Here is a 144,179-nt window from a genome sequence, read left to right on the forward strand (position 1 = left end):
GCATGTAGTAGAGATGCGTGGCATAATATTGGAATATCGTTTCCTTTATTTCGGCTTCGTATCACCGATTGAAGCATATTGGAAGTGTGGGTTGACCTGACTGCACTTGCATTCAAAGTAGTGATTAACGTTGTATGTTCGGCAGTACAACGTTTCATTAAGTGCCTTGGTTCGTCTTTGTGCTAAAACAAATACGGTATCACTAATTAACCATCGAGATTAACGAGTTTTCGATGACTGTTGAAGTCTTGAGTAAACGAAAGTCGACAGTTACGGTTTGCAGGGCGGACATGCCGGAACATAAATGCTGGTTAGTTCATTGTCATGTCAGCCCGACTTCGGTTGTTGCATTTTTCGCTGGTAGTGAAACTACACACTGAAAATTTTGCGCAAGTACTTTTGTTTGCATATCATGGTTTCATAGCAACTGGGTTTTTCTTTTTATAGGTGCTTGGACTATCTTGCATCGGTGGATATGAAAATAGTGGTAACCTACCCTACGAAACAGCTGTTTGCACATAAGCTTAACTGTTCCCTGTGAGGTGAGGGGAAGCAGTTGTCACTGACGTGTGACTGTGTTGTCCTCCAATGTTCCTGATGTTCGATGTGCCCCCTAATCTTACTCTGGAGAGTGCCTCTTTAAATTTTTTGTCAACAAAGTATTGCAAATATAGTTGGTGGAAGACTCTAACTGCTTTCCATTTACATGGTTGTCTTGTGGTTAACGAAATCGAACTTTTTTTCAGATGCTGTGAAAGTCAGCAGGGAAGTGCGATGTAGAAGAAACGACTGCCAGAAGCTTGCTAAGGAACCGCACAACCTGTGTGGGCAGCAGACAAAATATTCATCAAACGGTACAAAACTAGTATTTTTGTGCTTTGTCGTTTTGAGACATCCTTGGTATTGTATGGAGAACAGCGTGACTATGTCATTCCGTCTTACTTCACCCAAACAGCTATCTGGTAGTAGTGCAAGATTTGAGTTCCTAAAAGGTTTATTCACTGAAGTCACCTCAGCGCCATACTATAGGTCCCGCAATGTTTAGTCCTTGCATTTGTTTGCTGCATTATGCTTTTTAGGTGACTATTAACACCAAAAATATGGAAATTGCTCAGACATTCTACAAATCACAGAGCAACAAGTTTTAAACACCAGATATACGGTGAGTATAATATGGGTAACAGCTTGACTGAAATCTACAATAGGGCCGATGGCAGCAAATCTGCCTGCTAGCGACAGTGGCGGTCTCCTGCGGATGACGTCATGTGAATAAACTTGTATACTACTTGTACGTACGTATAATATTTGACGTGGTGATACAGCTCTTGCTTTGTATTGTCTTTTATAATATACACAGTGTTTATTTTTATCCTGTACAGAAGCTTTGCACCAAAGTTATGAGAGCAGCACAGATGTTGTTTTAGCGTAATGGAGTGATGGAAGTGCTGCGCCAATCATGGAGTGCTTAGCAGTCGCCTGCTCGACCAGGTAAGGTCGTGTGTCACGAGAAAACGCCTGTCACATTGATGTACTTTCACAGCGAAAGCTGTTACATCCTCATTTCCCTGAGATCCTGGCAGCGTCCGCTGGAGCCCTGTGCAGATAAGATTTTTAGCATCCGCGTACACGTTATCCGGTCCGCACCGTTGCATACACAACCGTTTAGATCCGCAAGTTTCGAAGGACGCGTAAACACAGCCGGAAGAATGTTGGTATAATTTCGGATGCCTCCATGCTCTCATGGAAGGACTCATGGCGACAAGCAAAGGTAAACCTTTCATCAAACGCGATATGGAGAGACTTGTGGAACGCTTCCTCACCGGTGCTCGTGTGGACGCCAAAATGCCTTCTCTCCCGTCTTGGCCGTGCATGGTCAAAGGTGAACCCGGACATGCGCTCGCTGTCGGTGCGCAATACAAATAAATTGCTAGTAGAAAAATTATAGCATGCGGTATATCTGCATCCGACCTCGAGCCATCCGATCCGCACACCGCAGAAAGTGATAAATTCTCATCCGAATCCGCAAGTATCTTACGGATATCCGCTTCCATCCGCGGATGGTGCAGGGCTCTAGCGTCCACATCAGGTAGTGACGCGCAAACAGATTTTCAGCTGTTGCTGCAATTTGTGCTGTGTAGCTGTAACAGTTCTGTGATTTTTGTACGTGCAGCTTCTTTTCTTTGTGTCTCTCAGATCAGTGTTGATACAGCTTTTGCTCTTATGTGGCCAGACAAGCATCCCGTGAAAGAGTGTGCATAGCCACTAAACAAACTAGTTAGAACTAGCAGGCTACATAATGCTTTCTGACATGTTTTGTTCTATTTTCTAGCCACAGTGAGTCATTGGAGGCAGTGCTACAGCACCAACAATCACTTGTTGGAAGAAAGGAATGAGGTGGCCATCAACACCCTGCTGCCAGTTCAACACTCCTCAGTCAAAACTCAAGACGCCTGCTTGGCGGCAAAGTCAATCCAGTTTTGGACAAGAGTTTTGTACCGTAGACTTCGTGTGTGGTTTACTGCGAATAAATGTTTATGCTGAGATCCGTGTTGCTATCAATTATATCATATTTCTGCATGAATGCATGCCAGGACGGTAGCAGGACTAGTCATGGTCTAAAGTAGGTCTAAAGGTGGCTAAAGTAGGGTACAGGAAATGTATAACCCTAGACCTGTCGCCTGAATGGAGGGATAAAATTGGTCTAGCTGTAGACTTCATGTCTAATACATGGTTAAGTGTCTGACCCTGTTCCAGACATCCAGGTCAAAAGAGTGTCTAAATCACGGCTAGGTACATAGACATCGGATGTCTAGGGCTAGATGGCTAGGTGGCGTAACGTTAGACGTGTTATTTGACGTCTAGTGGAGGGATACTAGACATTTGGTCTAATTGCGTAGACATTCTATAGACATTCCTTATCTCTTTTTTTAGACGTTTACTAGCCCACCATGTGCTCCCTGGGCGGTTACTTCCAACGTATGTACTTTTCTTGACTAAGTGGTAAAGAATGCCGTTCCATTAATCCATGGAGGAAGGAAACACAAGGAGCGGCTCTTCCCTCCAGACCAGAGCCGTATATTAAAAGGCCATAGGTCCCAAATGAACAATTCAAGATGTCTCGAAGACACACGGGCGACTAAAGCAAGTTACCGTGTACTGACGAACAAAATGCGTTCCCGTGACAGCTGATTTCAGTTCAACGAGAGCCGCAGCCGGGACAGGAACACATTACCATACGTCGTTTCTACGACGGTGCCACTGATCTCGATTGTAAAAGGCTGGATCGCGGATAGGGAGCGCGAGCGTGAAGAAACCGGCCGCCATCTTACTGTACCCACAACAGCCGCCGCAGCGATCATGGCAACTTCTTGCAATTACGGTCGTACCAACCGTACTGGCAAGGTTACAGGGCCTAAATTTATACAGGTGAGTCACTCTTCATCGAGGAATAAATAGGCGTCCATTCTGTATATTTAGTTGACCATTATGAAGTGTTTTTTTGCCGTAAACGAGCACTGGATGCAGGTTGCTTGATCGCTCTTCCGACATTCAATCGAGCACATTTGCATTTTACCCGGCGGCAAGTACAGTTTGAGTGCATAATATGCTTGAAAGAACACGTTACACTACACAGGTAGTGTTGTCATCAATATATGTGCAAGCACTCTAGCGCTTTTTTGCATGCATTGCTAGCATGGTACACGGTGTTCTCTGCGGAAGCAAGTGCCACATTCATTTCTTTGAATTACCTTCGCGCACAAGTTCGGTATTACGTCATAATGAGACCACGATTGTCACCTTTTTTCATGTATTGGTATTGTTTTGTGCCTTGGTTTGATTTGTGACAAAGAATCCTACGTAACGGTGGTGTGGCGCGACTTGAATAACGCCTTTGTGTCTGAGCTGTATCGTCAGCTTGTTACGATAGTAATAATTTGTAGCCTGTCGTGCTATTTGGAGCAGTTTTTAAGGCAAAAGTGGTCTCTCATACAGGTTTCGTCATGAGGGCTACCCAGTGAATAATCTGTGCAGTGTGATACGGCTGGGTGTACAGGTAAGTATCACGTTCCTCATCCACTGGTTTCTACTTTACGGGAAGGAATAACCTCAGTGCACGCACTGTGGTTAGCCTCTCTCAGTTTTGCATATTTTCTTACATGTTCACATCAGAAACACACCTTTAGGCTCGTTCACCCAGCAATATAATAATTAGAGATTATAATTCTTTTTAGAAGAGTTCCCCATATTCTTTTTAGAATAGTTCTTAATCTTTTTAATTTTTAGAAGATACAGGGATTGTAAACCATGTTTTAAACTGATGTTTTAACATTTGTCCAATGCATTTATTAAGCACCATATATTAATTTTTAACTGGTTACACCTGAACCAATGTTCTGATGTATTATTTCCTTTGTTGTCGATGCACCATAAAAATTGGAATAATCATCATCAATGCAGGTTACTTCACAGCTGCCTCGACATACTCAAGAAATGGATGCAGAACCTGCGTAATGCCCACAAACTTTGACTACCGCAGCACCCCCAGATAGTAAAGGCATGTGTGTCACATGGGATTTTTAAAGGCATTCACAGTATATAATACCTTGTATGAGCTGTTGTAGATCTAAGCAGCCTCTACAGTACACTCTCAGAAATTAAAACTTGTCAGGGAACTGTGATAATTGTTTCAGTTAATAAGCATGCACATATACGCTGTAAGAAGAAAATTATTTATTGTGAATGCACTTCTCTGGCTACTCATGTTGTTTACATCTACTGTTGATCACATTCATTTATCACATGTTATATTCCTATATATTATTATTATATTATCACATATTCGATCACATTAAATTTAAAATTTAGCATATATAAGAAAATATCAGGAGGGAAGTTGCTATTCATTGCTCATTCCAACCTAAAATTGAGAGAGCGTACCTGACCATTGTTATTCCTAAAATATATATTGCCATTGTAGCAAGGTCACAAAACAATAAATGTAGTCTTTTGCGACCTCCCTGCACGTTCATTGTATCCTGAAACGCATTAGTGCAAGAAATAAATCTTGAACTTGAATAAACTTGACATAAAATGTTGAATAATATAATGAATGATATAAAATATTGAACAAACTTGAACTCATATATTCTGCATAATGTAAAAACCCCAAGACTAGGGAACACGAAGGGACAGACACAACACGAAGTCTCAAACACAGCTGAAAATTTTACTTCACAAAACAAGAAATATATACAAACAGAAGGGAAGGGAACACTATTTGAGAACAAAATAGGAGGTCATTTCGGGGGAACGAGCAGTTTGTTCAAGGCCGGACCGAGGATTACGGAAGGTTTGCTGACACAGTTTCCACAAGAAGTTATGAAAAGGGTCTCTCTCAAAACTTTCAAAAGTCTTCTGTGAGGGCCCACTTCGGATGCCTTTACAATTGTTTCATCCCATAGAGGGAAGCAATCTGAGCATTCTTCCAAATGTTTTGCAATTTCAGAGTTTGAAGCTTTATTTTTTACTTTTAAAGAATGCTCTCTCAAACGATCATTTAAGCAACGTTTTGTCTGGCCAATATAACAGAAACCACAAGCTAAGGGGATCTGGTAAACAACGTTTGAAGAACAGGGGACAAATTTATTCCAGTGATTCTTGCAAAAAACGTCAGGTTTGGCGGAAGGCGGTCAAGACGGAAGTTCTTGAAAACGATGTTGATTTGAAACTTCTTCGCAATGGTTAACAAGTTGTGAGACACTTTGTGAAAGAAGGGTAAAACCACCCGTTTGGGGACAGAGGGCTTAGTTTCAGGTGAACCAGGAAGCAAGGTGTTTAACAAAACATCTAAAGCACCAAGTAACATGTGATGGGGGTAACTAGCATCATTCAAACGGAAAAGCTGACTTTCCACAGAGGGGACTCTCAAACTCTGAAATTGCAAAACATTTGGAAGAATGCTCAGATTGCTTCCCTCTATGGGATGAAACAATTGTAAAGGCATCCGAAGTGGACCCTCACAGAAGACTTTTGAGAGAGACCCTTTTCATAACTTCTTGTGGAAACTGTGTCAGCAAACCTTCAGTAATCCCCGGTCCGGCCTTGAACAAACTGCTCGTTCCCCCGAAATGACCTCCTATTTTGTTCTCAAATAGTGTTCCCTTCCCTTCTGTTTGTATATATTTCTTGTTTTGTGAAGTAAAATTTTCAGCTGTGTTTGAGACTTCGTGTTCCCTAGTCTCGGGGTTTTTACATTATGCATCATCTTCACTAGCTCGCTTGCTTCCTAGCCATTTTTTCATTGTCGTATATTCTCTTTACTCATTATCAGTGATCTTCATTACAAAAGCATATCGTGTTAGACTTTTTTGTTTGCGTTTCACAGACAGGGTGCACGAGAGCCAAAATGACAAAATCACAACTGTTTCAAGCTCCAAATAGTCCTGTTGCAATTTGAAGACCATACGTGGAGCTGCATTTTTTGGAACATGCTCCACATAACAAGCATGACAAAGTCAGCACTGGATAGCAGGACCCCGTCCCCAAGCAGCTTTTCTCACACTGCAGTTGTATTCAACAAAAGCATGTGAGTGCTGGAGAAGGACATTGAGTTTGGCACAACCGCGCCTGCAAATAATCAGAACAAATAAAGGAAGAAACAAACAAACAAACATAGAAGGGCTGTACTTCAAAAAGGGATAAGTCCTGTGTCTCAAGGAGGTGTTACCACTTTCAAAGTAACTTAATTGATTAACATCACTACCTGATCAACTGTCCTAACGAGTGTGATCTAATTGCGTGAAGTAATTATTTGGGCTGCTTCGGTGTGTCCATATTTGCGAGGCAAAGCACTGCTGTCGTTTACTAAAAGACTCTTTCTAAGGCGATGCTTGATATAAATCATACTAAACGCATACACGGCTAAAACAACCGCTGTGATTCTGCAGAACGACCTCTTTCTGCCATGCGAGTATATCTTTTCCCGGACCGTTCTTTATGGAACAATTTTTGTCCAGAACGCAGTACGGGATATTATATACATGGTTGTTGTTAACCTCAAGTCGTTTCTTATTGAAATATTGGCTGGGAAACGTGCTGTAGTACAATCCCCAGCGCTGCACTGCAGTGACGGTCTAGTTTCGGAATGCAAAACGTAACGTAATTAAGAATCGAACGGCAGGACACCTGTGAAACACTGTTAGGATACATCAGTATACTGGCACCTTACAAAATTGTGTGATGACAAACAACGACCAATGCTTGCAGCGCAATAAATACTCACAATCTCTGTTGCCTCCCATTGTTTTCTATGGGCGCACACAGCACTTTAGGGCCCACCAACATGGCGGCCCGAAGGCACGCCTCTCCCCCACGAGCCCCTCTCCCATGCGCGATCCAGCCTTTACAATCGAGATCAGTGGACGGTGCTCACATTTTCACAATAAATTACTTGCAAAAACCAAAATCATACGGAGAGCAGCGCGAGAAATAAAGCCTTGCAAAACCGAAACTTTAGAGGGGATCACGTGGTGGACAGGAAGCAATGGCGATTTTGACTCGAGCGACCGCTAGAGGGTGGCTACGCTAGTCTGGAGCAGAGCCGTATATTAAAAGGGAGTCTGGCCATTGGGAGGAGTCACAAAAAGAGGCTCGGCCTGTCAATCACAGTTTCGCTCCTCTGATTGGTTTGCTTTTTACCAAGGGGGTCGCCATGACACCATACTGCCACCCAAAATGGCGACGAAAACAAACACTGTGAAGCGGGGATTTCGTGACAAAAAATTTTCACAGACTAACCTGATTTTACGCTGCAAATGTACATCCTAATATAAATTTTTCGGAAATCAGTTTCAACTTATGCTTATCCATCGATATCTAACTGAAAATAATACGTTTTGTCGCCGGTGTTAGGCCTAGTGAACACGGCGATCACAACGAAATCATAACAAAAACGGCGCTGTGCTGTACAATCTTATATTTAACAGCTGGATTTCATGGATATAAACATTCTTGCCTGTTATATTCCAACTATTCATGTAGATTTGTTTAAAAATCATACCGACAACAGAACGTGTCCCAGCAGGTGGTTCTGCCGGCAGCGGTACAACGACGGAAGCAGACGACAATTCCGGACGTGCCTTACGCTCCCTAGGTGGCGCTTATCAAATTTGCACCAACAATCCACTACTTTTGCAGATTGCGAGAGGTATCCATTTCAATCCCATCCAATCCACTTGCCACCCAAAATGGCGCTGCCCATGTTGGATAGGGGGGCAAATAGTGAGGATAGGCTGATTTATAGCGCCCTATATTTCAAGACTTCATTGGTCGGAAAGCTGAAAAAGTGGGTGGAGCTTCAGGTATAGGTATGACCCATTAATGGCCAGACTCCCTTGTAATATACGGCTCTGGTCTGGAGGGAAGAGCCGCTCCTTGTGTTTCCTTCCTCCATGCATCCAATGTATTCCTCCGTAGACGAAAGCGTGCTGGGCGAACGCAATGCATCCTGGACAGGTCCTGGTCGCACGTCACAGCAAACGTCAAGGCGCACGTGACCTTAAAGATGGCGGCGCCCGTGATCGGCGGCCAAACCGTTTGTAAACAATGCGGTTGTTGTTTCTGGACGACGTTTTGGATGTTTTTCGATCACGGTAATTGTTTCTATCCGATAATCTTGCAGTAAAACGCGCAGTTTTGCACACAAAGCCTCGTATTGTGGACTTCCAAAGATGTGATGACGACTGCGCGTTAAGACTTACCGAGCCGATGCCATGTACTTAAACTAAGGAGAAATGGGCTACCATGTTGCGGAAGAAGCACCGCATAGTTTACGCTGGCAAAATACGGTAATCTCTTGTTGTTAGGCAGCGTTCACACGGGGCAACTTTTTCCAGCAACTATGAGCAACTTTGGAGTTGCTGTCAGCCGGCAACCTCCAGCAACTCGAGTTGCTCAGAGTTGCTGCGAATCGCACGCCGACCGAAAACTTGAGAAGTTGCTCGTGCATCGGTCAATGAGCAAGGGGAGCATTGACACGTGACTCCTGATGGCGTTGTGGATTTCCTTCGTGGATTCATGGGTTCAAATCCTGCAGGTGCAGCTGAGAAATAACTGTTTCTTTTTTTACGAACTTCACGGAAACATATCAGTTGCCATTTCTGGAAGGTAATCATGATCTATTGGGTCAATAAAACTGACTGAAATTTGATAAACAGCAGCTAAAGAAAAGATTCCACCAGTTCGATTCGAACCCACATTCTCCGGTCAACATAAGGTTGCTTGTGGGCGGAGCTACCGAGTTGCTGCGTGTGAACGCGGACTCGAAAAAGACGTTGGTTTGAGTTGCTTCGAGTTGCTGGGAAAAGTTGCCCCGTGTGAACGCCGGCTTATGACGGCGAAAATATGTCGGTAAGCGGCAAAACGACATATAAACAAAGTCACATGACCTGAAAATGACGTTTTCTATGACGTGCGACCAGGTCAAGATGGCAGTTTTCCCAAAAGCACCCGCTTGAGGGTAGTTACAACAATGGCGGGTTTGTGTCACCCTGGCACAAACCCGCCATTGTTGTAACTACCCTCAAGCGGGTGCTTTTGGCAAAACTGCCATCTTGACCTGGTCGCACGTCATAGAAAACGTCATTTTCAGGTCATGTGACTTTGTTTATATGTCGTTTTGCCGCTTACCGACATATTTTCGCCGTCATAACAAGAGATTACCGTATTTTGCCAGCGTAAACTATGCGGTGCTTCTTCCGCAACATGGTAGCCCATTTCTCCTTAGTTTAAGTACATGGCATCGGCTCGGTAAGTCTTAACGCGCAGTCGTCATCACATCTTTGGAAGTCCACAATACGAGGCTTTGTGTGCAAAACTGCGGGTTTTACTGCAAGATTATCGGATAGAAAACAATTACCGTGATCGAAAAACATCCAAAACGTCGTCCAGAAGCAACAACCGCATTGTTTACAAACGGTTTGGCCGCCGATCACGGGCGCCGCCATCTTTAAGGTCACGTGCGCCTTGACGTTTGCTGTGACGTGCGACCAGGACCTGTCCAGGATGCATTGCGTTCGCCCAGCACGCTTTCGTCTACGGAGGAATACATTGGATGCATGGAGGAAGGAAACACAAGGAGCGGCACTTCCCTCCAGACCAGAGCCGTATATTAAAAGGGAGTCTGGCCATTAATGGGTCATGCCTATACCTGAAGCTCCACCCACTTTTTCAGCTTTCCGACCAATAAAGTCTTGAAATATAGGGCGCTATCAATCAGCCTATCCTCACTATTTGCCCCCCCCCCCCTATCCAACATGGGCAGCGCCATTTTGGGTGGCAAGTGGATTGGATGGGATTGAAATGGATACCTCTCGCAATCTGCAAAAGTAGTGGATTGTTGGTGCAAATTTGATAAGCGCCACCTAGGGAGCGTAAGGCACGTCCGGAATTGTCGTCTGCTTCCGTCGTTGTACCGCTGCCGGCAGAACCACCTGCTGGGACACATTCTGTTGTCGGTATGATTTTTAAACAAATCTACATGAATAGTTGGAATATAAGAGGCAAGAATGTTTATATCCATGAAATCCAGCTGTTAAATACAAGACTGTACAGCACAGCGCCGTTTTTGTTATGATTTCGTTGTGATCGCCGTGTTCACTAGGCCTAACACCGGCGACAAAACGTATTATTTTCAGTTAGGTATCGATGGATAAGCATAAGTTGAAACTGATTTCCGAAAAATTTATATTAGGATGTACATTTGCAGCGTAAAATCAGGTTAGTCTGTGAAAATTTTTTGTCACGAAATCCCCGCTTCACAGTGTTTGTTTTCGTCGCCATTTTGGGTGGCAGTATGGTGTCATGGCGACCCCCTTGGTAAAAAGCAAACCAATCAGAGGAGCGAAACTGTGATTGACAGGCCGAGCCTCTTTTTGTGACCCCTCCCAATGGCCAGACTCCCTTTTAATATACGGCTCTGCTCCAGACTAGCATAGCCACCCTCTAGCGGTCGCTCGAGTCAAAATCGCCATTGCTTCCTGTCCACCACGTGATCCCCTCTAAAGTTTCGGTTTTGCAAGGCTTTATTTCTCGCGCTGCTCTCCGTATGATTTTGGTTTTTGAAAGTAATTTATTGTGAAAATGTGAGCGCCGTCGTAGAAACGACGTATGGTAATGTGTTCCTGTCCCGGCTGCGGCTCTCGTTGAACTGAAATCAGCTGTCACGGGAACGCATTTTGTTCGTCAGTACACGGTAACTTGCTTTAGTCGCCCGTGTGTCTTCGAGACATCTTGAATTGTTCATTTGGGACCTCAAGCTGTGCCGCAGATTCATTTCATATCTTCTGTTGTTGTACAAATCTGATTAATGCATGGAGGAAGGAAACACAAGGAGCGGCCCCTCCGACAGTTTTCTATCGGGACGAGCGTAGCCGGCCTCGCATTGTATTCGGAGATGCTTCTGTCTACCACGTGACCGCTCACGTGACTCTCCAGACAGCATGGCTCCAGCGGCTCCAGCAAAGCAGACGACGCGAGCTGTAGTTGTGTTGCAGTTCAGGTGGCAGTATTACGTTGAACGCGTGCTTGCACTTTATTTCTGTGTGTTACGAATGTCTACTGTTCTATTAGAAGACCAGTCACAGTGTGCAGAACGCAAAAGGAGTACGCGGGACCGGAAACATCACGTGTGGCAACGGTTACTTCCAACGTATGTTCTTTTCTTGACTAAGTGGTTAAGAATGCCGTTCCATTAATCAGATTTGTACAACTGAAGATATGAAATGAATCTGCGGCAGAGTTTGAGGTCCCAAATGAACAATTCAAGATGACTCGAAGACACACGGGCGACTAAAGCAAGTTACCGTGTACTTACGAACAAAACGCGTTCCCGTGACAGAGCTGATTTCAGTTCAACGAGAGCCGCAGCCGGGACAGGAACACATTACCATACGTCGTTTCTACGACGGTGCTCCCATTTTCACAATAAATTACTTCCAAGAAGCAAAATCATACGGGCAGCAGCGCGAGAAACAAAGCCTTGCAAAACCGAAACTTTAGAGGGGATCACGTGGTGGACAGGAAGCAATGGCGATTTTGACCCGAGCGACCGCTAGAGGGTGGCTACGCTAGTCTGGAGCAGAGCCGTATATTAAAAGGGAGTCTGGCCATTGGGAGGAGTCACAAAAAGAGGCTCGACCTGTCAATCACAGTTTCGTTCCTCTGATTGGTTTGCTTTTTACCAAGGGGGTCGCCATGACACCATACTGCCACCCAAAATGGCGACGAAAACAAACACAGTGAAGCGGGGACTTCGTGACAAAACATTTTCACAGACTAACCTGATTTTACGTTGCAAATGTACATCCTAATATAAATTTCTCGGAAATCAGTTTCAACTTATGCTCATCCATCGATATCCAACTGAAAATAATACGTTTTGTCGCCGGTGTTAGGCCTAATGAACACGGCGATCACAACGAAATCATAACAAAAACGGCGCTGTGCTGTACAATCTTATATTTAACAGCTGGATTTCATGGATATAAACATTCTTGTCTCTTATATTCCAACTATTCATGTAGATTTGTTTAAAAATCATACCGACAACAGAACGTGTCCCAGCAGGTGGTTCTGCCGGCAGCGGTACAACGACGGAAGCAGACGACAATTCCCGACGTGCCTTACGCTCCCTAGGTGGCGCTCGTCAAATTTGCACCAACAATCCACTAGTTTTGCAGATTGCGAGAGGTATCCATTTCAATCCCATCCAATCCACTTGCCACCCAAAATGGCGCTGCCCATGTTGGATAAGGGGGCAAATAGTGAGGATAGGCTGATTGATAGCGCCCCATATTTCAAGACTTCATTGGTCGGAAAGCTGAAAAAGTGGGTGGAGCTTCAGGTATAGGCATGACCCATTAATGGCCAGACTCCCTTTTAATATACGGCTCTGGTCTGGAGCAGAGCCGTATATTAAAAGGGAGCCTGGCCATTAATGGGTCATGCCTATACCTGAAGCTCCACCCACTTTTTCAGCTTTCCGGCCAATCAAGTCTTAAAATATGGGGCGCTATCAATAAACCTATCCTCACTATTTGTCCCCGTATCTAACATGGGCAGCGCCATTTTGGGTGGCAAGTGGATTGGATGGGATTGAAATGGATACCTCTCGCAATCTGCAAAAGTAGTGGATTGTTGATGGAAATTTGATAAGCGCCACCTAGGGAGCGTAAGGCACGTCGGGAATTGTCGTCTGCTTCCGTCGTTGTACCGCTGCCGGCAGAACAACCTGCTGGGACACATTCTGTTGTCGGTATGATTTTTAAACAAATTTACATGAATAGTTGGAATATAACAGGCAAGAATGTTTATATCCATGAAATCCAGCTGTTAAATATAAGATTGTACAGCACAGCGCCGTTTTTGTTATGATTTCGTTGTGATCGCCGTGTTCACTAGGCCTAACACCGGCGACAAAACGTATTATTTTCAGTTAGATATCGATGGATGAGCATAAGTTGAAACTGATTTCCGAGAAATTTATATTAGGATGTACATTTGCAGCGTAAAATCAGGTTAGTCTGTGAAAATTTTTTGTCACGAAATCCCCGCTTCATCGTTTGTTTTCGTCGCCATTTTGGGTGGCAGTATGGTGTCATGGCGACCCCCTTGGTAAAAAGCAAACCAATCAGAGGAGCGAAACTGTGATTGACAGGTCGAGCCTCTTTTTGTGATCCCTCCCAATGGCCAGACTCCCTTTTAATATACGGCTCTGGTCTGGAGGGAAGAGCCGCTCCTTGTGTTTCCTTCCTCCATGTATTAATGGAACGGCATTCTTTACCACTTAGTCAAGAAAAGTACATACGTTGGAAGTAACCGTTGCCACACGTGACGTTTCCGGTCCCGTGTACTCCTTTTGCGTTCTGCACACTGTGACTGGTCTTCTAATAGAACAGTAAACATTCGAACACACAGAAATGAAGTGCAAGCACGCGTTCAACGTAATATTACCATCTGAACTGCAACACAACTACAGCTCGCGTCGTCTGCTTTGCTGGAGCCATGCAGTCTGGAGGGTCACGTGGGCGGTCACGTGGTAGACAGGAGCATCCCAGAATGCAATGCGAGGCCGGCTACGCTCGTCCCGATAGAAAACTGTCGGAGGGGCCGCTCCTCGTGTTTCCTTCCTCCATGATTGGATGCCACCCCTGTGGATGGGAGCAGCCGGCGCCATTGGGCCCTCCAACATGGCGGCCGGTTGCCGCACCTCTCTCCCACGAGCCCCTCTCCTATGCGCGATCCAGCCTTTATACGCTTTATACATAGAGATCAGTGGTCCGACCCTCTCTCCGCCACGTGCTCTCCGCCTCTCCGCAGACCACTGATCTCTATCTATAAAGGCTGGATGGCGCATGGGAGAGGGCCTCGCGGGGGAGAGGCGTGCATTCGGGCCGCCATGTTGGGAGGCCCTAAAGCGCAGTGTGCGCCCATAGAAAACAATGGGAGGCAACGGAGATTGTGAGTATTTATAGCGCTGCAGGCGTTGATCGTTGCTTGTCATCACACAATTTTGTAAGGTGCCAGTATACTGATGTATCCTAACAGTGTTTCACAGGTGTCCTGCCGTTCGATCCTTAATTACGTTATGTTTTGCATTCCGAAACTAGACCGTCACAGCAGTGCAGCGCTGGGGATTGTACTACAGTACGTTTCCCAGCCAATATTTCAACAAGAAACGATGTGAGGTTAACAACCAACACGTATGTAATATCCCGCGCTGCGTTCTGGACAAAACTTGTTCCATAAAGAACGGTCCGGGAAAGGATATACTAGCATGGCAGAAAGAGATCGTTCTAGAATCACAGCCGTTGTTTTAGCCGTGTATCGGTTTCGTATGATTTATATCAAGCACCGCCGCAGAAAGTGTCTTTTAGTGAACGACTGCGGTGCTTTGCCTCGCAAATATGGACACACCGAAGCAGCCCAAATACGTTGTGAGCGTGATCTAATTGCTTCACGCAATTAGAACACGCTCGTTAGGACAGTTAATCAGGTAGTGATGTAAGCTTAATCAATTAAGTTACTTAGAAGTGGTAACACCTCCTTGAGACACAAGATTTACCTCGTTTTGAAGTACAGCCCTTCTATGTTTGTTTGTTTCTTCCTTCATTTGTTCTGATTATTTGCAGGCGCGGTTGTGCCAAACTGAATGTCCTTCTCGAGTACCCACATGCTTTTGCTGAATACAACTGCAGCGTGAGCAAAGCTGCTTAGGAACGGGGGCCTGCTATCCAGTGCTGACTTTGTCATGCTTGTTATGTGGAGCACGTTCGAAAAAATGCAGCTGCACATCTGAAACTCCAATGAGTATCATCGTCATCTAAAAGAGAGCGTCGTAGCACCGTTGTGAGACCAGACACGCTTTCTGAATATCTTCTATGGCACCTTCCGCAGTTTGCACAATTTTGTTCAGCATCGAAGTCTCTCATAGGAACCACTTTGCATTAACTGTGACTCCCATCTTACATTTTGATGTGCAAGGGCCTTCTTGCACTACACACGTATGGTCTGCAACAGGATAATTGCAGCAGGACAATTTGGAGCTTGAAACAGTTGTGATTTTGTCATTTTGGCCCTCGTGTACCCCGTCTGTGAAACGTAAACAAAAAAAAATCTAACACGATATGCTTTTGTAAAGAAGGTCACTGATGGTGAGTAAAGAGAATATACAAGTTCAAGTTTATTCAACATTTTATATCATACATCATATTATTCAACATTTTATATCAAGTTTATACAACATCAAGTTTATTCAAGTGATTTCTTGCACTTATGCATTTCAGGATACAATGAATGTGCAGGGAGGTCACAAAAGACTACATTTATTGTTTTATGACCTTGCTACAATGACAATATATATTTTAGGAATGACAATGGACAGGTACTCTCTCTAAATTTGTAGCACTCAATTTTAGGTTAGAATGAGCAATGAATAGCAACTTCCCTCCTGGTATTTTCTTATATATGATGAATTTTGAATTTAATGTGATCAAATATGTGTTAATATAATAATATATATAAGAATATAATATGTGATAAATGAATGTGATCAACAGTATGCGTAAACAACACCAGTCGCCAGAGAAGTGCATTTTCAAGAAATAATTTTCTTCTTATAGCATATATGTGCATGCCTATTAACTGAAACAATTATCACAGTTCCCTGACAAGTTTTAATTTCTGAGAGTGTACTGTAGAGACAGCTTAGATCTACAACAGTTAATACAAGGTATTATATACTGTGAATACATTTAAAAATCTCATGTGACACATACTTTCTGGAGGTGCTGTGGTAATCAAAGTTTGTGGGCATTACGCAGGTTCTGCACCCATTTCTTGAGTACGTCGAGGCAGCTGTGAAGTAACCTGCATTGATGATGATTATTCCAATTTTTATGGTGCATCGACAACAAAGGAAATAATACATCAGAACATTGGTTTGGGTGCAACCAGTTAAAAATGAATATGTTGTTTAATAAATGCATTGGACAAATGTTAAAACATCAGTTTAAAACATGGCTTACAATCCCTGTATCTTCTAAAAATTAAAAAGATGAAAAACTATTCTAAAAAGAATATGAGGAACTCTTCTAAAAAGAATTATAATCTCTAATTATTATATTGCTGGGTGAAGGAGCCTAAAGTGTAAGGTGTATTTCTGATGTGAACATGTAAGAAAATATGCAAAACTGAGAGAGGCTAACCACAGTGCGTGCACTGAGGTTGTTCCTTCCTGTAAAGTAGAAACCAGTGGATGAGGAATGTGATACTTACCTGAACACCCAGCCGTATCACACTACACAGATTATTCACTGGGTAGCCCTCATGACAAAACCTGTATTGAGAGACCACTTTTGCCTTAAAAACTGCTCCAAATAGCATGACACGCTACAAATTATTACTATCGTAACAAGCTGACGATACAGCTCAGACAAAGGCGAATATATTCCAAAAGCCGGGAATCATAATGCAAGATGGAAACAATAACACCGACTTAACATAACAAACTAACCAATTTATTCAGACGTTTCGTCTCCCATACGGGAGACATCATCAGTGCACCCTCAGGAGGGAATGAGTGACCGAAAACCAGTTAAGTCTTTGTATACATCGGGAAGTGGGCCACGGTTGGCGTTACATGCGGTAGGCTCTCTTTGTATATGCCACGATTCTAGGTATTTTCGTGGCCACCACCGTTGTTCCCGTGCCAAGGTTGTAGCATTCTCATAGTTGAAACTGTGTCCCGTTTTCCAGCAGTGGTCAACGAGTTCCGTCTTTAGCCTTGTTGCATTTGTCGCTCTTTCGACGTCTCGCCGGTGCTCCTTAATCCGGGTGCTGCGTTTGCGGCCGGTCTCCCCAATGTGTGTTATGTCACAGTCGCGGCAGTCTAACTTGTACACAACACCGGTTTGGGATTCCGGGGAAGTCTTGTCTTTGGGTTTGGAGAGGAGGTCACGCTGATCGGAGGTCATCTGATGTGAGGTTTAAAGGTGGTCCGAATTCCTAATGGAAGAAGAGCTCGGCGGATGCTTTCGGACACACCGCTGACATAGAGAATTGTAACAACCCCTTGTTTGGAAGTGCCTTCTCTCGGTTGCTTTTTCTCTTCTATTCGTTTCCGCGTGTTTTTAATGAAATGTGGCGGATAGCCACGTTTTGTGAGTGACCGTTGGACAGTGTTTTCTTCTGAGGCGCGGAGTTCAGGGGTCGAAGCGAGGTGCTTCGCACGGTCAAGTAACGTGTTTACCATGCTTCGTTTATGTTCGGGGGGATGGTGGGAAATGAGGTGCAAGAAATTGCCTGTGTCACAGGGTTTGCGATGTACGGTTGTCTCTATGTGTCCAGCTTCAGCTTGGCGCACACTAACATCCAGGAAAGGAAGCACGCTGTTCTGTTCCACCTCATACGTGAAACGTACTGAAGGCTCCACGTTGTCTAGTATAGAGTGGAGGTCATGTACGTGATTCCGGTTTAAGATGACAAAGGTGTCGTCCACGTACCGCCGATAGAACTTGACCGGGAAAGATGCCTTTTGTAGTGCTTGTTCTTCCACGTGTTCCATGATCAAGTTGGCCATGGTCACTGACACTGGACTGCCCATCGGGCAGCCTTCGATCTGTTGGTATACCCGTCCTTTGAACGTGAAGTATGATTGTTTCAGACAAAAACGTAGTAAGATGATGATGTCCTCCACCGTCAATGATGTACGTGATGGGAGGGAGGAGTCATTATGCAATCGTGTTTCAGCGACTTCAACCACGGTCGCAACAGGGACGTTAGTAAAAAGCGAAACGACGTCAAAAGACACCATGATGTCTTCTTCATCGATAACTTGATCACGTACTAGTTGTACGAACTCACGGGAATTACGTACGGTCATGTTGTTATTGCTGGTTACAGGTGAGATCAGTTCAACAAGGTACTTTGAAAGTTTGTAAGTTGGTGATCCAATGAATGACACAATCGGACGTAGCGGGCATTCGGGCTTGTGCACTTTAGGGAGGCCGTACAGTCTAGGAATGGAGCCATCTGAGGAAAACAAGCGGCGATAGGTTTCTTCATCCAAGCAGTCTTTTTTCTTGAAATTACGAAGGTGGTCGATGAGGGAGCGCTCCGATTTTGGGATCGGGTCGTGTGCAACTTTCTTAAAATGCGTGGGGTCGTCTAGGATTTTGAGCATCTTGCCATCGTAGTCGATTTTGTCCATTACTACAGTGCCTTTCCCTTTATCTGCTGGGAGGGTGATAATCGACTCGTCAGATTTCAAATCCCGTAGAGCTGCTTGTTTCTGTTTGTTCAAGTTCGACGGTTGAGCTTTTAGATTGGATAGAGTGGTCGCTATGCGGCTACGTGCTAGGTTGACTCCGGTGGTATTCTTCAAGTGGCGGAGTTTGTCTTCGACTTCAATGATGAAATCAATAGTAGCGGGAGCACGTGGAGTCAGAGCAAAGTCTAGGCCTTTTGAAAGCAAGCTGACATGATCGTCCGAGAGCCGCTTCGAGGAAAGGTTGAACACCGTATTGGGATTGCTTGGTGTGGAGCTCCTGGGTATCAACCGTGATAACTTCTCATTGTGGACGTTGGTGCGTTTGGTCTTCTCTGTAGTCTCAGCATGCTTGCGTGCGACGAACACGCGCTGCATGTCATCTGGTTGTAAAATTCGTCGAAGCTCCTTCTCCGCTTGGTTCTGACGCAGCCGACATTTAGTTAGTTTCTTCTTGTTTTCCAGCACACGTGCTTTTAGGCATTTCATGCTGAAATCCCGTGCAATCTTGTGGCCGTAGGGTGTGTCGACCCGAGGTCGACAGCGAAGAGGATGAGGGATAACGTTGCGTTGAAGACACTCACTGTTGAAACGTTGGTGACATTCCAGGCGGATGATCGTTGTGGCCTGGTTGAGGTACTCTCGTAGGTACCCTAAGGCAGCAGATCCGTACAGAGCACGTAAATATGCGAATATATTCCAAAAGCCGGGAATCATAATGCAAGATGGAAACAATAACACCGATTTAACATAACAAACTAACCAATTTATTCTTTATTATATGTTATTTTATTATTTATTTATTATATTTATTATTATTTATTAACTAACCAGACAAAGGCGTTATTCAAGTCACGCCACACCACCGTTACGTAGGATACACAAATCAAACCAAGGCACAACACAATACCAATACATGAAAAGAGGTGACAATCGTGGTCTCATTATGACGTAATACCGAACTTGTGCGTGAAGGTAATTCAAAGAAATGAATGTGGCACTTGCTTCCGCAGAGAACACAGTGTACCATGCTAGCAATGCATGCAAAAGAGCACTCGAGTGCTCGCACATATATTGATGACAACACTACCTGTGTAGTGTAACGTGTTCTTTCAAGCATATTATGCACTCAAACTGTATTTGCCGCCGGGTAAAATGCAAGTGTGCTCGATTGAACGTCGGAAGAGCGATCAAGCTGCATCCAGTGCTCGTTTTGGGCAAAAAAACACTTCATAATGGTCAACTAAATATACAGAATGAACGCCTATTTATTCCTCGATAAAGAGTGACTCACCTGTATAAATTTACGCCCTGTAACCTTGCCAGTACGGTTGGTACGACCGTAATTGCAAGACGTTGCCATGATCGCTGCGGCGACTGTTGTGGGTACCGTAGTGGCGGCCGGTTTCTTCACGCTCGCGCTCCCTACGACCCTACCCTATCCGCGACCGCGATCCAGCCTGCCGCAGACGCAACCGATGTAGCCATGGATCTAGCCAGTCAGTAGCCATTATATTTTGGCCCGGAGAGCGGCTAGATGACTGGATCATGAGACAGATTTCATGATCACCTTGTCAGCGTTGTCGGCGTGTCGGTGTTTGAGGAGATACGGACAATACGGCGCGTTGCATTCGCGATTGCGTTTCTTGTATTGTGCTCAAGTGGTTCACAGCCCTGAAAGTGAGAACATGAAGTTCCAGTACCCAACGCCAAGAAAAGATCACAGCGTCGTCGACGTTTACCATGGAGTGAAGGTAAATCTTAGGTTGGCGCTCATTGAATTAACAATCGCGTGTTTGAGTACACCAGAAGAACTCAACGAAAACGATACGATGAAGCAAGTTATCAAACCCAAGCCTACCGATGTGATGTCACCCGCTTCAAGAAACAGGGGGACTGCTTTATCATGTTTTCGGAACCGTATCATGAACATATCTTCTGAACTACTAAAACTGGCTATGATGTCCCGTACGGACAAGATAAAAATGCGCAAGAAATTGCTCTTTCTGTTCTCGTTTTATTGATTCGCATTCGTGCCATTCTGTTTTTATTCGACTTTCCCATTTTCGCTCCTGGAATGCGTCTCGTTCTTCGTGCAATGATATCGCATTATCAATTAACGTTAGAGTACTAATTTATGTATACATTGAGTTAGCTTTGACTTTGTCTTGCTTTTATGTAATAAATGTCCCTCTCTGTTCACCTCCAGCGATAAATTTTGAAAAACGATAATCCTAAGGTGAAATATCCCTTTTAGGTCCCGGACCCGTACAGATGGATGGAGGATCCAGACTCGGAAGAGACTAAGGCCTTTGTGACTGCCCAGAATGCTATTACAGATCCGTTCCTTGACCAGTGCAAAGATAGACCGAAAATAAAGCAAAGGTAACAGCGATTGCCTCTTTAAAAAAGCAGTCAGCTTTAGCGGGTGGTAGCCAAGGTTGTGCCGAAGACTGGGAAGTGGTGGGCTAGAATCCTACCACCAGCTGTGCTGCAAACCCTGCAAACTTTCAAGACGAATGTCACAGTTCCCCATGAAGTTGTCCCAGGACTCATTCTAACCCCCCCTGTCCCATGCTCCTTCCTGCTGTCCTCTCTCTCAATCTTTCCACATTTCTATGCCCCTCATAGCCACAGCTGCTTCACGGCACTAACACAGAATAAAAAAAGCCTGCTTTAACCTCATACAACCAGACTGGATCTATATGCACTAAAATCAGTGAAATATGCAGCAACAACTTCAAAACTCAGGGTGTGTTCCTATACCTAGCGTCGTTTCCAAGCAAGGTCGGTAGGGATGGGTGAGACCAACTATGGCATCATGCCGGACGGTTTACTCTGCCTTTCTATAGGTTCAGGTTCTCCTCTTTTTTGGGGAACTTGGGAACGAAACTGGGCCAGGGTACTGTGGGAATATCTAACCCTTTCATCATATCAGGAGCATGTCATGGATGGCCCATCATAATACTGTTCGAAAGCAAGGGATGCTAACACAATTCCCTCTAGCTGTAATTTCAACGAATTCGAGGAGGAGTCTTCTGCCCCACTTCCCACCTTTCCTTGATTCAAAAACTGACTGAAGGTCGACTTGGCAATTGTTGCATAACTGATGGAGCATAGCTGAAACATAGCAGCAGCGTTTACTAACTATGAGTTGTCTAGGCACTTTGTGATTGGAACGATTGCCAGGTCGACCTTCAGTCAGTTTTTGTGTTAAAGGGGCACTAAAATGAAAAAACAACTTGCTCTTAAATGAAAGTTCGTGTTTCAGTCAGTGTAATGCAAGCAAAATTAGTTCGCAGAGTGCTACCGTTTAGAAGAAATACGCAATGAAAACAGAGCCGTCTTTGACGGCAACGAATGGTATCCCCAGGAGGCTAAGATTGGCGGCATCCAATGAGACAGCAGGAGAAGCGTGCACATACCTATCGTGAGCATGTCAATTTGGAACGGGTCCGATCGTAGTGTTCTGTATATGCGCGGCATGATACGCAGTGCTGCATTTGTCAATACCGATTCACTGAATTGTAGCCCACAACAGTTCTCGCGAATGTTCCACTGATAAAATTTATCTTCACGTCCTTCAGACAGCGAGGCCACTCCGCTTTGCAACGTGCACTATGTGTTTTGGCATGACTGCTCCATGGCGTGGCACGCGCAGGGTGGACTAAAAACATCGATGCACGAGCTGAAAAGACGTTCGCTGCTTAGCGTCGAAGCAAGAAAGAGTCCAGTATAATTTCGATTGTAGCTCCGTAACGGAATCGAAGTTTTGAATTATGATAACAAGTACGAAATTAACAAAGCATGTAACGTAATCTGAGGTGAACCTATTTTTGCATTTTAGTGCCCCTTTAAAGATGGGAACTGGGGCAGAAGGCTCCTCCTGGAATTCCTCTAAATAGTTGAGGTACAATCCCTTCGGTTTCACCTTCTCAATCCTTGTTGAACCATCTTGGGTTAAAAGGTCCTGAGTAATTATTATAACCCAGCTGTGTTAGTGTTTTCGAGAACTATTATAGAATTCCAGAAGAACTATTGTTTTCGAGAATAATTATAACCCAGCTGTGTTATTGTTTCCCCTGTCTCAGGTTACTGTTCGTCATAGTAGTTACTCTTTCGAAGATGGGTTGCATCCGCCCCTTTATACAGGTCCAAGGTTTTGTACCTGGGCATTTGTCATGTTGTTGGCATTGTACTTGTCCGAGCAGAAGCGCTTCATGGGTCTATTTTAAATTGTTTTCCTACTGCTTCGCTCCCACTATGTTTTTGGTATGAAAGTTTTCAGTTCGATCTACCTAAATTTCTCTGAAGACGGGGTAGCACGATAAAGACATTTCTGTTCTCATTATAGGCTCTTGGAATTATACAACTATCCAAGGTTTGGATGTCCCGACAAGCATGGGCAACAGTATTTTTTCTACATGAACACGGGCTTGCAAAACCAAAGGTAACTATGCAGTTTATGGTTGAAATTTCTTGATGTATTGTCTGTGATGTGCTACCAAGGTGCAGGTTACTTTGGATAAATTTGCTGATTCTAGTGGCAAATTCACTTGCTCAAGATGTGGCAACACGGCCTAGCACTCGGAAACTGCAGGCCTGGCGCCCATGTCAGGTCACGTAACAGTTTTCACATGGATATGGGTGCCCAGAATCTAGCGGTTTGAGTCGCTTGGATCCCGCTAGGGGTATCGCAGTAGCTCGTGTTATGGTTCCGTCGTCTGCTAACCCGTGTGTACTTCGACGTGCAGGCCCTCGCAGTGCAGATATGACAACACCAGATATAATTGGGCAACCTACTGCCAGGCTGTATTGAGGCTAGATAAAAATAGTGCTAGCTGATTAATTCCAATTTTCATGTTTTGACCAAGAGAACTCAGAATCAGAATCTAAGAAAGCCGCCAGGAAATGACCACACACATTTGCCATCAGGTAGAAACAGTCAAAATGGCGTATATGCAGGCTAACTGGTGGACGAACCCCATCATGTTAAAGCTTGACTCTGGGCACACAGAGGGACGACACGAACACTCGGCCTCAAACTGAGTAAACTTTTGCTTGTTTGAGTTGAGCGTTTGTATCGTCCCTCTGTGTGCCCATGCTCAGGCTTTTACATTATGGAGTAAAAACAGTGCAGTGATGAAAGGTGAGCTACAGCTGCCATAATTACTCTCCATCTGTGCTGTTCACACAATCCATTCCCCCTTCTTACCAGCTTGCAGAGTAAAACCGAGTTTTAATGTGCTCATTGCTAGTGTGCCTCCCTTGAAGCAGCGACTTTTTACTGGAAAGTGGTGGGCTTATGTTGGGCCGTGTTGTGGCAAATTATAAATTAAATTGAAAAGGGCCTGTTTGAGAAACACACACACAAGAACCTTGTTCTTCAGAAAAGTACCATATTTTTCGCTTGTTTTAGCGAAGACCTGTAAAAAGGTACATGCATGGTAGACACATGAAATGAAGGAACATTAAATGTCAGTCAAAGCTTTACTTTCTGATGATGAACTACGCTGCTGAAAAACAAAGCAATGGAAGAGGTTTCTTTGTAGAAAAATTTGTGTTGCTCAACTTGTCTTGACAACTTGTGTGTGGTGTTTACATACGCCGTTGAATGGTTACAGGGCTGGGTGGTACTTGCTATTACCATTTTTGCCGGCTGGTACCTTACTCAGCATCACTGTCTAACTTGCTTTCTCCAATTTGTGCATGAAGTAATTACACAGGGTGTTTATGGAACACTGCATGAACTTAAAAAATAAAAATTTATACCAGTCATTCCACAAGAAGTGATCCAGTCATATGACTTTACCACCACAGATCGTAGCATTGTGGAGAGATAAATGCCTGTATGTAAAACATTTTTGCCGAGTTCAGTAGAATTCTTGTGTTATGTGGGCCTAAACATCTGGAGTTTCCTTTGAAATAAGATGCCTTTCACAGCTCCTCCATAGAAAATGGCTAAACATATTTTAGGTCAGTAATGATCAGGACATAAAGGACCACTGTATAGGATGCCTCCTTTATACTGAGTAAAGAAACCCTGGCCTTGATTTCTCTTGTGTACTGTATTGTAGACCAGGACACCATAAGTGCAATGGTAACAGAAGCAGTACACAGTCGAGCCCATTTATTACGAACTTCGATACAGTTGAGCCCGTTTATAACAATACTGACGGGAACGCGAAATTGAATTGTTATATCAGATTATTGTCATATGCGAGCTTGCGCGAAATCGGAGGACGATGTTGCTTGCAAACAGAAAAAACTCAAGAACAACGGTAGTACAGATGACCATACCTGTTTTATTTCAAAAACGAAAGCAGTGTTGCCAGTTTGAGCTTTGGTCCACTTTGTGAGGCACTCTTTTCAAGTTTGCCCAACGACAAAAAGAAGCCTTCATCGAGGCCGCATGAAGCCACAAACCTCCTGAGGTCAGTGATGGCGTCCAGTGCACGCTGTACCGTGACAGGATTGTAGTCTTTATCGTCGGCGTCACTTTCATCACTGCTGAGTTTGGTTGAACACACCTCCTTTATGAGGTGTGCATCCGTGACTTCCTCACGCGTTGATACGCAACTTTCCGCGTTCAGTAACTCCTCAAGGCTCACGTTGTCGTTGGACGCCAGCCGCTCCCACGCGGCTTCGAGTTAGTCTTCGATTCCATTAAAAATGCCAGCTGCTTTGCTTTCACGGTTAGGACACTGCCACTTATGGTGATGTTCTGACCACGGACCTCCACAAACCATTTGTACAGCGCATCTTCGGCGTCTGGCAGTGACGCTCCTCGCATTCGCTTTCGTTTTCCGGACGCTTTATTTGATGTCACGGAGACAAGAATTTTCTCTCGGTTTCTGATGATGGTGGAGACTGTTGGCTGTGAAAGACTGTACGTCGTAACTAAGGTCTTGACAGGTACGCGGGAACGATGAACGTCGAGGATCCTGAACTTTGCCATGGCCGCCACGGATGTTGCCAAAGTGAACGGTGCGCGGCCTCGATTGCCGAGCGGAGGAGAAAAAAGGTGGAGAAGGAAAGGACACTTCTCCCCGCTCCACGTGGCTAGGCACATGACTAATACGGAGGGCTTGACCTGAAGAAAATCCCATTGTTATACACGAGCACAGAATTCCTTTGACGATTGTACAAATGAAGTTTTGTTTGCATGCGTTTCAGTGGGAGAGCTGATGGGAACGGGCAGTTTCATTGTATTATCAGAGTTATTGTTATATTGAAGATTGTAATAAACGGGCTCGACTGTATAACGATAACTCCGATATTATGATCAAATTGCTGGTTCCGTTCAGCCGGTCCATTGAAGTACATGTAAGTAAGACTGATACGTATAGCGATCATCATGGACGCGTTTGCTCGCAAATTCAGATAAGCAATTTTCCCTGCGGCCGGTAACACACGTGAAAATTGAAAAGCAAGATTCCATTTTTTTGCATCGTAAACAAATTAATGTGGCATTTTCAAGAGCCCAGTGAGGGTGAGCATTAAAGTGAGAACGCTGTGCGTGTGACTCATGGAGATGGGATGCACGCGACATCCAAGGGGCACGCGAGAAGTAGAGGAGGTTGCTCCCTCTTAATGTCGTTTTTTCGCCCTCGAGTCTTCTTCTGGTCTGTTGGGTGCCACAATGGCGTCTGGCTACGATGGCTCAATTCGAAGTTGCACATGCTCGACGGATTTTGTACTGATGCAAAAACCACTTGCGAAGTGCTGTGCCTTCCAAAATGTGAGGGTGGCAGACAGTTGTGTGTCACAACTCAAACACACGCCGACAAATTGCACGTGGACGAGGCGGGTTGTAATGGAGAACGTTTTTCCGATATGGCACTGGATATCAAGCAGTTGGAGGAAGTTGTCAATCTCAAAAGTTGTGGAGGCCCGCATGATATCGATGGTTATTCCTTGGAAAAGCTTTTGGCACAAGGCTGTGTCAATTTAGAGTTAGATAAAATACTTTTGGGCTCTTAACACATGTGCATGTTCAGTGGCATTCAGCTTGTGCTGTTCTACTTCATTAACGCGATCCCGACTAGCAATTTTGCGAAAGCTCGTACATAATGATAACTCTGCTCTAACATTCGGATTTCGCATTCCCGTCAACAGCGTTATAGTAAATGTGCTCGACTGTATTACCGAAATTGGAGCTGGTAATGGAAAATCGTACCACGTTCCTCCATTGCTGGGAATAAAAATGAAAATGATCAGGTGGTATCGAATTTAGGTGATCTATTACTGTTGTACAATGGCACGTAGTTTATCAGATTTTGTGTATTTGGGTTTTCCTTTACATCCTGAGGAACAATTTTTCCCCATATATTCTCGCAGCCAGCTATGTGGTTGGCAAACTAGTCAGAAAAAAAGAAAGAAGAAACATACTCCCACAATGTGAATTCTTAAGTCTCTAGCATGGTCAAAAACAAAAGACACATCAAGATGAGAGTTTCCTTATTCACAATAAAGGGCGCATCTTTACGGGCATCCTTAGGATTGCTGGTTTGGAGCACTATTAGCCACTGGAGAAGCCATGAAAGGTGCCACAGTTCGAGAACAAAGCCCATGCTTAATGCTGAGTATGCTGCTGAATTTAGTGAAAAGTGTTTGACTCTCTACGATGCCAACCAGTAAAAAACTGAACTACACGAGGTCTATGGTGGTCGAGTCATGTAAATTGGATCGTTTCTTGTAGGATAACCCATATGTAAGGCCCTGTGTTTCAGGGTAAGACCTGATCAAATCCATTTTTACCCCTGATTTGCATCATTGTCACTCAGGGTAAGACTTGAAAATACCCGAAAACTAACTTGGCAAAGTGCAAATTCAGCCACCAATACTGGCACTAGAGGATGCTATGTTCTGCATCTCATGTTCATGTAAAACATGCAAGGTCTAATTTTTTTTATTTCCACTTGATATTGCACGATTTTACCCTCTTTTACGGGCCCTGAAATAAAAGCTCGATTTTTACCACGATTTTCAAAAAACAAAACCCGAAAACGCAGGTCCCTACCCATATGTGACATATGAAAGAACAGATAGTGGAGTTGAGATGGTCACAAATTATAATTCATGGCATCATTAAAATCTTAAATTTAATTAAACTATTCACATGCCCTAAACGAAGAAGTTGTAAGCCACTACTAACGCTTTCCAGATATATGCTATTCCTGCAAATCGTTACGTCCCATAAGCCGAGATAAACACTCTTTATTGCACACGCAGCCCTACAGAACGGTTTAAGCTGTCACTTTCAGTGGCAGGAAGACCGACCGCTCTAAATGTTTGGTGGAATGGTACCTCCAGAAATCATTTTATATTAATGTACGACTCTGCAATAGACCTCTACCCAAGGAACGTCAGTGTGACGTAATCATGACATTGCTAGACATGGCAAAACTGAAACAAACAGCACAGAGAACGTCGCCATTTCACAAAGCCTAGTTCCTTGATGTGGTTCCACGTCACTTCTTTGTGATAGGTACACACAAATGAGTTGACGTCTTTAGCCACTTGGATGTCTTTATGAGCATGCTCCGCATTCAGAGTCCAGCACGGAAACAAAAGGCTCCCAGCCAGGGGCTGCGTCATCTCGAAACTGAATGTCATAGTCTTGTGCGGAATTTGGCTTGTTAGTAGATTTAGTTTGTGCTAGCTTTGTGGAAAACACTGCATGTCCTTCGAGGGATACGCATGTTCCTTGGGGTCACAGACATGAAGGGGTCTGGTAGCTATTTCAGAAAAAGTGCCGAAAAAGATAGGGCTGCTGGTAGACTGGACCAGAAGAAGGCCATGCAACTAATGAGATATAAGAAACTACATCAGATTATTCACGCATGAAATGTTGTACTTTGATGTGGCCTTCTTATTTCTCATATTAATTTTTTACTCAATTTACTCAATTACTAAATAAGGAGAAATTTGTTTAGTGATTAGTTTTAATTAAGCAGTTTTAATTTTAAAGGTCCCCTCTTCCAGCAACGCTCACAGATCCTCTAGCAGCCATTTCTTTAGAAAGTGTGATACGTATATGTTTTGCAAACTGTCTAGAGTAGTGGTTCTCAACCAGTGTTCTGCCGACCTTGTCCTGATGTTCTGCGAATATGATTCTGTTGAGTTCTCGCAAGTTAAACTCGAGTCCGTACCAAGGATTGCCTTCGCCCAGCCTTGGTATCCAACCGTGCCTGGCATCGCGCCGTTGGCAACGGGATTGGCATCAGTTTTGCCTCATGTTGTGGCTCTACACTCATCATGGAGGGTACAGCCAGAAGCCCAGGTTGGATCAGCCGACAACGCGTAACTCTAAAATACATAATAAAATAAATAAACCAAAATCATTAATTGGCCACTTGTACGGCACCTGTCTCGCATGACCTGCTTCCCCACAGTTACGTCTACCATAGTGTAGTAGAAGGTTGCTCTAAATCATGTTATGTGATTACAGGTTCTCTCGCATACCAGAAGTTGAGAACCACTGGTCTAGAATGTTAAATAGAATACCCCTGTAAGGGAGGACAACACACAAATAATATATTACTTGTCTTCAGTGTGCTTTACGTTCAAGATTCCCTTGATGGGGAACCAAGGGTGTTCTTTGATCCAAACCTGCTCTCTGAGGATGGGACAGTGTCCATTACGTGCACCAGCTTTTCGGAGAACGGGGAGTACTTCGCACATGGTCTGAGCTCCAGTGGATCAGACTGGGTGAAGATCTATGTAAGTAAACATTGTATGTTGTGTTCCGATATCCGCTTGGCACAACATCGTACATATGAATGGTTTTCAATGCTGTAACTATCACACCACAATTTGTAGTTTTGACACTAGTGTACTGCAAAAAAATTCAGAAAAATGTATGCCCTTCACTCCATAGCTCCTCTGAGAAAGGAAGGAATGCACTTTTTTTCTAATAAAATGGTTGCCAAGAGTGCAGAGATTTCCCAGCACAATCCCAGCACCCTCCAAGGTTTTTACAATCTTTAGATCAGCCATTTCAGAATGCCACAGCCAACTTTAGTAAAAGGTGTTGTGAGACTTTGAGAGATGTGGTTCAATTACATCAGGCACACACAGCATTAAAACGAATAAAAACCCTCAGTGCAAGGGAAATTGTTTCCCTTGCACTAGAGCATTGAGCCCTCTTTTTGCTGTCCTGGGCTGGGCTCGGGTTTCACCATTATGGGCATGGGCCTGTATATTGCTAGGCCTAGGTTGGGCTTGAGCCTGTGTTAGCCCACTGTTAGCTAGCCACGGTCAACTTTACAGCCTGCAGCACTGGAGGGGGGGGGAGACTCTCAGGCAGGAAAGAAGAAACCACAGAAAGGAAACTTCCTCTTGAGTCATATGACTATCTCCGGGAAGCAGATGACCCTAATCGCGATTGGCATTCCCTCGCCGTGGGAACAGGACACTGGTTGCAGCGTTCCTTTTCGTGACCTTGACATCGGCTTTGGGGTCGTAAACTGTCATAAACCCCATTTTGTTCTTTCGCTGTATCGAGGTCGCTGCTAAAAAGCCTTTCGTTGTAGCGGGGGTTGAAATGTATTGTCTTCTGTGACCGTCTGCCGACGAATTCCATTACAACTGACGGTTGGACTTCGCGCAGTGGAGATAGTTATGCGTGTCTCGTACGTGCCATGTGTTGGATGTGAATTTCACTGCCCGCAACTACACTTTTGCCTACCAGAGTGTACCCCAGGGACACACCACTAATAATTTGCGTGTTTTTCTGGAAAGCGTCTGTGCGGAATGGGACCTTCCAGAAGACCTGCCGCTTTTTGTGCTCATGCATAATGCACGAAACTTCATCGCAGTGGTCGCGCAGTGCAAGTTGTGGACCGGGAACCGTTGCTTTGCCCACATACTGCAGCCCTACATTGAAGATGCTACAAACGGCACACCTGGATTTAATGAAATTTGCGTCCGAGCAAGGTCAGTGGTTGTATATGACAAGCGCAGCTCCCAAGCATGATCGCATTTGCAGAAAATACAAACAAACATGGAATGTGCACCGCTGGAACTAATCCAAGACGTTCCCACCAGATGGAACAGCGAGTACATGATGATCAGCTGTGATGATGATTTCCCGTCTCTTAGAGTTGTGTTCGAGAATTTCGCTGGACCTTTCAGAAAATGACAACATCGACAACTTCAGCAGCAATGAATGGCGCCAAATGTCATCAGTGACTGACATGCTAAAGTGCTTCGATGAGGGAACTACACAAGCCTGCACTGAAAGCAGTCCTACTCTCTCACTTGTTGTTCCTCTGGTTCACTGCATGTCCTCACTGCTATCAAAAAAGCCCAAGAAGGTGGCACAGTGTCATTTGCTTCAAACCTTCTTCATAGCATGAAAACAAGGTTTATAGACCTAAAAATGAATTACACTTTTGCACTTGCAACATTGACAGACTCAATATTCAAAAATGTCTGCTGTATAACTCAGACAGAGAAACAGTGGGCTTGGAAACTCTTGGAAGTAGCAGTAGAGAAGCATGCTTCAACTGGCTTTCACTGTGATACAACAGAATCATTTGAGGAACTTGCATCAGTGCCCTCTACATCATCTGCCGTGTGGAGTGTGTTTAGTGAATTGGCATCTGCCTCAGGTGTTTCCGCTCAGACAACCCAAAGGCTACCAACACTGTAAGTGGAGGAGTACCTTCGTTGTCCCGTCTCGCCATGCTCGGAAAACCCACTACTCTGGTGGCAGTCTCACGGAAAAGCAATATTTCCAGCAGTGGTTAAAGTAGCGCAGCTATACTTGTCCATTTCTGCAACTCAGGTACCAAGTGAAAGATTGTTTTCTAGTTGTGGCCTTACTGTGTTCACAAGAAGGCAATTTTTTTTGTCTACACACGTTGCACAGGTGGTGTTCCTGCATGAAAACCTGAAGTAATAAAGCTTATGCCTAACCAGTTCTCGTTGCCTCTCATTTAAGATTCAAATTTAAGAAGCACCATTAGGCTGCTGTGGCACTACGTTTGTGAACTTGTTGATGCAGGCAAATTAATAAATTATTCATTAATTATTCAAAAAATACTATAATTCGATTCGATTCGACAGTGGCACTATTCGATTCGTATTTGATTCGGTCCTGAAAACCACTATTCACACACCACTTTTAGGGTTTTAGGGTTTACCACCCTAAAACCCTAAAAGTGGTGTGTGAAGCCTAATGCGCAGCGGCTGAAGTAAGAGCTCATGCTCATGCAACATGCTCGTGCACATCGGCGGATCGCTGTATCAGTCTTCCTAGACATCAAGTGCGCCTATGATACCATCTCGCACATTTGTGTGCTGCATGCCTTGAGCTTTTTTGGCATATCTGGTCGACTCTTCAGCTGGCTCCAGATTTCCTTACGGACCTAACTGTCGCTGTCCTCACATCCCACAGCCAAAGCCCTAAGCATCCTTTCAATCGAGGCGTCCCCCAAGGAAGCATTCTGTGTCCTACACTCTTTAATGGGGTAATGGCGGGCCTAAAATCAATAATTCCTCGCAAAGTAGCATTCTCTGTGTATGCCGATGACTTTGCCCTTTGGACAGTAGGCAAGTCACGACCAGCCATTCATCGTCGTTTGCAGCTAGCCTTAACTAATGTAGATCTGTACCTCGCGTGACTTGGGATGGACCTTTCGCCCGAAAAGTGCGTCGAGCTGCCTTTCACCCACAAGGTTAGAAAAATTTCCCTCCTTGGGTTGGTGCAAAGAAGATCCTCTACGTTTCCATCGCTTCCTTGGTGCGGTCATGGACTCGGAACTGCGCTGGGCTCGCCACATTAACCACCTTGAAACCAAAGTGCAGCAATGGCTTCCTGCAAGTCGACATCTTTCTAGCTTAGGATGGGGCTGTGATCAGCACTCCCTTCTAGCTGTTCACACGGCTTTGGTGAGGGCAACTGTGCTTTACAGCCTTCCAATCTTTCACAGGATTTCCACAACGTCATTAAATACCATTCAGACCCTATTTGCCCGAAGCCTTCGTCTCTGCCTTGGAGTTCCCAGAATGGCTGAAGCTGGTGAACTGAGCATGAGCGTGAAACGACTCGACACTTCTTACGTTTGCGTGTGCACATTCCCTGTCACCCACTCCTCAGGAAAATTCGATAATTTCGAAAGTGGTTTCAAAGTGAAAATTTCAGATATACAATTCGAAAATAGTTCAAAAGTGGTTTCCATCGCGTAGTGCAGAGGACACGCCAGGCTTTCACTGGCTTCATAGCTAAGGACGTCCCACCGCCAGACGCCCCCTGGTCTCTGCCTGTGCCACCTACCTTCATACATCTTCTGGACCTCCAGGAGCGAAGAGATCCGATTCCCCCCCCTAACTCCTTGCAGCCCATTTTTATGCTCTGGTAGCGAAGTTTTCTACCTCTGCTGCAGCATACACCGATGACACATCTCGAAATGGCAAGTCCGCCCGGCATTCGTCATCCCATCCGGAGGCGTAGTGGAAAGACGTCTCCTTTCGCATCAAACCTCATCCACAGCTGTGGAACTCCATGCCATACTTTTCTTTCTGCAGCACACCGTTGATTTTACCCCATGGGAATGGGTCGTGTTCACTGTCTCTAAATCTGCACTGCAAGCAATTGAAAATTTTGGCATCCGAAGCTCATCCACACCGTTGATAGTGGATGTGTTAATGGCTTACAACCTTGTCTACGAAGCAGGACACAGGCTGGTTCTCCAGTGGGTTCCAGCGCATTGCGGTGTCGAAGGGAATGAACAGACCGACAGCGCTGCTGAGAGGAGATTGTCGGTCCGTACTTCGACGCCTCATGACTCCTCTGGCTACCTGCCAATGGACCGCTGACATTCTTCCCCCAGCTGTGCTGAGCAGAGTTGATCCAGCGCTCAGTTTCTGTATGCCTAGACATATCTCTCGTCAAGATGCCGCATTAGTTCATCGAATGCGCCTCGATGTGGCTTTCACAGCAAAGTGGCGTTACCGCTTGAGGCAAGTTAACTCACCCCACTGCAGTCACTACGGTGCTGAAGAAGATCTAGAGCACATTCTTCTCCATTGCGCACACTACCAACCTTCCCAAACCGTACTCTCCGGATCCCCTAACGAGCTGGACTCTCGCCCCCCCCTCACAAAATTGCTTTGTCCCTGGCCACATCCAGCCCACCAACGCTCTGCCCTCAAAGCTCTCTTGACCTTTCTGGATACCATAGGACTTCGACCCTTATTGTGAGGAGCTCATTATTTCATACCCCGCATCACCACCAGCAATGGGGCAGAGTATCACCCCTGGCGATGAAACCACAATTCATCATCTCACAATAAAGTTGATGTTGTTGCTAAGGTTCATTGTTGTTCTAAGGTTCAAGGTTGTTCTAAGGTTGTTCATGGTAGGGGTGTGCGAATATTCGAGTTCTCAAATTCGAATCAAATATTGATCACTCGAAGTATTGGATTCGCGAATCGAATATCTAATATTCGACTATTCCACGAACATGAACAACACTACTTGGAAAGTGGGCTTCACCTGACACTTTCCTGCATTAGGTGAAGCCTGCTTTACGAAAGCGTTGGTACTGCGGGGCCAACACAACACAGGTGAACCATTGGGTGCATTGAGTCGCGACTCTTGAGGCGACTCTACAAAGGAGGTGACTTTGTCTAACCCCACAAGGAGTCTCTGCTTAACGCTCCAAATCCTGGCCTGCTTGGCGAGCATCTACGCTTCCGCTCTCACCTATTTCCACTTCAGAGTTCTGACAGACATTGCAGGCACTTGATTTTTAAAAGCATAGCATTGAATAAATTGACCTTCCGAAAGGCTGGGTCGTTGCTTTCTTACACCACCGCTAACGCAAGTGATCAGTAATGGTTAGTTTCATGTGGATCGATCACTCGTACTTGTAGCGCAGCCCAAAAGACACGAACAAAGACAACAATACATGACAACTGCGTACTCTCAACTGAACAACTTTAATGGGTATTTACCAGCTATCCCACCTTTATCCTTTAGTAGATCGAACAACCGATAGATCAAAATTATTCTTGATCGATTCTTTCTCGTTTGGTTGATCTCGTTCGATTCTCATTGCAAATTCATGCTGGTCAAACGAGGCATCCATGCACCAAAACACGTCTGCTATATCTGGCGGAACTACGTCACTTCGCTTCCGTCCCCGTCTCTTTGGCCCCGTGGCTCCACTTTTGAGAAGGTGTCAGAAATTTTGACCAGAGTTACTAGCACTGGAAGTGCCCTTGGCCGTTCAGTGGAGAGAGCTATGACTCTCTTGACCCTGGGGCTGTCACTCAATGCACCCATTGGTGTTTATCGTGAGATAACGTTAGCCCTAGTTGATGGACCTTTTTCACACCGCTTCTGCACATGCTCTGTGAACCTGACGGCGCTGAAGAAAGTTCCCAACATATTCAATAGACGGAAAGGTCCATTGTGTATACTTCGCCTGACGAAGTAGCTGTGTCTCTCCCACATGCATTTTAACAGTGCCAGTGGGGAATTTTGATGTGATGTCTGGTTCTTGGAGGTTGCCTTGAAAAAGTTATCCTTCCCAGGTAAAAATTGTTATCAGTTAGAAGTGCTTTATAAAACAACATCTATTCTAAAATTACTCTAAAGCCACAGGCTACAAATTGCAAACTTTTAGTACAAAAGGCACATATTGTAAAATTTGCAATATTCGATACTTGATTCGACTTCAAATATTTGGATTAGCACACCCCCAGTTCATGGAAGACGTTCAGTTGTTGACGATGCCTGATGAACTCCAGTCTCCTGGGCTTGTGTGGCACTCATTGCTTTTTACCATTTGCTGCCACGATGTCGATGATATGAGTCTGCGAAGGTGATGCTGATGATGCTATCGCTCACATGACCCCATTTTAAAATAGAACTGTCCTGAGTTCGAGTGAAAAAATATGCTTCTTTACAGTCCACTTGTTTAAGCTACACAATGATAGAGTTCAACATATCGGTCACCAATGTAGAGTCTTCATTCGTTGTAGTAGAATTCTTCAGGTCTTGGGGATCTGCCAAAGGATTAGTTGAGCATTAGCTGAGTTGCGTCCAAAAAGGCAGAAGTTCTTCCTCGGTGGTGGATTTCGTGTCTTCACATATCAAGATATCTCAAAGGGAGAATGCAATGTCAAACTCCAACGCACTAAATAAACGACCATGAACCTTGCCCGCACTCGCATGACATGTTGCGTTGACAGGACATAGTACGATCACATGGAGTGGGACAGGTTCATAAAGAGAATCGCAAGACATGCTACGCTAACAAGGCATGCTACGCTAACTTGGGAGTAACGACAAGGAACAATGACTTACTGTAATGAGAAAAAGTGAAGTTCTTGGGTCTTGCTAGAGCAGGCAAAACGAAATTCCAAAGAATAGCAGTGGAACCCAGACAAAAGATTCCACCGTAACTGTCTCGTTATGTTTCACGTGGAACAAGGGAACGTTAGACTAACACGCTATTAGTCCTAAACGCAAGAAAAAGAATGGGAAATGCTGAACATTCAATGCGGGTGAAACGCTCTGTTGAGCCACCGCAAAATTACTCTGCAAGGACATGAAAATAAGCAACTGTCTCAAGCGTGGCAGGCTGAAACTACCCAAGAGGGCTCTTAGTCTCAGAATAGGTGCAGATTGCTGACCTTGACAGGGTTGCAGCTTCACAAAAGACAAAATAGGCCTTCAGCACTGCCCCAAGGAAAAAGTGACTGCCTGAAGAAGAAACATGTGCAAAATGTGGACCGAACGGCATGGAACTATACTGCCTTAGAACCGGATGAATCTTCTGATCCTGTCAGCTGTGCCATGTCAGGCATAAACGTGATGACGACGTGGCCCCGCTGGTCACTGATGGCCGGTGATGTACCCGTTTAGCCAGACGAGATTTTGAAATAAAGCATCTAATCATGAGGCAAGTTTGAGAAAAGCAAGACAGAGGTTCATTAGAGCTCTAGGGTGGCAAAGGGCTGAATTAAGAGTTCATGGAAGATGTTTAGTCGTCAACAATGCCCAATGAACTCCAGGGCTTGTGTGGAGCTCATTGCTTTTTACCCGTTGCTGCCACGATGTCGTTGATGGTGGGTCATGGGCCTGCAGAGGTGATAGTGATGACGCTGTCACACACAGCTAAATAGACATAAACTGTTACTGAAAATCATCTGGAAACTGTAATGAAAACGAAAAATTGAATTTCTTAGGTACCGGATGTTAAGAACGAAAGGAAGCTGCACCAGCTCATCCCGTGTTCTACTAACAACCTTTCACTTTTTTTCTTACAAAATCGTGCGAACGTTCCCCAAGGTTCATGCCACCGTTTCCTTCCTCACCTTCTTCTTTTTGAGGACAGCTTCTTCATTCTCAGGAAACATTACAAACAGAAACATTATTATTTTCGGTAACCAACCATGCTAAAAGCCCTGTGTATCATCTTATATATATTGTTATGCATTTGTTCGGAACACTTAATGCAGCACAAATTTCTTTTGCAGATCATGAACGTAGCAACACGTGAAAACTTTCCTGAAGTCCTGGAAAAGGTCAAGTTTACAGGCATGTCTTGGACACATGATCACAAAGGCTTCTTTTATTCAGTGAGTTTTTCATGTTACTAAAATTAATACCACAGTCACTGACCAACTTCTCTGACTTATAGAAACTGCAAAACTTGCCTGAATTGCAAAGGGTGTTCAGTATATAACCTTAAGAGTTTTTATTTAAAATTCTGTATTGTGTATCGTGTTCAGTATTTCTTCCGCTGGTGATAGGTCACGTCTTCTGATATGTACCGTATTCCCCCCTCAGCCGACTTGCCACGTACAATCGGGGAAACCAGCATGCTGCAAAACACTATATTTTGTGGTATGCCATAAAATCTGAGGTAAATTTCTTTTGGTGGTAATTGATAAAACAGCAAGCACCACCAGAAGCGAATCCAAGATTTTTCTGAGGGGGTCCTGCCTTGGACAGCATGCTGTTACAGCACTAAGGTCAATGACTAAAATTGGGGGGGCGCATATCCGGGAACCTCCCCGCCACAAATCTGCCCCTGAGCACCACCCAATGGTTCATTCCAAAGAGGATTATCCCCAGGTATGACTATGTGTCACACATGCCAACATGTTGGTACGTCACTGGTTAAGATCGATAGGCGCAGTGACATTTCCGTCTTTCAAGTTCAGTGCAAGCACAAGAAGCAATGGAGATAGATGGCAGAGACAGCTCTCATGGCAAACGATGACACCAGCATCAGCAACATCGGATGTAAATGGTGAGCAGACATGTCGTAAACAGAACAATCTTGCACCCGAAGTTACTCTATCGCATTCGAGCTCAACTTTCTGAAAAGATGAAGCCGTAGATAACATAAGTGCTGCTCCAAGGGTGTTTCGAATTCCTTGTCAATGTGTGCAAGACTTGGTCAGGTGTCAAGACCAGTTAAAGGCTTGCAGTGCAGCCAACAACATTTCCATTTGGAAGAGAAGCAATCTGCCATCCGGCAAAGAAAGGCAAAAGAAGCAACTAAAAGCGATAAAACCCCGGTGCAGGGGACACAAAGAGACAACACAGACGAAGCAGAGAGCTTCGAGAGGAAAGGGGTATGGTAAGCTGGCGGAACACTTAAGAACCTGTTCCGGGTGCGAGCCGCTGTTCAAAAACACAAAAGTGATGTTTAAAAGTCATAAGTTAGGTGTTCTTCTTTATAAGGAAGCCTTGTTGATAAAACAGGCTGGAGATAGTTGCATTAGCGTGCCTTCCGTGTTGGTAACGGATACAATCCAGCAAGTCATTGATAACTAACGCGAATTCTGTTTGGGGGGGGCGTTTACCTGGTGCCTTGCTTGCGTGATATCTTTTTGATAACTTTGTGATAATTTGTGATTACAGCATGACGGCCTTGGCTGCCACTAGGGGTCGGGTGTGCAGTTGGTGTATTTAAGATGTGTCCCTGCCATTAAAGTTGTTTGTCAGTCAGTGCTTCGTCTGTGTTGTCTCTTTGTGTCCCCTGCACCGGGGTTTTATCGCTTTTAGATGTACCACCAAACAGCCCGGTTTTTATCGCTTTTTAAAAGAAGCAAGCCAAGTTTCCGAAGATCGAGGAGGAATTGTCAGCCCAGATATTGCTCCAAATAAAGAGTGGCTTTTGATGGGAAGAAAAGGACCTTGAATTTTGTGGCATGCCGCCAAAGATGAGCTTTTTGGAAACCTCAATGCTGGACTCCCTCCACTTTTGCGGCCTGCCTACAGCACATGACACCTGCAGTAACCAACGAAAACTCGCGTGAGAACAACGGAGAGGGAAAGAGGTACTTCAAATTGCACTACAGTTTTTTTGGGACAACGGCGACGAGCATTAAGCACTTTTAATTTCTTGGTTGGTCTACTTGCACTCATGATGACTGACAAATGCACAAGGAGAAAATTCCGGAAAGAATGTGAGTACACCACCATTAAAAACCGAAAAGAATGAGAAATGGGTATCACTCATGTGATGCTGATATCGTGTTGTTTACAGAAACCTGGCTGTCAACCAAGGTGTCTAATCATGAATTAGCGATCATTCTGTCATTCATTTCTTTGCTAAGATTCCGATACAGAGGCGCGTGACAAAGAAGAAGCCGATCAGGAATTACAATAATGCTAACTTCACAGATATTAACGATGAGCCCAGTGTGTTTTTGGACACATTTGTCACGGATTTCATTTCTCGTTCTGTTGAACAAAACTGGTCTTTATTCAAAGCCAAAGTGCTGGAACTGCTGACAGTTGCGACGCAATACACAAAAGACGAGACAGACGATGTCGCACACTTTCAACCACTCTTACTACGAATCAAAGAAACAAACATGAAGATACAGACCAAGACTACAACCCCCAGGTTTCCTCCTCTCCGCCTCTTTCATCCAAATCACGTGCCTTTATTTATCGGGTCTTCTTGTTTTTTTGTTAATGACGCGGTAGGGGAGCTCACACATTTATCTTTTTCTTTCTTTATGTTCCAGCTTTCAACGACCTGCCTGATAAGCGTATCATGAGATTGATAAATTACCTGATTGGCCTCGAACTGCGGGTCGCACCCACACTTCAAAACGTGATCCACCAACTGCGAACTCTGTCTATCTTTGGACCTAACCTTGTTTCCATGTTCTTGCAATCTTTGATTTAAACACCTGCCTGTCTCCCCAATATATTGTTTGCCGCAACTTAAGGGTATAGAGTACACTACCCCAACTTTACAGTCCACGCTCGGATTTCTATGTTTTATTTTACACGCATTACGTGACACTTTGTTCGCGACGTACCCCGGTAAGAACGAGAGCCTCTTCTTCACAGAGGGGACGACCTTTACGTTGACCTTACCACCTAATTTCATGAGCCTATGGGTGGCCCCATGCATATATGGGGTCAATACCATGGGTTGATCTCTCGAGTTGGTCTCTTCCACTTGAATGATCACCTTACGTTCCATGAACCTTCGAATCCTCGCCCTCACCCTCACGAAGTCATCTGGGTATCCTGCATGTCCCAACCTTTTAATCTGCTGGAAAAAAGTGTCCCGCATGGTATGGTCGCTCGACGCGCCCCCTATGAGGGTAGTTACCACCCCATTCTTTACACCTTTTGAATGGTTGGACGTGAAAGGAAGTACTGACTTCTCTAATTTTTGCGAATAACGCCAACATACGTGGCCATCAGTAACCCCTTTACTTTGTAGGCAAATGTCCAGAAATTGAAGATTTCCTTCTTTCCCATATACCCCATATATACATGGGACCACCCGTAGGCTCATGAAATTAGGTGGTAAGGTCAACGTAAAGGTCGTCCCCTCTGTGAAGAAGAGGCCCTCGTTCTTACCAAGGTACGTCGCGAACAAAGCGTCACGTAATGCGTGTAAAATAAAACATAGAAATCCGTGCGGGGACTGTAAAGTTGGGTAGTGTACTCTACACCCTTAAGTAGTGGCAAACGATATATTGGGGAGACAGGCAGGTGTTTAAATCAAAGATTGCAAGAACATGGAAACAAGGTTAGGTCCAAAGATAGACAGAGTTCGCAGTTGGTGGATCACGTTTTGAAGTGTGGGTGCGACCCGCAGTTCGAGGCCACCCAGGTAATTTATCGATCTCATGATACGCTTATCAGGCAGGTCGTTGAAAGCTGGAACATAAAGAAAGAAAAAGATACATGTGTGAGCTCCCCTACCGTGTCATTAACAAAAAAAAAAGAAGTTTTTTACCCTTTTAGAGGGGAGTAACCCCCACTCCCCTCTGTAATGCTAACGCCCTGAGGGTATTTAAATAAATAAATGGAGAGGGAAAGAGGCACTTCAAACAGCACTTCAGTTTTTCTGGGACAATGGTGATAAGCATTAAGCACTTTTAATTTCTGACATTTTCTCGACTTCAAATCATGACCACCATTATACCGTGTAAGCAAGCCCTGACTACTGATTTTTTGTTGCAGTATATGTTGTTTGTTGATTCGATTGTTACGGCCCGTGGACGACGACAATGTGGCGTTGCTGTCGCGCGCTGCTATGCTGGCTTGCCAGTTTTGTCGGGAACGTCCTGGAGTGAAGCCACGTGTTGAGAAGCTCCCCAGCACGTCCGGCCCTTTGGGACACTATGTCAGTGCCAATTAAGACTCATGCAGAGGAACAACTTCTCCTCTGCACGATAATATGGACGACTCGCTTTATGAACAGTTTTTGTCAGGGACTTGAGTGTCCATATTAATGCAGCACGTCTATTTCTTACCTCCTCGTACACTTGGTAAAGCCCATGTGCAAAGATATGTGATGTAGGTCACGTTGGGATAGGACAGCGTGAAGGGGCACTAAAATGCAAAAACAAGTTCACTCCAAATTACGTTACATGCTATGTTAATTTTATGCTTGTGATCATAATTAGAAACTTTCATTCCGTTACGGCCCGGCGTCGGGAACTTGCCGCCCCCATCGCCCGGCAGCAGCCGCAGTAGTCCCCTCCCGCACTCACGGTGGGGTCCCCGCAGGAGGGAGACCCCCACGTATAGCTGTGCGTGGCTTTCCCGTGCCTGGGGAAAGGGAGATCCTGGCAGTTGAGTGGACTTGAAGGTTGGTTTGGACCCTTCGGGGCCCCTCCGGGAAAATGACACACTGCTTTGGCCCCTGCTTCCCATAGACGGATGGTCCTGGAAGGTCCGGCCAGGACTATTCAGCGAGTCGCCATCTCACTTTTCATTTCTTTCTCTCTATCTTCTCCCCTCCTTGCTTCCTTTCTCTTTTCACCTTCTTTGGCAGCAAGGGTCAACCTTGGGCAGTTCTTTTCACTCTTCAGAAAGCTGCACCTGGGTATCATGCAGAGGTACCTGCTACTGTGTGGCGTGCGGTCCCCTGGTTGGGCTCCGTGATGGGCGGCAGGACGTCTGCACCGAATGCCATTCATTATGTCTTGTGGACATAATCATCTAAAAAGAAAACCGATCGGCGCCCAAAGAGGAGCCGCACCGAAGAACGAACATTGAATTTCTCTGACCTAAGTTGTCCGGAATCTTGGTTTGCCAAGTTCCTGATTCTCCACTCAGATGGCGAGGCTCGACAACTGTCCAAAGTATCTCCTTTCCTTGTTGCTAGGCACTCGAAGACGAAATAGGAAAGTCCTTTCAGGCCAAGAAACTCAGCTCAGGAGACATTCAGGTGGAGGTCAACAACAAACAACAAAGTACAGCACTGCAATCTCTAAAGAACATCAGGGAGATGCCTGTCTCAGTTACAACCCACCGAACACTGAACACCGTTAAGGGAGTCATTTCCGAAGAAGAGTTAATCGAGTGCAGTGAAACTGAAATCGAAGAGGGCTTGAAAGAGCAAGGCGTCGTCTCTGCCAAACGGATAATTATGCGGAGAGATGGCAAGGAGATCCCGACAAAGCACATCATCCTGTCGTTTTAAGCTGCACACACTTCCTTCTACCATCAAAGCCGGTTATGTCAATTGCCATGTCAGACCATTTATTCCTAATCCTCGCCGCTGTTTGAAATGCCAGCGGTTTGGGCACAGCTCTCATGTCTGTCGACGACAGTTGGTGTGTCCCAGATGTGCTGGCAAAGAACATACTCCTGAATCGTGCACAAAAGACTTCCACTGTGCTAACTGTGAGGGGGGCCCCCGGTCTATTCTCGGTCCTGCCCACAGTGGAAAGAAGAAAAAGAAATATTGAAAATAAAAACAGAACAGAACTTAAACTACAAAGCAGCACGAGCACAGCTCCAGTTCAGAAAGAAAGGAAGTTTTTCCGACGTGGTGCGTAGGGGAGTGGCGCCACCGAGGAAGTCCGTCGAGACACAGACCCGTTTTTCGGGTCCTGAGTCCCCACTCCCCAATCTCAGAGGGCTGGAGGCACTCCGGTGTCTTGTACCGTGACGGAGGCCAGCCGTTCAAATGGCCACAAAGAAACAGCCATGGCCTCCTCTAAGGCCGATGGCACACAGTCAGTTTGGGACGGGGGTCGTAAAAAGCCCTTTCCAAAAGGGCACCCAAAGTATGGAGGTCGACGATGACGACTGCATGTCGCAGAAGTCATCGTGGAGCCTCCCCAGTATTCCTTCACAAGGGAAAAAAAAAAAACGAGAAAAAGGACGAGGAAGAGGTTTCAAAGGGAATGAACAACAGAAACAACCCCCGCGAAGGGTCCAACCCCACTAAATGGTACAAGTCTTTTCTAGTCGGTGTCACCAAGTGCTGCGCTTTCTTTTCCTCCTTTTTAGTGTGACTGTTATGAACCACTTCCTCCAATGGAACTGCCGTGGTTTACTTTCTAACTTAGACGACATTAACGATCTCTTCGACACATACAATGCAGCATGTTTTTGCCTTCAAGAAACGTTTAAACACACACACACCAAATCCAATCCGTAGACACAATGTGTTTCGAAGAGATCGAACAGACACCACTCGCGCATCTGGCGGTGTGGCTATCGTCACACGAGGAACTGTTCCGTCCAAAGAAGTCCACTTTGTTGCAGACTTGGAAGCCGTGGCCGTGCAGATGTGTCTGGACAGAATTGTCACCATCTGCTCGGTCTATTTGCCACCATCAGGAAGTTTTGCACAGAGAGATATAGAACACTTAATCAGCCAACTTCCAACTCCATTTATACTCCTAGGCGACTTTAATGCCCACAATCTACTTTGGGGCAGTACAAGAACCGACAGCTGAGGGAAAATGTTGGAAAAGGTCTTGTTATCAACCTCCATCTGTCTTTTAAATACAGGAGCACCGACGTACATCCACTGTTCAAGTCAGTCCTTCTCGGTCTTAGATTTATCGCTTTGCAGTCCATCTCTATATCAAGGTATAGAATGGAATGTAGAAGAAAACCCACTTGGGAGTGATCACATTCCAGTGGTCCTGAAATATATCTGTGCAGTCAATAGTCTGACAGCATGCCCCCCTAGATGGAAGCTCCAACATGCTGACTGGAATGCTTTTTCTGAAAAATGTGACCTGTCGTTAATCCCTGTGGAGAGGATGACGAGTGAAGAGGCTAGCAATGTAATTACCAACGTCATCCTCGATGCAGCAACACAATCCATTCCCCAGACTTCCGGTCGTCTACCGAAACGACCCAAGCCATGGTGGAACAGCGAGTGCAAGCAAACTCGTAAACTTCAAAATCGTGCATGGGGTACATTTCGGAGGTACCCCACATCACAAAATCTTCTTTTGTTTAAAAAGGCGAGAGCCAAGGCCAGATGGACGCGGAAACAAGCAAAGCGGTCATCTTGGCGCAACTTCGTGTCCTCCCTATCTCGCAGTACCCCATCCAAAGTGGTGTGGGACAGACTTCGCGAAATCATAGGAGAACACCGTAGTTATACAATCCCTCTTTTAGAAGTCAACGGGCAGGTGTGCGGAAGCCTAGAAGAACAGGCAGATGCGTTCGGACAACATTTTGAACGCATCTCTGATTCATCCCATTACAATCCCGAATTTCTTTTCCGAATTTCCCGAGTAAAAACAAACGCTGAGAAACGGAAAATTCCAATGAGTGGTACCTGTACAATCACGTTCACGATGCTTCGTCGATCCCTATTCGCTGCTAAAGCCGCTGCCCCGGGCCCAGACACGGTAACATACTCTATGCTGCGCCACGTGTCTGATGAATCAAAAAAATTTTTGCTCCTTTTCCTTAACCGTGTTTTGGCAGAGGGAACATTACCATTATTATGGAGACTGCTACTGTCATTCCCCTTCTCAAGCCAAGAAAGGAAGCATCGAATCCGGCCGTTTACAGACCTATCGCTCTTACGAGTTGTATTGGGAAGACGTTTGAGCGAATGGTCAATAACCGGCTGGTTCATCATCTGGAAGAAAATAATTCCCCCTCTGAATTTCAATGTGGTTTTCGAACGGGGTGCTCCACTGTGGATCACCTTGTTCGGCTAGAAACCACTATCCGTGAAGCCTTCGTCAGAGGACAACATTGCTTTTCAGTTTTCATTGATTTGGAGAAAGCGTACGACACCGTGTGGCGACACGGTGATCTTCACTCTTTTGGCTTTGAGGGCAGACTCCTTAGATGCATTGCAAACTTCCTCCAGCACAGATCCTTTAGAGTGCGACTGGGAACCACTCTATCCCGCCCCTTCGTACAAGAGAACTGTGTCCCGCAGGGATCCGTTCTCAGTGTTGTTTTATTTATTGTGAAAATCAACTCTGTAACCAATGTCATCCCACCCACCCTCCATATCTTACTCCTTGTATGTGGATGACATTCAAATATCTTGTTGCTCCACGAACCTGTCAATATGTGAACGACAGATGCAGGTGGCCATCAACAATGTGGCCAAATGGTCTTCATCAAATGAATTTAAATTCTCAACTGAGAAATCTGTGTGTGTCAATTTCTCTAGGATTAGAGGACTGTTTCCACCACCTACGCTGCAGCGTAATCGACAAGATATCCTTGTTCAACCAGAAGAAGCTTCTTGGCATCACTTTTGACTCGAAGCTGACCTTCAAGGCACATGTCCAAAACCTAAAGATAAAGTGTGTCAGGTCACTAAACCTTCTAAAAATCATCTCCCACAGATCTTGGGGTGCATACCAGGAAACACTGCACCAAGTGTATACTGCATGTATTCATTCCAAAATTGATTATGGGACCTTTGTCTATGGCTCTGCTCGCGAGTCTCCGTTGAAAGCCTTGGACCCCGTCCATCACCAGGGGCTGAGGCTCGTGCTTGGAGCCTTTCGAACGTCTCCGGTACAGGGTCTATATGTTGAATCGAAGGAATGCTCCATGAAAAGACGGCGTTCTTACCTCGGTACATCATACGCACTTAGAATCAGTAGTCTACCCCAAAATCCAGCCTCGACTTGCGTCAAACACACACGCTTTAAACAGCTGTTTATTAACAAGCCCTCTGTCGTCCCTCCATTCTCTTTGCGAATTGCATCAGAGTTTGATTGTCACACTTTCTCTTCCTATGACCTACAAGTTGTATAGTGTAGCAGAAAGGTCCCACCCTGGAAACCACCTCCAAGGTATGACACCTCTTTGGCAAAATACAAGAAACAAGACAGTGCTTCATCAGTACTTCAAGAAGAGTTTGCACACTTGAAAGACAGCTTTGATAACCATACTGAGATTTATACAGATGGGTCCAAGTCTAGTGCAGGAGTGACTTGTGCCATGATTTGTGGCACGCACACAAGGTCTCATCGTATAAAAACCTTTGCATCGATTTTTACTGCAGAGGTTTACGCCATTATCTTGGCGCTCAACTACATCCTTCAAGATTCTATAAAGTCTTCTGTTATACGAGGGGCGTTCAAGTCAAACCGGGACTTTTCATTTTTCGCAAAAGTAAAATGAACTTACAGGCGAGAAATTGGTTTTATTTTTCAACGTAATCTCCAGCTGCACTAATGCACTTGTCCCAGCGTTTCACGAGGGCTTGGATGCCAGCAGCGTAGAAATCCTTACCGACGCGTAGCAGTCACATTCGTGACCTAGTCGTCGCAGCTGAAGTGGCGGCCCCCAAGGAACGCCTTCAGTGGCCCGAAGAGATGGAAATCGCTGGGGCCGAGGTCTGGACTGTAAGGGGGATGTGGCAGCAACTCCCAGCCAAGTTCCTGTAAGGTGTGTGTCGTGAGATGCGCAGTATGTGGACGAGTATTGTCCTGTAGGAGGAGGACTTCTTTGGTGATGAGGCCCGGCTTTCCGAAATTGGAGGTGTTCATTAATCATAGTGTTCAACGTTCCCATAGAAAGGTCCGTCTTTCGAGCCAGTTCGAGACATGTTACCCATCGGCCCTTGAGGATCAGGCGCTCCACAAGTTGGATGTTCTCAGGAACTCTGACACTGGGCTCTGAGCCGCCCGGGCCAGGATCGTCCTGCACTGATGTACGGCCGTCTCGGAACCGTTTGCACCACTCAAACGCTTTGCTGCGGCTAAGTGTATCGTGACCATACTGAGCCTGAAGTCTTCTGTGAATTTTACGATAACTTTACGCCTTCATTCACGAGAAACTTCATGACAATTTGCTGTTCGATGTGCGCGCTCACCTCGTTGTCGGCCATCTTGTCTAGCACGTGTCTTCTGTTTTGCAGAAACTTTGGACCACTACGTGGTGAACGCGGAGACCCGTCGTGTGTGAAAATTATGAAAAAGAAGTAGCGGGAGGCATTTGTACACTCAGGAGACAGAAAGTCCCGGTTTGACTTGAATGCCCCTCGTGTATACAGACTCCTTGAGCTCTATTAACGCAATCTGTAATCAGCACACAACAAAGAACTTTCTTGTGCAGCGAGCAGGATCTTTGTCCAGTTTGGTAAGAACGAAGGGGTACTCCTTCATCCTATGCTGGGTGCCCAGCCACGTAGGCATCAAAGGCAATGAGTTAGCAGATCAAGCAGCTGGAGCTGCTCTCCAAGATGATATCACACCTTTTGATATGTCCATGCATGACATGAGATCGGCACTCAAGAAATCACTGCACAGAATGTGGCAAGCCTTTTGGAACATACAAACAAATAACAAGCTCCACTTAATTAAACCTCACATTCAGGATATAGGAGACCGGCTGGAAAACCACCTGTCGTGCACTCTACGAGCGAGCTTACGTGTAGGCCATACGTACCTTACACACGGGTTCTTACTTCGGGGAGAGGAGCCACCTCAGTGTGCGCACTGTGGTCAGCTCCTGTCTGTTGTACACATACTCATCACATGCACACATCATGAAATCCAACGCAAACATCACTTCAAGGAATTTTATAAATACTTCTTACCTCTTCACCCAGCCCTATTGCTTGGTGACGAGGCTCTCGTCCCTTTTACAAACGTGTTTGATTTCCTGAGAGATGCTGGCGTTATTAGCCTTTTGTAGTCTCAGAGTAATGTCTTACATGTATACACTCATGTTTTATTAGTTATCGTGTTTACTCTTAAATAACCATAACATCACCACTGTCTCAATCATACCTCAGTTTATGGCGCATTACGATCTTTGTTGTCAGTGCGCCATTAAACTCCCAATCATCATCATCATCATCATCATCATTCTGTTACAGAGCTACAGTCCAAATTATACCGGACACTTTCTTGCCTCGGCGCTAAGCAGTGAACGTCGTTTCAGCTCGTGCATCAGTGTTTGTAGTCCATGCTGCGCGTGCCACGCCATGGAGCAGTACCGGTGAAAAACAGTGCACGTTGTGAAGCCGACTGCTGTCGATGTCCGAAGGGCGTGAAGATAAATGTTGTCAGTGGAACATTCACAAGAGCTATTGTGGGCTACAATTCAGTGAATCGGTATTGAAAAATGTGGCAGTGCGCATCATGCCACTGATATATGGAACACTACGATCGGACCCGTTCAAAATCCACACGCCCACAATAGGTATGCGCGTGCTTCTCCTGCTGTTTTATTGGGTACTGCCAATCTTTGCCTCCTGGGGATCCCATTCATTGCTGCCAAATACGGCTTTGTTTTCATTGCGTTTTTCTTCGAAACGGTAGCGCCGTGTGAACTAATTTTGCTTGCACTATACTAATTGAAACACAGACTTTCATCTGAGAACAAGTTTTTGCATTTTAGTGCCCTTTTAAGCCTCGGGTTGTCCTCAAACTGTGGTACCTTGCGTGGCTTCTCCAGAGAAAGTGAATAATAGTGTTTAAAATCAGCAACTGTAGCATTGTGTGAACTAATTTTGTTTGAATTATACTAATTGAAACACAGACTTTCATTTGAGAGCAAGTTGTTTTTGCATTTTAGTGCCCCTTTAAGGAAAATGCCACTTTTGCTTAGCCATTTTCAAGTTCAAGTAACAAAATTAGCTTGGTATGAATGCAAACTACCCTAGGACAAGATAAAAACAAACCCCACCCAGGGGTTGCAGATTTTTGCGGCATGCAACCTGTTTTTAGCAACTATATTTTTGCGCCAAAAACCCTGTACATATGCAGGTTGTACCCTCTAACGTACACGAAATTTTTAGAAAGGGACTGATTGTTCTACGCGAATGAGACCAACTGAATGCTGTAAGCAGTCTTGTATCATAGTCGCCAGTATTTTGCACTTTTCCTGATTAAATAATTAGACCGGGCAAATTAGCTAACTTTTAAAATACTGGTGTCAAGGCTGAGGTGTACAATAAAAGTGTATATTTTTATCCTATAATCAGTGATGTCACCATGAACCACTTCCTATCACTTGTAGAGAGAGAGGATTGGGATGGGCTATTGAAAGAAAATGACCAAAATAAATGCATTGATGAATTTCACACACACACACACACACTATAGGAAAAATGGGTAGAATGGAAGTCCAGGGACTTGGAAGGATAGAAGAATGCCGATACTATTTCAGTATGATCAACAGGATTGAAAATACACTAAGTACATTAATATACATTAAGTAATCACAAACATTAGATGCTTCAACACCACCATGATAGGAAAACATTCCCAAAGTATGTGTTAAAGCATCCAGCCATGTCAGTTCCTCGTAGAACCTCCCTGTTTACATGAACTGCATCAGGTAGTGGTGACTTAATATTTCTATTTAGAAGCTTGTTCAGGTTCTTCCAAACAACATCAGAGTTTGCACTCATGAAGTTAATGTAGTAGTCTCTCTTAACTTGCATTATCTTTTTTGTGACCCAGTTTCTAGATTTTTTGCATTCGTTTAAAGTTGCCCTATCCTTTGTTTTGATGAATGATGAATAAACCTTTGTTACAATTTATTCCTATGATAGATAATTTTTAACAGTTCTACTGCCATCCATGGTTTCCTAAAATTTCTGTTTAACGGCTTTGTAACAATGGGAAAACGTGCTGTATATAGTGGCAAAAACGAGTTACGGTTTAGATAAAACGTTTTATAATCATCCAAGTGTAAAAGATCATCTTCATGTTCATACCAAGTTTCTGTCAACATAATGATAACAATATCAAATTCACAATTTACGTCATGAAGGAAAGCTTCTAATTTAGTATGTGTACCTCTCAAAGACTGCACATTTAGATGCAGAAATCATACAACATTTCGACCGGAAAGAGTGTCACCGACCTCATGTGGCAACACAACTATAATGAAATACAGTCGCCGACCGATTTTTCGGACATGCTCGATTATTCGGACTTGTTCGTGGAACGGCCGCGGGTCCCATAGAGTTGATGTATAAGAACGTCCAAAATTTCGGACACCATGCAGCCCCGTCGCTCGATATTTCGGACTCTGTTTGCCCAACCAGCGAATTTCTCTCTTGGAGTGACGAAAAGTATTGGTATCGTTCTAAAATTGGCATCAAAAGAAATCAACCAACTAAAATAGTGAAGAAAAAATATAGGTAACGATTGTTCATTTTTCTTTCCTCTGAATAGAAGAGGTCTGTTGTAACGCTTTTGCGTCTTCGTTTTTGGCCCGCGAGGCGTGCGACAGCGCTGTAAAGCGGAATTCAACTAAAGCACACATGCGGTAGGTGAAGCTGACTTGCGGACTTGACGACGGCGGTGCCTCCGTCGGTGTACAGTGACGAAATGTCGCTTCGGGAAATAGAAGCTGATGTTATCAGGCAGAGCTGGAAGCACGTTAGGAAAGCATCGACAAACTTTTCCAGCCTATTAGTGCTTAGTAAAGTTTATTTTGAAGCGGAATTCGTTTTTTTCGGACTGCTCGATTATTCGGACTGCAGCGCGATCCCCGCCAAGTCCGAAAAATCGGACTGCAACTGTTGAGGGATTACTGAAAACATATGCGTTTTTATCCCTCAGCACATATTCTGCAAATTGGTGTTCTTACCGATTCGAGTAACATCGGCATTACCATCTTTACAGACGTGATACCATGAAGGCCATGTAATGCTCTGTTATTGCAGCTACTGTGTTGTTCCAGGTGATTAAGCTGCTCGTTCGTATCTGACAGACCCTCCGAGGTTATACACATTTGGCTATGCATATCATCTCACATGTGCTTCGTCATCTGTGTGTGTAACCTTAAGGCACTGGCTTTGAAGAGCATTTGCTGTGATGTCCGTAGTCGTTGGATGGATGTAGCATCCTGAATAATGCAACAAGGTAGAGAGTGTATGTAGAGACTTGACCTGTTCCTCAATGGAAGAGTCTAAAATACTGGACATGTGTTTAAATAAATTAGTAGCAGGGGGCATTTGTGTTGCCAGTAATGATGGCCATTAGATAAGAAAATTAGAATGCTTAGGGTCTAAACGTTGGTCAGTGACTGCTACTTCCCTCTTTTTTTTTTCTCTTGTACCCTAGAGATATCCTGACACAGTTGAAAGAGCAGACGGAACAACAACGGACATAGTAGAGAACCAGAAGCTGTACTACCATTACATTGGAACGCCGCAGTCCCAAGATATCCTGTGTGTTGAGTTCCCTGAGGATCCACTATGGCGAATGTAATATATACTTTTCTTTCTCTGTTGGAAATATTGACAACTCTCGTCATAAATAGCTCGCAACATAGCGCATATGTGATATGTCGTTTCAAAAATTCTTACTTTGTTGTCAAAACTGCGATACAATCTGTCAATGTGACGCCAAATTTTCATTCTATGGGCAACACAACATTTTTGAGGTTGCACCTCAACTGCTTTATCGTAGCTTTAACATTTTCTTACCGGTTTGCTGGATTTTCTACCCATTCTGCTACAAAGTTCTGTACGTTTATCTGATGCTGCCGGAAGAAGCATATCCCTATAATAAACTGAAAGTGCGCAGCCTAGATAGTCTACGCACCTTCACTTCTGTCGATCACTGAGAAATTGTTCGTGCTCTCTTCACTGTTGCCGTGTCTGTCAGTTTCCTCAGTTCAATATCAGTAGGAGAATGCTGGTAACTGATATCTGTGCAAGAGAGAACGATGCCAGAGGGAGGCCACTATGAGAGATTAATATAAACCCTTGGCTGTAATGTCTTTGGGGTTTGAGTGGCAAAAAGAAGATACATAACTCTGCCATCAAGTTTGACTTCTGCAGCCATTTTTGAATCTTATAGAACTTTCGTTTCTGTCATTTTAGTTGTGGAGAAGTAAGTGATTGCGGCCGTTATTTGGTCGTTACTGCACAGGAAGGTTGCCAGGACAACATGGTCTTCATCTCTGAGATCCCACCCCAAGGAATTACTGGTGTGCAAGATTTTTTTGAGGAATACAGTGGAACAATGATGATAAGATCTGGGCTGGTAGGACGTACTGTAGGATACATTTTGTGTATGTGTGTGTCCCGTCAGTTGTTCCTCATTTATGATGGTTTCCTGTGTCATAAGATATCCTGCACCACACACTTTTTTTCTAGTGTTCCACTGATAAATTTATCATAGAAGAGTTACTGTATGGAATGTCCGCATTGTGTATGTGATACTTTATGTTTATGATGCCCTGCTTCTTCTATCAACAGGCAAGCTTGATTTGAAGAGCATTGTGGGAAAGTTTGAAGCTCAATATGATTATGTCACCAATGAAGGTACTGTGTTTACCTTCCGCACTAACAAGGCAAGACCCAACTATGCATTGGTGAACATCGACCTGAACAATCCTGCCGAGGTATTTATATGTACTTGTATATTTTGAACGTTGACATAAATTCATGGGCTGCCTAGGAAGTATGGCACAACGAAAGTTACAAACAACAGTTTCCTGGTCAGGTTTAACACAAAGGGCAAAACTAGGAATAGTGTTGTCCGAGCTCAACATAACAATGTCTGCAATTTAGTTCAGTCTGGATCTGTGCTAAAGCATTTGGATCTGAAGACTGTGTTGTACAGTGGTGTCATCTTTACAGAAATATAAATGTACAGTAGAATCTCGTTAATTCGAAATCGCTTAATTCGAACCTCCGGATGATTCGAACTCTCGTCCGAGTCCCGTCCAAACTACATGTATTTCAAACAGACGAGCGTATACACCGCATAATTCGAACCAACAGCGTTCGTGCGTCAGACAGGAACGGGTCACAGCGCCCCATATCTCCCTGGTTATTGACCTTCCGTACGCTTCCCATCCTCTTTCCGCATTTTGCGCTGTTCAAAGACGCTCTCTCCTCTTCATGACAGCAAGGAGTTTACGCGAACGCTTGCATTCTCCCTTTGCCCCTCTCCTCTTTCTCTCTCTTCCTCTTGAGACCGTCAAGGGTTGAGGAGGTGTGTTCGCGTGCCGACACTCATTTTTAGGACTTCGCGACTGTCAATATCGTTTTAAATCCCGTTCACTGTCATCCTTTATTTCCCTAACTTGCAGAGACGACGGCGTGGAGACTGGGCTCTTAACTGACGCGGACATCGTCGACGCCGCGTGCGCCAGCCAAACTAGACCAGAGGACCGCGGGGAGTGTAGCGACGAAGATTCAGACGACCCAAGCCGCAAACCTGTCTGCGCGAACCAGTGCCTTTACTAAGTGCACCTGATGTAGCATCAGCGCTGGATATGACAGTGCACCATTTTTCTTAAGAGAAAAATGCGGATGCCACGCTTGAACTTGTGTCCGAATCAAAAGCGATGCTAACAGTCCCGCTAAAGGAAACAGTTGCAATAGCGAAAGACTGACTGCTTTCAACCCTAAGTTGCTTCATAATTTCTAGGGGTGTGCGAATATTTGAGTTCTCGAATTCGAATCTAATATCAAATGCTCGAACTATTCGATTCGCGAATCGAATATCCAATATTCGATTTTTCGAATATTCCGCTATTCCACGAATATGAACGACGCAACCTGGAAGTGGGCTTCACCTGATGCTTCCGTGCATGAGGTGAAGCCTGCTTTACGAAATTGCCCTTGCTGCAGGACCAACGCAGGCCTCATCCGTAGTTTAAGATAACGTTATCTAAACTTAGTTTTGTAGACATCTCTGTGGAAGGGATGGCGCCCCTCAAACATACAGTTTAGCGGTGCCGACCGGGGACTTTAATTGGATGTTTGTGAGGTTGCCTTTAAAAAGTTAGGACCCTTGAGTAATGATTACAGCCCACAAACAAGAAGGTGGTTTTAAAGATGTCCTTTATGTCTAAAATTTCAGCAGTGCAGCTTCCTGGGGTGAGAGCACAGAAACTAAAGGGTGTTCATGGCAAAGCTGAGGCAGGATGCAAATTCGTTTGTTTCACAAATGGCCTGTGGTTGTCTGAAACAATTACAGCCTCATCCGTATAACATGCTACTGCCTGACATAAAGTTTTGAAATGAAGGTAACCACTCCAGTACTCCAGTAAGTGTAGGCTCACCTGAAAAGCAGGAAACACTCTGATGTAAAATTAAAGCGTAGGGGCTTTAAACAGAAGAATTGCATGTTTCTCTTGTGACAGTTAATGCCAGAAAAATTACACTAAAGCCATGGGCCACAAAATGGAAACTTTTAGTGCGAAAGTCACATATTGTAAATTTTGCACGAATATTCGATATTCAATTCGGTATTCGGAATTTCTTCCCCCATTTGATTTGATTCGACTTAAAATATTCAGATTCGCACACCCCTAATAATTTCTATGAGTGAATTTTTGCGAACATATAAGTCCTGTATTTCCTTCAAAGTCGTAACGGCCGCGACGCTCTGGGAGTTTTCTCCGCCGTAACATCGGTTCGGCATCGGGAACGTAACAATGGTAGCGGCGGAGTTCGGCAGCAGTAACGATTTGAATTACGCCAATATAAATGCGTCTTGAAGTGACACCGGTACCGCGAACGTAAAACACGACTCGAAGTGTGTCGCTACACATCTGCATGCGCTCCCTGCACCCAAGCCCCCTTCCAGGAGAGCATCTCCCGTTAGTTCAAACTCTGGTTTATTCGAACAAATACCCTGGCCCCCTCAAGTTCGAGTAAACGAGAGTCCACTGTATGGTATACAGTAAACCCCCGATAACTCGAAGTCGTAAAAACCGGAAAAAATTTCGAGATAAGCGGGGTTTCGAGTTAAGCGAACAGCGAAAATTACGTTGCCACTATGTTACCACAATGTGCTGTTATGAAACGTAAAACAAAAAGCGTTCCTACAGTAATAGGGCTCGTAAACAATTTCGAAGCCATTTATTTTTTAACATCATCGGAGACTGAATAACTCCGTAATAGCAATCTGCTTGGCATTTGCGTCTGTGAACAAGAAAGCTTTTTCAAGCACTTCAATGCAACGCACGAGACGCTCCTCCCGGCACGTCACTACCGCGGCCACTCTCGGCGATTTCTGTATCACTCAGTTCACCGCTACTGGAACATCGCCGTCGTAAAGCGCATAGTCCTCGATGTGCAGTGTTGCCAAATTTGGGGAAAAGTCACTAAATTTAGCGGATTTCGGGGTCTGTTTAGCGACAAAATTTTGTATTTGGGATTAGCGGATTTTTTGGTGACTTTCGGACACGTTCTGCGACTTTTTGGCGACACAAATATTCCTTCATGAAGTCAGGAAGAATCGTGATTTTCCTGTCACATTTCAGTGGCCGACAAACTCTAGCGAAGAATAATATGAAATCGCGCCACTTTTCGCTGGCCCTAACTCCTCAGGGCCAATAACCTGTAACGGAGATCTCTCAGCGTGTTCCCTGCAGCGCGCAGTCGTGCAGTTTCGTTGTTGTTCTTCGCAGCGCTCGTTTCTTTGAGCTGTTTCCAGTTTGCCCCATTTCTGACGCGCCACGTGGCCTAGACGCAAGCGCTTTCCAAAATACCTCTTAAGTAACATCAGAAATACCGCATGAGCTAGGTGATGCTGCCAGTATTCAAGGGATAGCTTCGTCCAGTCAAAGACTGACACAAGGGTGCTGTGCACCTATATTGCAAGCGTGAGATTTATGCGAGGTTGAAAGACAAGCAGGTCGCAAAAACAGGAGAAGGCATCGGAACTTTTTGTAAGCAATAAACAAACCATGTTCAGTGCCTCCGGGGACAAAACAAGAAAAACTTCTGCAGAAGATGTTCAAGGTGCCGAATTTCATTTACTTTCTCTCATTCTTATCCACTCATGCCCATTTCTTCATGTTCTCTCTTGGCCATCCACTGCGCTCATTCGCTGAATCATCTTAGTAGGACTGTCACCATATTGTTTCATACCATGCAACGAAGAAAAAGGGCACAATAACGGCAGCGACTTTTTTAGTGACTTTCAGTTCCAATTTTAGTGACTTTTAGCGACTTTTCGGGGCGTCACTAGCGACTTCGTGCGAACGAGATTTGGCAACACTGTTTTGAAGTCCTAAGTCACTCTCCCCAAAACATGCGAGGCGCATCACGTCGTTGCACAATTCATCACAGCCACTGAAGTGGTCTGCTGGCTCCGGTACGGCGGTGGAAGACCAGAAACCCGCATGAATGAAACAGTTCATGCTACTGGCTTGATGAACTTGCTACCAGGCCTTTGATAAGTGCCACCTTCCGCTCCAAAGTCAGGGACTTCCATGCGCGTTGTTCAGCCATCATGGCGCCGTGAAGAACAAAACGAAGAAATGCTCGCACGAATGCAGAGGAGGAGGAGGAGTGACATTGGGTGGAAAGGGGAGTGCTGTCTGCCTACCACAGGTAGCGGCGCGTGAGGCGTGAGTCACTAGGACTGAAAGGCTTTGACCTTGACCTAGACTGGGGGACCGAAGAATGCACGTTATCTGCCGTAGGTACGCAGATCTACCGGTGATGGGATTTCGAGATATCCGTACTCGGGCAAAAAAAAGCTTCGACTGAAAAGGGCCCAAATATATAGGAAGCATTGGGACATGGATCGGGACGCAAAAAATATTCGAGATAACCGATATTTCGAGATAAGCGAGTTCGAGTTAACGAGGGTTTACTGTACATCTGCTAGATCTCACATATCTCATTCGGCAAAGCCAGTGTTGTGTGCCTGCTCATTGTTTTAAGGAACCTACTACAGTGCAATTCCGTTAAAATTCGAACTTCCGTATAATTCAAACACTTGCTCGTGTCCAGTCAAAGTTGGGTATTTGAATGAGAGAAAAGTGCCCATGTGTACGAAATGAAATAAAATGTAAATGCAAACACAGACTTCAAGGATAAAAACGTATGCAACAGTTTATTTGAACGAGATTGTCAGGATGTGCTCACTGATTAATTTTAAGCTTAATTATTACTTTAGTTGGAGGAAAGAAGAGCAGGGAATGAATTGCCATAATGGTGTGCTCAATCGTAGCTGACATGGAACGGTGCTACTTACCAGCACACATCCACACAATTAGGACTTGCTGTTTTAATGGGATCAAGACCCTATCTGTTGACCAGTGACTTAACAAAAAGACAGATGATGGCAGATATTTTTTCAAATTGGGTTGGCAGAATTCGCGTTCGTGGAATACAGGCTAGCAAGCCTTCTTAGATGCAGCTTGCGCGCCGTCAGTGCATCACATTCAGAGGGCTCTGTTTAGGTTGAGCTCTGCTTTGTTTAAACAAGTCAGTAATGCCCATAGAGTGTAAATTATCAGGTTTGCACTGTGCTTCCAAAATACTCCACAACAGTATATACTCTCATGTAGAATTGTATAAGGCAAGCTTGACACAATCAACTTCCTGGAACTGCTGAATGGATGCAACAGGTCCTGTGAATGCAGGGCTAGAACCATTGTGCTAAATGTCAATAATGCAGTGGTTTGCAAATGGGCGTCCAGAAACACTTTGTGGTCCGCAAAGGTGTTTCCATAGTTCGTTGTTAGCGGCTATTTTTTTTTTTTCTTCTTCTTTCCTTTTTTTTAGTGCCTGGTCCTTTGAAGCTGTACTGAACTGCCCGTGTGCATACCACTACAGTCCGGCTGTGACTGAAGAGTAGTGCGTTACATGTGCCGGGGAAATCTGCACAAGTTCATGGTCTGCAGTGGCAGCATTGTGCAACACTAATACTACACATCACTGTCTGCTTTCGCTCTTCTTCACACCTTCTCAAGCTGCACATACGCATTGTATTGTGCACATGCCAAATCTCATGATGCTGTTCGTGCATTGAAGATGGTGTGTTTCAAACAGCATGTTCACCCCTCCACCCCCAAAACCACTTTCCTCTGTGTGAAATGGTGCATCAAAAGTATCCTCATGTCTTACGTAGCATTGGGGGTGTGACATGCAAGGGGTGTACAGTAAACCCTCGATAGCTGAATTCTCTCGCTGTATGAACGGTGTCTCCTATGACAAGACACCTCCCCTTGTGTTTCCCCCGCGGTATGAACCGTCAATTTCTGAATAGTGAGGAGATGTTTAAGAGGAGAACCTTCCACACCCTTTTTCTACCTCGATTTATCAACGAGGTGTGTACCAGTCCATATCAGTAGAGTTCATCAAAGGAAAAGGTCCTGTGTCCCACTGTCAGAGCACAAACTAAGAAAATGTGATTCACTTATTTATAGGGCTGTGCGAGTAGCAAAATTTTCAAGTTCGAGTCGAGTTCGAGTAATACCAAATCATTGTTTCGAGCATCGAGTCGAGTTCGTTCCATTAAATGATAGGTAATGTGTAAAAGCAGGAAGATAGATATAAAATTTCAAGCTGTTTTAGTGCCACTTTTTGGCCAACTTCCCCTTAAAAATGTTTTTTTGTGCTACTGTTGACAACAAAAAATGAAATGAATGAATATTATAAGAGCTTTAAGAAAAAAAAAAAAGTGCCACCTAAGGACAACATTGCTGAATGAATATTGCAACCATAAAAGATTTACAAGTTATGGGTAGGAAAACTTGTCTTTCTACAAGGTGCGGTTTAACACTTTCCTTACCATCGCAAAAATGGCCATTTTTGTGTGGTTTAACAAATATATTTTTTGTGGCTAACAGTATCGCTTCAAAATATGTTGCTATTGCTATATAGGAAAATATAGCCAAATCAACGCCCTATCCAATGAAGTAAGTTTGATAAACAAAGCTATCCATGTATTTCCAAAATTGATTTTAGGACACCAAAAAATTGGTGCAAACAGCAGAAACCCTCATGAATATGCGCCTGTATCTTGAACAAAAATATCAATCTACAAGTTCTAAAATATACAAAATGTGGCAATCTTTGTCAGAAATAATATCTGAGAATATCAACCCTATGGATCAAGAAGTTCATGAGTTGTGGAAAATAACGTGAACACGTACTGCATGTTGTTCATGTAACTGAGTTCATTGAAGGAGTAAAACGGAAATTAACATCGTAATTTCTGCTGAAAACATAAGTTTCAAGCTCAACTTTTCTGTTGTACCACGTATTGCTATTTTACCACTCTTCCATTCCTCCCGGATAGTTTTGAGACAGGAAGAACAGCAATAGTGCAAGTTATATACATGCCCACACATGCAGGACAAAAATCTGATTGTGTAACACCTTCAAAGTCGTCATTTGCATTCTAATAAATGAAATCTAACCCAAATATGCTTGAAATGCGAGTATTGCGCATTTGCGAAATAGGTACGCCGCAAGAACGCGACGCGCAACCAAAATAGAATCTTCACACTGCCTCCTTGGCATAGGGCCAACTTCATAAATCGCTACCACAAAGAAAATATAAACGTTAACATGGAACTCATTCTGTAGTGTGTATAGTATCCAACAAATGTGACCACTTGTCGAAATCTACTTTAGGAACCGAGTAGCGCCGCTGATAAAACGTCGATCACCGGTGCTCGACTCTCTATGGGCGCAGTAAGGAAGCGTTCGTACTGGAAATTTTCGTAAAGTAGTCCTACACAAGGCTTCCTGCCCGTTTTGGTTTTGTGCTGATGCATTTTCTTCACTCTTGTAGAACCGAAACAGACTCACCCACCGAAGAAACGAAACTACGAAATGCGCTCCTCCCTTGTCGGATACGCTTCCACGCGCGCGACGCCTACATGGCCAGCAGTAGCCAGTTGAAGCCGGTTTGTCATTCATAGCCACTACTCAGTCTGTAGCCAAGTTGAGGCTAGCCGAAGCTAATAGTGAAAACAAGATAGCGGAATTGTGACAGCGATCACGGCTGCGCCAAATGCGTGTTTCCAAATGGTGGAATCGTTGTCACAGGTTATATCTCACATGTGATGGATTTTAATGTGCATCTAACGCGAGCTCGAAAGTTGACGAGTCATCATTTGTCGAGTCGAGTTCGAGTCGAGTATGAGATCGACTCGACTCGAACTCGAAATTTCGAGTATTCGCACAGCCCTACTTATTTACCATAAAGTATACATCATCCATATTTCTGGGCACAGACGAGCAGGTAGCTGTTCCTTTAGAGCATAACTTTGAAATGGACACACATTGACAGCGCACTACAGTACTTCTGGGGCAGGAAGGATGAGACAAGTGTTAGATTACAAATATCTCTTCTTACAAAGATTGACACTGAGGAAATGATGGTGTCGAACACTACTTCTGCAAAGCATTTTGAAAAATAAATGATGCACCTCTTATCGTGAGAGCGCATTAACTCCAAACCTTGAGAAAAGTTAACCATTTCGAATTGGAGGATTTATTCTACGTCACATATTCTGAACACCACTCATGGTCGCACAAAATTGGTAGGTCAAGCTAGGTCTACCAATTCGTATGAGCCACATCCATATACAGGGTGTTTCACCTAAAGTGATAAAAAATTCTAACTGGTGACATATTCGCCAGAGGATTGTGGGACTTTCGACAATTACCTTCTAGGAACTTTCACTGCCATGTAGGAAGGCTTTAGACAATTTTTAGTTGAGAGAAATTAATTTTTTTCAATTGATTTTTGAAAATTGCCAAGCAGACCTCACTTTTTTTACAGAAATATTAAGTCCTCCACGGATATCCACAGACCCAACAAAAATTATGCACAGTATCGCAACAGAAATAGTAAAAAAAAATTAGTACAAATTCTGCCTTAGCCCCACCTCTAGTTTCCCACCTTTCCCTCCTCTAGTTTCCCACCTTTTTTTTTCCCCGCTTTGACCTTGATGCTAGTGACAAGCGTCGCATCACAAAGAAAGAAGGCAAGGACACTTCCGCCTCTAGACGCACATTTCGTGCACGCTTCTTTGCGAAAATCAAGCAGGTAGGGCTAAAGGGTCATTTCTACTAATTTTTTTCGACTATTTCTGTTGCGATACTGTGCATAGTTTTTGTTGGGTCTGTGGTTATCCATGGAAGACTTCATATTTCTGTTAAAAAAAGTGAGGTTTGCTTGGCAATTTTCAAAGTTCAATTGAAAAAAAAAAATTCCCGCAATTAAAAATTGTCCAAAGCCTTCCTCAATGGTGGCAAAGGTTTCCAGGAGGTAATTGACGAAAGTCCAACAATCCTCCAGTGAGTACGTCGCCAGTTCGAATTTTTTATCACTTTAGGTGAAACACCCTGTATATAGGTAGATAGCCACATCTAAGTTACATGGCTAGAACGAGTGCTATCTCTAGTTTGGCTCTGTGGACATTATGGCAATGAAAACGTTATTTTGAGATATTGAATTGTGAGTTTCATCACCAGTTGTGATATTCTACCCCATTGCTGGTGGTGATGTGGGGAAGGAAATAATGAACCCCTTCACAACAAGGATCAAAGCCCTATGGTGTCCAAAAAGGTCCAAAGTGCTTTGAGGGCAGAGCGTTGGTGGGCTGGATTTGGCCAGGGACCAAGCAGTTTTGATAGAGAGAGGAGGTGAGAGTACAGCTGGAGAGTGCAGTTCAGTTGGTAGTGTGAGCAATCAAGAAGAATATCCTCTAGATCTTCCAGATTACTGCAGTGGCTACTGCAGTGGGGAGAGTCAACTTGTCTCAAGCGGTGACGGCACTGAGCTGTAAAAGTCACATCGAGTCGCATTCGATGAACTAATGCAACATCTTGACTAAAGGCGTTTCGTGGCATGCGGAAAGCAGAGATGGGGAAGCTAATCGAAAAAAGGAACTCGTTACCAGTTAAATTACGGTGGAAAAAATGGAACTAAGTTACTAATGAAGTTACAGGTAATGAAAATGAACTTGAAGTTCCTGAACTACTTTCAAGTTACTTGCTACCTACACTTTTCAGTTCTTGACCTTTCTGTAACGAATTCAGATATATTGATCTCACAGTGGGTGGAGCAAGACATCTTATAATAGTCTCCATATACGAAAACTATATCAATATCTGATATGACAAAAGAAGCCTACCTTTATGTGGTTTTATAGGGAAGGGTATGATTGATTGATTGATAAGGTCCTTGAACGGAACACACAGCAGGCATTGAAAGCTTAGGATTCATGGGTTGTCCTCTACGAACTTGTCATAGAACCGCGCCAAGTTTTAATCCTGCTACACAGTGCCCTCTGTCATCATATATGATGAGCGCCACCTGAGCCTCCTAATGCACAGCCAAAACAGAGTTTGTAACGTTCACCGCATAACAACAAGGGAGTCAGGTGCATCGTGCACGTACGAACCACATGCACATGGAGCTATCAGCTCACTAGGAAGTGACGTTTGTAGACAAGAATGGAACAAAAGGACCTTGGAACTTCCCCTACGTTACTTTGACAAAGCTACCTAAAGTTACTGGAGTTCAGAAGCAACAACTTAAGTTACAAGTTACTGAAAAAAGTAGCTTAGTTACAGTAACGAGTTACCCCCAACACTCGCGGAAAGCGAGCGTTGAATCAACTCCTCTCAGCATAGCTGAGGGGAGGATGTCAGATGTCTATTGGCAGGAAGCCAGAGTGTCACAAGACGTCAAGGAATGGAACGACAGTCTCCTCTCAGCAGCCCAATACTCGTCTGTGTCTCAGACGAGAGAACTGCTCCCTGTTCCCTACGGCACCACGGCACCCCCACGACACAACAATGGGCTGGAACCCACTTGAGAACCAGCCTGTGCTCTGCTTCATGCACAAGGTGGTCAGGCATTAACACATCTGTCACTAGGGTTGCGGATGAGCCTCGTATGCCAGAAATTTCATTAGCTTCCAGTGCAGAGTTTGAGCCAGTGAACACTGCCCATTCCCACAGGGTAAAATCAATTATGTGCTGCAGAGAGAAAAGGATGACTTAGAGTTCTGCAGCTGCTCATGAAGTTGGAAGCATTATGTCAAACCGCAATGTCTTAAGTATGACCGCAGTATACATTGATAAACTGGCTTAAATGAAGTGATGCAACTTTTGTTATGTCCCTTCAGTATGTAATTTTGAAAACAGGTCAGTTTTACACTTGGAATTTGTTGACTAATTTGTCCTTTATTCACCGTAAAACTTATCGAAGGGACCCTCATCACTTCTGCCAGTTCACAGGGGTCCCTGACAGATGCAGAGTCGCAAACCACTGCTATAATCGATGTTACTGAATGATGATGTCATGGCCTTGCAGAACAAAATTTTGTTGTATGGGATTGAGGGACATGAAAATAATTAGTCTTGTGTTTTAGGGATACAGTCAAACTCCTTTATAGCGAACACCTTTTTAACGAAAATACCACTACAGCAAAATTTTTTGCGGTCCCGCTGGAGCCCTATTGGTCCAATAACGGACATCCTTTTTAACGAAAATACCTCTACTGCTAATTTTTTTTTGCTGTCCCCTGAGTTTCGTTGTAAAGGAGTTTGACTGTAGACCCAATAAAACCTGTTTTTACCTCCAATTTGCATCGTCACTTCAGGTAAAATCTGAGAAACCCTGAAATTGAACTTGCCAACATGGAAATTCAGCCACCAGTATGCTCACTGGAGAACAGGTCATGTTTATCTCAACTGCAGAAATACTTTTTAAATTCCATCCCCAAATCTGCTTTTCTCCACCTGTTACTCTTTGGTATAAGCACGCACTGGAAAACAGGTGAAGTGTGTTTAAAGAATAGAGTATGCTTTTGGAAGTCATTCTTCCCCCCAAAGGGATTATAATTTCACTTGATCTCGTATAAAACCAAATTGAAATCAAAGCAGGCCAGGCCATTGCTGCAAAGGTGATGACTTTATGCAGTATTTGGCAGTATGGTAGTATGATTTTAAATAAATAAATATAAATAAATATTTCTCAATTATTTAGTGTCGTTCATGCATGTCATGCCTTTGCTTGTGTAGGATGCTTGGAAAGACTTAATACCTGAAGACCCCAAGAATGTTTTGGACTGGGCAGCCTGCGTCCACAACGACAAGCTTGTAGTCTGCTATATGCGTGACGTGAAGGTTTGTTGCATGCTCATTACATATTTTATAGTTTTTGTGAAATTTTCGTGACACTTCTTGGTGTTCTCGAACATCAATCATGTTCACAGTGAGAGTGAAAAGCTTTGGCAACCCTATGAGAGTTGCCATCATCACAAAAATCTTCACGAGGTCCAGAGGGCTTATTCAGGGTGTGACTGTTTTGCAAAGGGGTTACAGCATACCAATGCTAAGCGTAAGCTTAGATTGCATCACACATATGCTGTTGATGACTGCTGTGCAGTCTTTCAGGCACATTTTTATTTGAGCCTGTGGAATGTGCAACCATTACTTCTGCACAAAACCTGATAGTGTTGTGAAACAATCAGTGCAAGGCCTTAAACAATCTCACTTTGGTTCTGAATAAACTAGGGGTGTGCGAATCCGAATATTTGAAGTCGAATTTGATATTGAATCGAATGTGGGAAGAAATGCCGAATATCGAATATTTGTGCCAATTTTATAATGTATATGCCGCCTTTTGCACTAAATGTTTGCAGTTTGTAACCCATGCGTTAGTATAATTTTTCTGGCATTAACTGTCACAAGAGAGAGACAGAATTCTGTGGGGAGCTCCTACAGTTTAATTTTACATAATAGTGTTTCCTGCTGTTCAGGTGAAGCTACACGCACTTGGGTAATTATGTTGGTTTCAGACTTTTGCGTCAGGCAGTGCCATGCTACACAAATGAGGCTGTAATAGTTCCTGACCATCCACAGGTCACTTGTGAAACAAACTAATTGTAAACTCTTTAAAGGCAACCTCCATGATATCGAACCAAAATCCCTGCCGGCTCCGCTAATGTGCACGTGGGAGGGATGCCACCCGTCAAAATTACGCAGTAGTCGTTCGCTGTCGCCGCGTCATGAGAATTTAGGTTACCAGTCAGTCTCAAGGTCAAGGCTCAAGGCTATGGCGACCCCATGTGCCCTACCGAGCACCAATGTTGCACCATTTCTTTAGCGAGAGTAGAGGCTGCAGATCAGCCTGAAGGTCGTAGCGCTACCAGAAGAAGCAGACGAGTGCTGGGTCCCATATCCCGAGCCACACACCAGCGCCATCTGCGGTGCGGTGCCACTAGCGGTGCGCCATCTGTTAGGCAAGAGCAGAGGCAGCAGCGCTCTGCCTTCCGCGTCCTCCTATTGGCGCACATTTAGGAGGCGGAGCCTCGCTCGCTCTTGGTCAGCAAACTCAAGAACAGTCCTCCTTTGTTCCGTCTGCATGCATGTATTCCTTTTGTGAACTTTAAGGTTTTTCATTATTGTGAAACTGATTTTTATTACTAATACAGCATTTGTTGTTATCCTATGGAGAGGATTTTGGGCAATGTTCTAATGGTACTAGCTTTTCACAGATCAAAAACGCTGTTCATCTCAGAGCGATCCTTTATCAGTTCGGTTCGGGTTTACATTCGATGATAAGAGTTCAGTTCTGGTTCAGATCCGGAAGGCAACCATAATGGTTCAAACCGTTTTTTTGCAAACGGTTCAGGGGCCACGGGTGGGATTGAAGCACAATAGGCAGGTTAAAGCACACTTCCGCTTGTGTGATACAGTGTTGGTACAGTGCTGTGGTGCAGTGGACAGGAAGACGTCAACGGTCGCTCAAGATTTTTAAAGATTTTGCGCGTTATGAAAGACAAGATTAGTAGTACAGTCACCGAACAATTTTTCGCACTCGAAAAATTCGGACTTTCCAATATTTAGGACAAAAGTTGTGGCTTTATCAGGCGCCCCATTGAGCCAATGTATTTTGACGTCCGAAAATTGGGCGTGTTTTTCGCAAGTAGGGTTCGATTTTTCGTACATATTCTCCTCCTTTTTCTTGTTGTTTCTTTCCCTTTGCCTTTGCTGATGGCGCGCCGCAGCACACACGGAGGCGGAGTTTATGCACGCGCACCACTGATGAGGTTATGCACATGCGCCACAAGCACCCATCAACATGCTATTGTTGGAGACAAGAAGTGAAACCACGAAATGATGTCTGCGCCTTCAAGTGATTCTGACGGTGTCTCGATCGACTTTGTGGATACTGACGAATGCGATGAAGACGGGAGCACAAGCAGAGGCAAGAGGAGTGTTATGATGTTCATCGATAACTGCGCAGCACATGGCACAGTACAGGACCTCCAGGCGATACGTTTAGAGCAGGTCCCCCAAGGTCGCCATTTTCCCATGTATTTGTTCCTATCCTGATGCGTGCAATGCCGGAGGCCGCCCTTAGATACCCCATTGTTACCAGACGTTGGCTTGCGTGAATTGTAGCGCGCTAAAGATCCAGTTGAAGCACAATCCAAGCCAGGCCAAGTCACCGAAGGAAAAATGGACGACTGCAGCGCCTGCGGCGCCTGGTACGACAGGCACGCTATGTGATGCACGCAGCCATGCACTAGATCCTTCCGATCGCTCAACACGTTTAAAAACGGACCAAAAAGTGAAACACGACAGAGAAAGTTGTTATACGCGTTTTATTTGGACATGTAAAGACTAGATTCATTCGCAGAAACAACAAAAACATTTTGCCGCTAAACTTAGCGCGCTGCAGTGATCCGGAACGGCAACAGTGGGGTATCTAGTGGCGGCCTTCTTCATTGCACGCTTTTCCGAGGTGAGTTTGGGGGACCTGGTTTAGAGTTCTTGCCTCCGAATACAACAAGTGTCCTGCAGCCCATGGACCAACGAATCATAAAGATCTCAATTGTCTCTACCGGCCCCGTCTGCTCTCGCGTGTTGTGCTGTGCTACGAAAACGAAACTAACTACAGTCAAAGTCATTTACAACGAACACCTTTACAACGAAAAGACCGTTACAACGAAAGTTTTTCACAGTCCCGTCAGCGCCCCATAGGGCGCAGTGTATATTTCCGACCTTTAGAACGAATTCCTTTACAACGAAACTACCGAAATAGTTATTTTTCGGTCCAATGGGCGAAGCACACGACGCATACAACGAAGTTCTGGAAGCACACGTGGCGATGAGACGCACATCACGTGGTGATGAGATGCACAGCGTCGTTCGGCCGCCTGCGCATGAGTCACACCACGGTCCTCGTTTTCGGCATACGCGCGGTTTTATGAACGGATTAGCGGAAGACGCGGGCAGAGGTCGTGCCCTTCTGAGTCACTATTGGAGATGACCACATATGAATAGCAAAAAGAAGAGCCCACAGAGGGTTTTGGAATTTTGACTGCTGGGGTACTGACCGGGCAGAATGGGGCATAACACGTGCTGAAGATGAAGGTTAATCACCCTTTCGGGCATGTTAGAAAGGGGGAGAAGCTGACCGGTGTTCATAAGGCTAGTCTGCCAGAGATCACCAGTCGTTCGCAATGGCTACAAAGAAAGCGTCCACGACACGAAAGCAGTTCTCCCTGGAGGAGAAAATGGCTGTTTTGAACGCGGTTGACACCGGAAGAAAGAAATGCGACGTAGCCAGGGAGTTCGGAATCAGCGCATCCACACTGTCAACGTTCCTAAAAGACCGGGCCAAGCTTGAAAGGGAATACGGCAACAGCGGAGGTGCACCATCACGGAAGAGAATTTGCAGTTTTCACAGTCGTAGGGATCGCTCTACGGTGCTTGGCATTCCGAAACCAGAACCTCATCGCACGCTACGATGGCGACACTGCTCATCGGTTCCCCGAAGCGTAACGTAAACAAACCATTACGACATGTCCGTTCTCGTGGTTCGTGATACGCCATGCTGCAGGTAGAACGTAAAGCACGTGTTCAGAAATTCCGTTGATATATTGACGTGTTGTGAAGAAAGTTGTGAATGGAAGTATAGTACACCTAAAGCTTCATTTTGGCTACGACCCCGTGTTCGTTCACGCCACTTACGTCCACGTCCGTTTACACACATATATAATAGCATCGTGACTCGTGCTGACAGCCTAGACTATAATATTGATGCACGTTCCTTTTCAACGAAGTCACCTTTACAACAAATATTTCCCGCAGCCCTGTGGAGTTCGTTGTAAAGGACTTGGACTGTATAACGTTACGCTTGTCGCCGCACTTCGTATTCTTGACGACTCATGGGAAGCAGTGAAAGGGAGTACTATGGCGAACAGTTTTCGTCAAGCCGGATTTTGCAAGGACAGTACGCAAGTATGGGGTACGAGCACAGTTGGTATTGCCATCGACGACGGATTGGCGGACGTCCGGCCATTGGTAGAGGACCTCCGAAGCTCAGGTATGAGAATACCTGCAAGTGTAACATTTGAAACGTACGCCGAAGTGGATGAATGTGCAGAATTTTGCGAAATGACTGATGGACAAATCGTTTCACAATTACTCGACCTGCCAGCGGAAGATTCCGACGATGACGTGAGTGCTATTGCTACTCCTTCAACAGCAGCAATACTTGCGGCCGTCGATACGCTTGGAAATGTCTACCGTGACAACATGACATTAGCCGAAATACGTTGCGACGCCATTTCTCGCATACGCGCAGCAAAGCAGACACGCAATGACAGTTTTTTTTTTTTTTTTGCCTTTTTGAGTTTTCTTTAATAAAAATAATTTTGGGAGAGATTCGTGTCATTGACTGAAAATTTGGACTGCTCGATAATTCGGACCGATTTTGTGGCTTTTAGAAGTCCGAAAAATCGGTCGGCGACTGTAGTTTACGACAGCAGCATAACCATGAATTACCGGTTTGGGCTGACTGCCACAACACGTAGGTCTTGTCCTGGTGGTTAACTTACCCACCGGGTTGTTCGCAGAATCTCGGCAGGAATATAACAGTCAACCGGGCCTGCTACCTTGACCTAATTCATTGAATATCAGGTTATATTTCGCTTCAATAATTCGGGTGTAATTGGGTTGAACTGAACCTGATTCAATCCAATTCTGGTTCAATTTGATTGAATGAGGTGTAAATCACCAGTTTACTCTGCACAATATACATGACACACCAGTAGACAGAGTATATTTAGTCCATGCACCTAAGAGGCAGGAGGGTCTCTGTAATGACAGTTCGTATGAGCATATTTATGCATTTACAACACAGTTTCCAAAGTTCTGTGTTAATTGTGATGACTTCAGACCTCCCTGGTTCAGCAGTTTTCAGAGAAATATCAAGTTAAACTCTGTTCTTGCCGATTTGAATTGGGGGGGTAAATATCTGGCATAAACAGGTATAACCCTAAAAAGTCAGGCCCTATATATGTTCAGTGCTTAAGAACACTGTCACCTGCACACTGGAATCCCTTGTGGACGTGCAGTGTTTTATGATTACATCTCTTCGTAATAATATGTTTGTGTTTCCCTTCTGCTCACCAGGTAAAGACACAGTCATTGCTTTTCTGCTTTCAGAATGTTCTCCAACTCCATGCTTTGAAGACTGGGCAGAAAATTGCTTCTTTTCCACTTGATGTGGGAACTGTCACATCATATTCTGGAAAGAAGAAAGACACAGAGGTATGATTGCATTTGTGGTCAGGTATGATTTAGCTGATTATTTGTAGAGAGCTTATCTTACGTCGGATCAGGAAGGGAGTCCACCATGGACATCATAGATTTTTATTAGGCCTGTGCGAATACAGTCGAGCCCGTTTATTACGATCTTCGATAGAACGATAACTCCGATATTGCGATCGAATTGCTGGTTCCCGTCAGCTCTCCCATTGAACTACATGTAAACAAAACATCGGTTATAACGATCGCCACGAAAACGCTTGCTCGCATATAGCGGTCGGAATTCTTCCGGCGGCCGGTTAAAACGCGTGAAAACTAGAAGGCAAGATTGCACCATTTCACTGAAAACAAGTTACATTGGCATTTTCAAGAGCCTTCGCCTCCGTGCGCGCTAAAGTGAGAACGCAGTGCGTTTATTCGCGCATGACTGCCGGGGATTAGATGCGTTCGTTGCAAGGCACGCGACTTCGAAAGGGCGGAGGAGCTCGCATGAAGTAAAGAACGCTCATACGTTGTTCCCTCTCCACATCATTCTCTCGCTTTCAAGCTTTTTTTCTTGTTTTGCTGTGTGCTTGCTACGATGGCGTCCGTGGTTCCAAGTTGCTTTTTGACGAGGAAAGACGCATGGCTTGACTCGAAGTTGCATGCGCTCTACGGACTTCGTACTGGTGCAAAACCGCGTTGTGAAGTACCGCGGCTTCGAAAATGTGTATTGGCAGACAGTTGCGTGTGGCCACCAAAATACACGTCGACGGATTACCCGTGGCAAAGGCGCATTCTGATGGACCACGCACTCCCGATCGTGAGAACGATGCTGACTACGACATTGGATGACGAGCAATGGACGAGGTCTTCGATCTCAAAAGGGGCGGCGCCCCACACAATATCGGCGGTTAAGTTATCAAAGCTTTCGACACACAGCTGCGTCATGTTAGAGCTAGATAAAATGCTTCTGCGCTCACAACAAACGCGCATGTTCAGCGGCATTCTACTTGTGGTGATCTACTTCGTTTACGCGAACCCGAGCGGCAATTTCTCGAAAGCTCGTTTTTTACGATACTCGGATATAATAATCAGATTTGCGTTCCCGTCAATATCGTTATAAACGGGCTCGACTGTATTCGAAATTTTCGAATATCGAATCGAATAACTGTATATTCGATTCGATTCAAAATCGAATAGCAATACAGTTGAACCTCTCAATAACGAACGTCCATTTAACGAAATCCTCCGTTTAACGAAAAATTTCCGTTGCACGAGCGCGTCCCCATAGACGCCAATGTATTTTTGAGCTCGATTTAACGAAATACGTTCGTTTGGTCCCTTCTATTTAACGAAGTCCCCGGGCTCTCCTGCGCGTGTCTTTACCCCTTAATCACAACGAAAAGGAGGAGAAACTTTCCTTCTCCGTTGGTTTTACGCGAGTTTTCGTTGGTTACTTCGGTTGTCACGTGCTGGGGGCGCGAACGTGCCGACGTGTGCTTCGCCTGTGCCAGTAATCGGTGCGCCGATGCTGTGCGCCGCGACGGTGCGTCGCGCCGGCTCGAGGCTTTCTTCGCACCCGTTTTCGGACAAGAAAACACGCATTGCTGACATTTTTTGCTCACGCCTCGCGAAGTCTTATCTGCTTGTGTTGATGACGACGACAGTACGTTGTGGTTTTGTGCCTTTTCATTACTTTTTTTTTGTTCGCGCCGCTAATGCTGACGGTGGTAAAATGGGCATGATGCCGCTGCCGTTCAAGGTTCCATCGGCGCAGGCGTCTACGCGGCATGTACCCATTTCTCGTTCTTTTCGGCGGCATACTATTGTTCTTTCCGGACGTCATGAGTGAAAGTGAACCAAAGAAACTTCGATACGCGAGCGCGTAGGAAAAAGCAGTCGAGGTTCATCCGGAGTTACGAAGGTAATGAACGCTCAGAGCGACACTGTGCACAAATTACGTGTTACCTAGCATTATGTAATGAATAAAGCTTGATATTTTGTGCCCTTGTTACCTTAGTACCTGTTTCATGACAAATGACGTTTTGCGGAACGCGCAGCGCTGGTAGTGCGGCGGCCATCTTCGTTTAACTTGGCGTGTTCCATTTAACGAATATCTCGATTTAACGAAACAAAGAGTAAGCATTTACAAATTCGTTATATAGAGGTTCAACTGTATTCGAATATATTCGATACTTTTTCGAATAATGCACGTTGTCTTTATCAAAATGACCGCTGTGCACATGTAATCAGTTTGCCTTTGTAACATCAGTTTAAAAACGTATGTCAATCCTTCGATTTACGAACGAAATTTTTGGGGAGAAATTGCTGAAAGAAACAACTGCCAAAGCTGTTTTCCGAGATGGGCTCATCGCCATCGCAAGAACTGCTGCACACGCGCCGCGTCTGGCGACACGCGCTGTGCCTAGTCAATCTGCATGCTGCTGGTGGTTTCTTGCTGACTTGAATGGCAACTGCCCGTGCTACTGATGAACCGAATGGGGCTTGAAGGAGCCTCATTTGGAAGTTTTTCATGCGGCGTAATGGAGAGTCAAAGTGTTCAACGTGTGGCGCCTTGTTATAGACGCCGACAGCAACAACAACTCCGCTTCTGAACCATTTAGGACAACATCCTTCTGAGTTTGAATGCTCTGAAGGTTTGAAGTCGCAAACGGCAATCGTTCATCCCGCAGTGAACAAGCTCCACACGCAAGACGACATTGCGCCATTCAGTGGTTTCAAACCGAAACTAGGACAGAATTCCTAGTGGGCTTGTTTGATAACAGAGAAAGTTGCCTCGTTCATTGTAAAAGGCATGCACTCCTACAGTATTGTTGAAGAACAGGCGTTCAGGAGTCTTTTGAACGGCGTCGTTCCCGAATATGTTGTGCCAGCACGTATGACTTTCTCAAGATCCATTGTGCCAGAAATGTTTAAGGAAGCTAAAGAGCACGTGGAGTGCGAACTGCGTTCGATCTTTGAAGAATCAGAAGTTATCCCTCTTCTGCACCGTGTGCACAGTGTACTCGAAAAAGAACTGGCATGTGGAGACAATGAAAGTGCCACCTTTGGAAAGAACTTGCAACTATCCTTAAAAACATGATTCCCCAGTTACAAGACAACTCCTCTTTGTGTTCTAGCTACTGTACTTGACCCAAGGTTCAAAGATATCTGTTACTTAACTGGAACAGAAAAGAGCTACATCAAGACACTGATATGCACAACTGCTGAGAGGGATTTTTCTGACCCTTTGGAACCTGCAAGATTTCTTGCTTGTCAAGAGAATGTAGAAGGCACAGAGAAGTCGGCTGTGTGGGGCATCTTTGAAGAACTGGCAACGCAAAAAGTGTGTACCTTCAAGTGGCACCAATAAATGACCAGCTGTGTCAGTACTTGGAGTCACCCCTTCTCCCTCGACAAGAAAATCCTCTATCATAGTGGGGTACAACTGGAAATCAGAAATCCCCCTTTTTGCAAGAGCAGCCTGAAGGTACCTCTCCATACCAGCAACGCAGGTTGACACCGAACGACTTTTCTCTACCTGCAGCAGCACTGTCACAAATCGTCGTTGTGATCTCTTGCCTGAACATGTTGAACAATTGGTTTTTCTCCACGGCAACAAGGTCTGACTGACAGAATTCGGGCAGCTTGAACTGTAGCAACAGTTGTATTTGTATTTTCTGAATTAAAGTACGTCGTGTTTTGGTTCCCCTGCGTTATTTGTCGTGTATTCGACTCGATTCGATATTTATTCGTATTCGATTCAGTGCCCTTTATTATTCGATTCGCATTCAGCATTCAGCACGACATGTTCAGCACACCAACGTGATATACAGTAAGCCCTCATTAACTCGAACTCACTTCTCTCAAAATGTCAGTTATCTCGAATTTTTTTTGCATCCCGATCCTTGTCCCAATGTTTCCTATGTATTTTGGCCCTTTTAAGTCGAAGTTTTTTTTTGCCCGAGTGCGGATATCTCAAAATTCCATCACTGCGTAGGTCACCGTACCTACTGCTGATAACGTGCATTCATCGGTCCCCCATGCTAGGTTAAGGTCTGTTATATACTGGTTTATTGAGCTCCGTGACAGCCACACTGGCATCGCGGGATGCGCGTGCAACAGTTCTATATTCGCTTCTACAACACGCATGGTGCGGAATAAACTCCGTTCCTGCTAACAGTCTCCTCACTGCCTGGACATTGATAAGGTCAAAGCCTCAGTCCTAGTTACTCACTCTCACCCTTGCAACATGCTGCCAGCTGCGGCAGGCTGACAGCACTGCCCTTTTCACCCAACGTCACTCCTCCTCCTCCTCCTCTGCATTCGTCAGTTTCGTTTCGTTCTTCGCACGTGATGGCTGAACAACGCACATGCAAGTCCCTGACTTTGGAGCGGAAGGTGGCCCTTATCAGAGGCCTGGCAGCAAGTTCATCAAGCATCTATCATGAACTGTTTCGTTCATGCGGGTTTCTCGTCTCCCATTGCCGTACCGAAGCCAGCAGACGAGTTCAGAGGCTGTGATGAATCTTGCATGTGATGCGCCTCGCATGTTGCGGGGAGATGACTTGAACATCGAGGATTATGCGCTTTACGACGGCGATGTTCCAGTAAGCGGTGAATTGAGTGACACTGAAACCGTTGAGAGTGCAGAATGCCCTTGGTAGTGACGTGCGGGGAGGAGCGTCTCATGCGTTGCATTGAAGTGCTTGAAAATGCTTTCTTGCTCCCAGACGCGAATGCCAAGCAGACTGCTATTACGGTGTTCTTCCCTCTCAGATGATGTTGAAAAATGAATGGTTTCGAATTGTTTACAAGCCCTATTACTGTAGGAACGTTTTTTTTTCTTCTTCTTTTTTACATTTCATAACATAGCGCGTTGTGGTAACATTGTGGCAACATAATTTTCGCTATTCTCTTAACGCGAAACCCCGCTTATTTCTAAAGTTTTCCCATTTTTTACGACTTCGAGTTATCGGGGGTTTACTGTATTAGCATTCCAATAGACTTCAAATGACATCATAGTGTTTGACAGCGCCACCAATTTGGTAGAGTTGAACTACGCTAGAAGTTAGGGGAGAACAAGGTCGCACCCGAAAGCCACGGTCTTGAGGGGATTACAATGGTCCCTGAAAGGGACGCGACCTTCGGTCCTACTTTTCTTTCAATAGGATGCAGCGAACAAGTGCCCATTCGTGGAACCCAGCCCTCCCCTTCCGATTTGTTTCGGTTTCAGTCTGTCTACCAATGTCATGGTGACGTTTCTCAGGCAGATGTCTATTGCAATGTCTTCACACCAGCAAGCATTTGCGCCAGTCACCATCACTGATCTCGATTGTAAAAGGCTGGATCGCGGATTGGGAGCGCGAGCGTGAAGAAACCGGCCGCCATCTTACTGTACCCACAACAGTCGCCGCAGCGATCATGGCAACTTCTTGCAATTACGGTCGTACCAACCGTACTGGCAAGGTTACAGGGCCTAAATTTATACAGGTGAGTCACTCTTCATCGAGGAATAAATAGGCGTCCATTCTGTATATTTAGTTGACCATTATGAAGTGTTTTTTTGCCCAAAACGAGCACTGGATGCAGGTTGCTTGATCGCTCTTCCGACGTTCAATCGAGCACATTTGCATTTTACCCGGCGGCAAATACAGTTTGAGTGCATAATATGCTTGAAAGAACACGTTACACTACACAGGTAGTGTTGTCATCAATATATGTGCAAGCACTCTAGCGCTTTTTTGCATGCATTGCTAGCATGGTACACGGTGTTCTCTGCGGAAGCAAGTGCCACATTCATTTCTTTGAATTACCTTCGCGCACAAGTTCGGTATTACGTCGTAATGAGACCACGATTGTCACCTTTTTTCATGTATTGGTATTGTTTTGTGCCTTGGTTTGATTTGTGACAAAGAATCCTATGTAACGGTGGTGTGGCGCGACTTGGATAACGCCTTTGTGTCTGAGTTGTATCGTCAGCTTGTTACGATAGTAATAATTTGTAGCGTGTCGTGCTATTTGTAGCAGTTTTTAAGGCAAAAGTGGTCTCTCAATACAGGTTTCGTCATGAGGGCTACCCAGTGAATAATCTGTGCAGTGTGATACGGCTGGGTGTACAGGTAAGTATCACGTTCCTCATCCACTGCTGGTTTCTACTTTATAGGAAGGAACAACCTCAGTGCACGCACTGTGGTTAGCCTCTCTCACTTTTGCATATTTTCTTACATGTTCACATCAGAAACACACCTTAGACTTTAGGCTCCTTCACCCAGCAATATAATAATTAGAGATTATAATTCTTTTTAGAAGAGTTCCCCATATTCTTTTTAGAATAGTTTTTAATCTTTTTAATTTTTAGAAGATACAGGGATTGTAAACCATGTTTTAAACTGATGTTTTAACATTTGTCCAATGTATATTCATTTTTAACTGGTTGCACCCGAACCAATGTTCTGATGTCTTATTTCCTTTGTTGTCGATGCACCATAAAAATTGGAATAATAATCATCAATGCAGGTTACTTCACAGCTGCCTCGACATACTCAAGAAATGGATGCAGAACCTGCGTAATGCCCACAAACTACCACAGCACCTCCAGAAAGTAAAGGCATATGTGTCACATCGGATTTTTAAAAGCATTCACAGTATATAATACCTTGTATGAACTGTTGTAGATCTAAGCAGCCTCTACGGTACACTCTCAGAAATTAAAACTTGTCAGAGAACTGTGATAATTGTTTTAGTTAATAAGCATGCACATATACGCTATAAGAAGAAAATTATTTATTGAGAATGCACTTCTCTGGCTACTCATGTTGTTTACATCTACTGTTGATCACATTCATTTATCACATATTATATTCTTATATATTATTATTATATTATCACATATTCGATCACATTAAATTTAAAATTTAGCATGTATGAGAAAATATCAGGAGGGAAGATGCTATTCATTGCTCATTCCAACCTAAAATTGAGAGAGCGCACCTGACCATTGTCATTCCTAAAATATATATTGCCATTGTAGCAAGGTCACAAAACAATAAATGTAGTCTTTTGCAACCTCCCTGCACGTTCATTGTATCCTGAAACGCATAAGTGCAAGAAATAAATCTTGAACTTGAATAAACTTGATGTTGTATAAATTTGACATAAAATGTTGAATAATATAATGAATGATATAAAATATTGAATAAACTTGAACTCATATATTCTGCATAATGTAAAAACCCCAAGACTAGGGAACACGAAGGGACAGACACAGCACGAAGTCTCAAACACAGCTGAAAATTTTACTTCACAAAACAAGAAATATATACAAACAGAAGGGAAGGGAACACTATTTGAGAACAAAATAGGAGGTCATTTCGGGGGAAGCAGCAGTTTGTTCAAGGCCGGACCGAGGATTACGGAAGGTTTGCTGACACAGTTCCCACAAGAAGTTATGAAAAGGGTCTCTCTCAAAAGTCTTCTGTGGGGGTCCACTTCGGATGCCTTTACAATTGTTTCATCCCATAGAGGGAAGCAATCTGAGCATTCTTCCAAATGTTTTGCAATTTCAGAGTTTGAAGCTTTATTTTTTGCTTTTAAAGAATGCTCTCTCAAACGATCATTTAAGCAACGTTTTGTCTGACCAATATAACAGAAACCACAAGCTAAGGGGATCTGGTAAACAACGTTTGAAGAACAGGGGACAAATTTATTCCAGTGATTCTTGCAAAAAACTTCAGGTTTGGCGAAAGGCGTGAGGCGGTCAAGACGGAAGTTGTTCCTGAAAACGATGTTGATTTGAAACTTCTTTGCAATGGCTAACAAGTTGTGAGACACTTTGTGAAAGAAGGGTAAAGCCACCCGTTTGGGGACAGAGGGCTTAGTTTCAGGTGAACCAGGAAGCAAGGTGTTTAACAAAACATCTAAAGCACCAAGTAACATGTGATGGGGGTAACTAGCATCATTCAAACGGAGAAGCTGACTTTCCACAGACGGGACTCTCAAACTCTGAAATTGCAAAACATTTGGAAGAATGCTCAGATTGCTTCCCTCTATGGGATGAAACAATTGTAAAGGCATCCGAAGTGGACCCTCACAGAAGACTTTTGAGAGAGACCCTTTTCATAACTTCTTGTGGAAACTGTGTCAGCAAACCTTCCGTAATCCTCGGTCCGGCCTTGAACAAACTGCTGGTTCCCCCGAAATGACCTCCTATTTTGTTCTCAAATAGTGTTCCCTTCCCTTCTGTTTGTATATATTTCTTGTTTTGTGAAGTAAAATTTTCAGCTGTGTTTGAGACTTCGTGCTGTGTCTGTCCCTTCGTGTTCCCTAGTCTCGGGGTTTTTAATTATGCATCATCTTCACCAGCTCGCTTGCTTCCTAGCCATTTTTTCATTGTCGTATATTCTCTTTACTCATCATCAGTGATCTTCATTACAAAAGCATATCGTGTTAGACTTTTTTGTTTGCGTTTCACATACAGGGTACACGAGAGCCAAAATGACAAAATCACAACTGTTTCAAGCTCCAAATAGTCTTGTTGCAATTTGAAGACCATACGTGGAGCTGCATTTTTTGGAACATGCTCCACATAACAAGCATGACAAAGTCAGCACTGGATAGCAGGACCCCGTCCCCAAGCAGCTTTTCTCACACTGCAGTTGTATTCAACAAAAGCTAGCATGTGAGTGCTGGAGAAGGACATTGAGTTTGGCACAACCGCGCCTGCAAATAATCAGAACAAAGGAAGAAGCAAACAAACATAGAAGGGCTGTACTTCAAAAAGGGATAAGTCCTGTGTCTCAAGGAGGTGTTACCACTTTCTAAGTAACTTAATTGATTAACATCACTACCTGATTAACTGTCCTAACGAGTGTGATCTAATTGCGTGAAGTAATTATTTGGGCTGCTTCGGTGTGTCCATATTTGCGAGGCAAAGCACTGCTGTCGTTTACTGAAAGACTCTTTCTAAGGCGATGCTTGATATAAATCATACTAAACGCATACACGGCTAAAACAACGGCTGTGATCTATACAGAACGATCTCTTTCTGCCATGCGAGTATATCTTTTCCCGGACCGCTCTTTATGGAACACTTTTTGTCCAGAACGCAGTACGGGATATTATATACATGGTTGTTGTTAACCTCAAGTCGTTTCTTGTTGAAATATTGGCTGGGAAACGTGCTGTAGTACAATCCCCAGCGCTGCACCGCAGTGACGGTCTAGTTTCGGAATGCAAAACATAACGTAATTAAGAATCGAACGGCAGGACACCTGTGAAACACTGTTAGGATACATCAGTATACTGGCACCTTACAAAATTGTGTGATGACAAACAACGATCAATGCTTGCAGCGCAATAAATACTCACAATCTCTGTTGCCTCCCATTGTTTTCTATGGGCGCGCACAGCACTTTAGGGCCCACCAACATGGCGGCCCGAAGGCACGCCTCTCCCCCACGAGCCCCTCTCCCATGCGCGATCCAGCCTTTATACATAGAGATCAGTGGTCACCATGCGGGACTGTCCAAAACCAGAAATTAACCATACATTATGAGCAAATAGTACCTCAGCAATATTCATTTTAAAGAGATTTGGAATAGGATTTGTAGAAACAAGGGGTATAGGTAGGAAATAGGATAAGTAGTTCAATGAGCAGCGCGTGAATTGTCTGCTTTTGCGCAATCGCAATCGACATCGACATCACTACTTTCACTTTCTCCATGCTTGTTGTGCAGTCGTGGACGCGGGCTCGTGTCGTACTTTCGAAAGTTCCTTCCCTATGTAATTTCGGAGGTTTCAGAGTATTTAGGGTCGGCGTCTACGGGGGGTGACAATAAGGGGGCGCAAAGATGACGGCCAGATGGCTGGGAGTTTGCAGTGTTTGGTTTCCCACAAACCGATGACGGCAGATCATAAAATGCACGCTCTTCTAAACCAACGTGCGATTGTGGCACATGAAGTAAACATTTTCGTTCTTGATCCACATGACAGCCTACAATTTGTAGTTTTGGCCTGTATACCAGCTTCTCAGAACGTTTTGCAATTGCATGCCACTTGCGCCGTGGTCACCGCTATTGTTTCGAAATACAGTGCTGAAATACAATGGCGGCTGGATGATTGCACTCTTCACTCTGGCATTGCACAACAAGTTTGCGTCTGCCTGTCACTGTCAAGTGCTGCTGCTCCTACTATTGCACATTTGCGTTCTTCCCTCCTGCAATAGTTTTTGCATGCTAAAAGCTGTCCTGTGGAGCTGTAGGCGCAGTATCGTGACCCCACTGTGAAGAATTGTGTGCACGCATGGCAGCCTGCAACCGTAGTTATGTCGCACGACGGTAAAAAAAAAGTGTCCATCTGGCAGCAACCTTCGGAAGCGTCGCGAAGCAGCTAAGCGAGAGCATGAACTGCTTGGTCGAGGTCTTTAAAAATTTCTTCAAGGCAGTGATGATACAGTTGCTCCTGGAGGTAGGCAACTCACTGTTGATATCATTGATAAGAAGTTGTGTGGTACTGGCGGGTGGGGGGCACAAATCTCGGAGTTCAGACGTACATCGGATATCCTTAGGACTGCCACGTGTTGTTGGGGCATAGAGCACTGCATGTGTCAATTTCTGGATATCCTGAGGATATCATTTCCGCCCTAAATTTTCTTCATCCATGCTGGACATCAGAGGGATATCCATCAGACAGGCAAATCCGACTACGGACGTTAGGACATTAATCGTACATCCAATGGATATTCGGTGTTGTTGGGGAACCCTTCAGCATGGTGGAAGACCGTGGATTTAGGGCTTTTGTAAGAGAAGCGGTACCCGGTCACGATATACCGTCAAGGACTTCGTTTTTGAGCACTGTCGTGCCGCGCATGTACTGCAGCACAAAAGAAAAAGAGGAGCGCCAGTTACAGAAGGCTTTCGCCGACTGGACGTGTGTCATTGTGTTCACCTATGACATGTGGACATCATGAGTGAACCACAGCTTTTTGAGTCTGACTTGTCACCTCATCACTTCCACCGCTCTTAAGCATGCGACACGTCACCGAAAGTCACACTGCTTCAAATATAGCGGCAGCCCTAGAAGAACTTTATATATACAGGGTGTCCCAGAAAAACGTGTCATTGAATTCTAATAAAAAAACTAAGCCACCTAGAATCATGCGGTCATTTGTTCTTACTAGGTTTTTGCCACCTCCTGATGTGCATGTCATGTAACCTTAGTTATGTAAATTTTTGTGAAGTGAACTCTGAAATTTGCCAAGTAAAGGCCACTTTTTTACCCCACCAACATGAAAAGCGTGCCAAATTTAGTCAAGTTCGTGATAATTCACAGTGATATTCGGGATCTATCCTATCGGCGAAAAATAGCAGGACATCATGCTTCTTGGGGCACTCGAGTAAACGCGTGAGGACTTTTTGAGCGCCGTCGCTGTCAGTTCGAGGAAAGGAGGTTGGAAACGCAGCCCCCAGAGTGATTGTAGAAAAAGTGACTGCACCTGAAATTGGGAGAGGGAAGGTAAGGTCCCAGCCGAGGCCGGACGCGATAAGCTAGCCCTGTGTATCTCGTTCTACCATGCTGGTGTAGGCTGGGTTTCCAACCTTCTTTCATCGGACTGACAATGATTTCTCTAGAAAATTCATCACGCGCTATCCTCTGCGAGCTCCGTATAGCATGGTTTTCAGCTATTTTTTTCGATACGATAGCTCCTCAATATTCCTGTCAATTATCATTAATCTGAGTAAATTCGGCACGATCTCCACATTGGTGGGGTAAAAAAGTGACCCTTACTTGGCAAATTTCCGAGTTCAGTTCGCAAAAATTTACATAATTAAACTTAGGTTACATGACATGCACATCAGAAGGTGACAAAAACCTAGTAAGAACAAATGCCATTGACCGCATAATTCTATGTGGTGTAGTTTTCTTTTTTTAATTCAATTACACGTTTTCTAGGACACCCTGTATAGTGGGGCATACCTGAAAATCCAAGAGTGTACATTGTGACTGACAATCGCCGCAACATGGGAGCAGCTGCGAGGCAGCTGCCATGGTCTGAGAAGGCATGTTTTGCTCACACACTACAGCTGGCCATCTCTGATGCCTTTGCAGAAACTCCAGGTGCTACAGTAGTTTGCAAGAAAGCAAGGGCAATCGTAGAACACTATAAGCGTAGCCCCTCAGCCTCACACAGGCTTGAATGCCTGCTCAAACAAATGAACAAACCTCAACTGTGCCTCATACAGGACGTTCCAACTCGGTGGAACAGTCAGTACTTGATGCTGGCAAGACTTTTAGATTTGAAGCAACCCGTTGCAGTTTAACTTGCAACTTCTACTAATACTTCTGTTGACTGTCTGACAGCAGAGGAATAGAAAGCTGCCTCTGACCTTGTTTGTGCACTGAAGCCCCTGTATGAGGCCTCCAGTGCAGAAAAATATCCAACACTGTCATATCCATAGATTGAGAAGTTACCCATCAAAAAGAACTCGTTACAAGTTAAGTTACCGTGTGAAAAATGTAACTAAGTTAATAACAAAGTTCTTCAGCCTGAAACGTAACTCGCAGTTACTGAGTTACTTAAAGAAAAGAACGAGTTACTTCCAAGTTATTTCGGACACAAAATAGCATTACGCAGGTGCAGCGCGCATGAGCAGTTGAGTTAGACCTTGAATTGCCTGCGGAGGAGTGCAACATGCTTAGATTGTTTTCATTTATGTCCAACAATAGACCTCTCCCTGTTTGTAAACAAATGATGTCATAGTGTTCAACAGCGCCACAAATTTGATAGAATTGAACTACGCTCGAAGCTAGAGGTGAACAAGGTTGCGCCCAAAAGCCACGGTCTTGAGGGGATTACGATATGGTCCCTTAAAGGGACGCGACCCTTGGTCCTGCTTTTCGTTCAATGGGAGGCAGAGAACAAGTGCCCGTTTGTGGAACCCAGCCCTCTCCTTCCGATTTCTTTTGGTTTCAGCCTGTCTACCAATGTCATGATGGCGTTTCGCTGGTAGAGGTCTATTCGAACACTTTGCATCTTATACTCCCTGTGGGTGCACAATGGTTCAGCTTCATTTCAATGGCAGCGGTTCTTACTTCCTGAATATTACTACTTCCTCATTGATTGAATATCACGTTTCATGGCAAAAAATGCCAATTCCTATTTTAAGGGAACGCGAAGTATTGAAACGCTCCGTTCCTGGGCGACATACATCACCGAAAGTTGTTGGAGGTGCTACTTATAAACTTTTTTTCTGCTCACTGTTCACAAATTTTGCATTTGGAGTAACCAACAAGAACGACATGGCAAAAATTGTAAATGTAAAAATCTATGAACAGTATTAAATAATGTGCTAACTAGTGCAGTACAACAGCGTACAAACGAAACACTGACAAGTGGTTACTTGTCAGTGTTACTTGTCAGGTTACTTGTCAGTGTCAGACTGATGATACCACATGCCATGCTCGGATCATCTCTCTGCTTCATAACGTCTGCTACAATTCGATGTAAAGCCTCTTACTGCCACGAAATCTATGTTTTTGCAATCCCGGCGTTTGTGCCTTTCATCATCTTCAGTCTCGACAATAATGCAACACACATTTTTTTATCAAGTGACATTATTCTATCATTATCATCGAGTGACATTATTCTATCATTATCATCAAGTGACATTATTTTATCAAGTGATCAGCTAACTATCATAAGCCCTAGTTTATGTTACAGGATTAAAAGTTCTTTAATATGCCACATAAAATGAGTTTTGCGCTGCAACATCGCTCGTAGAAAAGCACCGTGATCGCTGCGCTGTGTCCTAGAGAGGCAGCGCATCTTGCGAAGGGTGCCAGAAACAGCTTTGGTCTCAGTACCTTTGAACAGGCATTCTCAAGTATAGTAGGCTATGGTACTTTCTTGCCTGACTTAGCTGCAAGAATGCAGTGAAAGCTTGCTGAAGAAGGTCTACCATAACCCATATATGCAAAAAAAAATTGACTCGTTCTATATTTTCAGGTTTTCTTCCTGTTTGCATCATTCCTCACACCCGGCATCATCTACCATTGTGATCTCACTCAGGAACCTCTCACACCAAAGGTAAGAAATGCTGTCAGTTAGCATCAGAATGTCTAAAATATTTATTGGAGAACATTTTCCATGCTACTATAGGTTTTTAAAGAAATAATACTCCCTGGATATGACGCCAGTAAATTTGAGATCCTGCAAGAATTCTACGAGAGCAAAGATGGGTGCAAAGTTCCAATGTTCATTGTGAAAAGAAAGGTATACCTCCCTTGCTTGTCTGCAGTTGTACTAAATGCTTGTGTTCTGCCTCAAGATCTTGAGTCTGTCTACAGTGACAGCAGATTTTGAATCCTTAGCACAGGAACTGCTGTACACAAACTTACCAAATACTTTTGCCCACAGATGCAAGTAGTTGCTTTCGTTTTTCGTCATTTTTTATGGAGGGGGCGTTGAGACTCCTAACATATTAATTCGAACGAGAAATATTATACTTATGCACTTGACATAGACGCTGTAATCACAAACTAGCCTTCATGCATTATTGAAGCATATTAACCACTGTCTACATGGTACTGCTACTTTTAGGACTTGCTTCTTTAGAAAGTCATCACTGGCATACTGTTTTTCACCTACAGAAGTGCTCATTTGCCCTCTGTTATCTTTATTAGAGCTGTGCAGATATTCGAAACTTCAAATTTGAATCAAGTAGCTAATGCTATTCAAAGAGTATCTGTACGCGATTTTGAATATTCGTAGTTTTCGAATTTGTTTCAAATATTTTCTGAAACAAGGTGAAGCACCTCGGTCCTATTCTTGTCAAAGTACTCGACCTCGGTTACTTTGTGTCTCGCCTGTAACTGGTCGTTACTTGAAGAAGGCGTAAATAACAGAAATGAATATCATGCGCCCTCAACCAATGGCAGAGTTCTTGATCGTGCAATCTTTGTGATAAAGTAGATAAAGCATGAAGAGTGCAAGATCAATTGCTCGACTATTAGTTGAGGGCGCGTGACATTCATCTCTGTTCTTCATGTCTTCTTCACGTAACGTCCGATGACAATCGAGACACAAAGTAATCGATGTCGACTACTTGATGAGAATATGGCCCCAGGTGAAGCTTTGATGCAGTTTGACCTGATAGCATTGCAATAGGAGTGGCAACGTGTTGCATTTTATGCTAACCCAAACATAATCTTCTCGATCAACATTGTCATCGTTGCGTTCCGTGGGGCGGCTATGCGTCGATGCGGTGTCAGTGCAGAGTTGATAGCAGACTGAAAGCAGGAGCATAGCATACTGACTTTGTGACACTGAGAAGTCATTTCCATCACTCGCACAATCGTGGTGTTGGTAAAGGATACGGCTACACATGGTATGGGGCTACTTCCATGTTACTTACTGTGTATCTCGAGCATCCCAGCGACATTCTCCTGGTTTTGCGCTAATGTTGAGGCGGGAACAAAGTTCCCAGCTTGCTGAAGCTCTGCTCCACATCAGCAGATGAGACTGGGACTTTCAGCAACAGTATCACAATCTGAGAGGGTGTTGGAGTATGTTGAGCTAGGGCCTCCCAAAGGACTATCGGATTGACTATTTTGGTGCTGGGTTATTTCCATTCCTGCCAGCGTCCTTCGGGGAAGTGTAGCGTACATTTCAGCATATTCGAATCGTTACTTGTTATCCGTACTTGTTATCCTCATGATTCAGCCTCAAAATCCTGTTTCTCTGTAGCACAGAACGAGTTTTGCGACTATTGATTATTTATGTGCCATTTACAAATGATAAACATGCATTTTTCTGTGAGGAGTAACCAAATCCACGTTTCTCTGTGCCCAAAATCCATGTTTTTCTGCGACCACGGAATCCTAGGATCCCTGGTCAGTTCCCTTTCTACGTACATTGTACGTTAGAGGTCCCCAAAAATGTATGCACAACTTCCAGAGCTCTACATGGTAATAAAGGGAAATATTTCTAGTTTGTAAAAAGTATAGGAAGTACAAATGCAAACAAACTAGAGAATAATAAAAAGAAGGATAGCACTGGCTTACATAACAAACAAAGTAACAAAATTCGTCTGGACGTTTCGACGTCTATGCAGACGTCATCATCAGCAAAGAAACAACAGCGCGTGAGTCCTTAGGTCTTATAACAATCTGGCAGTGGCCCCTTATGGTTGTTACAGGAACTCTTCTCATAGTGTATGTGCCATGACTCAAGGAATCTTCTCACCTCGGTTTAATGCACCTCGGTTTACCGCAAACCCTGTGACACTGGTTCGGTTTTAGATTTCCACTCCTATCATGCACCAGAACATAAAAGTGCGGCTGTCAGGTCACTTTTTAATCGCATTGACGCGTTTGACATGTGACATTCTCTCTAGAAATCATTACCCCCATCGTTTCGTTTCTGACACAGTGTCTGAGTCCACTTGTAATAACGGCGAACGGGCTGCCCGTGACAATTTTATTTGCATCCCATATGTACGCAAACTCTCTGAATCAGTACGAAGGATACTCAAGCCACTTGGCATTTTTACTGCATTTAAACCCCGCCGTACTTTACGCACGTTGCTTTCTCGCCCCAAGGACTCTGTGCCCCATTTGTACCAATCGGGTGTCGTTTACCGAATAGATTGTGACGGTTGCGATACGTGTTATGTCGGTGAAACAGGAACAAAGCTGGCCACACGACTGAAAGAACACGAAGCTCAGATAAAGAAGCCTCCAGCTGATAATCACTGCGCAGAACTCGTGGAGCATGTGATAAAAAACCAGCACACATTCAATTTCGACAATGTCACCACTCTGGCACGTGAACAAAGATGGGGAGTGAGAAGATTCCTTGAGTGGGGCCACTGCCAGATTGTTATAAGACCTAAGGACTCGCGCGCTGTTGTTTCTTTGCTGATGATGACGTCTGCATAGACGTCGAAACGTCCAGACAAATTTTGTTACTTTGTTTGTTATGTAAGCCAGTGCTATCCTTCTTTTTATTAAGCATGATTCTTGGCTTCTGGTCTATTTTAAACTAGAGAATGCACATCCCAGTGATGTAATGTTTGTTCCAATATCCGAAGTGGAAGGGGTTATTTTCTTTGATATTTTATTCTGACTGATAAGCTGAAGGCTCACCCATCAGGAGCAGTACTTCTAATGCGCACAAAACTGTGAAATTGAAAAAAATAATTTGAATTCAGTTTTGTGAGATATTTGTATTCAATTCGATTTGGGAATTTTGGTATTCGCTCGGCTCTAATCTTTATCAGTGAGTGTATCTACTTTTGTTATGCAAACTTGTAAGTGAAGTAGCGTGAGCTCAATCACAGTTAATTAGTGGATACATACACTCAACTTTCTGTGTATCCCCTGGGGGTTCACCTTCTCCAGCCTACTGTGTAATGATCTCGCATGAAGTAACTTGGAGGCCACGGAGGTATGACAAACCAGTTTAATGCTGGTCATGGCGAAAGAAGACTAGGAGGTGAAACTGCCCATAGAAGCAAGTGCCGGCATGCGACTATGCGACCAGAGAACGTCACGGTGGGGGAGAGAAAAGTGGCAGTTGATGGCTTTACGCAAGAGATGGCGAGGCAGCGCCATCTTCTGTTTTGCACTTTTGCATGGAAAGCTATGGGAATAGCCATGCGAGTCCTGTGGCAGCCTCTACGGATGAATACAAACTGATGAACGTGAACGATGTTTATCTTGACAATAAACATCGTGCGTTTCAACTACATAGTGCTTCTTGTTCAGCGAAATCAACTGTAAACAATTCTGTTCGATCGTCTCTTGGTTCTGTCGAGCAGACGACGGGAGCGCGATGACCGCGAAAGCATTCATCGTTTTACTTCACATGTTTTAACCATGGAGAAACTTTCTCAGTGGTTTTAATGTGTTGCTTTTTACACTTCTTTGGACTGTATCCGAAATTAGTAGCATTAGCGTCCGCCTTCCAAAGTAATTGTGAATAGGTAAAAGGTAAAAATACAAAAACACTGTAGGGTCCATAAGGGATGTACTCAGAACAAAATTCAAACTGTTAGGTGCATCTAAGTGTAATGACGAGCTTTGGTGTAGAATCTGCATACTGGCCTAACAAAGTGCTGACCCAATTGCAGTAATGGTTGCTGGCAGAAGTGATTGGCCAGGAGAACGGTACAACCGCTTCTTCGTAGCAGACGATTGCCGGTATGAAGTTTTAAATCATGTAATGTAAGTAGATCGAATCAAAAATGAGCAAAGATGTATGTATAAATAAAATGCAATTATATAATGCAAAATCCTACGTATAAGGGTCGTCCTTCTTGCTATTTTCTTGGTATCACGGTCTTAACTAGGCCTAACGTTAGCGATGAAACATCCCATTTTCGCGTAAATAATGATGGCGGAGCGAAAGTTGAGGCTGATTTTGCAGATGCGTACATGAGGATATATACTCACAGTATGAAATTAAAGTAGTCTGTGAAAATTTTTTGTCAAGAAATCTCCGCTTCGCCGTTCCAAGCACCATCCTCCATCTTGGAGAAAATTTGGTGTCATGGCAGCTCCCATGGAAAACGGTAACAATGAAATGCGCCTAAGTTTGATTGACAGGTCGAGCCTCTTTTTTAGGCTCCTCCTAATGGCCAGACTCCCATTGGCATACACGGCACTGTGGCATGGAGCACGCACTCCTCGTATATACTCTGGTTGCAGGAGAGAGTGCTATTTCACCTCCTAGTCTTCTTTCTCTGTGATGCTGGTAAGCAAATGACCCAACAACAACCCACAGTAAGGGAGACACAAACTCGCTGTAAACCTTTCTGAGCAATACTGACATAGAAATGACAGTGTTCTGGGTGACTTTTAAATTAGCACGGCACTTTTGTGGAAGAACTTGTGACTTTTAGGTAACTTTGGCAAAGTTACTTCTTTTTGCTTTTTCTTTTGTCTTTTGCGCTTCTTGGCCACAAAGAACGCAGGCTAGTTTCTTTCTTTTCATTTCTACCAAAATATATGTAAAAGAAAGAAAAGCAATAGCAGTGAACCCGCTGCTTGCACGTGCATGGTGCCTGCTTGTCTGCTCCCCTTTCTCGTTGCTGGGCAGTGAATGCTACTAAGCTTTGGATGAGTGTTTCAGAGTCAGGTGGCAGCAGACCATTCATTTTTGCAGTGATCTGTGCATTTTTAATGGTGGAGGGCTTCGTGCAAAGCTTAGAATGCCTTGGCCACACTTGGCAAAGTTCTGTGAAATGTGGGAGGAAGGTGGTAACTCAGAGAACTTGAAATTCTGATGCTTGTTTTTGAACCCCATTGACAAACTACATTCGGATGTCAGTGAGTGCGGCTGACAATTTGAGCCTCGCTCTAATCCAACGTTCTTGAACGTTGCTAGTCAGCAACATAAAATCTGCTTAAATCTAAGCTGATTTTACATTGCTGATGTAAAATCTGCTGTCAAAATCTACGTGACAATCTAAATGTCAATCTAGATTGACCGGTTAAAGCGTGACGCTTTCCATTCCTGTAAAAAAAAAATGTGAGGTTGACTTGCGAATTTGAGGGATCAATTGGGAAAGTTCAATATCTCGCAAAGTAAATTTGGGGAAAGTGCTCGGAAGTGATGACAGAATCTCCCCCGAGATAAATAGTGTTGAGCCCCATAGTGCTCAGACAAGTAGACTTTTTATAACTACTTTTTTTGTGTGTGTCTGTGTGTGTGTGTGTGTGTGTGTGTGTGTTAGGTGAAGCATCCTGTGTACGCAGTGCTGTTGTCACTGGTGCTGCATGGTGGAACAGCTCAACAACCTTTATCAACAACTTATACAGTGGAGCTAATAACATCCCAACTCCAGGATGGAACCTGCCATAATACATCAGTACTTCTAGGAATGATTCAAGTCATGTGATCGCTATTGGCCTTGGAACCTTCAACACCACTACGGTGTTAAAACTTTGGGAGCAGCTTGTTGTCATCACCATGACCACCCAGTGGTTGCAAGTTAGCATTTGTAGAATAGGATATCCATGGAAGATGAGTTCCCAAATGTTCAAAAGGACGATGGGGCTGTTCCGAGGGATTGGGTAAACCAGTAATAGAAGATGGAGTAATGTTCTTGCTATTGACGTGAAAGTCATGTAGACAATAATGTAAGTCCAGCTGGAACATCTGCAGGTCCTATCCTATACAGGGTGTTTTTTTAATTTGTTGCAGAATTTTTATTAAAGGGGCACTAAAATGCTAAACAAGTTCACTTCAAATTACGTTACACGCTATGTCGATTTCGTACTTGTTATCATGATTCAAAACTTTGATTCCATTACGGAGCTACAGTCGAAATTATACCGGACCCTTTCTTGCTTCGGCGCTATGCAGTGAACGTGGTTTCAGCTCGTGCATCTGTGTTTTTAGTCCATGCTGCGCATGCACTTGCGTGCCACGGCATGGAGCAGTCTAAGCGAAAAACACAGCGCGCGTTGCGAAGCGGACTGGCGTCGCTATCCGAAGGACGTGAAGATAAATGTTGTCAGTGGAACATTCGCGAGAACTGTTGTGATCTACAATTCAGTGAATCGGTATTGAAAAATGCCGCAGTGCGCATCATGACGCGCATATACGGAACACTATGATCGGACCCGTTCCAAATCCACACGGCCACGATAGGCATGCGCGCGTTTCTCCTGCTTGCTGTCTCATTGGATGCCGCCAATCTTTGCCTCCTGGGGATCCCATTCGTTGCCGCCAAAGACGGCTCTGTTGTCATTGCATGTTTCTTCTAAACGGTAATGCTGTGTGAACTAATTTAGCTTGCATTATACTAATTGAAACACGGACTTTCATTTGAGAGCAAGTTGTTTTTGCATTTTAGTGCCCCTTTAAAAAAAACTAGCAGAGCAAAATAGATGCTGCAAAATAGAGACGAACATCCTGTAGGACAGCGTATGCAACTACTGGATGACTAACTAGCTAAAATTAAATAACTACCTTGTTAATTAGATGTTTTCTGGGATATGCTAGATAGCAGCATTGGAGCCAGTCATTAATCAAATCCATCGTCCTTATTAAGCACCCTGGGAAGCGAATATACTGTGAGATAAATTGCCAAATTTTGCTATGCAGATGAGCTGAAACTAGAACTACTCACCACTCGAGTGCAGAGAGAGCGACAAGCAATCCATGTGAGATGGCGACATGCTTTGGAGTGATGTGGCTGATTGGAATTTGCGCTAACCTGTTGGCCAGATAGACTGCTATCCAACTCAGATAAGGCGAAGTTGCATTGTGTCTGTGCTTGAAAAGCATGTAGTTCTGGTTTCGGCTCATTTGCATAGTGAAATTTGAAAATTTATATGTCAAAGTACGTTTGCTTCAAAGTATGTTCGCATGTTTGTATGTATGAGTTCACAGGGCATTTAATAAGGACCGTGGATATGAATAATGACTGGCTCCAATTCTGCTATCTCGCATTTCCCAGAAAACATCTACTTAATAAGTTAATTAAATAATTTTGGCTAGTAATTAGTCGTCCAGTAGTTTCGTATGCTGTCCTACAGGGTGTTCACCTGGCCATATAACCCACCTGCTAAAACGGCGTCTATTTTGCTCTGCTAGTTTTTTTTTAAATAAAAATTCTGTAATGAATAGAAAAAAAAAAAGTATCTGCACCACTAGCTTCCAAATGCAGTGTTGGGAAGGGGTGCCTATGACATGGCTGTTATAATCTAGTAGGTCGTGGCATGCACACACATAAAAGTGCCATCATGCACCACATTGTCAGTCAAATAGGCAATGAGTTGCATGTGTAAATGGTTTATCTGCATTCACCCAGTCGAACCTCGTTATAGCGAACTTCGTTACAGCGAATTTTCGCTTGTTGCGAAGTTGATTTTGCGTTTGGTTCGCCACGCTTTGTTTCGATAGAGTTATATTTTGTACAAAGCAACTAAGCTATTTTCTGTGGGTCCATCGGTTATTACAAAGTCGTTTAGTTTTCTTCTCGGGCACTAATCTAATCTTGGCCTTCCGATGAATCACTAGCAGAGGCAGAGACGCTTGTCCTCATCTTTGTCGGAGATGTGCTCATTCCTCCTTGCAGCACCCCCACCTCTGCACTTAATTCCTCTCCCCATGGCATGCACAGTTCGTTTCCTGTGTGGTTTTTGCACATCAGACACGTGAGACGCAAGACAACGCGATGACCGGCAAACGAGTAGCTTTGTCCTTGGAAACAAAGCTGCAGATCCTGCGAGACGTGGACTGATGCACAAAGAAGAAGAACGTTGCAGAGAAGTACGGAATTCCTGCCAATACGATGTCAACAATTCTGAAAGCATGGGAGAACATCGAACTTTCTGATGACGACATCATTGCCAGAGTCAACACGCAGCACAGAATGGACAGTGCGGAGATGGAGGAGACGTTCAGTGACAACAATGGCGACGAGAGAGAATGCATGCAGAAGTGTCAGATTACGAGCTCCAAGGCTCTGAACATGGCGCAGGCATTAAAGGACTTCCTTCTTGAGAACCGAGCGTCGTCAGAGGCCGACGTTTGTAAAGGACTTAGTTGTCTCAACAAGGTGGGCAAGATTGTCATACGCAATCCCATCACGACTAGACAACAAACAATAAATGATTATTTCAAATAAATATGCTCTGTGCAATGCTTCTCTGGGGTTCTGAGTCTGGTTACATCTTATTATAGTGTTGCACGCGGTTTCGTTTGTACTTTAGCAGCGATATCAGCTATTTTTAGTCATGTTCTGTTAATACGAAATTCGAGTACAATGAAGAAATTTACCAGCGGCATGGCCGAGTGGGCTAAGGCGTCTGCTCGTTGGTGGTAGCCAAGGTCGTGCTGAAGACTGGGAGGTGGTGGGTTCGAATCCTACCGCCGACTGTGCTGTCTGAGGTTTTCCCTGGGTTTTCCGAAGACTTTCCGGACGAATGTCGGCACAGTTCCCCCTGAAGTCGGCCCAGGACGCATACTAACCCCCCTGTCCCCCACTCCTTCCTGCTGTCCTCACTCCATCTGTCCACGTCTGTACGCCGCTCATAGCCACAGTTGCTTCGCGGCGCTAACACGCAATCAAAAAAAAAAAAAAAAGAAGAAATTTGCAGTTCGACTGTACTTTGTATCAGCTTAGTTTTGGTGCAGCGAGGAGCGAGCATGGACCAACTATCAGGATGATAATGTTGTTTATAAAGAATGTCATGGACATCCTGGAGCTCTTAGTGCAGCTTGGTCAAAATGATTAAGTGTACAGAAAGATGTCAGGATGTTCTCGACTGGGGGGGGAGGGGGAAGGCTGCTGCACTCTGTGGTGACCAATGAGAAGGGCTGTTTTGACAAAGAAGTGTTGTGGTAGGTGCAGCAAATTCACAAACGATCCCCCAGAGGTACGAGAAGAGGCACATAAAACTGCGCAGCTCTTCTGACATTGTGGGGACAAGAAACCCTCCTTTTACTTCGTTGGGATTAAGGGAGTTACTTTCCCAGGAACAACATGCCATAACATTTTGGTTCTCTACGGTGGCATTTGTTTGGTCTTGAGTTGAAGGTGCACCCAAATGCTGCTTGAGAGTGCCAAATGTGGTCAGAAAACTATGAAAAAAAAATGTCATGGTGAGAGCAAAGGCAAGTTTTCTAGCGAATACCATGTACGACAGTACCCATCATACCTTGGGTAGTAGCGGGAGTGTTACATTGCTTAGACGACATTACATCAAATACAAGAAACCATCTTTTATGGTGCAAGCTCTCTTCAGCTTGTCTTCTACCATAGGGCAGACTTCTACCACTACCCCTATCAGAAATCAAGAGACCAAGCATGTCCTAAGCATTGAGCAACTCTTCTTTCTGTGTGATTTTGTTGACCTGGTAGAGGTCAATGCAAAAACAAACACTGCTGTCTTTCATTTTTTCAAGAACCACTGAGAAAAGATGATATCTCAGAGGCTACATGTTGATTGGACTATGCTTTTGGGCAGCATCTGATTGATTTCTTTCTCGATGACTGCATGTTCTAATGCCAAGACATAGTGCAGCCATTGATGCAGTGGTTCGTTCTGTACCTACACATGTCTCTGAGATGATTCTGAAAGCAAAATATAGTAAAAGTGCTAGACTTCGTGGTCTCAATAACCATGAATTTCGACAGGAGGCCATTTGGGAAATATTTCACAGGACCTTAATTTCGCGGTAACGTTGATGAGGTGTCACTTACTTTGTGTGATTTTAATTTTGCGAAGTTGAAGAAAAAATGATATACTCACGAGAATTACTACTTACACGGTATGTCTTACCGAAACCAAATAGGAATAAATATATATCTAAAAAGAATGAGAGCTTCATACCTGCCAACTCTCCCGGATTATCCGGAAGACTCCCGAATTTCGTTCAGTCTTTCGATTGTACGGACACGCCCTCCAATCTCCCGGAAAATTGGGGCATTGGGCTTTTCTTCTTCATTTTCCTTTAAAAGCTCCTCAAACACATTCCTGAAGAACTAGACAAACGTGTTTCATGGCATGACCATCAGTGGCTGAGGGCGCGCCAGACCGAGTGTTTCATTGCGTCCGTGTTTCTTGAGAAGACGTGTTATCATCCTATCGTCGGTACACTCTTAAAAATGAACTTCACCACATAGCACGCTCCTAGCCAACCATCATCCCGAATGACAACGTTCTCGCCCTAGATTTGTTGAAAACGGGAGGAGGAGCCTATTTTGTGCCGTGCATAATGGCACAAAATAGGCTCTTCCTCCCGTTTTCAACAAATCAGGGGCGAGAATGTTGTCATTCGGGTTGATGGTTGGCTAGGAGCGTGCTATGTGGTGAAGTTCATTTCTAAGAGTGTAGTTGCGTACGATAGTTTCGTCACCTCCAATGGTGCTCTCCAAAAAGAAAAAAATACCTACAGGTGTTCCTCACGCGTGCCAAGTGCCTTTTCATGGGTTTTCTGGTTGAGCACAACCAGCCGCGGAGCGTAGTGACCGCATGTGACCGCCGTTCTGAAAGATGTTCCTAAAATGTGACGAGGCGAAGCGCCACTGGTGTGGACGGAAGAAGACCACTGCCATCATTGATGAGATGTCTGCGGCCGCGCAAAATGCAATGTTGGAGAGTATGAGACAACGCGTCTTTGTAATTGTGGTTGACAGAAGGTACGATAGCGCATCGCAGCCCCACCTGATAGTGGACACTTATGACGTACAGGAATCGCGATACAGTGGCAATGCTATTTCAGGTGCACAAAATTATTGCCCCAATTGCCACAATTATTATTGTGTACTGTATAGCTTACCAGAGGGAGATAAATTAGTTGTGACTTCTCTTGTAGTCATAAGCTGTTTGTAAGTCAAACTTAATGTACTTTGCATTTCCCTGGAGGAGTTCATTCTAAATGGTGTAGTAGTGTTTCATTACCTGTAGGTCCAAGTTCATGATCTTATTTGTCTAGGAATTGGCTGGCGAAGCTCCTTGTCTACTCTATGGGTATGGGGGATTCAATAACAGTATCCAACCTTTCTTCAGTGCTTCACGCATTCTTGCCATTCAGCACCTGGGCTTCGTCTATGCTGTTGCCAATATTAGAGGAGGAGGGTATGTGTCTTAATTTACTTGTGTGTCACCATGTTCAAGCTATCTTTAATACTTAAACTTACTAACTGACTGACTTAAAAACTGACCTGTATAATGTTTCGTATTAGAGAGTATGGAGAAGCATGGCACAATGCTGGCCGCCACTTTGAAAAGCAGAACACGTTTGATGACTTCCAGTCTGCAGCCGAATACCTCATCGACAAGAAGTTTACCAGTAAGAAAAAGTAAGCACTTTTCTGGCGCACTTTGAAACTGCATGAATGGTTGGTGAAGAGTCACACGTCAGTTTGTCTTACTGGCAAAATTTGTTCTTGAATACACGAACCCACCTATTATGAGAATTTTTTGGCAGACAATAAATGCAATTTTAAGGGCTGCAAGGCAGCTAGGTACAAGTATAGTTGACAGGGCGTCTACCAACAGGGAAAAGCTGGAAACCCGGGAATTAGCGAGGAATTTCGATTCGACTGGAAATGTCAGGGAATTGTTACGGAAACTGATAAAATTTTCTGAAAGTCAGAGAAAATGTCTTGACACGGAGGGCACGACATAGTGAAGAGTGCAGCTTGCGGTGAGGAGAGTGCAGATTCACACGGTTCATCGGCCATGCCACTGCGTTGTTGGGGAGAGCAGTTGCAAAGCATGAAACAAGGGCCGGACACAGAAAAGGCTCCTCTCAGTCTTTTCTGTGGGAAAGAGGGATTGACTCATGGGCTCGTGGGTGGCACGTGGTTTTGCAAGCGCCGCTTCAGGGGCCGCGAATGCATTGTAGTAAGTCGTTTCTGTTTTGAGTTTAAGCATTGTGGGAGTGACAGTGACTCAAACAAGGAAGTGTACTTCAGTGTGGACCAGATGAATCCAGCATTATTAGAGTTCACTAGCTGGATTCAACCCGTGTCAAACGACCCGTACAGTGCCGTCCGCAGGAAGTGCAGGAAGAAATTCTCCTTGAGCAACATGGGGAAAACCTGTGGTACCTAGTCATTCTGTGACCAAAAGGCATCTGTCAGCGGTGAAAGCAGTTGGGGCTGCCTCCCAGGCAAGCCTCATATCGTTCTTCAAGACAGAAACGAACACAACCTCAACAAGTGTGTCGATCAGCCTTCGTTTGATGTGCCAGAGTTGCAAGATTGGGCTACTTTCGGTTGCATTTTGCGTCTGGAAAACGGACTTCGCTACTTGGCTATTTTTTGGCTACTCTTCCGAGTTCCTACTCAGCAGTCCCGCATAGTGCAAGGAAACAATATATGCGGGCTTTCGAAACACACTTTCTCAGGTGTCCTCAACATGCTTCATCTCTTTCTGCTGCCCGAAAAACAAAACAAAAAACCGGTGTCCACACAACACCACGTCCAGTTCAACACCGGTACGTCTACGACCTCTCGGCAAGTTCAGCAGTGATGTATAATTACTCTACAGGGATGGAGAGTGCAGTGCGCAACTGGGGGAATGCAGTAATGACTCATAAGGTGCTCTCTCTGTTTCTGGTAACTGAATTCAAGCCTTCGCAGCTCAAGCAGCCCTCTTGTATATATTTAATTATTTCTATACTATAGATGCTACCTCACGTCATCTACATATTTGATACCGCATCACGTCATATATACTACATGCAAGAAATTCCACATATAGTGCACATTCCCTGTCTAGAGGTCGGGAGAAGAGTTGCCTACAACCAGTGGGGCTTTAGTAGGAAAGTGGCTAGCAAAGAGCAGCACTCTGAAACATTTCAGGCAGTTGGTCAGTCAAACTCACCACGAGAGCCACGGTGAAAAAGCAAGAGGTATACATCGTGGACCGTTGGCTACATTTTTGGCTACAAAAAAATATGCCAGTTTGGGTACATTTTGGCTACCTGAGCTAAAAATTTGGTTACGGGCAGCTTTCGCTACCTGGCAACCCTGTAAATGATGTCTGAAGCTTCCGCTCCGGCCAAACCGGTCGTAACAAACACCTAAGTGGCTTCTTGCTGAAAAAAGGTTACAAAAGCTGAGGCTCTTTGGTGCATGAATTCCATAACGACACACACCTCTTTTTGTTCTGCTGTAGCCTTGGCTCTGCTGCTTCCATTGATATTTCCATCATGTGAAACTCCTGCAAAGATGAAATTGGGAAAGGACAAAATGGGCTACACAATTTGCTATGGAATCGCCTCATGTACTTTCAAAAGCAGTTGCTATCAAGCCTCCTTCGTGCACCATTCTTGGTAGTTTCATTTGATGAGTCATTGAACAAAGTGGCGGAGAAAGAACAGATTGTTCAAGCTTGTCAGGTACTGGGACACGGATGACTCCACAGTGAGGACACAATACCTCAAATCATGTTTCCTTGGCCATACATGTGCAGATGAGGTCATCTTGAGGGCATTCGCGGTGCTTCCAAATTGACTCAAGTATGTTGACTGCTGAAAAAACATGTCTGTTACGCCAGTCCGTATCAGCTATGGTACCGTTCAGAAGGCAGTGGAAGACCAGGTGCTCCCGGTTAAACTCCCATTCATGTTGTCTATCGCCGAAGAGTTTGAGCCATTTCTTGCAGGATTCCAGACTGACAACCCATGCTTCCATTTCCTGCAAGTGTGCTGGAAAGTATTTTGAGGTCTCTCCTGGCCAGAATTCTCAAGAGGAATGTTCGGAACAGTGCACACACGTTCCAAGGTTGTTTAAGGTGGACCTTAACAATCCTGACAGCATTATTTCTGTGGCAGCTTTTGACATTGGGCTTGCTGCAAAAACTAAGCTTTGCAAGATTCTCAAGCAGACACAGCTTACCATGTTGAACCTCAAGAAGGATTACATCACCTTTGTCAAGGCATGCTCAAAAAAACTTGTTGTGAGGTCACAAGGGACATGAGCTGTTTGAACCCAGATTGTGCATTGTCCCAGGAAGCCAGCCAGAAACACCTCACTCTTGCTCTTGAGGTGCTCACAGAGAATCAGTGGTTGACTAACCTCGAAGCTGAGCAGGCCCAGCGTTCCTATATCAAGGTATGTGTGCTCTCATCTACTCGGGCACGCCTGAAAAGTTTTAACGGGAAAGACGACAGACTGAACACTTTGTGGCTAGAGCTCTGCGACAATGAGAAAAAAACTAAGATTTGCTCATATGACTCTCTGCATGTCCCATGGTAATGCTGCTGTGGAAAGAGGATTTTCTGTGAACAGAGAGTGCCTTGTAGAGAACCTAAGGGAAAAGTCATTAATTGCCCAGCAAGTAGTGCACGATGCTGTCTTGGCAGCAGGTGGCTCGATAGAAAAGGTCGATACTGTCAAACCTCGTTACAGCGAACTCGCTTACTACAAATTATCGGTTACTGCGAAGTTGTATTTCAGTTTGGTTGGTCACGTTTTATTCCTATGGCAATTTTGTTTTTATAGCGAACTAAGCTTCCCCTCCATCTGTGGAATTATCGGTTAACACCAGGTGTCCCAGCTTGACCTCCGAATTCTGCTGCCCTTCCGATGTTCGTGACGCGCAGCAGACAATGTCCCTTCCCCGCAAGCTGTTGACGGGCTTACCTTTCTCAGTGAAAAGGCAGCGACGGTGACCCCAATAAACTAGGGAAGTCTCTGTTAGCTGTGCATTCCTGCCCTTTCTGTCACTCCCTCACTCGCATTGGGGCCCTTCACTTTACTTGTGTTTGTTTCCCGTAACGTCCTGCCTGTGTGTCCACATACTTTTGGTTTACTGTCGGATCAACGCAGCAGCGTCTTGAAAGCGGAAGGCTTTATGCTTGGGCACGAAAATGGCTTGTTGGCGCACCTGACGGTGTCTGAAGAAGAACTCTGAGGCCTTTCGTTGCATCATTGTACATAATGCTGCACCATGAAGTAGCACAAAATCACTGTTTCTTTTTTTCAAATGCATTTGGAGTTTACTGCATCTTGACATCGTCATATGAATTGCTGATACAGCTTGCGTCATATTCCAGAATCTGTAAGCGGGGTTTACAGTTTTTTGTATCATACTGTCACAACGAAAATCGGATACAACAAACATTTTCATAGTTCCCGTGGCATCGGTGGCAATATGAAGTTGCAGGAAGACCTTCGAAGAAAGAAGGAAGAAAAGCAAGATGTGCTTTAAAGGGACGGTCTCGTACCCCCTGCCCTTCTCATAAAGTGTACGATTCGATTGCCCTTTGTTCAAAATGTAATACTGCGAATTTACCCGACAAAACACGTCACAGTTATTAAATAACTGAATTAAATTGATAAAGATTGCAGAGCATGCCACGATCTGTGTTGGCAACAATAAGAAAGGTCACGTCGCCCTGCGGGAAAGTCCGTGATAGAATACAGAAATCGTCTGCTTTTGCGCGCGCTAGTGCATCGGCATGAGCAGAAGACTTTCAGAAGTGACTGGGGACCGCGGCAACTCTCGTACATTTTGTTTCAGTTCTCAGGTGAAAAACGCACATTCTAAGAAGTCGCAAACATGGTGGTTTAGAACAACTACGTTAATCCTCAGAGACAAGTTAAAAGTCGCAGGACAACCTCACCCACAATCACAAATCTGAAGTCGCCAGCCATCGGCGCGCGTGGTCTCATTACAGTTCCGACCAAAAATATATTACATGCGCTTCCACTACACTCTCCGTTGCACACTGATCATGTTTCAAAATTAAGTGTCGCTGACGACGTACATGGAGAAGGAGTGCGTGTTTATTTAAAAACTGCATTAAATACTCGCGGAAAGAAAACACGTGACTTAGAGAGTGTGAGAGAACTGATGTTTTGAGGCTGGAACAACATAGAAAGACAAATACATACATTCGCGACTTAGCTTCCACGTATCCGATTATGTGCCACATTATTGGAGACCCCATAGTCTAGGCTTGGACTACATTCTCCGCTCACAGAGGTATATGCCTGAGTGTCCCCATTTCAAGAGCAAAGGGGATGACTCAACCCAAGATGCTTCTGCAAGTTACAATTACCATGACAACGACGACGTACCCACAGGCCGACGTATGCATGAGAGAAGCGCAGGTTTCGTCGTCTGCTATTACGGCACTTTTCGACGAATTCCTTGAAAACAACTTGGTTATTGTGAATGAAACTTTGGTGGTTCTATGTGCACAGTACTTGTGAAGGTAGTATTGGCTAAGTTTCGGAATCGCCCAAACTGTATGAGCTCAGCCGCAGAAAAAGAAGGTTGCCACAGAAATAACAGTACGAGACCTCATTATAGCACTTATATTGGGGGAGTATTAAAGAAATGTTAACTTCACGTGAAGTGTCCCCAACCTGTTTTAGGTTCTGCTTTCTTTCAATGAATATGCCTTTTTTTCATAGTGAACAACTTGTGTATCACGTTTTACAAACAGAGTAATAAAGGCAGGAACGCACGAACCAGTTTTGTCAACCACTTATCGTTGCATGCACTCAACATTTGAGATACTGCGTCTTCTTTCGATGCACATGTCATGTCGAAACTTGTCCACTACAGATGCGTGCCCCGCACATGGGTGAAATGATGTGACCACCTTATCACCCTGGCCATTGCCTGGAACTCTTTAGTTCATGCTTAACAATGCAGTCGGTCTTGATTGCCTGATAGCAATTACGGATAAACAGAAATCTTGGCTATGGTGAGGGAATCCACCATGTTAAGTCAGGGAATTTGGAAAGTATTATATTTGGTAGACAACCTGACTTGAGACCATTTGTAATAGTTATGATGAAAATGCATTTGATTGTCATTTCTGAGTCTCATTGTGTGTTACCTTTGTCAAATTGCCAAATCATGTGAACAGAAGTGCAGTGGTACAGCAAATCGAATATAACTGGAGGTACACATTTATTGAGAGAACATACACATTTTAGCTGTTTTAGTTTGGTGTAGTTTTGTGCCACAGCCTTTCAAGATTATTCAATGACAAGGTGCTCTGCAGGCATCATCACAGTCACATCAATTACATGTAATCATATTTTTGTCCTCTTACTACCAGAACTACATTGTTTTTGTGCACAGTTCATCTGACAACACTCATTGCATGACACTCAAATGTCTTTCTTTTATCAAAAAGTATGCTTTCAACAAAAAGTCCTAGCTCAAATCTTGCATTCTTCACAGTGGTTAGTAGCTTCCGTGGTGCCCCCAATTCTCCAGCAGGAACAGCATCAATATTGGCACCTAACGGATATGAATTCTCCTCCATAATAGACACCCCCTACCTGCACGGTACAGCTGTACCACTTCATCAATGATTTTCAAAATCTGTTCTTTAGTCATACGTTTCAATGGTGATGCCATGCATCACCAGGATTGAAGCCTTTTTATCTAATAATAAATGCAAGTTGTGTTTGCTTTAGTGGTGGGTACAGTGTCACATGTAGGGATGTTCCAAGTACAAACTAGTTTAGTGTACATGCCCAGTATGTAATTGTTCTCCACCCCAGCAAGTGCTTTTGGTGTCCAGATGTGATATTATGCTGGCCTAAAGCTTGTGCCATTTTTTGGATTGAAAACAGTTTTCCTGAAGAAATCGTACTTCATAAATCATGATGAGCTTTCTCACACGAGCTCTGGGATAAAAGACGTCAGGCAAGCACAGCTTTGTTTTTGAGACTGTCGATGACTTAGGTTGCAGAGCAAAGTGTAATAGAAGCAACCTCCCTTTCACATCCTCCTCTCCTGTTTGAGAGAGGTCCTTGAAATTGTGTGCTGTGCCATAGTCAGCTAGCCCCTCTACTGCTGTGTATGTTCTGTTATGCACTCAGCAGAGACTCTTCAAATCAATCTCAAACTCTTGCAGGGACAGTGCATCATTCCACTGATACATATTTTTGGAGTTACATAACTGCCTGTCTTGCCATTTCCTGCATATCCTTGTTACTTACCATAAACTTGCCGTATTCTGATTGAAATGTTTTGAAACCTATCAAATATAAACGGCATGTTTTTCTCCTTTTTCGTGCCAGTGTATGTTGAGGGAATGCTTGGTTTAAATTTAGGTTTGAATATCACTCTGCCTCATTTAAATGATTTGATATGTTAATTCTGAGTTTCTTTCTAGTTCCACATTTGGTGGAACTGTAGACTGGGAATATAATTGGAATATGTAGCCATTTCCTGTCTAGGGAAGAGCAAAGCATGTTTGTTCCAAAATCACTATCACAGTAGTACTAATAAAGATGTACACCTAAGATAGCTTTGTACCTCTGTAATTAAAGAGCCTAACTTAACAGTGCTTACATTTTGTACGTTACACATTTATGTTAAACCTTTCAGATTGGTGATCCAAGGTGCATCGAACGGAGGCCTGCTGGTGGCAGCATGCTGTAATCAGCGGCCTGACCTTTTTGCCTGTGGTATAGCTCAAGTTGGGTGAGGTCCATCAGTGATGTGTTTCTTTTTCTTCTTTTTAACAACTTTACTTAATCTGTGAAACAATGCCCTTACTTCTGGAGGATATAGATAAAAGCTTTGTTGTGTTTTGAAGAAGCCAGTGGTAAAAGTGTAGATGTGTTATGTCATACTGTCCATCCCATTTATTGCAATCTTCAATAGTGTAACGGTAACTCCAATATTACTATCAAGTTGGTGCTTCCCGTCAGCTCAGGTTTTGAGGTAATTAATGTCATGAAAGAGCCTGCCTCACATATAGTGATCAGGATTCTCTTGGTGGTCGGTAAAGCATGTAAGAATTGAGAGCCATGATTCCATTTTTTCATTGTAAACAAACGAAAGAGGCGCTTTCAAGAGCCATACCCTTCAGGAGCATTCAAGTGAGAGCACAGTGGGATTAACCGGGGCTCAGGTGCATGCTTTGCACCTGAGGGATAGAATGCGCAACTTCAAAGGGCACTCATGAAAAGTAACGGAGGTCACCCTAACTGTACGGTGGAATCTCTTTAAACGGAACCTCAAGGGACCTGGAAAATCTGTTCCGTTTATCAGGAGTTCCATTTACTGAGTTGTGTGTGAGATGTTAAATGGTGTTTTCCAGGAGTGCAGAAGCTGTAAGGTGTCTTTATGCACATTACTGCATCAAAGACGAGGAATACACACAAAATTTTCAACTTTATTCTAGTCCTCATTGAGATGTTCCACCTTCACACGAACAGTTGGCCCACTCATTCGGATATTCATACTTTGGGCACACTTTATCCACAGTAGCAAGCATTTTTAAGCTCTTCGGAGTCACAGAGTCCAAGTCTTTTTCTTTGCAGCCCAAATCATGAAGCACTAAAGGCACCACACAGCTTGTCCTTTTGGCTAAGAGTTCTTGTTAGCGTACTTTTTGGCATCCCTTACTTCATCATAAGCACCGTTTTTGTGTAGCAACACTCTCAAAATTGTTGATAACTCGATATTGATTCGATCAAGAGCATGAGGTGCATGCTTCTGCGATGCCGTTGGAAATGGCATTTACTACTGTTAACGAACTGATCCTAATCATGGCCGTACAGGAAGCAGAGAGCTCAAGCTGCCACGTGCGTAGTGATGATGCTTTGAAATGTTCAGTCAGTTCCGTTTTCTCTTCCGCTTACCCAGTGGTGTAAAGATTGTCATTCCGTTTAATGGGAAATTTTTTGCATTGCATAAATATGAATCCAAACAACCTGCTGTTGTTCCGTTAAAGCAATTTCCGTTTAGTGGGATTCCACTGTATTGTTATTATTAGAGCCTGAAGTTCTATGGTTGAACCCCATTCTTCCCCAAATTGAAGGTTGCCTCTTTAGGGTGAAACCCGATTTTTACCTGTCAAACTGCCCTAACTGAGACATCTGCAGGAATGCACACTAACCTGTTTGGCAGCAAATGCAGTTACATCACCATTTCTACCAAATCAGTACAGTTAGTTTGAGTAACTGAGCCCTATTTCTCCCCGAATTTAGCATACTGGAAGTTTTTCCACCTGAATTCACATGAATTTAGAGCACATGTTTACTTCCGGAAAACTTTTTTTGCTTCGGGAAAAAAATATTTTTTACTTCGGGAAAAAAATATTTCCCGAAAACTTCAGGCTCTAATTATTATTATTATTCGCCAGTTGGCTCATTTCACGTCAGATCATGCTGGCAGGTCCCATCAACTTCCTGGATTTTCTTTTATATATATATTTAGAAGATCATCGTATATGATGATAAACAGCAGCTAAATGAATCATTTCTACCAAATAGTTTTTGTGCAAAAAAATAAAGAAAATCTGGCCCTCAAGTTGAGAGTTTCATTTTGCCATTTTTGCATGCACATGTCCCCTGAGTTCTAAAAGATATTCTTGCAAATTTCCTTTATGCTCTAGTATACACACAGCCCTGCAGGACAAGTGCAACACTGTGTTATACAAAAAATGGCGAATATCCTCCAGTGCGCAATCTTGTTCCAACTTCAATGCATCATTTCCCTGACTGTAGACGTTGCTCGATGTTATATTTGCCATCGGTTTACTGAGATTTTAATGCTCTATCATTTGGTATATATCTCGTGTGCATACTATCTGCAGGCATCTGCTGAAACAAGCAAGAAGTTGGGTATCTTTCGAAAAAACAAGGACTTTGCATCACCGTTTCTCTAAAAGACCACTTTTGATTTTATTTATATTTTGCAAGGACATGGTCCGATGCTAGGCCTTTACTTTGCTGCAAAAAGAATTCTGCTTGAAATGGTGCACACTGGCGATGAGCGCGTCAAAACACGGCCCACTCCGCGTGCGTGCTGAAACAGGATGGCAGCTGTCTGTCGATGTATTTTGGTCTTACAGCAGAGAAAATGAGCTACTCTGTGCGACCAAAAAGAATTGTTTATGTACATGTATTTACAAGGCTGCAAAAGTGGAAGTAGCAGAGATTTGCGCATCGCCACTCAAATATGCGCGGATGAATTAGGGTACCTGTGAGTAAGGCACAGTTGTCCCCATTACAAGGCATGGACGGTTGTCCATTACAAAATATATGGACAACTTTGCCCCCATTGTGAGAACAATGATGACTTATATGACGACACTGCGACGGCGAGTAATGGACACGATCAGCGATCTCAAGAGCTGCGGAGCCTCACGTGGTTTCGGCAGTTACGTTGTTGCTGGAAAAGATTTCATGGAATGTGACACAAAGACACTTCAATGAAGAACCAGTTAAAATATTTTTGCTTCAACAAATGGGCATACTTGTTCAGTGGCATTCTACTTCTACCATTCTGCTTTGCTGACATGATCTCGGCTGGCGATTTCGTGAAGCGTCATACGTAGTATATAATTAGGGAGTGACTGTTTCGGGTTAAATGCCTTTCTCAGATTTGGGGGGGGGGGGGGATCGCGGTGGTATTTTTAAATCTGAAATTTGGGGAGAAATCGGGCGGTAATTGTGCCTTCAGGTGTTATCGGGTCTTTTTCTCCTCTTGTCTATTAAGTCCTTTCCTAATCTTTTTGTGGGTGACCTACCAGTGCTAATCCCCGAAAGCACAGACAGTGCTGACAACATGGGCGCATTTCTGGGAACGTAAGTGATCCGTTCTTACATGCGTTAAACGTAGCAACCTTTGTTCGTCTTTAGTGGAAACGTCACTTGAGGGTTTCATAGTGACTGGAATTCAGGGAGAAATTGGTTTTAACCCAAAAAAGTCACTCCCTATATACAGGTTTTTTTTTTTTTTAATACAGATTTTTCATTAAAAAACTGCATGGGCTATAGACATCCTGTTTTCGCTTCTATCATCTCTGGGCCGGCGGACGTTCTTAGCCATCTGTTGCTCAACGGTCTAATGACTAATTACCTAAAATCGTTAGTTAACTTTTTAATTATAAATCTACAAAGTTGTTCCAATGAGAATATCTGTTCCCTTCGGTCACCTGATACCGTAGCCGTTTTCAGAACAAAAATCCTTTCGATAGATAGGCCGCGAAAAATTCGTGAAGGAATACCATTTTTTTTTCTTTATTTTGTTCATTGCGCATCTCTAGAGACGCGTCTTCCCTTCACTCCCAATGTGAGATGGTGAAGGAGCGCAGTGTCGCCTCATGCGTCGAAGATGAGCTTTAACTTGCGGGAACAAAACAAAAACAAATGTATCGGGTGACGCTATCCGAACTGCCCTTATCTTTGGTTGCATTTTCTGTTTTCTTTTAATCTTTCTCCAGGAGGCAAGAGGCGATAGTGTGCTCTTTCATCCTCTCACATTGGGGTTGAAGGAAAGATGCGTCCCCAATGATGCGCAATGAACAAAATAAAGAAAAAAATGGTATTCCTTCACAAATTTTTTGCGGACGATCTATCAAACAGATTTTTGTTCTGAAAACAGCTACGGTATGAGGTGGCCGAAGGGCACAGATGTTCTCATTTGGACAACTTCGTAGCTTTTATAATTAAAAAGTTAATTGACGATTTTCAGGTAATTAGTCATTTGACGGTTGAGCAACAGATGGCCAAGAACGTCCGCCGGCCCAGAGATGATAGAAGTGAAAACAGGGTGTCTATAGCCCTTATAGTTTTTTTTATAAAAAATCTGTATTGAAAAAAAGAAAAAGAAAAGACACCCTGTATAATACAGTAATCAGACGTTAGGTTCCTGTTAGTACTGTTGTAAATGAGCTCAACTGTATCTGCGTTTGTGAAGTGGAAGTACCGAGCCTCATCCGTATGTAATGCATTTGTAGTCCAAGTGTTTGGCACCAAATGCACAAGGAATGCCACTATGGGCAGAACTCAGAATGAATGAGCTTGCAAGAGTGAGGTCATGCCAGAATATGATGATATTATTTTTCCTAACAATACTATTGTGTTTGTGGGTGTACAGCAATTTTGTTTTTTCTTGTTTAGAGTGATGGACATGCTCCGTTTCCACAAGTTCACGATTGGCTATGCGTGGTCATCAGACTACCTAAACTCTGATGATGATAAGGCATTCCACTACTTGTACACGTGAGTACCTATTTTGTTGATGAAGCAGCTATACAACTATTTCCTGCAGAACATATCCACAAACACAACTCGCCCTTTATTCCACAGTTACTCCCCTCTACATAACGTGAAGGTTCCCGAAGGAGACACACAGTACCCAAGCATGTTACTGCTCACTGCAGATCATGACGATCGGGTTGTGCCTTGCCATTCGCTCAAATATATAGCAACTTTGCAAGAAAAAATAGGCAGTTCTGAAAAGCAGGTGTGGTAGGACGCTTTTGCTGTGATTTTGACTGCATTAAGATAATTTGTGTTAATTTTTTTCTACAGGTAAACCCTCTGATGATCCATGTAGAAGTTAAAGCAGGGCATGGTAGAGGCAAGCCCATATCAAAAGTGGTAAGCTAGGACTTTTCAGTCCGCCTCGCTTTTTTTTTCCTTATTATTATTATATTTTGTTTTACATACGCATGTCACATATTTACTTGTGTAATTTGTGGCACCACATAACTTGCACAATTGTACAGTGATTGGCCAAATTCAGGAAACTAACACTTGACATAATTTACTTACCATGCTTACACGCTGCCATCTTGGTGGTTCATTGGATAATTTCATGCAGTGTCGCATCCTCTACGTCTTTTCCTTCTTCTTGCACACAGACTTTATGGCTTTAGGTTTATCAGTCTTGGCCAATTGATGAGAGCTAGTGTCACAGAACAAGTGACATTCATAATCATACACCAGCTACTTTGCATATCTGATACAGTCTTGTCTGCACAGTACAGTCAAGCTCCTTTACAACGAAACTCAGGGACAGCAGAAAAAAATTCGCAGTAAAGGTATTTTCGTTAAAAAGAATGTCCATTATTGGACCTATAGGCTCCAGCGGGACGGCAAAAAAAATTTGCAGTAGTTGTAGTTTAGTTAAAAAGGTGTTCGCTATAAAGGAGTTTGACTGTAGTTAGCACATAATGATACGTCTTAAACTTTTGAAGCAGCTCTTACTTTTGAACAGGTGTACCTTTGTGTGAAGAGGTGTGCTGTTTCTATAGTCGGCTGCATTATTACAGGTCTTTGACTAGACAGGATAGTTGGCAGGAATGATGTACATGCATAGTAATTTGTGCATCCCCAACCTTTAATGTTACTAGGTCATGTAGCAGATAAGGTGGCAGATAAGGTGGCACAAATACAGGCAAGCTGCATAAACACTGATATAATAATTTGGAAAAATCCATAATTTCCTTCTTTGGAATGAAACCCTTATTCAAAATTTTGCTGCATCAAAAATGGATGTGTAGTATGTGTGGTGGATGCATGTGGTAAATTTTTGTTTATTATTTTATCTTTACAGATAGATGAATTGACAGCTGTGTTCAGCTTCATCATGAACTGTCTGGAGCTCAAGTACATGGACTAGCATGCTTCAAAACTGCTCTTGTTACACTGTGGTGTGTGTTCCAGGATTATACATCCTAACAACACATGGAACATTGTATGTCAATAAAAAAGCATTTAAAGTTGCCTTAAAGCAAAGGTTGACCAACTCCCATGGTATTGTGGTTAGGATGACTGCTTTCCACGCCGAGACTGGGAGGTGACGCTGGTTCGAATCCCCAGACTGGCTGTGCTGTCTGGGGTTTCCCTGGGTTTTCAGGCAGACTTTCCAGGCAAATGTTGGCAGTTCCCCCTGAAGTTGTCCGAGGATGCATACTAACCTCAGTATACCTTGGGTAACGTGTGCAGTTAGGCTTTCAAGCTGATTAAACCTTTGTTGTTGGTGCATGTTGTGTATCAGTTTTCCTACATGATGCATTCCACACTACCAAACAGTAGTGGGAGTACTTCATGTACTAGTACACAAAGTACCATTTTAAGTAAATTTCTGAGTACCCATATTTTCCTTTGAGTAAATTTCAATTTGTGTACTTTGTACTGTGCTTTAAGCACTTTTGTTTGGCACTTTTCCATCAAGTACCCAACTGGAAATGCAAAATACCAGAGAATACACACATCAGTAAATCATCTGTGTAATAGCGGCAAAAGACCACATTTGCTAGACTGTGAATAACACGATTAAGTTTCTGAGTCTGTTGTGCTTTTGTTTTGCGTTTGCTGGTTCGGCGGCTGCTACGTGCCGGGGTTTGCTCTTGCGAACTATTGGTGAATTCGTGTGGTCATTTTGTGGCAGTTTTTTTTGCCAGACCCCGAGCAGTCACGTTCACTTGGTCAAATTGAAGGAATCTCGTATGTTCACGTGGCGCTTTCCGAGCACCCAGAATTTACCAGCTAGCACTTTTTTCGCCTGGTCTCAATGTGACCGGGCAGCGTGTTGCCCCACTATTCGAGTTTTCTACGACCACTGGTGGCGCAAGCAGTGTTGCCAACTTAGCGGATTTCCCGCCAGATCTGGCGGATTCAACTTGCATCTAGCGGGGGAAAAAAAATTGTTTAGCGGCTAGCGGAATTTCTGACGGGGTCCTGGCTGAATTTAGGGGATTCTAGCGGATTCAGACTTTCGCCGCATTTTGGCTCTAAAGCCCGAAAAATCAATTTATTCCCTAGAGTATGCTAATTACCAAACCGAAACCAGTCACCTGAAATTTTGCTATCTGACGGCAGTTTGCACTCAAGAAGCTCACTTTCGACTCGCTCTCTTTCCTCCTCTGCAAGAACCGCTTTGACCTTTTTGGAGAACACACACCACTAATGCCCCGGTCAGAGAACATCGTTTAAGGCCTGACCCTTTAGTAGTTAGGGCCGTGATCTCGCGCCATACGGACAGAAGGGACTTTGCTCAGTCCTTAGGGCACAAAATTAGGACCCTAACTACTAAGGCCTTACATGTGGTGGTCACCCAGCACAGCATTGTTTACAAGTGGATATGATGACTTATAACCCAAAATTTTGCACCAGAACACGAATTAAAGTAATGCGTAAGGACATGTTGCTCCCTCTTGTAGTAGCCTACAAAGTCTACCCATTGGGAGGTGGAGTTGTGTCCACGGCTTCCTTTCTCACTTTCACCTAGCGTCTGTTGCAGTGTGCGCTCTTCTATTCTGCTAAAATGCCAAAAATGAATTGCAAGCAAAAATTTTGCAAGGAATGGCTCCGGGACCCTCTGCTAAGTGCACGGCTACGGTGCAGAACGGCGGCAGATTGGACAGAAACGGTGGAGTGCCGATTCTGTGGCTGTGTGCTCAGTACTCAGACCTGAAGGTGCATGGAGAGAGCGCAAAGCACAGAAAAGCATCAAGACATTTCACGTCCGGTCAACAGACAGTTCGCATCGCCCTGAGAAAAGTCGATCCAGCACATGAGACTGAAGGTAGGACAGCGCTTTTTATTGCTGAACCCAGTTCAGTGCTGACCGCCGATCATCTCGGGGGAACTTTATGAGAAGTCCTTCTCGGACAGTACTGTGGCAAAGGAATATAAGATGCATCGGTCCAACTGTTCAGCTATGGAAGAACATGCTTTTTCTGCACTTCAAGGAGGATCTTCATCGCAATGGGGCAGTGTACCGCCATAACGGCGGAGAATGACCCACCACATCATTATAGGGCACTGTGCGCTAGAGTTTCCTGTCGACGGCGGCGGCCCCTCGAGGGGAAACGCTGCGTAATGCCCTGGTACCAGCCAGCAGCGCCTAGCAGTGCTGTGCTAGTTTCGCCGTTCAAAAAGAGCGATTAATTTGAAGCCGCCTCCATAGAAAGTCAAAGGAGAAGATCAAATGGAAACCAATTCTATGTGGTAATCTGCTACGACTACTAAGTTAGTGTGAATGAGAGGCACGTTGTCGTAAAGTTTTCGTCCTTCTTGCTGTATCGTCCCGTCGATCACATATTTGAGAGAGGGCTTTCACAGCAATCCATCCAACTTCCTGCTCAATCTGTTGTTTCTAAATTAGAACTCATTCCTTGTATTTAGTATAGTTGTCAGTAATCAGTTGAACATCACGATGCGGACTTATAGCACAGCAGCTGGCGTGAAAAAGTTGCGAAACATGAACGGTCAATGAACATAGTGGAGCTTGGCTAAAATTAATGTCTGCTATATGTCATACAGTATTTATCTCTTTTACTCGGACCCTAATCTTGCGGAGTGTCAGCGAAGACTGACTTTTGGACCTGGTCTTCCTTCAATATACAGCTTGCATACGAATACAGGGGAATATGGGAATTATTTTTCCTCCCTGAGCTGCGTTTCGCAACTCGTCATCATTTTATGTAGGCGCATTCTGTCCCTATGATCTTATCGTTGCCAAATCTTGGGATCTCTGTTTACAAGTGGTTATTTGCTTCTTCCTATTCGTCCACGCACACACACACACAAAAGCAATCACGCGTTTGTCGAACAGCCAATTGTCTGTTTCTTCTTAACTCTTGTCGATTTTTGTTTTATTTTTTAGCATAGTTTATGTCGTGTTTTCCTTTTGCATGATATTGCTGGCTGCTTCTGGGTTGCAATTTGCGACAATGTGTCTGATGTAAGGCCGCTGCGGCTGTCCTTTAGCATTAATAAAATATTATCATTACATATCCGGTTTCCAACAAAAAACACGCCTTATTTATATCCTGAAACAATCTTGATTGACTGATTGATTTTTATTACTATGACCGTGTGTCCAATGCAGGCACAAAGGGCTAAAAGGGCATCCCTTGCCTTGAGCGATGCAAGATTGGAAACAAGTTGACTAAGAAACTTATCCTCACAGCGCATCATCACGTTAACGGTATATTCCATAATGTGTATTCCAATTTGTTGTCGACTGTATTATTCATATGCATTCTTCAGGGATTTCCGTCCTCATAGCGCAGGTACTGGACGTAGCTGGTCTCCGATGTGTAGTCAATAATTGGTAGTCCCTTCCAGATAAAAATATGATGATGATGATGATGATTAAGGTCTTTTTGGCGTATTAGCGACCAGATAAAAATATGCACTTCACGTAGATACAAGCCACAAATACTACACGCTTGTCTGCGCTTTGTGCTATAAGTTGAGGCAGGGGAACAGTTTACTTTAACAATTTACTTAAAGAGTGCATATGGCTCGTGCTTAATACCTCGAGGCCGAGACGTTAACTGATTCTCTCCTCGGCCGTCCGGAAACCTGAGAGCGCGCTAAGAGGGACCACAGGTGTTCAAAATACCGGATGCCTGTCGGCTCGCGTTATCTGATCCTTGCGTGCCGATTCTGTGTGCGTCTGTGTGAGCTATTTGGCTGAGTCCGTCAGGTTGTACCATCTCGCAGTGCATAGACAAAAAGCTTCCCCCTCGCATACATTTTACGTGTTTCGTATTGCGGAGCAGATGCCCTAGTCTTGTCTCGTAGCATTTGAGTACATTCTAAAGGTTCATGCATGATTCTTTCATGTGAATAGTGCAAGGAATTAGCCGACAGCATGACTAGAGAACTTGTTGCAGCGTTGCAAAAATTATGTAACTAGTTTTTTCACCAGGTTTTTTTTCTTTTTTTACTACAAGCACCATGATTGTGAAAATTTGTGAAGGCACCAAAGTGAATAATCATTTGCGTTTGATAGACCGGAGCAAATGAGCTGCTACATCACACTAGGATCGTTCGAAGGTCTGTTGAAACAAAATCATGTCATAGCCGACATCGTGCAATCCAGATAATAAGGTAAGCCTTTGGCACTGCAGAAGATGATGTCTTTGACACATTGCCCTCTTCCTATGATGTTGACAATGGTACTTTAAACTTTGTGGTGGAAGATCCTTATAAGAGTTACATGAGTTGTGATGAAATGGTCTAAGCAGTTGATTCGCTTAAATAGCAGAAATCTGCTGGATTTTAGCCAGACAGTTTATGTAACCAAAGTTGTAAAATCGAATAGGAATCGAGAACGTTGCAATCTACTAGTTTTTCCCATGCAGTGCATGAACAAAACAGTTCATTTAAATTCTTCAAAGCAGCTGATTGATGCAAGCATGACATTTTAATGTCCATTTATTGGTATTGGCATTCTCAAAATGTGTATTTGTAAAATATACACACAATATTTTTGGGCCTATGCTTCCTTCTTCATTTTTTTCTTCCTTTGAATTCAAACTACTGTAATACAATTTAATCTTGCGTCACCAATTTTTTGTGGATCTGGCACATGTTCGCAGCGACTAAATTTCAAGAAATCTAGTTGTTGAAGTTTGTAGCTTGATTTTCTCACTTTGTGATACACAAATAGACAAAATTCAAAAATGCCATCGATGCCATCATGAAGGACATAATCAGAAGATTAACAAGGGTAGGAACATCTAGTTTTAATGACAAGCTTTCGTGCAGAATATGCCTTACATTTTCCTAGCCTTATTTAGTTAAAGTGTTACTGCACACGCTTGTGCTGTAAGCCAGTTCAAATGCTTAATAGCATGCAATTGTGAAAATGTGATTGTATCACTGTCTTCGAAGTGTCAGTATGTGTATGCGAGCACCAATAAAATTTGTTAATAGTAGTAGTTCAGTTGTGAAATTAGGATCGCCCAAACAATAGGGGTTTCACAGTGTTCGGGTACCGATTTTAATTGTTACAAAAAATCGTGGTTTAAGTAGTGATTAAAATCAGAAATTGGGATGATTTAAATCAGTCTACCCTGTGTGCTGAGACTGCTTATATGGATCATGTATTATATTGTGTTACTCTCCACGCCACATGCATTTCTCTCTGCACGGGAAGTCTGGCAGCAGTGATACTCACTCAGCACTTTCCAGGCGAATGTCGGCACAGTTCCCCCTGAAGTCGACCCAGGACGCATACTAACCCCCTGTCCCCCACTCCTTCGTGCTATCCTCTCTCCGTCTGTCCACATCTGTACGTCACTCATAGCCACAGTTGCTTCACGGCGCTAACACCCAAAAAAAAAAAAAAAAGAAGAGAGATACTCACTCAGCATTGTGTGGTAGCTGGGGTAGCTTTGATTCCATAAGTAAACATGCCTGTTTTCTAGGCATGTGTGAATAATTATCTTAATACCAAAACGAGTAGATAAAAGATAACCGAAGCAAATAGATAGACAGCCAAAGCAAACATGAAGTGAATAGCTATAAAACTGAATTCAATATGCAGTGCATAGCTTTATAACCAGACCAGACACACATGCAGCACTTGTATGGGTACGAGCATGTGTACACCATGTATATGCGACATATTCGTATGAATCAGAATATTAAGTAGCGTTCACTTTGTGCCCCCTCTTGTGCCGTCTTTCGCGTTAGGTGTGCAGCATTAAATTGAATTGAATATAGTACAATAATTTTGGAATTCCGAAAACCTTAATATTTGCACATGCCTACTGTTTTCTATTTTGCAATGTGTCGTGTCATTCTGTGTCAAATCCAATATAAAGCAAACCAGAAGGGCTCTTGTAACTTTTTCACTCTAGTGCACAAAATAAACTTTTTTGTTTTGTGGTCATACATCTGTGAAATCACAAAGCAAACATCTTTGTAGGAAAAACAGATATCTTGACAGTATACCAAGGAGTACCATTTATTTGGTATGCAACCTTATCACATGCTAAGTCCTAGGTCGGATGTAAGGCACATTGTGTTCGACTATACAGGGTGTTCATTTTTATCTGTTTCAGGTTCTTTATGAGAAAGCTCAATGAAAGCTATACAGATGCAGTTTTCACAGGTGGACATCCTTTCAAAGAGAGTATGTAATTACAAGATTACCCAAAAACTCATTAATTAACTCTTTAATTGGGGGAATTTTTGGTTTATTTTGGCCACCAAACAAATGATCTTGCCAGCAGATCAGCACCTACTCCAATCACCACCATCGCTCCAAAGCATGTGGCCCTCCTGACGTGGAACAAGAGCTGTCCTCCCTGTGCTCCTGATCAGTGTGCTTTCGGCTCATTTGTGTACCAACATTCGGCAATGTGTATTTCAACACACAATACACATTTCATGAATTTTAGAAAATGGAATGGCTTTCAACGAGGATTGCTCCCATTCTGCCACCTCACTTTTGCTTGAAATCCCCTCATTAAGGAGTTATGTAATGAATTTTAGGTAATTAGTCATTTTGTAGTTGCATACTCTCCTCGAGAGGATGTCCGCCTGGCCGTATAACTCAACCGCAAAACGACATCTATGCAGCTCTCATACCTTCTTTTGTAATAAAAAATTTGTAATGAATAAAACTGTACACCCTATATACATCTTGCATACAAAAATACCTGTAGAAACATTTTTCTGTATGTACACATCATTTTGAGCATCATATCGGAAGAAAACCTGACTGTCGAAAACATTAACGAGGAGGCATTAACTTCCTCGTGTTCCTAGCAAGTTTAATACCCGTGACACACAGACAGGAAAGACCATCTTTCAAGTAGAAGTCCTTTGAAAGGTGACTCCTTATTAAAGGAGTTCACGATACTGACACACAGATGCTGCCGGTTTCCCTTCTACGATTCTCTTGGTGCATGCAGCCAGAAGTGTGGCGCTAAAGGTTCAGACAAAAACTGGAGAGTAGCACAACATATTTGCAAGCATCACATTTCAGGTGGCTACACATGAGTGGTTATTAAACAACTAAATAGCAGTATGATATGCACATACTGTGGGGGGGGGGGGGGGGGATTTTGTGGGTGTATCTGATTGTGAAGTTTATAACGAAAATGAGTCTTGATTTGTGGTGGGGATCCATTACGTAGGTATCAACGACCTTAGTGCTCCAAGCGTTATTAATTACGTGAATTAAAAATTGTCGTATTAGGCATGACGGGAATCTTATACGTTCCAAGAAACTCTATTAATGGCTCATAAGAGAGATGCCTTTCAGGTTTGCATATTCACAAGCCTCAAGTTCTTGGCTGCCCTGCATCTGAGGCTGTGCCTTTTCAGTTGCAATCTCCCTTCCCAAAAAACACCAGTAGCCAAAAGGAGATCTCCAGTTGCCGTGTGCCAGTGGGCACAAATACCCAGAGTCCGAGGTAACTCGTTACTGTAACTAAGTTCCTTTTTTTGGTAACTTGTAACTTAACTCGCTACTTTTGCGCCGTGGTAACTTTCAGAGGAACTCGTTCCTTTTTCAGGTAACTTTGCCAAAGTAACTTAAGTTCCAAGTTACTTTTAACTCGCTTTTCACTCACGTCCACATATTTTCTTGCTTTCTCTCCGGTTCCTTCGTGGCATTTTTTGCCATAAGATGTGATATTCAATCAATGACAGTATTTTATTCAGGAAGTAAGAACCGCTGCCATTGAAATGAAGCTGAACCATTGTGCGCCCACAGGGAGTAAGATGCAAAGCATTCGAATAGACTTCTACCAGAGAAACGTCATCATGACATTGGTAGACAGACTGAAACCGAAACAAATCGGAAGGAAAGGGCTAGGTTCCATGAACGGTCACTTGTTCACTACCTCCCATTGAAAGAAAAGCAGGACCGAGGGTCGTCTCCCTTTAAGGGACCATATCATAATCCCCTCAAGACCGTGGCTTTCGGGCGCGACCTTGTTCACCCCTAACTTCGAGCGTAGTTCAATTCTACCAAATTTGTGGCGCTGTCGCAAACAGGAAGAGGTCTATTGTTGGACATAAACGAAAACGATCTAAGCGTGTCGCACTCCTCCGCAGGCAACTCAAGGTCTAACTCAACTGCGCTCACGCGCGCTGCACCTGCATAATGCTATTTTATGTCCGAAGAAACTTGGAAGCAACTCGTTCTTTTTTTTAAGTAACTCAGTAACTGCGAGTTGCATTTCAGGCTGAAGAACTTCGTTAGTAACATAGTTACCGTATTTTCACGCGTATTAGCCGCACCGCAGATAAGCCGCAGGACTCGTTTTTATATACATTTTGCAGATAAGCCGCACTCGCAGATAAACCGCAGGTAATATGACGCGACTGCTTTGTGCGCTGAACCAGTGATGCACAAACAAAATCAATAGAGACGCTCAACGCTCGTCGACGCCGTACTCCCTGCCAGCTGCCCTATTCCCGTACTGGTCCACGACATCGACGACTTTTAGTTTGAAGCCGTTGTCGTAGCTGTGCCTTCGCGTTGGAGCCATGCCTCACCTCTAACTGCCGTGCCCGTGTCCACGAATGCTGGTGCTCTGGTCAAATGAGAACTGACGCTTAGCTGACCACGTTTTATCCCGATGTCAGGTGTATTGAACCCTTCCTGTGGGTCTGCCGACAAAGGAGACCGTAGTGAAGGCCATAAACCCGGCGGTCCACATTCCGGTGTCTGCATAATGTATAACAAATGAGGTCAGTTCTACTGTTCTACTAAGATCGGATTGTGCCCTTGTTGCATGTTTTTCGTGGATTGAGGAGTTAGTGGTGTTCCAGGAGACATTAATCACTGTCACCCCTTTTGTTAAAGCTGTGTGGGGGAATGTATTCGGAAGGTCAGTCCACTCGAATGTGGACCCGCCCCTGTTCGGTATTGTTTGTGCACTGGCAGGGCGGTCCTGCTCCAAAAAACATGAGGCACTGTGTATCCTTTCGTTTAATCCGGGGTATGGGGAAAATACCAGGGAAAAATAGCCATCGGATAAGCCGCAGAGCGTCCGCGAAAAAATCGCGCATAAGCTGCGGCTAATACGCGTGAAAATACGGTACATTTTTCACGCAGTAACTTAACTTGTAACTAGTTCTTTTTGACGGGTAACTTCTCAATCTATGCAAATACCATTCAGATAACACTCCTTCAATGAAATGGCCTTTACGGTGGCCATGTGTCATGGGTATAGTTCAGTGTAAAATTTGTGATGCAATTTAGTTACCTGAGCATCCTTAAGATGTGTCTAAAAAAAAGATGTGTCTAAAAAAAATGAAAAAAAGTGTGGCAAATGTGAGTCCCTCACATACCTCCGATAAAATCTTAGTTGTTTATGTAAACGCCTAAATGAATATGAGCTGGTATGTTACAATATATAGAGGATGTTAAAAATGCATGTTTGTAGGAATGTATAATTAACTTCCTGAAATGCCATTAAAGGCAATATTGCATAGCACTAGGAGTGATACTGCCCCAATGGCATAGCCGGATGGGGTGTCTGGGGCTTCAAACATCCCCGAAACCGTACCTTTGGTAGTGCATTTGGGACAGAAAAAAGCGAGGGTGAAATCCTCTCCCCCACTTAAAGTTCCTGCAGAACCCCTCCTGAAATATTTTTCTGGCTACGCTACTGTGTGACCCAAAATTTTGTGCATGATTACCTAAGTTCCACCCACAGACAATGCTGTCAACCAGTAAAGTTGCATGACTATAGTTCGTCATGCTTTGGCCCACTAAATTCATCTTTAGAGATAAGGCCATCCCTATCCCTGTCTTCATGCTGGAAGATGTCCTCCACCATTTTATCAGTCTCAGGAAGATCCTTAAGCCCTGCTGCTTGTGCTGCTGGCAGCTGCTCTTTGAGGTATTTGCTCACCTGCATAAGAAGTTGTGTATCATGCATGATAATAGCCAGTGGTGATAATAAGTGTACTTCAAAATATAGACGTTTTGCTATCAACCACAACGGCGAAGCCCGAGATTGGGCACAACAGCATGTTACGCAACACAACACAAGCTCAACTTCCCGTTGTTGTGCCCGAACTCGGGCTTCGTCGTTATGGATCTTGGACCAGCTTGCCTGTGTGTATGCTGCTTTATCTGTTAGATTTTGCTATGAACTTTAATAAAATGCCAAGTGTCTGGGTGTTTCTTCCACAGCATTTATAGTGGATGAGGTTAATCAGTACTTTGCAAGCAAAAAAAAAAAACTGCGTTTTCAGAGTTTTGTCTCGTTTTTTTTCCAGATCTGTCTAGTATGTAGTATGCCACTGCCATTTTACGTTCTTTTTAGCAAACACCTCACCATTTTCATTCATCCCATTGACCGATTACACGGAGAGAGTACATAAAGAAGTTGTGAGCAGAGATGATTCAAGAACAATACCTCTTCTCTTGACAGATGATCATCCTTGTCAGAGTCAATCTGCTTAAATACATTGACCGGTGGAGGTCCATCTTCAATCTTCACCAGTTCAACATCAAAAATCAATGTTGACTTTGGTTTAATACGATCACCTGCATGCGTCCAGAGTGAAACCATGGACGCAGTTCCACTTTTGCAACAATGAGGTTATCGCCAGGCTTGGCAACTGTGTGTACAATACAGGAACTTGCTTGAAGCTTACCTGCTCCTTTGTCCCCATAGCCAAGCTCAGGAGGCACGGTCAGTGTCCTATGCTCTCCAACGCACATGTCGAGCAGACCTTGGTCCCATCCTTTTACCACTTGGCCAACACCAATTTGGAACTTGAAAGGTTCTTTCCTTGCGTGACTGTAAAGAACAATAGTTTTGCGATTTCTTTTAAAATGTTCATAACCCAAGCCTTTCATGAACTGCTTGAAGAAGTGTGTTCCAAAGTTTTTCCTAGTAAAATGCGTACTTTTGAATGTTCGTACAAGTGCCTATTTCTGCACATGACCGCGATGGCGCAAACAATTAACGATTGTGCTGAAGCCAATCTCCATAATTACACGTAACCTACAGTACATATGTGCATACAATGCAGCTGTCTAGAGCGCAGCCGACACAATGTCTGATTTCAAATACCTTGAGTCAAACTCCGTGCCGTCTTGCAGCTTTCCCGTGTAGTGAACAGACAATAGATCGTTTCTTTTGCTTTTCCTTTCGCACTTGTCGACAGCTTTCGTGACGTCAATCTTCAGTTCCTCGCATCTCAATTGGTGAATGGAACAAAAAAGCGCAAATACCAAGAGCGGCCGCATTGCTTGATGACTGAGCGACCGGCAACAGAAGTGGGATAGGCAAGATAGGCCACGTCGCCTATACGGTGTCTATGTAGCAGCCAGCAGCGTCTGCTACGCGGCAACTACGTTGCCAGACGGCGTCGAGATCTGATGATGAAGACACATTCGAGGGATAGAGCAATTTGATGAGCATTGAATACATATGTCAATCATTCCAATTTAAAATAACTTGAATATAAAATATATAAAATAATAAAATATTTGATTTCCTACGCACTTGAATGGGCACAAACTAAACAAATGACGAGTCTTAAAGTGCTTAAGTTTTAATCTATATATTTTTCGCAATGCATGAGGGTGAAAGAGAGGGACCGTGCGACACCTAAATGGGGCGCGCTGCTCCGTCGCGACAGCGCCGCCAGTGGCGGTCTTGGACGTATCCGACGTGATACCACGCCGCCCGTTCTATGCATTCTCAAGTGGAACCGTAGCTTTCGTGGCGACCGCCGTAACTAGAAGGGCTAATTTTCGAAGTGCAAATAATGTGGGACCTTTCTGGGGCGCGAACGAAGAGAATGCAGACAAACTGCACAGAAGCAACCACTTTATTTATAATGCATCTAACAGTACGGAAGGAGAACAGCCACTTGCGTCTGTCCGGTCGAAACACCTGTTAGTGATACGTCGAGAGGATGGTTATTTGACTCCTCACAAAATCCTGGCTTGCTAGCGAGGGCTATATACGTGTATTCCTTTGACTCTAGCCATTTGTAATATCATGTTTTTGATTGAGTCTTGTATTCCTTTCGTCGTCTTTGCATACACAGCTTCGTCACTGAAATTTACATCGTGCGTCCGTTTTATCCATACAAATAAACACGTGGGGTCACAACTTATTGCCTGAACTTGTACTGCAGTGTTTCCAGTATCTTAGGATACAATAACGCTAAAGAGATCCTCAAAGTGTATGAGTTTTTACCTCGGCTACCGCCGTAGGCTTGCGGGACGACAGCTGTGAAATTGTCGGTGAGTAAATACTAAACCTTTTGGACAACGTAGAACTTCTGTTCTCAATGTGATACTCGTCATACCGGGAGCAATATCGGCTCTGGGCACTGGCGATGAAACACCTCAATCATTATCTCGAAATAGGTTGCCGTTTCGTCGGTGCATTTGACGGTGATACAGTATTCAGCGGCGTTTCAACGTCACGAAAGTGGCAACTGTAAATCATTGATCATGCAGGTCCTCATTCAGTTCCATTGAAACTAGAACAAAAGAAATAGAATCTACTCGCTCAGGTTGTGCACACCTCATGTAATGGCCGAACGCGCGTCACAAACGCTATTCGCTGCGAGTCTAGTGACCTCGGTGGTATTGGAAGCGGAGAAATCACGAGAAATGAAGCATCTGGACCCAAATGAAGAGTTCTTTTAGGTGCTGGCACAGTTAGCGATGCTGTGGCAAAAAAAGATGCCCACACTTCACATGTAAACAAAGCTGGCTACCCGGCGGCTATCACGCAAGGTACTTTCTCAGGAGGCCGCATCGTGGCGCCACCAGTTTGTCGCACAGTCCCTATAGCAATACCCAGGAGTGCCTCAGGTGAAGTATGCTCTCTATCTATGCATAATTTTACACATTATGTATTTGCAACTGGTGAACAGATTTATGTAAACAAGATATAGCACAATATATACAAATAATATACACTTGTATATGTGACAGTTGTAAGTATATACTCCAAACAAGAAAATCTCAAAAACAGGGTGCATGACATCGTCAAAGAAAGATTGATGTTTATGTTATCCCAGAAAAAAAGAAACTGCTACAAAAGACGTCCAATGGTTGTCTGAGATTGTCGCACTACTAATACAATTAAAAACTCGAGTGAAAGCAGTTTTACCAAGAAAGGAAAAACAGTATTTCACGACAGCAGTCATCACTCATAGTCATATTTAACCTCCCAGGTGGAAATATGAAGCGGTCTTCAAAGTGGTTACATTTCACTCCAACTGGTTCCACTAAAACCCCAAGTGGATTTGATCCCAAGCGGTACCACTTTGACCCTGAACGTACCATGCACTTTGACCTCTATAGTGATTCATTCCAGACTACGCTTCAACTAACGAAATGCTCCCACTTTGAATCCGTTCACACCACAAAGTGGTTCCGCTTTGTGTAATCGGGGGATATGTGTTCATTACTTTATAAAGAAAGAGGGAAGTTTAGCTTGCGCTACGGCGGCTTCCTAACCCCAACAACAGCTTCACTATGAAAAGTATGCTTACTATCAAATAGTTTATTTACTGTATAAGCCATGGGTGCCGAAGTGGCGGCCCACGTGGCCCCCGAGCAAAAATTATACTCTGCCCAAGCTTCATGAACGGTTGTGGCGTTATCATTGGGCTGCTCTCCGTCCCAATGTATTTCCTATGGAACATATTTTATGCTTTTTCTCGGTAACCACCGCGCAGATATTAACGCGGGTGGTTTCACTATAAAGAGGAAGATGAGATGAATCGGATAACGTTTATACATTTGATACATGTCGTATGTTTTTTAGGGCTACGTCACGAATGTGAAAAAAAAAAAAAAACACAATTTTTCTCCTCCCTCTTTGAACAGGTTTTTATTAAGCTTCTATAGCCATTTCGAAAAAATCTTCCCATTTACTTTCTCTCGAAATATTTCTGGAATCGATAGACACCAAATTTATATGTCTACCAGTTTTCGTTTTTATAAAAAAGCATGAAATGTGAGTACACACACACCGACTGAAAGCGTGTCACTCTGTGGGGCCATCTGGTGACGCAAATGAGAAACCGCGCTGATCGTATCCATCCGCCGAGCAAGCGGTGCGTACGCGCATCAGTGCTTCCTCGTGTGGGGTGTGAATGGCATGCTGGTTCCTGCATCCTCTTTCTCTCTCTCTCTTCTCATTACTTTCGTGGCCCACTGACTTAGAGCATGGCCTTGGAGACCGGTACAAAGGGTTGCTTAGCTGCTCGTAAAGGGATTATCCCCTGGGCGTGTCTGTGTAATGTAAACAGAAAGGACAGACCAACAACCCTCTTTTTCTCTCTCTCTCTCTCTCTCTCTCTGCGCGCGGTGCGCGTATAGAAGAGTGAGACGAGTTTATTAGCTTCACGTGAAAACTTCAATTTGCCCGATTTTGCCAGTTCCAGTTTGTGCGGACTCAGTCAACTGTTTGAACTGTCTCATAAGGCTAACGAGAATCTCTCGTATTTCCGGTTAGCACAAGCCGGGATTTACAGACATTATTTACAGTAACGTTCAACAGGACTGCTGTAATGTTCGTAATGCTGAAAAAATGTTAGAAATTCTACCGTCGCCTCTCATAATAATAATTCGCCGTTTCCTTTTCTTTTCGCTAAGAGTGCACGCCTCAGTCAGTTCCAAACTTCTGAAGTTTTCGGGAGGACTTCGATATTCCCGATTGCGAAATCCACGATCTCCAAATTCGCGGGGTATTCACGTTTTTCATGACCTGTAGGTGGCGCATCTAAACTCCAACATGGCGGACGAATCCAGGTTGTCGCTTAGTTTCGATTTTGAGATTTCTGAACTGCAATGTTAATTCTCGATGCGTTTAAGGCGAACGAGTATAAAACGCTCCTCACATACTTCTGGCAGGCGTAATCGGGTTGTCCAAAGAGAAGGCTATAGTTGTCGGGTATTATTTGCGAAGTTCTGGCGTGTTTGATCAACCACATTTCGTGAATGTGAATTTCACGTTTACCGGTTGCGAGGCCGAAATAGCAGGCAGCGAGTGTCCTGCGCTGCAGGAATGTGAGAGACATGCAAGCACACGACATCTGTGCTGCAGTTCTCTTACAGCTAACATCCTCTAAGTGTGTAGCTGATTCCAATGCAGAGTTACAAAACTGACTTGGTATACGTTTTCACGCTATCTCTTGCGCTTTCTTGCACATAATCGCTATTCAAGTTTGAAACAAACTTGTTCTGTTTTGTCTAGACAAGTTTTTGCTTCCCTTCCTGACGTGAGCTGCACAGAAGTGTGCTTCAGAAAAAAAGAAAAAAAAAAGAAAGAACGTTCATTAGATATGTAGGCAGTACCGCTCCAAGAGCTCTGCCAGACACACACAAGCATTACTGATGTAACAGGTTTGCTGATTTTGAGTCGCTCAATCCATTTCTTCCGAGGATGCGTCGAAGTAGGCGGTATTCTATGTGTGGAAAGAAGAAAACGCGGAAAGATAAACTGGCTGTCCCCTCGGCGCGCAGAATCGCATTGTGACACAGAACAAAACTAGTTTGGTTTAGTTCGCTGGTCGTTGTCTGCAATGTTTACCTCATCCATGATTTCAACAGCAAAATACGGGTGCAGCTCAGCGATTCATGCGAAAAGCAGCAACTTCTCCGCAAGTGTACGTGGGGTCGGCCCGGTGTACCTGGTTTGGCTAGTCCCGAGTTTCACCGCTGTGCGGCGTCGATTTGGCGAAAAACGCGAATAAGAAAAAAAAAAAAAAAGGTCCCTGGTTGTGTGGACGGAAAAAATGGTCCCGCAAGCACCTGCGCTGCCAAACGTCCGCCCGTCTAAGGGGTTACAGTTGTCCAAGAAGTATACGGTCCACACACAACGGAGAGGAACATGTTTGTGGTGACATAATCCGTACGTGACGTATCGCACGCACAGCAAAATGCACGACGCTCATTATGTATTGTGCGTTTACGCTCTGGTATCAGTAGTGGTAATACACACTCGCAGAAGTCTGCATCTGTAACATACGCGAAGGTGACCAACGTGTTGCAAGCACATGCGGGACAAAGACAAAAGGCGATCTAAATACTGAACCGCTCTTTATTTGACCTTCAGCGATTTTAGCAGCTGCGAAAGCCGTGGCTTTCTGTACGGCTTCGAGAATTCGTTGTCGCCCACAACATATATTTGCAGCAGGCCTAACAACTGGCCAAAAGCAGCAGGGTATATATGTCACGTTTTTTACGTAGTAAACTGTCAAGCAGCAGAGCAGCGCAAACTCAAGCATGCCCGACGGTTGCAGCTGCACAGTCTCTCCGTCACTACACCAAACAAGGCTCTCCTGCCCGAAAAAGAGTTTCGTTCCCGGAGAGACTACCTCTTCGGGGACGATCTGGAGAGGAACGCCGCAATTAGTTCGTGTTTGTGCCTTCCAAAAGGATTGTCTCAAACAAAGGAAGCAGTCCACATACCGTTGATATCAGGTCATACTTCGATTTTTTTTTTGACGTAAGGATACGTCCACATCGACGAACGTCGGCGATTCTTTTTCCTTCATGGCTGAAAAAGCCGCCAGGATGTTAGGTCATCTCCGCCATTGCTTGATCAAAGCTTTTGCGAAATCTGACGTCGAATTCCAGTATCAGCTGAGAAACAAATGAAGTGTAGACATTAGAGATAAAACTGCACTGTCGGCTTGAGCAGTAACAGCACAACAAAGCCGATCACTTCGCTTGATTTATTTCGATCCTATGAATAATTAGTGTTGACAAACTACATTACTAACATGACAAACTACATCGCTACGCCGTTAAGTGAAGACGTCATTCTGACCCATATATGTTTTGCCGACTGGCTACTCTTGGTGCCTGACTTTCTAGCAAAGCAATGAAGCCCTGAAACTTATATCAACGAGGCCCCCAAACAACTGGACTGTGCTTACGGACAGCAAGGCGGCGCTGCAAATATTATCTTCTCCTTGCTCCAAGATCGTCACAGACATCTGCTCCCTAGCCCTCACGACATACAGCCGTCTCACCGCCTCCGGCCACAGCGTGTGGCTTCGATGGGTCCCCAGCCACATCGGCCTGCCGGGAAATACCCGCACTGACGCTGCGGCGAGAGGCGCGCACGGGGCAGCTGTCACCACAATGACCACCACCATTCCTCTCACTCCATCGGCCTGCCTGATACAGATCCGGGTGTTGTTTCCAATGCAGCCCCCAATAGACGGATTATCTCCGATGAATAGAAGGATTAGCCATTGTTTAGGTTTAGGTTTAGGGTTGCCTATTCCCTTTTGAGTCAGGGCAGGTATCTTAGGATACCACAGGCTGGGTCAGGGCCGTCAGGGACGGTCCAGACTGGAGTCAGGGCTGCCTCTGGGATGTTTCGGGGCTCTCCGGGTTTTGGAATCCGTCGGGTCCGCTTCCGTTCGTCCATCCGAAGGGGAGGCTTGCAGTGCTTGTTGCCCGGGGTCGATTCGATTGCGCAGGGCGCTCCTTGTTCGCCTTTCCCAGTTTGCCAGGTGGCGCTTGCATCTTTCAGCGATGTCGCTGGCTTCTTCTGTATTTGGTGGGGTTTTTAGTCCAAGTGCCGTTGGTGTCTCTTGGTTTAGACGGGTTGACAGTGTCGCTGGGCATCGTTGCATTACGTGTTCGAGGTCCTCGCGCTCTTCCCCACATAAGATACAAGTGTCGTCTTGGTGGTCGAATAATTTTGATAGCCTTGAGCGGGTTAGGAGAGCGCCTGTTCGTGCCTGAAATAGGAGGCCACTTTGATGATCGCCTCTATACTGGTTATATGGGGCTGGTTCTTCCTTGTACTTGTTGTATAGATCCATACTTTGCTTTTTCTGGGTTTGTCTTTTCCAATGTTCGTTTTTTGTTTTCCGCATTTCTTCATTTACTTGTCTATGCCACGATATGATGGTATTGGATTTATGCCGATTGGTGCCCTGGCTATATTTTGAGTCGATACGGTTCATTTTTTTAATCCATTCTGTTTTTGTTCCTTTGTATCGCACGTGGTGGAAGATACGTTTGGCGTAGTTGGTCTCTGGTAGGTGACTGAGGCGTCCAAGATATCTGGTCTTTGAGCGCGCTTCTCGGAATTCAAAGCTGGACCATCCTGTTTCTCCTTCAATCGCAGCATTCGCTGTTGCCATGTTTCCTCCCAGGATCCACCTTCCAATTTCCCTTTGCTGTTGTTCCAATGAGTTGATCGTGTCGTTACGGTAACACAACACTTCATTGGCGTAAGTTGCGTTCGGGACGGCGACCGTTTTCCAAAGTAGCGTCCCTACGGTGTACGGATTATACGAGTGTCGAGCGAGGTGCCAGACATGGCCTTTCCTTCTGTTGCTCGTTGTTAATATCCTCTTTTCATGTTCCTCTAGGTAGTTTGCTTGATTCTGTAGAGTTATTCCCAGGTATTTATATTGCTTAGTTTTCGAGATTTTGAAACCTTGGAGTGAGAAGGATTCGCTAGCGTCACTCTCTCTTCCAATCTTCATCCATTGCGTCTTTGCTTGACTATATTTGATTCCGGCGGGCCGTGCTTCTTTTGTACAGATGTCTGTCTAGGAGGTGTTGTAAATCTTCTGATGATTTTGTTATGAGCAGGATATCGTCCGCGAAAGCAAGTACTGGGATGTTAGTTTCGATCAGTTGATTTGTCGTATTCATAGTGGATATCTTGATGCCTTTGTTACTGTTCTGAAGTTCTTTCAGGAGTTCGTCAAGGAAGATGTTGAAGAGCGTTGGAGATAGTGGACATCCTTGCTTGAGGCCCACGGTTTGCTGTATTTTCTGTGATTGGATGTTCTCTAATTTATACGAACAGAAGCAGCCTGTGTACATATCCCTGAGTAGTGATACTACACTGTCCGGGAGTCCGATCTTTCGTAACTTTTTCCAAAGGTTTTCGTGAGGGATCGCGTCATACGCCTTTTCTAGGTCAAGAAAGGTCAGATATAGCCCGTCTCCCGATTTCTGGTAGAGCACCATGAGTTGGGTCAGGATAAACAAGTTATCACTACCCCTTCTGCCGTTCCGGAATCCGTTTTGCGATTTGCTTAATTTGCTGTCACATACCTTTGCTAGTCTTTCGTTTATGATGGCTGCAAATAGCTTTGCGACATTACTTTGGAGTGTGATGGGGCGATAGGAGTTCAAGTCTTCTTTTGGTTTACCTTGCCGTTTGTGTAGCAGCTTCACGGTGCTGTGCTTCCATTCTTCTGGTATGAGTTGAGTTTCTAGTATATTATTCAATATCTTCCTTAGGTTTGCGGTCCATAACCTCCAACATTTCATTCGGTATTCCGTCGGGGCCGGGAGCTTTCCCCTGTATTAACTTGCCGATGTGTCTTGATAGTTCCTGTTCCCCTATTGGCCTTAATATGTCTTCGCTGTGGTCTAGCTGGTGTGGTTGGTCCACTGTGAGGCTGTCTTGGTCGATAGTCCTTTTATGCATTTCCTCTTGCTGTTGCGTGAAATATGTTGTCATGTAGTCTTCCATATCTTCTTTTTGTGTCAGGGTATGTCCACTTTGGCTGTTTCGCAGGGTGACGTCTGCGTTTTCTTCTTGTTGGGGGTTTAATTTTTCTATATATCTCCAAAACATTTTCCCATTCTTTCTTCCCGATGATTTGATTTCAATTTCTACTGATTTATAGTGCTATTCTATCTTTGATGCTATCAAGTGTTTGGTTCTTGCCTGTTGACTTGCATACGCTTCCTGTTCGGTTTGAGTATTGTCCTTCAGTTTGGCTGCTCTTCGCCATAGTCGGCATAGCCGTTTCCTTTCCCGTATGGCTTCTAAAATTTCCTTGTCGCACCACGGTTGGGTCCGTTTTCTTTTGGTCCCCTTTAGTCCTCCACGTGTCCTCCCTAACGTGTCTTCGGCGGCGCTCTCAATGAGTCGAATAAAATCGGTGTAATCTGCGGGTCCTTGTGCTTCGAGTGTCGCCTCTAGTTTTTTGGTGAACATTAGCATTTTTTCTTCATTCCCTGTCTTCCATCTTGATTCGCTTTTTCGTGTCGGCGTTCGACTTTGTGTGGGCTGATTGGGTGTTTGCAGGGTTATTTTGATCCGGTTATGGTCGCTTGCACAGCTATGTTGTTTTTCTTCGTCTATGTGAATTTTCTGGATGGGTAAAAGAGATTGTTGCCACCGATCGCAGGCCAATGCGTAGTCAATGCTTGTTTCCTGGAGGCCCCTACTCTACGTTATTCGTCCTTGGCATTTTTCATGGAGGTTCAATATTTCAAAGCCGTGCTTGGTTACTATCGCCCGGAGATGCTCTGCTCTGGTTTCCTTACCATCTAATTCCGTGATGTGGCAGTTGAAGTCGCCAAGTAGCATTATTGGAGCATCAGGGCGCACCTGTTTGAATGTTGCTATGTCTTGTGTGAGACACTTACAAATATGCTGATTCCATTCTGGGTCTTCATTGGCCGTCGCCATATACACCACTCCGATGTAGATTGTATGTTTTTGAGCTATCTTAAATTCTGCCCACATGTGCTCGAAACAGTTCTGCCTGGATGTTACTTCGGCGATGTCCTTACTATACATGATTCCGATTCCTCCACCCTTCTTTTCTGTTTGTTGCCTGTTGACTCCTATCCAGCCCCATTTAGGGTCGAGGAGTGGTTCGTCCTGGTTTCGGAGATGGGCTTCTGTTACGGTGTATATTGCTATATCTTCTTTCCCGGCATTGAGCTCCAATTCTGTCCATTTTAATCTGCTCCCTCCTTGTAGATTCAGTGTTGCGATGTGGATGCTGTTAGGGGGTATCCGAGTTCTTCTCTTTCTGTTTTTGTGACTTGTTAATATGGTCGTGGGGGTTGGCGATATCGTGCGTCCATGATTGTTCTCCTTGGGTGCCAGTGTTGGGGTCCCCACCTCCTCGCGTGGTATGGGGTCCAGCTGGTTCGCTGCATTGGCATATGAGGTGGCTGGTAGTACTCGCGCCGCATTTGTCTGCTTCTTACGTTGGTGATTTCTACTTCTAAAAAATCATCAATCTTTTGCGCGATTAGTTGCGCCACCCTTTCACTCCCCTCCGGCGAGAAGTGTATATCCACTATTCCTGACGATTCTGCTGTCCTCAGGATATGGTAATTATTCAAGAAGAGCATCCGGGGCGCTGAGTGGCACACGGTTCGCATGTACTTGTTCACCTGTCGGATTTTTGCTTGTACTTCCTGTCCTCTTTCTTTCGTAAATGGGATGGAACAGATTCCTATGGTCCCGTTTGGGTGGTCTTCCAGCCACTGGTTCCCTATGTCGGTCAACGCTGATGTTATTTGCTCTGGTTCCTGGCCACTCAGAACGTCATTTAGTCCTGCCATGATGATTATGAGGTTCTCTTCACCTTCGTTCTGCGGCATCTTGGACATTTCTTCGAGGATTTCGTTAGTTTTCGCTCCTGATATTCCGATTATGTTCACGCGTCTGTCCCTGTTTATCTCTCTGAGTATTGGCCTCTTAACTCTGTTTACATTCGAGTCTCCTATTATGGTGACACGCTTTTGGGTTGTACTTGTCCCTGGGCGTCGATCTCCTTCCACAGTGTTCTTTTCTTTCGCTTGACTGTTTGAGGCGACCTCATTTGCCATGGATGGTTTCTGAGGGTGTACACGTGGGGGGCTTAATCCTTCTTCCTGACCTCGATCCTTGGTCGCCACGCTAGCTCTGCCTTCCGCCATTTGTTTTTCTGCTTGAAGTTCCCCGTTTTCTTTCTCGAGCATCTCCACTCTGTTGATTAAGGATTCGATGATTTCCAGTTTTGTCTCGCATTCTGCAGATTTTACGGTGTTTCCTTGACTGGCCTCTTGGGTTGCGCCACTTCGTTCTCTAAGTTTGTCGTTTTCGTTTTGCAGCGTGGTGAGCTTTTCCGAAAGGGTCCCGAGTTGTGTTGTTAGATTTTCTACTATTTTGCCGAGGGTCTGGTTTCTCTCTTCCATCCGCGTGAGGGTTCCGCGTTGGCCGTTCAATTTCTGATCGTACGTCTGGAACTTTTCGCATATCTTGCATTCGAATCTGTCCGTCGATTCTTCGGCTTGTTCGTAAGTCCCGAAGTCCGTCTCCTCTATATACATCCAGCGCCTACACTCGTCGCACTGTAGCATTCGCTGGTCCGCTTTTTTTTTCCGGCATTTTCGATGCGCTATGAGTGAAATCTCACTAACCTTTTGAAAGTCGCGCCGCGATCCTCCGTCCGCACGTCCGTCCGCCGTACACCTTCAAGGGAGTCTCTGGGAGTACACCTCTTCAAGGGAGTACACCACTAGAGGGCGCTACGAGCGACGCCTCACCACTAGGGGCCGCTGCTGTCGCATTCCGCGGATGACGTCATTGCTCCTTCGGGGAGCATGGTGAGAGATAGCGGGAGGCATTGGATGGCGATGCGAAATAGAGCGCCCCCTTGTGCAAGGCTGTGGTGGCGCTGCGGGCGACAGCACAGACGCTCTCGGTGGCGGTTCTCCACGGCGTTGTTATGGTCTCGTGACCGCGATACGCGGCGTCGGCGGCAAAAGGGTTTTGGGTCCAGCGTTGTGTAAAGGTTGTGTACGAGTGAGAACTGATGTTCTGAGGCTGGAACAAACATAGAAGGACAAACACATACAAAGCCTCAAGTTGCCTAAGATATTAACGATGAAAGATGAAAGTCACTGAAAAGGTTAGCCAGCTGTAGGACTCGAACCCACATCTTCTGGTTTCATCATCGTCCTTCTATGTTTGTTCCAGCCTCAGAACATCAGTTATCCAGAAGATGTGGATTCGAGTCCTACAGCTGGCTAACCTTTTCAGTGACTTTCATCCTTCATTGTGTACGAGTCTTTGAGCGAGTTTATATTAATCTCACTCCGTTTATTGTTCAACTGATGGTTGTTGTTTGAGAGCTCAATTGCTATGCTGTGAGGTTGGGGTGTACGGCACGCATACGGCATACGACAATATAAATAAATAAATATAAACAAAAGGACGTGCACGATAAATTACGCCACATTATTATGGCTTCCCGTGTTGCTACACTCGTACCAACGTTGGACCCAAAACCGTTTTGCCGCCGACGCCGCGTATCGCGGTCACGAGACCATAACAACGCCGTGGAGAGCCGCCACCGAGAGCGTCTGTGCTGCCGCCCGCAGCGCCACCACAGCCTTGCACAAGGGGGCGCTCTATTTCGCATCGCCATCCAATGCCTCCCGCTATCTCTCACCATGCTCCCCGAAGGAGCAATGACGTCATCCGCGGAATGCGACAGCAGCGGCCCCTAGTGGTGAGGCGTCGCTCGTAGCGCCCTCTACGGTGGTGTACCCTACACAATGGCTAATCCTTCTATTCATCGGAGATAATCCGTCTATTGGGGGCTGCATTGGAAACAACAGTCCCTGCTGCAGTCGCCGACATACGCCATCTATTGTTGCGCTGCAAGCGGTACGCCGGCCCCCGAGCCGTCCTCGCCACAAATCTCACTTCCCTAGGCCACAGGGAACTTTCGCTAGCGACGCTGCTGGGACCTGTCCGGCACTTCAGACAGTGGGCAGTCACCCGAGCCCTCCTGTGTTACCTGAAGGACACTGGACTGCTCAGCAGCCACCCCATCGTCCCGTGCCACTTTCTCTTTTCCTTTTCTGCTTCTCTTTCTTTCTTTTTCTTTTTTTCTCTTTTGGGAATAGCAAGTCGGCCTGGGCCTGTCTGACCTTTCCCCCTTTCTTTGTCCTTAATAAACATATCCCCCCCAATGTATCAAGGCGATCAGATTTCGCTCCAGTATAGGATTATAATTTTATTCCCTACCCGGAGAGCTGGATTCGAAAGAATCCATTGGAGGTGGCCATGCCATGGGGTAGTAATGTTCGTTAATTGACTGACGGGAGGTACAGTGGCGCGCAGACTTGTCTTAACCAGCGGAGCGTTTCGACATCTTCGTTGTGCGTAGCGACCCTCCCTTCAGTGGGATAGTGAATCATCCCAATCTCGTTTCCAGCTGCCCAGGCGAAAATCTGGACTGGTCCCAGAATGGTTCCAGTTGAATCTGGACTGGTTCCAGTTGGATGTTTGATGGTCCCGGAATGGTTCCAGTTGAATGTGAATGGTCCCAAGTGGGGTGGTTGGTTCCACTTTGGTGACATCAGTGGTACCACTCTGGTCTCAGGTGGTTCCAGAAGTTCCAGCTGGAGCCTCACAGGTACCATTTTGTTCCCAGAATGGTCGCTGAGACTCCAAGTTTGGCAGCTTCCCAGCTTCCCCCTTTGAGATTTCATCTTGTCCACACTTGCCATGTTTTGTTTGATCTATTACTCTGATCTATTTTAGCACAGGCATGGTCTCTTTTTATTGCTGTTTATCCAGGTGCGCGCGTCTGCGAATGCTGTAACTCCAATTCGTGCACATTCTCATCTGAGGTGAATATCATAACATATTAAGTACCAGAGAAATGTATTTTTTTACATCTCAACAACAACAAAAATTGAGCTAAATACTAGAAGAAAGACAACAACAAAAAAGGAAAATGTGATTGCAGGGGCTGATGCAATGTGAAGACGCCACGGCAATTCAAACTTCAAACGGCGAGAGCCGAGAGGGAGAGGAGAGAGCGAGCGACGGAGCGAGAGTGGCAGGTGGCGGGGCGCGGACAATTGCTCACCGGACAGTTGCTCACCAAAAACTGCTGAGGCCGGACAATTGCTCACCGCCTCTTTCACCACACTTACTTATATTGTGATTTTATTTCGCGTTTCTGGCGCTTGACTCTTTTATGTTAGCTGAACTTCTTTTTTAGCTGTGTAAGTTGCTTCAAATAGATCTAGGAATCCACCAGTGAAGAGGGTGAGGCGAGAGGTCGTCCACTTGAAGGTACACCTGAAGCGTCTTTATCAGGACCTGCGTCCATGGGGCGTTCCTAGAGGATTATTTCCCATGGGTGGGGGGCAGCAAAGTGATTCCAAGGGTGCAAAGCGTGCAACACCTCCTTCCCTGGAGACGGACGCTGCGGACTGTGCGGGTGTCCACAGGTTCATATTATGATGACTCTGAGAAAATAATCATGACCTATGAATAAAGAGTGCGCAATTTTACAAAGTGACCTTGTCCCCCTCTCGGTACGCTCATGCCTGCGTCACCAGGATCTTCCAAGACACGAGACAGGGAAGATTTAAAATCACATCATTATTTAACCACTAAAACTAACGAATTTTCTATATCTGTCCAAGTCGGTTTAGCGAACGAAAGCCATATCTTAGCGTACGTTAGGCTTAGTAGGGCGGAGACGACTGAAGTACGGTGGTTAGTTTATTATTAGGTTGGTCCAAGTTCAGTGTTTGCACCGCTATGTCCAGGTTAGTCTAAGTTCGCTGTTTGCAGTTTCCCGCGCGCAACTGTGCATTGTTTAGCCAGATAACATTTATTTACAGTAGTTTGTTTTGAAATGGGGATTTCGATCACTTTATTTCGAGGTACACCCAAGTTCAGCTAACAAATAAAAAGTCAAGTATATGAGCACCATAAACGATAAATAAAATCACATCACATAAAACCGCGAAATACAATTACATATAAGTGCGGTGAAAGAGACGGTGAGCAATTGTCCGGCTTCATCGGTTCTGTGGTGAGCAATTGTCCGGTGAGCAATTGTCCTGGATCCGCAGGTGGCAGTTGGAAGTTAGAACTTCGACGCGTCGGAGCAAGTTCGTTTTGTCTTCAGTAACCGTCGCAAGGATGGTGATGGTGTATCTCCTGTGCAGTATTTACGTGTGTTTCAGTGCGCTTTGTAAGACAATGCGATGACGATGGTTCCTGTGCAACACATTGTCGATTTCCCGGAAGAGTTTTGACGCCAAGAAGACGTAAACGGCGTAGAGGCAAGAACGCACTGTGAAACGCCAATCGGACTGCACGTCGCGAATGTTTGCAGGTATGAGTGATGACCGTGATGTTTTGATTACTATTAATTAGATGTTTCATTTTAGAAACTTCGGAGGAACTTGAAGAGAAACAGGAGAAGAAGATTCCAAACGTACGGTGAAGAGGAATGGGGTGTGTGTCGCGACCTGCATGGAAAACAGGAGTGCCGTGTCATCTTCTCTAAGAAAATACAAGATGTGAGGTGGCCAACGAACGAAAGCTCCCTGTGGTCCGTGAGTGCATCGCACAGTCAGGCATATGCTTTGTCTAGACACAGTGAGTGATCAGACTTATACTACGTGGTATGTAAATGTAGAGATGTATTGATTATTTCTTTCTGCTCAGTGTATGCTTTTAGCAGAATAAACGGTAATTTACTTGAGCAATATGTGCATTTCTACGCATTATTTTCGGTCATGCATTCAGTGGTCCCAGCTGCTAAGTGGCCGGATCCCGGACCACTTAACAGAGTGGACCACTGGATCAATTCCACTGGTTCCACTTCAAGTGGGACCATCGTGAAGCTGGTTCCACTTTCAACTGGTCCCAGTCACTAAGTGGTCCTACACTCAAAGTGGGACCTGTCGAATAAACCACTTTGAAGTGGTCCCACTCCAGATTTTTGCCTGGGTGTCTATCAGCGCCCGATGACACGCGCTCCGCTGGTTAAGGCAAGTGTACGCGCCACTGTATCTACATCGAAAAATATTTCAGTGCTACAACTGGGACGATAACCTTCAGCACTAGACAAGCCTGAAATAATACACTGACGTGGAACGCTTCTAGGTTGTTACAACTCTCAATACAATCGCATACGTACTCTGGCAAGCTACCGTTCACTACGCTCACCCTACACGTGCACGTAGTCGTAGCGGAAATGAAGAACGTTAAAGAGCCACTTACCATGATCAGGTACACCTTCTCGTCCTTTCCATGTCCCTTAACCGATCAACTTAACCGTGCGAAGACGGCGGCTTCTGGATCACAAATAACCTTCACACGCGGACGCGGCTGCACTTATAACGCATGTTTCTTCCGTAGGTATCAAAGGTTCGATTCGCTAGATATGAGGCAAGATAAACAAAAAGTAAGAAAATGACCCGCCTGACCTCATGAAACCACTGAAAGGTGTGGCTTGTTGGTTTGTCGACAGCTTATCTGTTCCGGAATGTTCTTTTTCTTTTAGTTTTCATGTTGGCCAAAAGAAAACCTGCCTCCTTCACGAACACACGGAGAGAGTTCAATCTCTTTCTATTTTATCAATGTAAATAACCAATAAGCAATAAACATCACATATACAGAACGGCATTTTCCTTGCTCACTGTCTAGCCTGTGTTCGTAATATACTTGAAACAAACGCAGACAATTTAAAAGTACCACGGTTGAGGCACTTTAGCTGACGACATAGACAGGAAACGTTTTATCATCTGCCGTGAATGAAACAATCATAGTTGTAAATCAACAGCTAATCTTTATCTCCGAGTCCGTGCGATGTACAGCTCGAAGCAGAGTTAACTGGAACGCCGCTTCGACCGGCGGAGCAAGAGGGGAGCCACCCTGGCGGCCTTTAGCAGAAATAAAGGGAGAGGGCGTTTCGACATTTCCATTTCAGTCGGAGGGAGGTGTGGGAGGGGGAGGTGTTCGTTGTGATGTGCCGAACACTGCCCAATCAAGCTGGCGTTATCAACGCTGCGCCTGTTTGTGTTTTGGGCGATTGTATCTGAGATAATGCGGAGAATCGATGGCATGTCACTCGCCTGGAAACGGGATGGCGCATGGGCACGCGTCATCCGAAACGCTCATTTTGTGATCGAATGAAATGAATAACAGCTTGTCTCTGTTCGGAAAATTTACTGTGCCCAGAATAGAGGATGCGAAGATGCTTGAAATAATTAGTGATGGTAATCGCGAAAGCATCGTAATGAGTTTTTAAATATAATAATAAAACAATGCTTTCATGGTGTAGCATATCTCGTCTCTCGGGAGTTTCTCGGAAGCACAGCCAATTAGTACAATTTTTTTTTGTGTGTGCATGCTGGCACACCGTGCAGGGAGTCACCGTGAAGGTTTTTTATTATTGGTGTAGTGAATAATCATCAGAGCTAGACAAATTCACCATGACCTTTGTCCTCACTTCAATTTTCGTCAGCAGAGGTTCGCTCGTACCTCGACTGCATGTTCCCCAATTTGCGTCTCCCACCTTTCGTAAATCGCATTTTTATTTTATTTTTTATTTTTTTTTGCTCCACATCAGTCCTTTTTCTGAAAATTTTCGTCGTCTGGATCACTTCGCCGTAATTTTGGAAGTTTGGGAGGGGTGAGAGACGACTGGTTCGCACGTGCTTACCTGCCACGCGCCATCGGGATATCATCGACTCTTCGCAATCCCTCAGACACGGTCGCGAAAACCAAACGAGCGCAGCGTTGATAACGCCAGCCTGATTGCGCACTCTTCGGCACGCCACAGCAAACAGTAGAATGGAAATGTCAAAACCTCCTCGCTCTTTATTTCTACTAGACGCCGCCAGGGTGGCTCCCCCCTTGCTCCGCTGGTCGACGCGGCGTTCCAGTTAACTCTGCTTCGAGCTGTGCATGCATTATCTGACTGCATCAAACCCTTTGGGGCGTCACTTGAACGCAAGAAGTGCTGAAAGCAGCGGAACGCACAATAGCGAGTTTTAGTATACCGTTGATAAGGTTATCGTGTCTATCGGAACCAATCGTAGTCGCGCGTGACTCAGAATCTTATCCACTGATTGGATCCGGTTGATACGGTTCGACGCAAGCCACGTTAACAACGGTCTGCTAAAACTCTCTATTAAGATTTTGTGCAAGAGGTACTGCTTTATACGGTACAAGTCACGGTACCTCATAAACTGACCGTGTACCCCATAAATATGCTTGTACCTCATACATACAAAGCGAGATCTTTTGTCTAGCCCAGTACCTCTTAAAGCAACTGCGGAAAAGCACTGATGTACCTGATATTTACCAGGTACAGCTCGATATAAAGTACGTTATAAGGTACCGATTTTAGAGTGTAGTTCCTCCATGGCTTAATGCGGCCCGCGGACACACATGAGTTCGGCACTCCTGGTATAAGCACTTGAATAATGTCACGTAAGAGAGATTCGCAAATCCTACGCATTACAAATTGCTTGACTTCAAGGGGAAAATTTTAAGCACCCTTAAGACTTGCAAGTTTAACGTTTATGTCCAAGCCTACCAAATTCTGCTCATGTACAGAAAGGGTTTACAATAATTTGAATACAGTTCTCTATGAAGTTCTCTATCAGTTCTCTTTGAATACATACCTCTATATATTCAATAATGGTACACAACAAATCACGATTTAAAAAAAAAGAAGCTTGGTTAATTCCACACATATTGAAGGTGATTGGAACATCTCATGACCACTCATGAATGTTGCACAGATCTTCGAAAAACAGTTGATCATTAAAGGTCATGCACATACAGGGGACAGCACCATTTTCAAGTCTACAAAACACAGTACTGGCATGTTTTTTGGCACGCTTCACATGCTGCACATAATGAACTTGTGATACCGTGCATGTGTCCCTGACCACATATGCTTCAATGGAATTTGGGGATCTGACTGCTAGGATATGTCCTAGCTGCCTTGAAAGATCTGCTGGGGAGCCTGCACTGTTGGCTGTGAAATGTGTAGCCATTGACGCGAACCCTATCATGTTCCTCTACATAGGCACCTCAAAATTTTGCTGTTACAAGGCTGCTTACGGTGTTGTTCGTTTTCTGTGGTTTTCCTAAGAAGACAGGGTCGCTTGATCTAGTAGTGTTGTTGCGCCTTCTTACAAATGTCTTGAACCTGTGATGATGCCTTGCTTTTTATCACCTCAAAGTTGTTTTTCATGAGTATTCGGGAAACAATCTGGTTTGCTACACACTTTGCAGATGACACAAGATTGAGCAGGTGGCCCATGTTTGACTCAAACGGAAAGCATGAATGTGCCCACAAGGGCCCCATCAGCTTGACACTTTTCGGAAGGTGTAGAAGAGTGCTAATATTTGATGTCATGTTTTGCGCTCCATACATAAATTGCGTGAGGACGACAAATTCAGTATTTTTTTCTGAGGCTTCCATAACATCGTCAGAAGTGACTGAGGAAGACAAGAGAGCGAAGTGTCTGACATACTCTTCGGGCAAGATTCCACTAACTGTAGCATTTGAGTAATACAGCAGCCAAGCTGGCTACTGAGCTGCCTTCCAGAATTTTCTTAATTTCAAACCTCTCGGTAGTCGTGTAATGCACGATGGAGGCCTTATCTGCAGTAGTCTGTTGTCAACCTGCTCTCGGTTATCAGGTGCACCAATATAGTAAGGCTGTTCTACACCAGTAAATCAGAGTTCCGTGAGTTGACGGACGACACCAAGGAGACAACAATGCATGTAGTCCGGTTTAAACCCCCAGACGATGCATAGTCCTGGAGCATTGAGAAGTGCTGATTGACCTTTGACCCCACGAACAGTTTTTTTTTTGCTAGCTGCGGCAGCCTTTACGTCTCTTAGCATATCTTCTTCCATTCTATCAGGAAATGGTTCAGCTGTCACGTGGTATTTGACCACACCTGTGAAGATATTTTAGACCTGAAATTTTACTGCCTGCAGTTCGATGCATGCTCTTTGAACCCCTTACCTATAGGCCATTTCTGAACCACTCACCATCAACAGGGTGCCGTATCCCCAGGGTGAAAACACCAGCTGCATCCATAGAAGCCGTTAAATTGCGTTACGTTTTGCATGATAGCCCTTGCACGTGCATCAGCTATACTGGCAACACAGTAGACCTAATTAAAGAAAGCGCACCAAGTATCCAGTGTAGTATTTTCATAAAGGTAAATCACTAGAGCAGAGCGGAAGTATTTACTCGCATAATTTGCAACACTGTTTTGCAGAAAAATGTACCAAAATACATCCAAAGTATGTCCAAAGGGAAGTACCAAAAGTCGGAAGTGCGCAAAATACATGGGACATTTATAGAACCCTTTCTAGGCGACGTGTTACGCCCTCGCGATCATTCGAAGCGACGTCCACCAGAGTGATGTGTAGTCTAGTGGGGGAGATCACGGGACAATTCGGCATGCGCAATCATCTATTCGAACAAGAGAGGTGTGAGCAGGATTACCACTTAGCAGGTAATCACATTATGGATACGATAACCCGAATTAAACACACAGTATTTCACAGGAAGGATGTCTGGAATGTTGTTGGATATACTTTGACTCGATGCAGATGCACGGGAATCGCGAAGACGCATCCTCGTCACCGTTACAAATGTTTCACGCCCAACTACACATGACGAACGTGCATCAGCAATTTTAATTTCAATGCTTCACCCATGCAGGTCGCAAATAGAAGTTACTGCGGTTCCCCCAGTGCCCAAGGCAACTTATGCAAACATCGTGCAAGGTACGGCAGTTATGCTGGTCACAGTGTTGCTGTACTGTGATGAATCTTGCACTGCCACAACCTAGCCATAATGTAGAGTGACAAAAACATTTTGACATATCCCATCAGAAGGTAAATCATCATCACACTGGATAGCATAGTGCAACATCTCTGAAAGAACGCAATTATATTAATTAAAATCAAGGATTTGAGAACGTACTGTGAATATCAAAATATCCCGAATTTACGTCTCTGGGACATTCCTGGAATGTGGAAAAAGTGGACGAACCATTGTCGCCAGGACGTACATGCAACATCTACGGGCTTTCTGCCATAATCCCTGGGATATCCAAACATCCAGATCGGGATATCGCACGGGCATCGCCTGAACATAATAAGCGATATAACCCCAGTAAACCATAGGGTATACTGTGGTTATATCACTTATTACGTTCTCAGCATTGCCTCTGCTCACTTTTTCCAGGTTTCTTGCAAGCTTCATCTGGAGAGAAGTGTCTGACAAAACTGACTTAATTTACTTTTCAATTGGCAGGCTAACGGGGTAACTCTTTTGTTCATCAGCTCTGCTTCTTCATGTTGCTTGCTGCAGTTGGGACATGCTCTGTGCCCTCTTTATGTGAAAGTGCCTTGCAATCGGGACAGTAAAATTGAGTGTTCCAGTTTCCAGTGTTCCAGGGTTCCAGGTTGCTCCGAACTACTTGATCCCGTGTGTGATGCTAAGTGAACGCTGTCCTCTCGTCTAAACGTGTCATCATCATCAGCGTGACTGTCTCAAACAGGGCTAGGGGAATGTGTGCGCTCGTCAGATCCCGAACTTCGTGGATGGTCATCTTGGCGGGTTCTGGGATGATGTGTGTCTTGGTGTTTCAGCAGCAGATGCAGTGATGACCTTGGTATCTTTTTACGTCTTACGGATGGATCTGCCTCCAGATAGCACCTCTGCACGCATATGGTCCTCTGGTGCACGTGGTCTTCAGAGTTTTGTTGATTCTCGCTCATTTCGATACTACCTACATCAGAGGCTGGCAACGAGAAATGCGTCTGATTAAACATCAATCATGAATAAATCGTTTCGTTGGGAATGATTCTTGATTACAGCTGATTGAAGTTTGGCGAAATTGACCGCACCAAGACGCGAAAGTCGCAGAACATAGAAACCAACTTTACCGTAGTTGTTTCAGCCGTACCCAAACTAGAGAAGGCAAGGGCCGTAAACTCATCTAGCTTTCGTGGTCCCCAGGGTTTCCCGTCGTCCTTTCCCTCGCGGATTCTTTTTTTAGCCCCGTCTGAGGCAATACAGTTGAACCTCCCGGTAACATGTGTGCTCTCCCGTTACTTTGGCGAAAATGAAAGATGATTGGACGTATATGTTTCAAAGCTTGGCTGTGAAAGCTTTTACCCAGCACTGCTTAAGTGTTTGCTACCTTTTCGTGTTCCTATAGTCTTGTGGTTTTTCAGTATGCTCCATCCAAGCGACGTGTCGCGTGCGGGGTATCGCGCCCTGGTGATGTCGTTACTTTGACGCAAAGCGCAAGCGGATACAATGACGTCACCGTCGTTCTTCCCGATCAGTTCCGATTTCAAACAACAAATCAATTAAGAAATTAACTGAGGTGTCTTTGTTAATTATTAACCTCACAGCACTACTTTGGTCTCATGCTCGCCGGGTAAATAACCACAAACGAGGGAATGCGCTGTTAAATAGTGCTCGAAATATGTTGCAGGGTGCAAAGAAAAAGACCTTAACGCAGTAAACCACAAATATCCCGCAGACGTCCAAAATGTGTACACATCCAACATCCTGTGTACGTCCCATGAATATTCATAATATGATCCAAACTTTGTCGCAGACGTCACAAATGCAGCAACGTCCGATAAATATCTCATGGACGTCCATTCTGTCCCCTCAAAATATTTTACGTACCTTGTGCGTACACGGAGGTAATTTCCCGAAACATCATCTTTATATGCTAGCATTGCTTTGGACGCTTGGTTACTTTGCTGTTAACTATGAATGCAATTAAAAGGGTGATAAATAATTTTGTATATTTGTTGTTGCATTTTTGTTTATTTTGTAAAATAATTCATTTTTAATATTAATTTACATTTGTATATATTTTTGTATAGTGATTGACGTAATTGCCATTACTTGAGTTTGAATAAATAACTCTGACTTATTGACTATATTGTAAATGCTTGTTTTCTTGCAAGTTTGATTAACATAGAATGTTAGGCGAACATGACAGAGTAAAAAAACATAAAAAAGTCCGGTTGTAAATAAGGAGTCGAAGGCCAATACTCAGTCCAATTTCCTCTGTACCAATGATGCTTTAGTTCTCCAACTGTCACGAACTCAGTCTCACGACAATTCCACGTTTGCCTCAATCAGGTTGTTTTAACACTCTGTGTCCTAGCAAACCATTACTATCCCTGGGACATCCCTGCATGTTTGCGAACGTCCTATGTATCCGGACATCCCTATGAAATGCATAGGATATACCAGAACGACATTTGCGTTGTGATTTTACCCACTAAACAACAGATGTCCCAGGTACCCAGGTCCCAGAATATCACGCCCTGGATATTTGGATTCCCGTGAATAAAGCAGCTTGGAGATCCCGGGGGGCTTGTGGAACATCCAAGAAACCAGGATGTGAGCACTCATTGAACGTCTCAGAGACGTCACCAGGATGTAGTCTAGCTGTATACGGATGTGTGGGACGTTTATGAAATCTTGTTCTCACTGTAGTAAGTTTTCGATAGTGCTGTGAGCAAGCAAAAATATCTTGTCTGAGTGTGAGATATACGGTGAAAAAATAAGAACGTTCGTGTGCTGTTGTCTGTGCAAAGTATTTGCGTAGCGTTCCTCAAGCGACACAGGAAACTTATTGGCTTTACAGGTCCACTGAGCAGGTAATCACATTCGAGACGATAACCTGAATTAAAAACACAGTATTTGACAGGAAAGGATGTCAGGAATGTTGCTCGGTATACTTTGACTCGATGTAGATGTACAGAAATTGGGAAGACGCATCCATCTTAGTCACCGTTAAGAACGTTTTGCGTCCCGCTATACTTAATGAACGTGCCCCCGCCCCCAAAATTCGCATTCCATATAGTTTCCGAATAGAGGGATTCGAAGCGTTTTCCTCCTCCACCCTAGTGCCCGAGTGAGGCGGCCTGGCGGGGTACGGCATCGGGTTACAGTGTTGCTGTACCGTGACAGATCTTGCAATAGATCTTGTACTGCCACCAACCTAGCAATAATATAGAGTGACTGAAATGCTAGGGCGCTTACATGTTCAGCATATATCCATATATCCGTGATATTCGTTAAATAGACCCCCAGGAGACCAAACATCAGGGTGAAAGTGCTACTCCTGTGGATATCCACTGGATGTAATTTTTATCCACACGAAACTCCAGTAGATATCCAAATACCCATGGCGATATATCTTCTGGACATTTGTGGGAGATTGGTGGTTTGCTGAGAAGCTGATAAACACACTGCTGTGACAAACAAACCAACAAACTGATATGCCCGTGCTCTGCTTAAAATATTTTACAATACTTTATCACATGGCATCTTCAAGCTAGCATCACTGCATGAAGGAACCTTGAAAATAACACCCAGTAAACCAAATATGTCCCAAGGATATACTGGGGAAAAAATTAGCCGGAGCTCTTTGGCTGCACGTATAACATATGCTATACGTGCAGCCAAAGAGCTTCGGCTATTTTTTTCCCTTACATACTTCACTGGCTTTGCACTCGGCTTTCAGTGGTGAGTTAGCACACCCTGACGGGAGGAATCACGTGCTGTGTGACCTTCTGGCGCCATCCGCTCATACATTGCCTGCTTGCGTACTGATGACGATGCCCAATAAGGCCAAACCAGCTCTCCAGTACTGGCGTGGCGACGTTTGAGCACTTACAAACACACACACACACACACACACACATATATATATATATATAATTCGAAGGCTTAGGAGGGCGGCTGACCACGAGAATGAAATAAGCAGGAAAAATCAGAAGACGACAAAGAGCTTACAG

At 44.3% G+C, this 144,179-nt stretch overlaps 3 protein-coding genes and 3 long non-coding RNA genes across 9 annotated transcripts in view; 4 read left to right on the forward strand and 2 right to left on the reverse strand.

Annotated features, from left to right (window-relative positions):
• Positions 1 to 2,541, forward strand: part of LOC135394431 (uncharacterized) — a 2,957-nt gene extending 416 nt beyond the window's left edge. The window contains exons 2-4 of one of the 2 annotated variants that reach the window (XR_010422898.1): positions 448 to 542; positions 747 to 1,488; positions 2,330 to 2,541. This is a non-coding gene — a long non-coding RNA (uncharacterized LOC135394431). Of the gene's footprint in view, positions 1 to 447; positions 543 to 746 lie in introns of both variants that reach the window. The other variant, XR_010422897.1, reaches the window with a different exon arrangement.
• A 13,174-nt stretch (positions 2,542 to 15,715) lies between these two features.
• Positions 15,716 to 20,542, reverse strand: LOC135394433 (uncharacterized). Of its 3 annotated transcripts, none has more exons than XR_010422899.1 (2): positions 20,118 to 20,542; positions 15,716 to 16,894 (listed from the first exon to the last, which is right to left on the reverse strand). XR_010422899.1 is itself a non-coding variant. In XM_064625173.1 (2 exons), the coding sequence occupies exon 2, from the start codon at positions 19,310 to 19,312 to the stop codon at positions 17,528 to 17,530; it is 1,785 nt and encodes a 594-aa protein (XP_064481243.1). In that variant the 5' UTR covers positions 19,313 to 19,476; positions 20,118 to 20,263; the 3' UTR covers positions 15,716 to 17,527. The 3 variants fall into 3 exon arrangements, 2 of the variants coding, with proteins under 2 accessions (XP_064481243.1, XP_064481242.1); XM_064625173.1 differs by having other exon boundaries at positions 15,716 to 19,476; positions 20,118 to 20,263; XM_064625172.1 differs by lacking the exon at positions 20,118 to 20,542 and having other exon boundaries at positions 15,716 to 16,425; positions 16,834 to 20,086.
• LOC135394432 (prolyl endopeptidase-like) lies at positions 20,351 to 108,786 on the forward strand. Its single transcript, XM_064625171.1, has 19 exons — positions 20,351 to 20,577; positions 21,081 to 21,208; positions 23,178 to 23,273; positions 29,380 to 29,548; positions 37,322 to 37,423; positions 51,599 to 51,741; positions 52,363 to 52,469; positions 52,741 to 52,886; positions 64,288 to 64,392; positions 69,730 to 69,834; positions 83,819 to 83,899; positions 83,972 to 84,085; positions 95,267 to 95,409; positions 95,517 to 95,633; positions 102,646 to 102,741; positions 107,175 to 107,276; positions 107,364 to 107,520; positions 107,589 to 107,657; positions 108,616 to 108,786. The coding sequence occupies exons 1-19, from the start codon at positions 20,386 to 20,388 to the stop codon at positions 108,679 to 108,681; spliced, it is 2,238 nt and encodes a 745-aa protein (XP_064481241.1). The 5' UTR covers positions 20,351 to 20,385; the 3' UTR covers positions 108,682 to 108,786.
• Positions 30,417 to 31,752, forward strand: LOC135394434 (uncharacterized). Its single transcript, XR_010422900.1, has 2 exons — positions 30,417 to 30,763; positions 30,816 to 31,752. It is a non-coding gene; the product is annotated as an uncharacterized LOC135394434 (long non-coding RNA).
• On the forward strand, positions 72,637 to 76,544 carry LOC135394435 (uncharacterized). The gene is made up of 2 exons (XR_010422901.1): positions 72,637 to 75,935; positions 76,333 to 76,544. It is a non-coding gene; the product is annotated as an uncharacterized LOC135394435 (long non-coding RNA).
• A 5,971-nt stretch (positions 108,787 to 114,757) lies between the features above and the next one.
• On the reverse strand, positions 114,758 to 120,115 carry LOC135394436 (peptidyl-prolyl cis-trans isomerase FKBP2-like). Its single transcript, XM_064625174.1, has 4 exons — positions 119,855 to 120,115; positions 119,433 to 119,578; positions 119,192 to 119,322; positions 114,758 to 118,681 (listed from the first exon to the last, which is right to left on the reverse strand). Exons 1-4 carry the CDS (start codon positions 120,028 to 120,030, stop codon positions 118,514 to 118,516), a joined length of 621 nt encoding a protein of 206 aa, XP_064481244.1. The 5' UTR covers positions 120,031 to 120,115; the 3' UTR covers positions 114,758 to 118,513.
• Positions 120,116 to 144,179: the final 24,064 nt, after the last annotated feature.

The sequence above is a fragment of the Ornithodoros turicata genome, chromosome 5, assembly GCF_037126465.1.
Source record: "Ornithodoros turicata isolate Travis chromosome 5, ASM3712646v1, whole genome shotgun sequence".
NCBI classification, from domain to species: Eukaryota; Metazoa; Arthropoda; class Arachnida; order Ixodida; family Argasidae; genus Ornithodoros; species Ornithodoros turicata.

What these genes read in the sequence shown, in the direction of transcription:
- LOC135394433 (XM_064625172.1), bottom strand. Translation starts at nt 19,540, where the DNA reads ATGATTCCCGGCTTTTGGAATATATTCGCATATTTACGTGCTCTGTAC.
- LOC135394436 (XM_064625174.1), bottom strand. Translation starts at nt 120,030, where the DNA reads ATGCGGCCGCTCTTGGTATTTGCGCTTTTTTGTTCCATTCACCAATTG. An exon ending in CTATGGGGACAAAGGAGCAG is followed by an intron (nt 119,323 to 119,432) that starts GTAAGCTTCAAG and finishes GGACGCATGCAG; the next exon opens with GTGATCGTATTAAACCAAAG. An exon ending in ATCATCTGTCAAGAGAAGAG is followed by an intron (nt 118,682 to 119,191) that starts GTATTGTTCTTG and finishes CTTCTTATGCAG; the next exon opens with GTGAGCAAATACCTCAAAGA.
- LOC135394432 (XM_064625171.1), top strand. Translation starts at nt 20,386, where the DNA reads ATGATCACCTTGTCAGCGTTGTCGGCGTGTCGGTGTTTGAGGAGATAC. An exon ending in ACGGGCTTGCAAAACCAAAG is followed by an intron (nt 23,274 to 29,379) that starts GTAACTATGCAG and finishes ACTTGTCTTCAG; the next exon opens with TGTGCTTTACGTTCAAGATT. An exon ending in TGTGGTATAGCTCAAGTTGG is followed by an intron (nt 102,742 to 107,174) that starts GTGAGGTCCATC and finishes TTTCTTGTTTAG; the next exon opens with AGTGATGGACATGCTCCGTT.